We start from the raw sequence: 143,840 nt of genomic DNA on the forward strand, positions 1-143,840 counted from the left end.
TTCCATCTCTCTCTCAAGTTCTTTGACTCTATCTTTACCATCAGCAATCGCGAGAGCTTTGAACTTCGATTTCTTACCATCACCACCAATCTCTTTCTTTACATCCTTATCCGATTTTGGCTTAGGAGGAAGAATCGCGTGAATAATAGTCAATAATGTGCGTACAAAGTAATCGGGCATTTCGGCACCATTTTCTTTCAACTTAGAATCAAATTCCTCAACAGTTTCACAATTACGACCTAACTCGGTGATAAACTCGGCTAAAACTTTGTCTCCAAACCCTAAATGTGTTTCTAACTCGGAACAAACTTTAGAGACAAGAGAGAAATATTCTAATTTCTTCAGACTATCGTCTCCGGTGGGCGGATCCATTGTGGTTAGCAATATATAAAACAGATTTTTTGAAAGTTAGGGTTTTTCGAGTACCTGATGGCTGAGGTAGAGAATTCGAGAAATCTGCTACACAATAAGACGGCCAAAAAACGTTGCAGTGGATGTCGTTTTGAGCTATCAGCGACGATGGTTAGTCGGTTTATTAGAATAACTTACTGGTAAAATCAAGCGATAGGGATTGCGAAGACAAAAAGTTGCGCGTTTGGATGATATAATTTTTTTTTTTTTTTTTTTTTTTTTTTGGTTTATCTTAGCAACATTACTGAAAAGAATGAGATTATGGAATTTAAATTATTATTGTGTTTTGTTCAATGAGGATGTATTAATAATTAATGTATTTGATTGATAATAATAATAGATGTTGTAAAATATTTTTTTACTATAACGTCCTTAGGATAATTACTTGTATTATTAATTAATCTGTTTGGTTGGCTATAAAAGCAGATGTCTTGATTATATTTTACTATAATAGCTTTAGGATAATTACTTGTATTATTAATTAATCTGTTTGGTTGGCTGTAAAACTAGATGTCTTGACTATGTTTTACTAAAATGCCCTTTAAATGATTATTGGGTATAAATAATTAATGTATTTAGTTAATAAAAGAAATGATTGATTAACAAAATTCTTTTTCTTATATTTTAGCCAATTATTCTATTGTTAAGTCATTGTCGGGAGCAAACAAATAGAGATAAAGACCCGAGAGGTTGTTGCGACAAAGATGGTCGACCAATGGCAGAGGGAAGAGGGAGAAGTTAGACTAACGAACGCAAACAAAACAGAAAATGAAAAATACAATGGAAAGAGGGCGAGGGACTTACCAGAAATGGCGAATGGAGTGTTGTCCAGCTCAAACAGAGGGAGACAAAGACCCAAGGCACTGCGGTGAAGATGGTTGACCAACGACAAAGGCAAGAGCGAGATCTTAGACTAACGAACACAAAACAAACCCAAAACGAAAAATACAATGAAAAGAGGGCATTTGACTTACCGGAAAATGGTGATCAGAGTAATGAAGTCGCGAACGAGATTAAGAAGAAGAAGATCAGCGATGGTGATGGAGGTTTAGGGCAGAGTCTCAGTTGAAATGTGTATTAGGGCTGAGAATTTTTTTCCTTTTTATATGTAGTTTTAGTGAAATAAAAGGGCATATTGGTCATAATATGCAACTATGTGAGGATAATATGGGCATACCAATATTTCGTGGCATTTATGAAAATATTGATAATAAGCAAGGCAATTTTGTCCAAAAAATTAAAAAACTAAGGACAAATCCATCTTCTTGTGCAAATTGGGTGTTTTGTAATTATTAACAAAGCCAAGGATATTTTTGTTTACATTGTCCACTGTTTTGCGGCAAAATTAGGTAGAAATTTATATTACCGGAGTAATATTTTAATAACACCCTCCCCTTAAGTAATATTATTCCCAACGATGTACCCCTAATTTGACACTGTTTGACATTTTTTATCCGAGAATGTTTTTTATAAAACAACCAAACATGATTGTCTACCTAATTTAAAATATATTACCTCTAGTTATATAGTATCAACCTGATCCAAACGGCCCCAAATATGTAAATTTGGCCGGGTGAATAAACCCATCACTGCGGTAAGTCATACCGGCCTACTGGACCTATTGGATCTAATATGTTGAACAAGACTGCACAACACACCACTGAATTGGGCTTATAACAAAGCCCCAGCCTGTATTAAATTCTGGCTGATGTTGTTTCAATTAAGCGAAGTGATTTTTAGCCTGTCTAATTGACACGACCCCCTATGGCTAAGTATATCTATTTTATAATTTAAAAAAAAAAAAAATTTCTTTAAACTCTATTTAATACTGAAAATAACCCTTAATTAGGTTTATTTTTCCCAAATCAAACTTAGTTAGGTTTTATCTTTACACCTTTTTTCCCCCGATTTCTTAAGTTCAACTTAATTTCTCTTATTTAGATTCATATTTATCCCGTTATGTAATTACTTTTTCCATGGTTTTAGTATTATATTTTTATCAAATAAACAAATATTTAAAATAAAAATAAAAGGTTTCAATGATTATGAAATTTAAGATTAGGTTATAAAAATTTAGTGTTAGGGTTGATGTAAGATTTACTGTTAAAAATTAAAACTAAAATATAAATAGAATATAAGTGTAATTAGAAATTATAATGTTATTTCCAGTAATTTAAATTAAGGATAAATTTGTCAAAACAAAAAATAAATTTAAAAGTGAGAGATGAAGATCAATTGTACAGAGTCTAAAAATCACCTCCTTTTAAATTGGTTATTGCTAATCCGTAATCATATAGCACACAAAGATTGTTTTCACTTCTCGAGCTTAGTTTGAGATTGTTTAGCTTCTTCTTTGATCACTTTTAAGTATTAACCTAACTTTATAAATAATCAATTTTTGATAAAAGTTTTTAGGTGTTTGTTTTGTTAAATTTTAAAATCGTTTTTACTTTTGAAAAACTATAGATGTCAAATGTAAAATGAGCAAAATATGTTTATTTTTTAAATAAATTTTTTTCATCATGAAAATATATTAAAATTTTTTGTATATACATAAATTAAAATTTAAAGAGTAATACTAGCCTTACTCACCTTTGTAAATATAAAGTATAATACGAGTATTATATGTTATTTTAATAAAATTGAGAAAGAGAAGTGAATAGGAAAAGTAAATAAGGCTAACATTTCTCAAATTTAAAAGCATTGTGCATCTGATCGGAGAGTCGGTGGACGTCATCTTCGGAGAGTCTAGCGACACCTCCAGCTTTAGCTCGAGCAGTGAATACGTGTTTCACCAATTAAAATAACTTCTTGTGAATCTTGTCATATTGTTGAGATTCATCGTACCATTATTATTAGTTTATAGTTTATTACCATAACGACTTCTTTTATAAAAACAAAAAAAAATAAAAAAAGGTTGCATAACATTGTGGATGAACAGAAAGAAGAGTACAAGACGTGAAATTGCAAAAAAGACCCGCAGAGCAAAACGAAGTACATTGGATCTTGGAAGTTGAAAGTCATAAAGTAAAGGGTGTGGTATAATGGGGTATGGCCGTATGGCCCACGCCACTCAAAATAAAAGCACAAGACTAGACTGTGATGGATTCTACAGTCTCATCTAAATCCCAATAAATGACATTTGGATTCCGCTCATGAAATCTCCATCACCCCTTCGACTCTCCCCATTAAAGAAGGCAATGGGCCAGGCCGGGACTAGGTACCCATTGGCCTGGATCCAAGCCCGACTCCATGATGAAGGCTTAATCCCAGCCCAAGCCCGTCACAAGGATGATGGGTAAAGACGAAGCTTACTTGGATGAGTTTTTTGTAATCTAGTTCTGATCTAAACCCACCCATTTTTATAATGTAAATTTTTAAATATTAATAATTTTTTTTATATTTTTAATTCTAAAAATAATTTTTAAATATTAATTTATTTTTTAATACTCATCAAATATTAATGAATTTTAATTTTTTTTATATATATGCAGGATAATTCTATAATTAGATATATAATTTAAATTTAATTTAGTAAACTTATCGGGTCAAACCCAACCGGACTGGACACCCAAAAATACCGGACCCGACACCCAAAAATACCGGACCCATTGCCGTCTCTACTCTCCATTCCCTGATTTTGGAGGCTACGTGTTCTGCTGATCTGCTCTAACCAGCTCATCCAAAAAATTATTATTTTTTAGTTTATATATATACAGTATATATTGCTCTTTTTATGGATTAATTGCAGCAATCACCCCTCAGGTTTCAAAAATTGAGGGTTAGATGTGAGTTTGGGTGTACTAAAACCACCCTCAATCTTTTAAATATTATTCAGAGATCACCCCTGAGGCTGACCTGACAGAGCTCTTAATTCCGTAGGTAATATGGGGCAAATTTGTCTATTCATACCCTTCCCATTAAAAATAAGAAAGAAAAAGAAGCTACATGAAAAACCTTTAAAAATAGAACTTGAAACGAAAAAGAAATATGCTCACCCCTTGCAGCCGCATCTCACTACTCTTTGTCTCGCTCTTTCATTTTTTTTTACTTCTTTCCAATTATTTTTCATTTCTTTCAAATTTCATTAAAAGAAGAAACCCTTGATTTGTTTTTGGTTTTAGTTAGGGCTGTTTATGGAGATGGTGAATTTTTCTTCTTGTGTTAATTTGGTGTGTTGATAAGGAATTATCTTTTTATTTGGTTTTGAGATTTGTTGATAGCAATTTGGGTTTGATTTACTTGTTAAAATGGCACAAGGTGTTTGCAGATGGGTTTTTGTTGTTGTTTGTCTGTGATGCTGCAATGATAGGCTTGAGTGGGTAGACTGATGATGCTTTTGTTGTGTTCTATGGAGGTGATAAATTGTGTGGGTGGGACTGTAAAAGGTTGGCTATTGGGGATGGGAGGCTGCTGCACGAGATGGATGGAGGGTAGGTTGGGTGGAGTTGCTGGCCATGGGGCATGGAAGAGGGGGCGTGCGTTGCGGGCGGAAGGAGGGTGGGAGAGCTTGGCGGAGTGTGGGGAGAAAAAAGTCGGAAAATAAAAGAAAAATTTTGGAGATGACAAACTAAGTCAAATTTTAGGATAAAAGGGTAATTTCAAACAGTTTCGTGATGGGAAGCTTAACGGAAGTGGACGGAAGGGTGGATTTGAATAGAAATAAAATAAAGAAATAAAAATGGTAATAACTAATAAGTAAAGCCTTACTCAATTGTCCCATCTTTAATTTGGATAGAGACAAGCGAAAGAAATAATAATGGAAATACGTTTGTGAAGACAAGAGAAATGCGCACTCTCTTTTTCATTTTCTTCCTAAAAGACAAAAAAAAATCATTTACTTTTAATATTTTGTCCGTCGTACATATTGGGAAACACCCTTTAACATTTAAAAATTATAGAATTTTTAATTTTATAAAAACATAGCAAAAAAATTGCTTTCTTATAAACAATATTCATTAATATAATAAAAACTTTATTAGTATATAGGATACACATCAAGATAATATTGCTACATTACAGATTTTTACTTTTGATTTTGAGTAATCTCAACACATACTTAAGACTTGAGCTCAAATTTAATTTATTTTTTATAATCTTAACCTATTTCTCTAGGTTACACTTTCCCTAAAAAGATTTCAACATTTCTGATTATTTAACGATAAAAATACATAATTTAGCGACCACAAATATCAAGAAGTACTTCTAAAGTTTTATGTGCCATTAAAGAGACGTGTTATGCGAACCCATAAAGAGGTCTTCACTTTTCTGACTTTAAATAAATGAAAAATACATAACTTTAGCAAANAATCTTTAAGCAGGAGTTTGACAAGATTTCCTGCTTGATTGAGATTTTGCATGACCATCCAAGCCCTTAGCTGTTTAAACTTTTAATGTTCTTAAGAGGGATTGGTTTTGGTGGAATGATTGACCCTATACCTCTGACGTTGAACTTTCCCCTCTGCATTTGCACTCTGTAGATGAACTGTTTAAAATATCAATTTTCTGTGACTTCTTTAAGGATTTAACTACTGCGTAGATTTTTCTCTCTCAGATCACATTAAGTGATTTTGAATGGATGTTTTGGATAGATCGACACATCTTGTTTTCCTTCTCTCTCTCATATAATGAACCCCCAACCCCAACCCCAACCCCACAGCCCACCTTTAGCTTTTGCTCCTTGTACACAAAGGATGTTCACTTTTTCTATCGCTACTTTGAGAATTGATTGCTGTCTACATCTTCCTCTGAAATTTCATTCTAAATGAAATCTTTAACCATAGTTTTCATCTCCAGGGATGCTTATTAATATCTTTCCAAGCCTAACCTAAATGATTTAATAATCTGGTTTCTGATTTGGTTGTTTCCTCAAGTGCAGGCTGTGATGTCAAGTGATTTTTCAATAGCTCAATTTCGTTATTTGGAACGTTTGTTGCTGGTGCATGGCCATTGGTGTTACAGACGAATAGCAATGATGGTAAAACTGTCTTCATGATCTTTGGCTACTCTCTAGAGATAAATTAGATAAGCTTTCTGGTTTATATATAAGAAACTGAATGAAATTTTGGCAACAATCAACACAATGCTTCCTCTGAGTTTCATCTATTAATTTATATTAACTTAGTATCTATTTAAATTACAAGTTTTAACTTATGATTTCTATTTTTTACTAAAATTTGCGTAGATGGTGGTGATGGTTATGATGATGATAATGGTGATGAATTTTGATGCTAATGTGTGAAGCTCAATCAACATGGAGACGGATCAAAGAAAAAACACTTGCATCAAATGTTTTGTTATTAATTATTATGTATTTTGTCATTTGATATGTAAATACAACATCATATTTGGATTTTGAATTGTTTTTAAATACTTAAATTATGTTAAGATTGTTGTTGAATTTAAACTTTGAATCATGTTGAACAGTAATTAAATTGTTATTGTCTTATTGAAAAATAGAAATCTAAAAAAAAATTTTTTTTTTTTTTAAAATGTACTGACGTCATCATGATGTGTGATGATGTCACCAGTCCAACCGGTTGAACCGTGACCCAGCCATCAGAGCGGGTTGCCCTCCGGTCCGGTTTTTAAAACAATGGATACACATCTAGATAATATTGCTACATTACAGATTTTTGTTTTTGATTTTGAGTAATCTTAACACATACTTAAGACTTGAGCTCAAATTTAATCTATTTTTTATAATCTTAACCTATTTCTCTAGGTTACATTTTCCCTAAAAAGATTTCAACATTTCTGATTATTTAACGATAAAAATACATAATTTAGCAAGCACAACTATCAAGAAGTACTTCTAAAGTTTTATGTGCCATTAAAAAGATAAAGAGGTCTTCACTTTTCTGACTTTAAATAAATGAAAAATACATAACTTTAGCAAATACAACTACTGAGAAGTAGACCTGGGAAAACAGGTCTGGACCCGCGAGTCGGCCCGTACCCGAGTAAAAAATATAGGGTACGGGTCTAATATATTAAACCAATTTTTTGAGACCCGTATCCGATCCAATATCTCACGGTTTATATGGGTGAACCCGCGGGTACCCGTATTTGTTGGTCACTATTCACTATTCAGTTCACTAATGAATTTGAATCCCTAAGTTTTTATCACGCATTCACGCTCACGCCTCTCACAGTCTCACTCTCATCTCATCTTTGATCTCTCAGTCTCAAATCGCGGCCGCATCTCATCTCTCAGACTCTCGTAACTCAAATCTCTCCTGCCTCTCAATCTCTCATCAGTCATCAGTCTTCTTCGTGCCTAAAGTTCACACTCCTGTCTCAGTGTCTCCCTCTTCGTCACTCGTCTGTCATTCCTACCTAGTTCGACGTACCACAACGCCAGTCGTCGCACTCATCTCCGTCAGCTGGTAATAAATCCCTAACCCCTAATTTTGTGTGTTGTTTTTGTTTTTTTTGACAATTTTGTGTGAGCTTTCCTTGTACGTCGATCTATGTCGTTGAGTGTGTTTGTGTTGGGTTCCCCTGGTTGATGGGTTTTGCAAGTGGGGTTTACTTAAATGTATAAGGGATGTATACTGGAATCAATTATTATCGGTTATGTGTATTTGCTAGTCACTGAAATTTATATTACCAAAACTGTTTTTCCTTTAAAATGTTGATCTTTTTGCACAATTTTTTAAATGATTAGCTTTGAAAGATATGAAATACTTTCACTTATTTGACTCAGTTTTAATCTAGTTTGAGTTTTTTGGACGGAGACAAAAGAGAGGTATGAAAACAGCCAAATGAGCATGAATGGCTATAAGATAGCAGGAAGAAAGTGAACGGCCCAAATCCAGTCTGAAAAACTTTAATGATATGAAATACTTTCAATAATTGTACTTACTTTGATATATATTTGAGTTGTTAGACTGAGAGAAAATGAGAAAGTGAGAGCAAATTATAATTTCTACTTTAGTTTTATTGTTTGCTTGTTTTGATGGAAAGAACGTGAGAAAATGAAATTTTATTTATTCTAATCTGTTGAGTTATTTTGAGGGAGAGAAAATTTGAGAAAGTGAAGAAAATAAGAATTTACTTGGTTTTATATTCTTTGAGTTGTTTGGGCAGAGAAAATTGGGTAGAAAGAAATGTGAGAAAGTGAGAGAAAATTGGAATTTATTTTAGTTCTAATCTAGTTTGAGTTTGTTGGACAGAGAGCAATGTGAAAAAGTGAGAAAATTATAATTGTACTTAGTTTTAATCTGGTTTTAGTTGTTGGAAGAAATGTGAAAAGGTGAGAATAAATTAGATACAATTGGTTTGAGTTGTTTGGGCAAGAGGAAATTTACGAAATTGTAAGAAATCTGAGAGTTCAGAGAATTGCGAGATCAGAAACTTTTCTAGTGGCTTCCATTTAATTTATTTGTTTGGAATGAATTGAATCGTCAATTACATGAGTATTTTTTATGCTCAAGTATTTGGGAAGAAGCTTTTGTATTGGCTACCATTTGAGGTGGCATTCCTAAATTATTGTTCTTACAAGTTTATTTGGATTAGTTAAAATTGTGAAATTCTTGATTTCATTTATTGCAACGGATACTGTGTTCAATTATCGGCAAAAGGTGGCGAGGTCGTTTGATTATCTTCAAGGAGATTATTACATAGCTCCATTGTTCATGGTAAGTTTTTCTACTGTCTTTAGTATAGTTGCTAATGATGGTTTATGTGGATTTATTTATTTATTTTTCTCAAAATGAGCCATGAATGCCATGCTACCCCAGAATTTAACTATTTTGTCTTGCTGATTTTTTGAATTGATTATGTTAGCTGGGTTCGTGTTTTTCGTTGTTTTTTTATTTCTATTGGTGTGTTTTTTAGTATGTTTTTAACAGTCTTTTCGATAAATAGTTTATATGCTTTCTTTTCTTTTTGGTTGAAGACCGAGTGAAGAATTTGGCATGAATTATTGTCTCTAAATTTTTTATGTTTGGCTAGTTTATTTAACCTCTAATTTTCCACCTTTATCAGGGCTTTCTAAGCTAAAGGAGTTACAAATTTCCAACTCATTACAGATTGAAGTCATTACAGATTTAATTGCTACAGGACTCCAATCAGGCTGAACACTCACTCTTGGAGCTGTGATATCAGGCTGAACATATGTACAAATCTAATTATTATCCCATTCAGATGGCTCAAGATCTATGTTTAAAGAAACTGAGTTGCCAATTATACCTTAAGTATCTCTGGGGTTACTTTATTGGGTCCCTTTGATGAAAAAGCTGCCATGAAGGGAGCTAGCTTTGTTCCAAGTTTTGTGGTTGCACGAGTAATGTAAGCAACAAGATTCCTATTAGGGAAAAAAATTATCAAATTTGTTAAATGTTGTACCGATTGCAAATGCTACGGCTAGGTATCCTTGTTTTCTTACTTGGTTAAATTGATGTAACGATATACAGACACACCATTATTGGTTGTATTATATGTTATTGTTTGTTTATATGTTATTTGTTTATTTTGGTTCCTATTTGTTTATATTCTTAATTGAATTGAATGTAGAGTAGTTGATTTAGGGGTATAAATGTAAAAAATTAAAACTGCACGAATTTTGGGGGTGTAATTGTCATAATTGAAAACTGTTAGGGGTGAAACTGTTAAAACTAAAATCTGCAGAGAGAAAAAACAGGTCCACCCGTATCCGTATAGGTTAGGGCACGGATCCAAAATATTGGACTCACATATATCAACCCGTATAAGGCCCGTACCCGTTTGACCCAGCCCACCCACCTGTTTTGCTAGGTCTACCTTCGAAGTACCTTCGAAGTTCAATGTTTTCATAATCTCTTTAAAACCAAAGTGTCTTTTAAGCTTTCCGGACATGTTTAAGTTCTGGTCAAAACATTCAAAGCGAAAAGGCCATATAAAAATTATCAAGAATTTTCAAATGCCACATGTAATGGCAGGAGAAACCAAGGTATAGGAACGGTAAAAATTATTGTCAAACAAAGTTAACGTTGGTACACCAAACCCAAAGTTAAGAAGCCCAAAGTTAAGAAGCATGAGCCACGAGAAGATCATTGCAGGAATGGACAAAGTAGTCTTAAAGCTTAAAAAAAAAAAAAACAACTTGAGAACAAAGTACATTGTTTCAATTCTATAAAAGTAAACTAAAGAAGCCACGTAGTAATTACAATTAAGAATAACTGTACAAATTAATACACATAGCTGTACAATGGTGACACTTTTTCCCCTAATTTGACTTATTTGGGTTTAGACACGACCATACAAATGCACCGCCCTTTTATTGTGAATTGACATCAACCAGATGGGACAAACCTAAAGAAAAATCAAATCATCAACCATATTGACCGACAGCAATTTAGAAAGCCTAAATTCAAGGCTCTAGTGCTAGTAGTTGGACAAGTAGAAGTCTAAAATAGCACAGCACACACAGCACTACTAGTAAATGGGGTTACGCAGGAGAAGCATACCGGGGGAAGTAATATTTATCATGATTGAAAAAGAGTTACAGTTGCAATATAGCCATTCTTCATCACCTACCAATCAAAAGAGAGAATTATAAGCAATAATTCCTCACAACATAGTTTGAACTAAACTAAAAATTAGCAAATTAGTATTGCATCATGATGAAGATAGCATTAATAATAGAGGGTAATCAAGGTAAATAGAAGAATATCCCAATTGCTAACCTCAAATGCAATATTTTGATAGCCATACACAAAAGTGGATCCGAAAGGATTGTTAGTTGACCCTTGTGTCTGTATAGCTGCTCTACCACAATCTCCAAGGATCTCCTGTAGGAAAGTACACACATTTATTACCACAAGGAAAATGACAAAAGTTGTGAACTGTGAGTGGCAAGCAAAATCTCGATATCAATAAACCACAGTGAGAACTCAACCAATCATCCTGACATCAAGTGCGAGAATGACTCTGAAAGCTCATACCTTGGCATACATTCAGATAATCACACCTAAACACCACCAAATTTTAAAAGAAACTCAAGTGAAACAAATAAATCCACTCAAAATTTTACACAACTAAAACAACCATCAAACATCTAAAATAATCACGCTATAGAGACAACAAAATAACTGTAGTGGAGCATCTTAAAATCATGACCAAAGGTTCACAAGTTGAAAACCATGGAGATCAAACAGGAAAAACATGAAAGAAACAACATTATAGATCACTAAAGTTTTTTGAAAAAAAAAAAAACTACTAAAAAACAGCAAAAGAAACTAAAATGAAAATTAAAAAAATTACAATAGGATAATTGAAACCTTCTTGTGTAATCTAACCCATGCTGCTTATTTAATCCTTCTTAAACTGCTTAACATGATTTTTCCAAATAGTTTAACAAAATATCCTCTTATAGTTTGTCCTAGCTACAAGCATTAAGCCATTAAGGAAGAGCTCCAGCTAACAAAGGTTTTAGGCCTAAGAGGGGACAAAAATGTACGTTTTCTAGAGCAGGTCACGCTGTCAAATTTTTACACAAAGGTCTTCTTTATTAGATCCCTTAATGCAAACATTAAGAGCATTAAGATATTCTATTTACAAGGATATTACCTTCACCTGCTCCCATTTAGTGCTGGGAGTAATCTTGTTCTTATAGCTATGTGCGTCTGTACCCTCAACTGCAGACAAGAAAAGAGGTAGTCAATTAATTTCTGAGCCAAAAACAGCCTTTAACAAAACCCTTTGATACGAAACTTACATTCGGAACCAAGGACAATAAAATTGCACTTCACATATGAATTGAAATCAGCATGACCAGGATAGTTTGTATGTAGAACAAACTTTCTAATTCTATGGGTCTGCAAAGCCACAACTATTGTTCAATAACTCCATAGAGCCAAGATTATGAATCAATATATCATGAACATAAAAGAATCAAAAAATAAATGATAGTTTAAACAATTCAGGCATTTCTCAAAACACTTTCAACTAGAGGAGAACGTACCTGGCCATCAAATAAAATGTCCAAACCACGAGTAAAGTAGTTGTAGAAGTAATCGCCACAGAGCGTTGTCCGTGGCCTAGGGTCTGAGGCTGAGTGAATCACCATTTGGTCTACCTGTAAGGCTAACAAAATCTAAATTAACAAGTCAAATTCTATATAATAGCCTGACACTTCATGTCAAAAGTCCGTTACTCAAGAAAACCTGCTTTTGATGGATTCCACAAGGGCGGCCTAGTTCAGTCCACACATCCTGCATAAAAGAGGAAGCCACTTTAGGTTCCATACATTTTTACCTTGTCTAAGAGGAGTGAAAAGCATGATTTATCAAAACCATTGCAAGTTCCTTCAATGCAAGTTTAAAACTAAGAATGACAATACTAGTCACCAAAAACTGTTAATTTCAATTGAAGTTTAATAGCTAGTACGCAATGTGAAAGGAAAAATGTAAGCATGAACTAGTAGAATTAGGTTACAAAACAACAAAAGATCTTATGCACAACATACTACGCAAAACAACATAAAATCTAAAATGTACCTGTGGTGATGCACCAAAAGGAATATGCTGGCCCCCAACAGTAAAGCATAACCCCTCCCCAAGCTGAAAATGCAATGTAGTTCACTAATTTTGAATTGGAAACTATAGATAAAAGTAAAGCAAGTAGGAATTCACTAAATTAAGATAAAATATATAAACTGAAATAAAAGCAGAGCTTGTGATTAATGATTTCAAACCTTAGCATGCACCTCTTCCATGTACAGGCTTCCAGGAGGCATTGGAGGAGCAATAGCCTTATCCATTACTGATCCAACACCAACTTTCTTGTCTGGAGAACTGTCATATATAGACACACGACAAGTAACTGGTGTAGTGCCATCTGGAAACTCTAACGGCAACTCGGCTTTCAAGAAAAATGAGATATTGTTAACAACTTAGAACTTAAAATCTGGTAACACAAGTTTAAATTAGTGGAATATAGTGTATTAACACCTTCTCTGTCATGGCAGCAATCTGCATACTGGCTGGGAATGGGAAAAGCAAAGGACAACCCCTGCAAAATACCAACGTCAAATAAATACCAGAACAAAGTATGCATATTTTCAGAAATATAATTGGTATGCAGGTAATTATGCATTCGGGGTACATACTGGGTAGAACAGTGTATAAACACTTCTGTCTTTGTCATAAATTCCAGGAAAAGTTGGTCCAAAAAGCGCATATACAGCTACAAAAGTAGCAAGAGTTGATGGACCCCTGTGTTTAGGAGTATGTTTTATTAGTAAATTACTAAACTAAAACACTGAAAACTAAAGTTCAGAACACAACCCACCCAATCAAAGAAGTCGCGTAGCGCATTTGAAGCCGTTTGATATCAAAAATTTCAATAAGGCGTAATCTCTGATACAGCATTCAAAGTTAGAAAATTCAAAAAACTTGAAACATTTACATACTTACTTTGACAGTGTTAAGATAGCAGTAATTATAATTGACATACAATAGGCAATGGTGAAGTAATATTAATAATCTCAACAGATATGTAGCACATCCAAAAATATAGATAAACAAGTAAAATAAAGGGAGATTATACGGGAAACAGTACTACCTGAGACCAAGGATCAAAACGTAGGTGAAAACCGTGATCTGGGAAGCTAATAACAATATCAAGCTTAAGTGGCTCCTACATAAAACAGGCACAGCAATAAATTCTAAGTCATTAACTCATTAACATATTAACCCCATCATTTCCCTAACCATACAAACTATAATGTGTTAAAAAATGACCAATTAAAGTAAATATTAATTTAACGTTTTTGCAATATAATAAAAGTAATTGTTAAATTCATCTATTACATAAATGTGCATGGTATTTAACTTAATTCTTTCAGCCAAACCTCGTCAAAATACTTCACATGAACCACGTCGTAAATGTTGGGCTGCTGTTCTATTTGAGCAAATGCCTCGCATATCGGCATCCCTAGAACAATATTCAAATCAATCAAAACAGAGCGTATGAAATTTAATTCCCTAAAAATTTAATTTACATCTCATGATCATTACTTAATCGACACAAAAAAGATTAAAATTTGAACGAATTAGCTGAATAACAATAACCTTCCCTAATCAATTACAAAGAGTCCGGATTCGATTCGGATCAATCCAAAGAGTAATTGACTAATCATAGTCTAATCCGATTGAATTAATTAAAATGATTACCGAGAGAAAAAGGTCCGATGCCTTGACCGGGCCGGAGATCGAGAACGATGGCGCCCATGGCCGTGCCCTCGCAACGTCGTCTAGAACGCTGACTCTGCAACATTGGTACTGAGATTCGGTAGGTCTTCTTCTCTACTGGAAAATCTCCGTCGGTTTCGCGAAAGAAACTAGCATGCGTTAACTTGAGCGTTTTTATGTGTATACGAATCGAGGCCAATCTCTACACGGTTCGCTTAGATTGCCAAAGATCACACGTCAAGTTGATACCTTGGATATTGGACCACGTAAGTCTGCCCCTGAAAGTTATTCTTTCCTAATTCAGTTATATAACTTGTCTCTTACAATTTAGGAAACCCTAAATTCGGTGATTATTGTTTAAATTTTAAAAGAATAAAAGACCGACCCAAGCTTGGCCCTAATGGCCCTTGTCAACCAAAGAAGTTTCAAACTACCACTTTTCCATCCAAAGTTAATATTCTGTTACTACTCAAAGCCAATTCCGGCAGCGAAAATCCTCTTCGTCACCAAAATTTGAACCTTCAATCTCCTCTCTATAAAACTCTCTCACTCCGATACCTGATTTCTCGCCAATTGTCAACCACGTAAAGCTAGGGTTTTTTGTTCTTAACTGATTTTCAGCGACGAATATTCAATCGATCACCACCATTTGATCCACCGTCCTCCATTGTCCGCTTTACAAACACAACTTATGGTAACTTGCAAAACACCAACTAAGAAAATGAAGTGTATTTTGGGTATTAACATAACATAAACTTTGGGTAGGAAATTGGTATTTTGAAACTTTTTGGGTGGAAAACTGTCATTAAGGCAAACCTTAGGTGGGAAAAAGGCGTTTACTCAATTTTAATAATGTTACTCCTTAATTTGGTAAATTTTAGCCATACAATAATTTTATTCTTGATACTTTCCTACCTCCCCATATATTTGGTCTTACCACAGCCATAACCTCCTAATTTAAAAAAAAAAAAAAAAAAAAAAAATGTGCGACTTTAGTACTATATAACTCATCTTTTAAATTAAAAAAAATTTAATGGATGGCTTTACTAAAATTTCAAAAATAATTAATCAACATTTAAGATCTTTTTTTTTTTTTTTTTTTTTGTTCACCGGGTCAACTAATTATGGGAGTCCATTGAACACTCTATATATCTAATGAGTTAGGTAAGTCATAAATATGGTAGGTGACTGCTTTATGAAACTCGAACACAAGATTTCAAATAATCCACCTAGATAACTAAAGTCTTATTATGTGGTCACAAAATTAGTGGTTGAAAGTGATTCATTTTATAAAAGGAGGTAATTCGAAGATAATTAGAATCTTATTAAAAAAAAAAAAAAGGGATAAATCCCTATTGAATTATCCTAATCATGTCCTGTAATCATGGGATACTTGTCTGATGAAGAAACCTATCAATAAATACTAATGGATGAGAAAGACTTATAAAATTCCAATAAGGTGATAGCCCGGACATTAGAAATTTAGAATCAAAACTATATTTAATAATCTTGTGAATATAACTTATTAGACTTTACAAATAAGTTCATAGATATTTTTTAACAATTCACTTCATACGCCAATCGATAAATACTATTCCACTGGTCGAACTGCGAATTAACTACTAATAACAGGTTTCCAGTGTAACCGGATCGACCAAGCTCTCGATTCCCAAATTCGAACGGTCAAGCCAACTAGGCCGAGCTGGGATTTAGAGTACTAGGTTTTATATGCATTATAAGTGTATTCTTGATGTTACATATGTACAAGAGGGGGTAATGGAAATTCATGAGGAATCCATTAGCCAACTCACTAAGAACAAAAAAATCCCCATCATTGATGTGATCCAAACCTGACTAACGTAGCACTAAGTACAATTCACTTAATGTAATATATCGGAGTTTATGAATTATGATTAATTTATTTATATAATTGAAAAAGGTAATGAAATTGTGTCATAAGATAATGCCTTTACACGTGATAAATAGGGTATATTTGTTTAAATATTTTTAACTATCTTATTCATACTATTTCTAAAATATTAGCTTGTTTTACTATTCTGAAAATACTATTATATTTTCTTTAACTATTTTTAAACCCTTTAAGTTTATTAATTTAACTAAAAAATCCTCAGAAAAAAGTTTAAAAATTAATAAAAACATATTCGCCCACTCACATTTGCCAAATTTCAGCCACTACTACTGGAAGGTAATCAGAATCTGGTATGATGACGCACTACCGACTGGATCTAGCCAGTAGTATACCGATCTATCATTTTCTGACCAGATCCACCATGGATCTGATAGAAAAAGTCCAAATATTTGGTCGTAGTTGGTCATCAACAACGGCTAAGATATGGATGTCGTTGACAATCAAATATGACTAGATCTGACCATAGATCTGCTATTTTCCAGTCGGATCCAGCTAATCGTGCATCGATACGGCAACTCTGGTCACCTTTCGGTGATGGTGGTCGGCTGCCAAAATTTAATGGATAGATGACGGTGTTTTTGTAATTTTTAATATTTTTATTACAGGAGTGTTCAATTATTTAACAAACCTAAGAAGTGTTTTTGTTAATTTTTAAATCGTATTTTGTTATCCCAACCTAACTTTAAAAATATCAAAAATATTATCCAAAATAATAAAACAAACACAACAACTTGTTTAGAAAAAAAGAAAAAGAAAAAAGACATGGTCATAGATTCATCCCCTCCTTGGAGTGACTCGTTTTATTCCTCATACATAAGTAACATGTTACCTTATCTCATCAAAAGTAATCTGATCCTTGGAAGATGTTCCCAAAATAAAATGAATTCATATCATTATACGTCAATTTCAAATGAAGAGAATAATCAAATAGTAGATTGAGTAAAGAGATAAATCAATTTGTGAAATTACGAAATTACCCAAAGAAGAACAAAGAAATAATTTCAGTGATTGGATTTTGATTTGATGGAGTGAGTGGGTATGGTCCACAACATGCACTCCATTCATTAGTTGAACCACTTGTCATAGTGATAGCTCGACCTCACCTCCTCGACAATTGCTAAAAGGCCTAATTGCTTAAAGGTCTTTTAGGGTAATTTTTTTTGTGATGGCCCATCGTCCATTATCATACGTGGCGTTTCTTGGTATTAAATTCTTATATACCAGGAACTCTTTAAATCCTTATCACTAAAGTGAAATGCCTACCTATCTTCTTCTTCTTCTTCTTCTTCATCTTCATCTTCTTCACTTCCGCCTTTCAAATTCCTTTCTTTCTATTTATTATTCTTATTGGATTGCCTTCATTTATACGGAGAAAAGTATCTCTCAATTCAATGACTACAACACTGACTATCTGTATGTGAAAGGTTGATGTCTATTCAAAAACCGACTACTCACCTAACGCAATATAATCATTTATTTTATTTTTGTTTATTTAATTTAAGGTTTGAATATTACTAGTGTTGAGACTTGAGATAGAGACACGATTCTATTTAAATACAAGAAAACAACATATTAACACCCGAGATTTAGGAAAATTCTAAATTAATAACACTAATTTCATTTATTCAAAATACCCACCCTTAAAAAAACACTGTTAGTGACTGTTGGGTTCAAACAGATGCTATTACCAAAATGTCATTCACCCCATTCCAAACCACCACCACCACACCCGATGGTTTTAACCATTTTCTGGCTACTTTTCCACCTACAACAAGTCCTTCACTAATCCTTACACCATCCTTACCTTTCCCCAGACTTCCCCGCCACCATTGCTCCGGTCATTCGCCAAAAAACGGTGATCATTCGTCTTCGCAACCCCCCTTTCTTTGTAGCCATTTTTCGACTGATTCCCTCATCGAAAATCCACCAAACCACCACCATCCCCCCTCTTCAAAACCTACCCTCACACCACCTTCCCCCACTCACCATTTGTCACCACCGGCCCTTCTTTTGCCACCCTCAAGCTGTTTGTGGAACGTCCCCAACCAACTCACCAGGCTACCACTCACTTTCGAGTTTTGACCACCAAAATTCAACGTTCCACTATAAAAAAACACTTCAATTAATCCCTCAAACAAACCCCAAACTTCAATTTTATCAAACAAAAATCCTTAACAACCAATTTAAAAAAAATGCTATAAATCCTAGGTTGAGTGGCGAACGATGAATGGTGGGCTGCTAGGGTCGGGAAGGTTAAGGGCTTTGTAGGGGGAAGTTGATGAGCCAATGGGGTGGTCGTGGATAGGGTTGTCAAAATTGGGATCGACCGAAAAAATGTTGGAATCACGCTAGTCAACCGTGCGTGGTGGTTAGCAATAGGGGGTGGAATTGCTCAGGAAAGAGAGGGGTTTTGTTGAGGGGATTGTTGGGAGTCTGTTGGTGGCGGTGGGGATGCTCAACAACATTGGATTCAGGTTGATTTGGCCTAAATACGGTGAGCACACAGTGGGAGTGGGTTGCATAAAGGCAACGTGAATTCGACCAATTTTATAGAGAGGATAGGATGGGGATTCTGGTGGTGGTTTCAAGGTGGATTTCTGACAGACTTTGCAAATCCACCCCTGTTAGCTGAACTTGAAATCGAGTTCGAACTTGAACTCGACTAAAACTCGAATAAAACTCGACTAAAACTCGAAAAAAGCTCGATATTATAGGAACTTGAATTCGAATTCAATTTCCAATTTCAAGTACCAAGTTCGAGTTTGAACTTGATTTCTCATGTTCGATCAGGCTTGAACTCGAACTTGAACTCGGTACTATAGAGATCGAGTTGAGTTCGATTTACCAAATACTTGACTTGATTTGATTTCACCCCTAAATCTATTAGATGTAGTCTATTCCTTTGATTTTGCATTTAGCTTGCATATGATGAAAAGTATATTGGCAATTACTAATGAGTTGCCACAAGCATTGCAGAGAAAAGATCAAGACATTGTAAATGCTATGGCCTTAGTCAAAGTCTCTAAAACAACGGTTACAATTGTTAGAGATGAAGGATGGAAATCTTTATTGAGTGAAATTTCTTTATTTTGCCAAAAACATGATATTGTCCTTTTAAATATGGATGATATGTTTGTAATTCGAAGGCAGCCACGACGAAGAGTTGAGCACATGAAAAATTTGCATCACTATCGAGTTGAATTATTTTATACAGTGATAGATATGTAACTTCAAGAACTTAACACTCGTTTCACTAAGGTTAGTACTGAATTGCTTCTTTGTATGACATGTTTAGATCCAAGTATTTCATTCTCTGCTTTTGACAAGCATAAGTTGATCCGTTTTGCCCAGCTTTATCCAACTGATTTTTCTACACTTGAGTTTGTGGTATTTGAGAACCATATTAGGACTTATGTTATTGACAGACGTTCTTGTGATGAATTTCGCTGAGTTAGAAGGAATTGATGATTTGCCTAAGATTTTAGTTCAATTTAAAAAAAAAAAAAAAAAGACATTTTGTATCTGTTGGTGTATAAGCTTGTGAAACTTGCATTGGTTCTACTAGTTGCGACTGTGATCGTTGAAAGGACTTTTTCTGCAATGAATCTTGTGAAAAGTTGGTTACGCAATCAAATGGGAAATCAATGGATGAATGATTGCTTGGTCATCTATATTAAGTAAGATGTATTTGATACAGTTGATGATGAGATAATTATTCAATGTTTTCAGAATATAAAAACTGGTTGAGGACAATTGTAGAAAAATTGTTTTATTTTTACAAAAATTGTGTTTTTTGAAGATATTTATTTGTATTTTGTAACTTTTTGTTGAAGCTCATCATAATGAAAAAAATAAGTATGAATATGATTGGTTTTAATTTTTTTTGGTTAATTTTTTGCCTCCATAGAGTGAAATTTCTGGATCCGCCACTGTGTGCAGATTGGAGCTTGGAGGTGAAGAAGAGAAGTAGAGATAAGAGAATATTGAAAAAAAACAAGGGTTTGCTTATATGCTTTCTTACTTAGGGTGTAAGTGTATAACCGGTTTTAAAAACTGGTCCGATTAATCGGTTTGAGATATTTCTCTAAACAAAAAACCGAACCGATTTGTAAAAAAACATAATTTTTTATTCGGTTTTTGGTTCAGATTAGTTTTTGGATTATTTCTCCCATCCTTAGTTTCCAGTGTAATCGGTTCGACCAAGCTCTCGATTCCCAAATTCGAACGGTCAAGCCAACTAGGCCGAGCTGGGATTTAGAGTACTAGGTTTTATATGCATTATAAGTGTATTCTTGATGTTACATATGTACAAGAGGGGGTAATGGAAATTCATGAGGAATCCATTAGCCAACTCACTAAGAACAAAAAAATCCCCATCATTGATGTGATCCAAACCTGACTAACGTAGCACTAAGTACAATTCACTTAATGTAATATATCGGAGTTTATGAATTATGATTAATTTATTTATATAATTGAAAAAGGTAATGAAATTGTGTCATAAGATAATGCCTTTACACGTGATAAATAGGGTATATTTGTTTAAATATTTTTAACTATCTTATTCATACTATTTCTAAAATATTAGCTTGTTTTACTATTCTGAAAATACTATTATATTTTCTTTAACTATTTTTAAACCCTTTAAGTTTATTAATTTAACTAAAAAATCCTCAGAAAAAAGTTTAAAAATTAATAAAAACATATTCGCCCACTCACATTTGCCAAATTTCAGCCACTACTACTGGAAGGTAATCAGAATCTGGTATGATGACGCACTACCGACTGGATCTAGCCAGTAGTATACCGATCTATCATTTTCTGACCAGATCCACCATGGATCTGATAGAAAAAGTCCAAATATTTGGTCGTAGTTGGTCATCAACAACGGCTAAGATATGGATGTCGTTGACAATCAAATATGACTAGATCTGACCATAGATCTGCTATTTTCCAGTCGGATCCAGCTAATCGTGCATCGATACGGCAACTCTGGTCACCTTTCGGTGATGGTGGTCGGCTGCCAAAATTTAATGGATAGATGACGGTGTTTTTGTAATTTTTAATATTTTTATTACAGGAGTGTTCAATTATTTAACAAACCTAAGAAGTGTTTTTGTTAATTTTTAAATCGTATTTTGTTATCCCAACCTAACTTTAAAAATATCAAAAATATTATCCAAAATAATAAAACAAACACAACAACTTGTTTAGAAAAAAAGAAAAAGAAAAAAGACATGGTCATAGATTCATCCCCTCCTTGGAGTGACTCGTTTTATTCCTCATACATAAGTAACATGTTACCTTATCTCATCAAAAGTAATCTGATCCTTGGAAGATGTTCCCAAAATAAAATGAATTCATATCATTATACGTCAATTTCAAATGAAGAGAATAATCAAATAGTAGATTGAGTAAAGAGATAAATCAATTTGTGAAATTACGAAATTACCCAAAGAAGAACAAAGAAATAATTTCAGTGATTGGATTTTGATTTGATGGAGTGAGTGGGTATGGTCCACAACATGCACTCCATTCATTAGTTGAACCACTTGTCATAGTGATAGCTCGACCTCACCTCCTCGACAATTGCTAAAAGGCCTAATTGCTTAAAGGTCTTTTAGGGTAATTTTTTTTGTGATGGCCCATCGTCCATTATCATACGTGGCGTTTCTTGGTATTAAATTCTTATATACCAGGAACTTTTTAAATCCTTATCACTAAAGTGAAATGCCTACCTATCTTCTTCTTCTTCTTCTTCTTCATCTTCATCTTCTCCACTTACGCCTTTCAAATTCCTTTCTTTCTATTTATTATTCTTATTGGATTGCCTTCATTTATACGGAGAAAAGTATCTCTCAATTCAATGACTACAACACTGAGTATTTGTATGTGAAAGGTTGATGTCTATTCAAAAACCGACTACTCACCTAACGCAATATAATCATTTATTTTATTTTTGTTTATTTAATTTAAGGTTTGAATATTACTAGTGTTGAGACTTGAGATAGAGACACGATTCTATTTAAATACGAGTAAACAACATATTTTCACCCGAGGTTTAGGAAAATTCTAAATTAATATCACTAGTTTCATTTATTCAGAATACCCACCCTTAAAATAACACTGTTAGTGACTGTTGGGTTCTGACAGATGCTATTACCAAAGTGTCATTCACCCCATTCCAAACCACCACCACCACACTCGGCGGTTTTAGCCATTTTCTGGCTACTTTTCCACCTACAACAAGTCCTTCACTTTTCCTTACACCGTCCTTACCTTTCCCCAGACTTCCCCGCCACCATTGCTCCGGTCATTCGCCAAAAAACGGTGATCATTCGTCTTCGCAACCCCCCTTTCTTTGTAGCCATTTTTCGACTGATTCCCTCATCGAAAATCCACCAAACCACCACCATCCCCCCTCTTCAAAACCTACCCTCACACCACCTTCCCCCACTCACCATTTGTCACCACCGGCCCTTCTTTTGCCACCCTCAAGCTGTTTGTGGAACGTCCCCAACCAACTCACCAGGCTACCACTCACTTTCGAGTTTTGACCACCAAAATTCAACGTTCCACTATAAAAAAACACTTCAATTAATCCCTCAAACAAACCCCAAACTTCAATTTTATCAAACAAAAATCCTTAACAACCAATTTAAAAAAAATGCTATAAATCCTAGGTTGAGTGGCGAACGATGAATGGTGGGCTGCTAGGGTCGGGAAGGTTAAGGGCTTTGTAGGGGGAAGTTGATGAGCCAATGGGGTGGTCGTGGATAGGGTTGTCAAAATTGGGATCGACCGAAAAAATGTTGGAATCACGCTAGTCAACCGTGCGTGGTGGTTAGCAGTAGGGGGTGGAATTGCTCAGGAAAGAGAGGGGTTTTGTTGAGGGGATTGTTGGGAGTCTGTTGGTGGCGGTGGGGATGCTCAACAACATTGGATTCAGGTTGATTTGGCCTAAATACGGTGAGCACACAGTGGGAGTGGGTTGCATAAAGGCAACGTGAATTCGACCAATTTTATAGAGAGGATAGGATGGGGATTCTGGTGGTGGTTTCAAGGTGGATTTCTGACACTGGAAATGACTGGAAATTGGCTTGGAAGTTGAATGGTTGCGCGACGCATGATTGATGATCAGAGAGCAAGGGATGATAATAGAGGTAAGGGTTTTGTAGAATGGGTTGTGGGGAGTGTGATAGAGGTATTTGGGGGAATTTCTAGCAAAGAAATCAATCGGAAATCTGGCTTGAAAAGTCGGTCGTGCGAATGGAGGGTTGGTTGGGGGCTTTCCACAAACAGCTTGAGGGCAGTAAAAGAAAGGCCATTGGACAATAAACGGTGAGTGAGGGAAGGTGGTGTGAGGGTGGGTTTTGAAGAGGGGGGAATGGGGGTGGACTTCCTACGAGGGAGTCGATCAGAAAATGGCTACAAAGAAGGGGAGTTATGAAGACGAACGGTCGCCATTTTCTAGCAAACAACTAGAGCAACGGTGGTGGGAAAGGCTGGGGATAGGTAAGGAGGGTGCAGGGAGAGTGATGGACCTATTTTAGGTAGAAAAATAATTGGAAAATGGCTAAAACCACCGAGTGTGGTGGTGGTTTAGAATGTGGTGAAAGATAGTTTGATAATAACACCGATCAAAACCAATAACATTTGGAATAAATAAAACCAATGATATTAACTTGAGATTTCTTATTTTATTCTTTAAATACACTTTTCAATCTAATCTAATATACATTTGATTTGGCCGTATATGCGCAAGTGTTTTTTCACGTCAGCAAAAGGCAAAAAAATTATTGGAGGGATAAAACGTTTTTTTTTTTCTTTTTTAATTTCAGATATGAAAAAGATATATAATACTCTTTTAGAAAGTACTATGATAGGGATCATTTTAATCACTTTCTGGAAGCCAAAAAAATAAAATAAAATAAAAAATCCCTCTTTATTAAAAATACATTATTAAATACACCAAATGTGTAATGGAATTAAAAAGGTTGACTTTAGTGAATTGATATGGATTTGTAAATCTAGAAGTGTGCGGTTCAAAAATTAATGAAGCACGAGCACCTGGAAAAAGGGTGTGTTAACAAAAAATACATTTCACAGAGACATTAAATATAAGCAGCATAGTCATAGCTGATTTAGGCGTCTCGACGGTTTAAAAGAATATATTTTATATAAATAAAAAGTATTTTTATTAATTTTTAAATATAAAAAATAAATTTTTTATTCAAATCTAATAGATTTTTTTAATTTTAGAAAAGATAATATATTTTTTTAAGAAAAAAACTTAATAAAATAGATAAATCATAAATAAAATATATAAAAATTTGTAATTTATTTATTTAAAATTATGATAGAGAATTAAATTTTATTCTTTAAATATAGAAAATAAAATTTACTATTTAATTTATATTTAAAAAATAAAAAAATTTATTAAATTTTTGTTTACACGAATAAACTCTTGCAATAAAGATTTGAGTCAAATATCGGCTGGATGTTCCAAACTTGTGATTAACAGTCAACCACGTGAAACGCGCGCTTTTGTTGGTCAAATGGTGTGTCCACTCGACTGACATTGAAGTTACAAACACAAGGTTGAATAGTTCTTCTTCCCATTAAAGGGCGGCCTAGCAAATGGCTATACAGAAAAATACAGGCAGAAAATAGCGTTTTGGTTTTAGCAAATATGTAATAAAGGAACCTTAGCTGTCGTAATATAGAGTATGGACACAGCCATTCAACAAAATAGAAACCGTCTATAACACTTTTTTTTTTTTTTTTATATTTATCTTTTAAATTATTAACCTCTTATACTACTTCCAGTAAACATGCTAACTCGTGAAAGGCTTCTTTTGCTATTTTTGTTTTTTGTTCTTGGTTTCGCTTTAAAACTGACACAAAAATAGAGAAAGTAACTTACACAAAAATAAAGAAAGTAGGGTCTTCGAGTGGTTAACTAAAATTTTCAAGTGTATTATTTTAGAGTTCATAAGTTTGATTTATCTTAATCTCTAATCATTGGAGCTCTTACCTAATCAATAGTTCTAGGGTTCTGGGAGATTATTGATCAAGGTCTCGAGAGATTAGTTGAAGTATGTAGGATTACTGATCAGAGTCTTGAAGGATTAGTTAAGGTATGTGCAAGTTGACCCGAACACATCCGTTTATGAAAAAAAATGACCGATAGTTTTAGGTAGGGGTGAAATCAAGTCGAGTCGAGTTAAGTATTTGGGTACTCGAACTCAACTTGGTTGCTACAATATTGAGTTTGAGTCTAGTTGAGCCTGATGAATTGAGTTCGAACTCAAATTTGGTATCTAAAAGTTGAATTCAAGCTCGGTTAATTGAGTTTTAATTGAATTTTTCGAGTTTAATAGATTTTAATCGAGCTTTTCAAGCTTTTTGTATAGTGATCAAACTCGACTCATAAAATTATTCGAGCCTCGCTCAGTTTTCACCCCTAGTTCTAGGGTCTTGAGTGATTATTATGCAATGACTGATAATTTTAGGGTTTTGAGAGATTAATTGAAGTACATTCAAACTGATCTGGACATATTCCACCATAAAAAAAAAAAAAAAGTAATTATATATAAAGTATTTGCTGTGTATAAATTGGAATGAAACAGTTATAATTATTGGAAACATCCATCGAAGTGACGTGAATCCAAAATATGTCTTGTACAAATTAATTGGAAAGTAGTGACTTTGAAAGCACTAATTAATTTTTTATTGAGAAAATATAAATAAAATAAGGTGGATTTAAAACATAATTGCATGACGTATTAAATTAAAAAAGAAAAAAAGAAAACTTTAACGTTACCTTTTATATTCCATCAAGTCCTGAACCTAACCCATTAACCAACACTGAAAAAATTCAACTACATTCCTTCTGAAAAAAGGTTCACAAGTTGAAAATAATGGAGATCAAACAGGAAAACATGAAAGAAACAACATTATAGTCGGTAAAGTTTTTTTTTTTTTTAAAATTCCAAAAAGAAACTAAAATGAAAATTAAAAAAATTACAATAGGATAATTGAACCTCTTGTGTAATCAACCCATGCTGCTTATTTAATCCTCTTAAACTGCTCAACATGATTTTTCCAAATAGTTAACAAAAATCCTTTATAGTTAGTCCTAACTACACGCATTAAGCCATTAAGGAAGAGCTCCAGCTAACAAAGTTGTTAGGCCTAAGAGGGGACCAAAAGTACGTTTTCTAGTGCAGGTCACGCCGTCAAATTTTACACAAAGGTCTTCTTATTAGATCCTTAATGCAAACATTAAGAGCCTTAAGATATTCTATTTACAAGGATATTACCTTCACCTGCTCCCATTTAGTGCTGGAGAGAATCTTGTTCTTATGCTATGTGCGTCTGTACCTCAACTGCAGACAAGAAAGAGGAGTCAATTAATTTCTGAGCACAAAACAGCCTTTACAAAAACCTTTGATACGAAAACTACATTCGGAACCAAGGACAATAAAATTGCCACTTCACATATGAATTGAAATCAGATGACCAGGATAGTTTTATGTAGAACAAACTTTCTAATTCTATGGGTCTGCAAAGCCACACACTATTGTAATAACTTCATAGACAAGATTAGAATCAATATATCATGAACATAAAGAATCAACAAATAAATGATAGTTTAAACAATTCAGGCATTTCTAAAACACTTTAACTAGAGGAGAACGTACCTGGCCATCAAATAAAATGCTCCAAACCACGAGTAAAGTAGTTGTAGAAGTATCGCACAGAGCGTGTCCGTGGCCTAGGGTGAGGATGAGTGAATCACCAGTGGTCTACCTGTAAGGCTAACAAATCTAAATTAACAAGTCAAATTCTATATAATAGCTGACACTTCATGTCAAAAGTCGTATCCAGAAAACCTGCTTGGAGGATTCCCAAGGGCGGCCTAGTTCAGTCCACACATCCTGCATGAAAAGAGGAAGCCACTTTAGGTTCCATAATTTTACCTTGTCTAAGAGGAGTGAAAAGCATGATTATCAAAACCATTGCAAGTCCTTCAAGCAAGTTTTAAACTAAGAATGACAATACTAGTCACCAAAAACTGTTAATTTCAATGAAGTTTAATAGCTAGTACGCAATGTGAGAAGGAAAAATGTAAGCATGAACTAGTAGAATTAGGTTACAAAACAACAAAGATCTTATGCACAACAACTACGCAAAACAACATAAAATCTAAAATGTACCTGAGGTGATGCACCAAAGGAATATGCTGGCCCCCAAACAGTAAAGTATAACTCCTCCCCAAGCTGAAAATGCAAATATGTAGTTCACTAATTTTGAATTGGAAAACTATAGATAAAAAGTAAAGCACGTAGAAATTCACAAATTAAGATCAAATATATAAAACTGAAATAAAAGCGAGCTCGTGATTAATGATTTCAAACCTTAGCATGCACCTCTTCCCTGTACAGCTTCCAGGAGGCATTGGAGGAGCAATAGCCTTATCCATTACTGATCCAACACCAACTTTCTTGTCTGGAGACAATGTCATATATGACAACGAACAAGTACTGGTGTAGTGCCATCTGGAAACTCTAACGGCAACTCGGCTTTCAAGAAAAATGAGATATGGTTAACAACTTAGAACTAAAATCTGGTAACCAACGTTTAAATTAGTTGGAATAGTGTATTAACACCTTCTCTGTCATGGCAGCAATCTGCATACTGGCTGGGAATGGGGAAAAGCAAAGGACAACCCCTGCAAAATACCATCAAATAAATACCAGAACAAAGTATGCATATTTAAAAATATAAATAGCACGCAGTAATTATGCAGTCAGGGTACATACTGGGTAGAACAGTGTATAAAAACTTCTGTCTTTGTCATAAATTCCCGAAAAGTTGGTTCCAAAAAGCGCATATACAGCTACAAAAGTAGCAAGAGTGATGGACCCCTGTATTAGGAGTATGTTTTATTAGTAAATTACTAAACTAAAACACTGAAAACTAAAGTTCAGACACAAACCCACCCAATCAAAGAAGCCATAGGCATTTGAAGCGTTTGATATCAAAAATTCAATAAGGCGTAATATCTGAACAGCATTCAAGTTAGAAAATTCAAAAAACTTGAAACATTACATACATTACTTTGACAGGTTAAGATAGCAGTAATTATAATTGAAATACAATAGGCAATGGTGAAGTAATATAATAACTAACAGATTGTAGCACATCCAAAAATAGTAAACAGGTAAAATAAAAGGAGATATACAGGAAACAGTACTCTGAGACCAAGGATCAAAACGTAGGTGAAAACCGTGATCTGGGAAGCTAATAACAATATCAAGCTAAGTGGGCTCTACATAAAACAGGCACAGCAATAAATTCTAAGTCATTAACTCATAACATATTAACCCCATCATTACCTAACCATACAAACTATAAGTGTTAAAAATGACCAATTAAAGTAAATATTAATTTAACGTTTTTGCAATATAATAAAAGTAATGTTAAATTCATCTATACATAATGTGCATGGTATTTAACTTAATTCTTTCAGCCAAACCTCGTCAAAATAATTCACATGAACCACGTCGCGAAATGTTGGGCTGCGTTCTATTTGAGCAAATGCTCGCATATCGAGGATCCCTAGAACAATATTCAAATCAATCAAAACAGAGCGTATGAAATTTAATTCCCTAAAAATTTAATTACATTCATGATCATTACTTAATCGACACAAAAATATTAAAATTTGACCGAATTAGCTGAATAACAATAACCTTCCCTAATCAATTACAAAGAGTCCGGATTCGATTCGGATCAATCCAAAGAGTAATTGACTAATCATAGTCTAATCCGATTGAATTAATTAAAATGATTACCGAGAGAAAGGTCCGAGCTTGACCGGCCGGAGATCGAGAACGATGGCGCCCATGGCCGTGCCCTCGCAACGTCGTCTAGAACGTGACTCTGCAACATTGGTACTGAGATTCGGTAGGTCTTCTCTCTACTGGAAATCTCCGTCGGTTTCGCGAAGAAAAACTAGCATGCGTTAACTTGAGCGTTTTTATGTGTATACGAATCGAGGCCAATCTCTACACGGTTCGCTTAGATTGAAAGATCACACGTCAAGTTGAACCTGGGATTGGACCACGTAAGTCTGCCCCTGAAAGTTATCTTTCCTATCAGTTATATAACTTGCTGTCACAATTTAGGAAACCCTAAATTCGGTGATTATTGTTTAAATTTTAAAAGAATAAGACCGACCCAAGTTGGCCCTAATGGCCTTGTCAACCAAAGAAGTTTCAAACTACCACTTTTCCATCCAAAGTTAATTCTGTTACTACTCAAAGCCAATTCGGCAGCGAAAATCCTCTTCGTCACCAAAATTTGAACCTTCAATCTCCTCTCTATAAAACTCTTCTCACTCCGATACCTGATTTCTCGCCAATTGAACCACGTAAAGCTAGGGTTTGTTCTTAACTGATTTCAGCGACGATATTCAATCGATCACCACCATTTGATCCACCGTCCTCCATTGTCGCTTTACAAACACAACTTATGGTAACTTGCAAAACACCAATAAAGAAAAGAAGTGTATTTTGGGTATTAACATAACATAAACTTTGGGTAGGAAATTGGTATTTTGAAACTTTTTGGGTGGAAAACTGTCATTAAGGCAAACCTTAGGTGGGGAAAAAGGCGTTTACTCAATTTTAATAATGTTATCCTTAATTGGTAAATTTTAGCCATACAATAATTTTATCTTGATACTTTCCTACCTCCCCTATTATTTGGTTACCACACCATAACCTCCTAATTTAAAAAAAAAAAAAAAAAAAAAAAAAATGTGCGACTTAGTACTATATAATCATCTTTTAAATTAAAAAAAAATTTAATGGATGGCTTTACTAAAATTTCAAAATAATTATCAACATTTAAGATCTTTTTTTTTTTTTTTTTTTTGTTCACCGGTAACTAAGGGAGTCCATTGAACACTCTTATATCTAATGAGTTAGGTAAGTCATAAATATGGTAGGTGACTGCTTTATGAAACTCGAACACAAGATTCAAATAATCCACCTAGATAACTAAAGTCTTTATGTGGTCACAAAATTAGTGGTTGAAAGTGTTCATTTTAAAAAGGAGGTAATTCGAAGATAATTAGAATCTTAAAAAAAAAAAAAGGGATAAATCCCTATTGAATTATCCTAATCATGTCCTGTAATCATGGGATACTGTCTGATGAAGAAACCTATCATAAATACTAATGGATGAGAAAGACTATAAAATTCAATAAGGTGATAGCCCGGACATTAGAAATTAGAATCAAAACTATATTTAATAATCTTGTGAATATAACATTAGACTTTACAAATAAGTTCATAGATATTTTTTAAGAATTCCATTCATACACCTATCGATAAATACACTCCATTAGTTGAACTGTGAATTTACTAATAACAGGTTTCCAGTAGGGGTGGATAATCGGTTAATCGAACCAGATTTGTAAAACCGAACCAGATTTCGGTTTAGAGAAAATGCAAACCGAAAACCGGACAGTTTCGATTATAAACGCTTGTAAACCGACCAAAATTCGGTTCGATCCGGTTAACCGGTTTTTAAATTAATCCATAAAATCTAGTTTATTTAAGTCCCTAAATTCAAATATTATTATTTTATATAATATAAAACGGTGTAAAAATGTTAAGTTTGACCTGAGGAAGAGGAAGTTGACACATAGCTACAAAAATTGAAGAATCCAAAATCTGTCTACACATACGTTTCATGAACTAATGGAGGCCTTAAGACACAACCAAAGAATCAACAGCCACTTCACTGTCTTTAGACAATCTTTTCAATAAAATTCAAAGGAATCTCTTACTATCAATCTATACCAGAAAGAAGAAAAAAAAAATAGCAGTTTCTTACTGAATGGCATTCAATCCTCACCAGTTCCACCTTCAAACAATAACAATGCTCTATTTAATATTTCTAACTGGGATACAGACTTCCAGTACAAAACTACCATTAAAATTAAAAATTGGGAGGAAACTGAAAGTGAGCTTGACAAAATGGTAAAGTTAAAGCTCTAAGGTATGGATATTTTTGTTATTTTGTAAAATAGGAAAAAAATAAGAAAGAAGAAACTCAGTTGAATGGTGCTGCTAATGGACTGTTGGCGAAACGCGAAATGGATGCTGAATGGTGTACTGCTGGACTGTCGGGGAAACACAAAAAGAATGTTGAATGGTGCTGCTGCTGGACTGTCAACTCACTGTGGGTGGAGCTGCTAGGTGCTGCCGAAGGCGAAGTGCAAAGAATGAAAGAATGAAGACTTGAATATGGAATGGAGTGAGTGGAGTCTGCTATGTGGAGTGTGTATGTGCAGACAGGGGCCGATTTAAATGAGATGAGTGGGGACCACGGCCCCCACTCAATTTTTTAAAATTTCAGAGTTCCTATTTCTATTTCTATTTATTTATTTAAATTTTATCCTTATAAATCTTTGAGATTTTGAGAACGGAATAGCCGGCCTCCCCGTAAGTTTGGATTTTATTTTTGTAAAACCCCTTTTTTTAATATAATATATTTATTACAATTCTTTGTGATTTTATTTTATATAAGAGGATTTCACTTTTTAAAAATTTATTGGGGGTGAAATGAAATGAATAAGAGCTATTGGGTTTACACAATCGTTTAAATCCTGAAAAAGGGTGAAGCATGTACTATTTAAGGGTGAAAATCAAGTCGAGCCACTTAACTATACTTGATGTTGGCTTAAACTCGACTCCGATTAGTCAAGTCGAGTTAGCGTAGTTAACGAGTAAAACTGATCAATTATTCGCGAGTATTCCAAGCTCGATGGTGAAGTTGACAGTTTTTAAAGTAATAGGGTCATATGTAATTTAAAAGTTAAAAATTTGCAAATCCACCCCTGTAGCTGAACTTGAAATCGAGTTCGAACTTGAACATCGAATAAAACTCGAATAAAAACTCGACCTAAAAATCGAAAAAGCTCGATATTATAGGAACTTGAATTCGAATTCAATTTCCAATTTCAAGTACAAGTTCGAGTTTGAACTTGATTCTCAAGTTCGATCAGGCTTGAACTCGAACTTGAACTCGGTACTATAGAGATCGGTGAGTTCGATTTACCAAATACTTGACTTGATTTGATTTCACCCCTAAACTATTAGTGAGTTCTATTCCTTGATTTTGCATTTAGCTTGCATATGATGAAAAGATATGGCAATTAATAATGTAGTTGCCACAAGCATTGCAGAGAAAAAGTCAAGACATTGTAAATGCTATGGCTTAGTCAAAGTCTTAAACAACGGTTACAATGTTAGAGATGAAGGTGGAAATCTTTATTGAGTGAAATTTCTTATTTTGCCAAAAACATGATATGTCCTTTTAAATATGGATGATATGTTTGTAATTCGAAGGCAGCCAAGACGAAGAGTTGAGCACATGAAAAATTTGCATCACTATCGAGTTGAATTATTTTATACAGGGATAGATATGTAACTTCAAGAACTTAACACTCGTTCACTAAGGTTAGTACTGAATTGCTTCTTTGTATGACATGTTAGATCCAAGTATTCATTCCTGCTTTTGACAAGCATAAGTTGATCCGTTGTCCAGCTATCCAACTGATTTTTCTACACTTGAGTTGTGGGTATTGAGAACCATATTAGGACTTATGAGACAGCTTCTTGTGATGAATTTCGCTGAGTTAGAAGGAATTGATGATTTGCCTAAGATTTAGTCTTTAATTTAAAAAAAAAAAAAAAAGACATTTTGTATCTGTTGGGTAAAGCTTGTGAAAATTGCATTGGTTCTACTAGTTGCACTGTGATCGTTGAAAGGGACTTTTTCTGCAATGAATCTTGTGAAAAGTTGGTTACGCAATCAAATGGAAATAATGAGAATGATTGCTTGGTCATCTATTTAAGTAAGAATGTATTTGTACAGTGTTGAGAGATATTATTCAAGGTTTCAGAATATAAAAACTGGTTGAGGACAATTGTAGAAAAATTGTTTATTTTTACAAAAAATTGTGTTTTTGAAGAATTTATTTGTATTTTGTACACTTTTTGTTGAAGCTCATCATAATGAAAAAAATAAGTATGAATATGATTGGTTTTATTTTTTTTGGTTAATTTTTTGCCTCCATAGAGGGAAATTTTTGGATCCGACATGTGTGCAGATTGGAGCTTGGAGGTGAAGAAGAGAAGTGAGATAAGGAATATTGAAAAAAAAACAAGGGTTTGCATATGCTTTCTTACTTAGGGGGTAAGTGTATAACCGGTTTTAAAAACTGGTCCCGATTAATGGTTTGAGATATTTCTCTAAACAAAAAAACCGAACCGATTTGTAAAAAAACATAATTTTATTCGGTTTTTGGTTCAGATTAGTTTTTGGATTATTTCCCATCCTTAGTTTCAGTGTAACGGTCGACCAAGCTCTCGATTCCCAAATTCGAACGGTCAAGCCAACTAGGCCGAGCTGGGATTTAGAGTACTAGGTTTATATGCATTATAAGTGTATTCTTGATGTTACATATGACAAGGGGGTAATGGAAATTCATGAGGAATCCATTAGCCAACTCACTAAGAACAAAAAAATCCCCATCATTGATGTGATCCAAACCTGACTACGTAGCACCTAAGTACAATTCACTAAAGTAATATATCGGAGTTTATGAATTATGATTAATTTATTATATAATTGAAAAGGTAATGAAATTGTGTCATAAGATAATGCTTTACACGTGATAAATAGGGTTATTTGTTTAAAATTTTTTAACTATCTTATTCACTATTTCTAAAATATTAGCTTGTTTTACTATTCTGAAATACTATTATATTTTCTTAACTATTTTTAAACCCTTTAAGTTTATTAATTAACTAAAAATCTCAGAAAAAAGTTTAAAAATTAATAAAAACATATCGCCCACTCACATTTGCCAAATTTAGCCACTATCCTGGAAGGTAATCAGAACTGGTATGATGACGGACACTACCGACTGGATCTAGCCAGTAGTATACCGATCATCATTTTCTGACCAGATCCACCATGGATCTGATAGAAAAAGTCCAAATATTGGTGTAGTTGGTCATCACAACACGCTAAGATATGGATGTCGTTGACAATCAATATGACTAGATCTGACCATAGATCTGCTATTTTCCAGTCGGATCCAGCTAATCGTGGATCGATACGGCAACTCTGGTCACTTTCGGTGATGGTGGTGGCTGCCAAAATTTAATGGATAGAGACGGTGTTTTGTAATTTTTAATATTTTATTACAGGAGTGTTCAATTATTTAACAAACTAAGAAGTGTTTTGTAATTTTTAAATCGTATTTGTTATCCCAACATACTTTAAAAATATCAAAAATATATCAAAATAATAAAACAAACACAACAACTGTTTTAGAAAAAAAGAAAAGAAAAAAGACATGGTCATAGATTCATCCCTCCTTGGGAGTGACTCGTTTATTCTCTACATAAAGTAAACTGTACCTTATCCATCAAAGTAATCTGATCTTGGAAGATGTTCCAAAATAAAATGAATTATACTATTATACGTCAATTTCAAATGAAGAGAATAATCAATAGTAGATTGAGTAAAGAGATAAATCAATTGTGAAATTACGAAATTACCCAAAGAAGAACAAATAAATAATTTCAGTGATTGGATTTTGATTTGAGAGAGTGAGAGTGGGTATGGTCCACAACAGCACTCCATTCATCAGTGAACCACTTGTCATAGTGATAGCTCGACCTCAACTCCTCGACAATTGCTTAAAGGCCTAATGCTAAAGGTCTTTTAGGGTAATTTTTTTTGTGATGGCCCATCGTCCATTATCATACGTGGCGTTTCTTGGTATTAAATTCTTATATACAGGAACTCTTTAAATCCTTATCACTAAAGTGAAATGCCTACCTATCTTCTTCGTCTTCGTCTTCTTCACTTCCGCCTTTCAAATTCCTTCTTTCTATTTATTCTTATTGGATTGCCTTCATTTAACGGAGAAAAGTATCTCTCAATTCAATGACTACAACACTGACTATCTGTATGTGAAAGGTTGATGTCTATTCAAAAACCGAATACTCACTAACGCAATATATCATTTATTTTATTTTGTTTATTAATTTAAGGTTGAATATTACTAGTGTTGAGACTTGAGATAGAGACACGATTTCTATTAAATAGAGAGTAAACAACATATTTTCACCGAGGTTTAGGAAATTCTAAATTAATATCACTAGTTTCATTTATTAGAATACCACACTTATAAATAACACTGTTAGTGACTGTGGGTTTGACAGATGCTATTACCAAAGTGTCATTCACCCCATTCCAACCACCACCACCACACTCGGCGGTTTTAGCCATTTTCTGGCTACTTTTCCACCTACAACAAGTCCTTCACTTTTCTTACACCGTCCTTACTTTCCCCAGACTTCCCGCCACCATGCTCCCGGTCATTCGCAAAAAACGGTGTCATTCGTCTTGCAACCCCCTTTCTTTGTAGCCATTTTCGACTGATTCCCTCATCGAAAACCACCAAACCACCACATCCCCCCTCTTCAAAACCTACCCTCACACCACCTTCCCCCACTCACCATTTGTCACCACCGGCTTCTTTTGCCACCCTCAAGCTGTTGTGGGAACGTCCCAACCAACAATCACCAGGTACCACTACTCGAGTTTTGACCACCAAAATCAACGTTCCACTATAAAAAACACTTCAATTAATCCCTCAAACAAACCCCAAACTTCAATTTTATCAAACAAAAATCCTTAACAACCAATTTAAAAAAAAATGCTATAAATCCTAGGTGAGTGGCGGACGATGAATGGTGGGCTGCTAGGGTCGAGGTTAAGGGCTTTGTGGGGGAAGTTGATGAGCCAATGGGGTGGTGTGGATAGGGTGTCAAAATTGGATCGACCGAAAAAATGTTGGAATCACGCTAGTCAACCGTGCGTGGTGGTTAGCAGTAGGGGGTGGAATTGCTCAGGAAAGAGAGGGGTTTTGTTGAGGGGATTGTGGGAGTCTGTTGGGGCGGTGGGGGATGCTCAACAACATTGGATTCAGGTTGATTTGGCATAATACGGTGAAGCACACAAGTGGGAGTGGGTTGCATAAAGGCAACGTGAATTCGACCAATTTTATAGAGGGATAGGATGGGGATTCTGGTGGTGGTTTCAAGGTGGATTTGACACTGGAAATGACTGGAAATTGGCCTGGAAGTTGAATGGTTGCGCGAAGCATGGATTGATGATCAGAGAGCAAGGGATGATAATTAGAGGTAAGGTTTTGTAGAATGGGTTGGGGGAGTGTGATAGAGGTTTGGGGAATTTCTAGCCAAAGAAATCAATCGGAAATCTGGCTTGAAAAGTCGGCGGTGCGGAATGGAGGGTTGGTGGGGGCTTTCCACAAACAGCTTGAGGGCAGTAAAAGAAAGGCCATTGGACAATAAACGGTGAGTGAGGGAAGGTGGTGTGAGGGTGGGTTTTGAGAGGGGGGAAGTGGTGGTTGATGTTCATGGTAAGTTTTTCTACTGTCTTTAGTATAGTTGCTAATGATGGTTTATGTGGATTTATTTATTTATTTTTCTCAAAATGAGCCATGAATGCCATGCTACCCCAGAATTTAACTATTTTGTCTTGCTGATTTTTTGAATTGATTATGTTAGCTGGGTTCGTGTTTTTCGTTGTTTTTTTATTTCTATTGGTGTGTTTTTTAGTATGTTTTTAACAGTCTTTTCGATAAATAGTTTATATGCTTTCTTTTCTTTTTGGTTGAAGACCGAGTGAAGAATTTGGCATGAATTATTGTCTCTAAATTTTTTATGTTTGGCTAGTTTATTTAACCTCTAATTTTCCACCTTTATCAGGGCTTTCTAAGCTAAAGGAGTTACAAATTTCCAACTCATTACAGATTGAAGTCATTACAGATTTAATTGCTACAGGACTCCAATCAGGCTGAACACTCACTCTTGGAGCTGTGATATCAGGCTGAACATATGTACAAATCTAATTATTATCCCATTCAGATGGCTCAAGATCTATGTTTAAAGAAACTGAGTTGCCAATTATACCTTAAGTATCTCTGGGGTTACTTTATTGGGTCCCTTTGATGAAAAAGCTGCCATGAAGGGAGCTAGCTTTGTTCCAAGTTTTGTGGTTGCACGAGTAATGTAAGCAACAAGATTCCTATTAGGGAAAAAAATTATCAAATTTGTTAAATGTTGTACCGATTGCAAATGCTACGGCTAGGTATCCTTGTTTTCTTACTTGGTTAAATTGATGTAACGATATACAGACACACCATTATTGGTTGTATTATATGTTATTGTTTGTTTATATGTTATTTGTTTATTTTGGTTCCTATTTGTTTATATTCTTAATTGAATTGAATGTAGAGTAGTTGATTTAGGGGTATAAATGTAAAAAATTAAAACTGCACGAATTTTGGGGGTGTAATTGTCATAATTGAAAACTGTTAGGGGTGAAACTGTTAAAACTAAAATCTGCAGAGAGAAAAAACAGGTCCACCCGTATCCGTATAGGTTAGGGCACGGATCCAAAATATTGGACTCACATATATCAACCCGTATAAGGCCCGTACCCGTTTGACCCAGCCCACCCACCTGTTTTGCTAGGTCTACCTTCGAAGTACCTTCGAAGTTCAATGTTTTCATAATCTCTTTAAAACCAAAGTGTCTTTTAAGCTTTCCGGACATGTTTAAGTTCTGGTCAAAACATTCAAAGCGAAAAGGCCATATAAAAATTATCAAGAATTTTCAAATGCCACATGTAATGGCAGGAGAAACCAAGGTATAGGAACGGTAAAAATTATTGTCAAACAAAGTTAACGTTGGTACACCAAACCCAAAGTTAAGAAGCCCAAAGTTAAGAAGCATGAGCCACGAGAAGATCATTGCAGGAATGGACAAAGTAGTCTTAAAGCTTAAAAAAAAAAAAAACAACTTGAGAACAAAGTACATTGTTTCAATTCTATAAAAGTAAACTAAAGAAGCCACGTAGTAATTACAATTAAGAATAACTGTACAAATTAATACACATAGCTGTACAATGGTGACACTTTTTCCCCTAATTTGACTTATTTGGGTTTAGACACGACCATACAAATGCACCGCCCTTTTATTGTGAATTGACATCAACCAGATGGGACAAACCTAAAGAAAAATCAAATCATCAACCATATTGACCGACAGCAATTTAGAAAGCCTAAATTCAAGGCTCTAGTGCTAGTAGTTGGACAAGTAGAAGTCTAAAATAGCACAGCACACACAGCACTACTAGTAAATGGGGTTACGCAGGAGAAGCATACCGGGGGAAGTAATATTTATCATGATTGAAAAAGAGTTACAGTTGCAATATAGCCATTCTTCATCACCTACCAATCAAAAGAGAGAATTATAAGCAATAATTCCTCACAACATAGTTTGAACTAAACTAAAAATTAGCAAATTAGTATTGCATCATGATGAAGATAGCATTAATAATAGAGGGTAATCAAGGTAAATAGAAGAATATCCCAATTGCTAACCTCAAATGCAATATTTTGATAGCCATACACAAAAGTGGATCCGAAAGGATTGTTAGTTGACCCTTGTGTCTGTATAGCTGCTCTACCACAATCTCCAAGGATCTCCTGTAGGAAAGTACACACATTTATTACCACAAGGAAAATGACAAAAGTTGTGAACTGTGAGTGGCAAGCAAAATCTCGATATCAATAAACCACAGTGAGAACTCAACCAATCATCCTGACATCAAGTGCGAGAATGACTCTGAAAGCTCATACCTTGGCATACATTCAGATAATCACACCTAAACACCACCAAATTTTAAAAGAAACTCAAGTGAAACAAATAAATCCACTCAAAATTTTACACAACTAAAACAACCATCAAACATCTAAAATAATCACGCTATAGAGACAACAAAATAACTGTAGTGGAGCATCTTAAAATCATGACCAAAGGTTCACAAGTTGAAAACCATGGAGATCAAACAGGAAAAACATGAAAGAAACAACATTATAGATCACTAAAGTTTTTTGAAAAAAAAAAAAACTACTAAAAAACAGCAAAAGAAACTAAAATGAAAATTAAAAAAATTACAATAGGATAATTGAAACCTTCTTGTGTAATCTAACCCATGCTGCTTATTTAATCCTTCTTAAACTGCTTAACATGATTTTTCCAAATAGTTTAACAAAATATCCTCTTATAGTTTGTCCTAGCTACAAGCATTAAGCCATTAAGGAAGAGCTCCAGCTAACAAAGGTTTTAGGCCTAAGAGGGGACAAAAATGTACGTTTTCTAGAGCAGGTCACGCTGTCAAATTTTTACACAAAGGTCTTCTTTATTAGATCCCTTAATGCAAACATTAAGAGCATTAAGATATTCTATTTACAAGGATATTACCTTCACCTGCTCCCATTTAGTGCTGGGAGTAATCTTGTTCTTATAGCTATGTGCGTCTGTACCCTCAACTGCAGACAAGAAAAGAGGTAGTCAATTAATTTCTGAGCCAAAAACAGCCTTTAACAAAACCCTTTGATACGAAACTTACATTCGGAACCAAGGACAATAAAATTGCACTTCACATATGAATTGAAATCAGCATGACCAGGATAGTTTGTATGTAGAACAAACTTTCTAATTCTATGGGTCTGCAAAGCCACAACTATTGTTCAATAACTCCATAGAGCCAAGATTATGAATCAATATATCATGAACATAAAAGAATCAAAAAATAAATGATAGTTTAAACAATTCAGGCATTTCTCAAAACACTTTCAACTAGAGGAGAACGTACCTGGCCATCAAATAAAATGTCCAAACCACGAGTAAAGTAGTTGTAGAAGTAATCGCCACAGAGCGTTGTCCGTGGCCTAGGGTCTGAGGCTGAGTGAATCACCATTTGGTCTACCTGTAAGGCTAACAAAATCTAAATTAACAAGTCAAATTCTATATAATAGCCTGACACTTCATGTCAAAAGTCCGTTACTCAAGAAAACCTGCTTTTGATGGATTCCACAAGGGCGGCCTAGTTCAGTCCACACATCCTGCATAAAAGAGGAAGCCACTTTAGGTTCCATACATTTTTACCTTGTCTAAGAGGAGTGAAAAGCATGATTTATCAAAACCATTGCAAGTTCCTTCAATGCAAGTTTAAAACTAAGAATGACAATACTAGTCACCAAAAACTGTTAATTTCAATTGAAGTTTAATAGCTAGTACGCAATGTGAAAGGAAAAATGTAAGCATGAACTAGTAGAATTAGGTTACAAAACAACAAAAGATCTTATGCACAACATACTACGCAAAACAACATAAAATCTAAAATGTACCTGTGGTGATGCACCAAAAGGAATATGCTGGCCCCCAACAGTAAAGCATAACCCCTCCCCAAGCTGAAAATGCAATGTAGTTCACTAATTTTGAATTGGAAACTATAGATAAAAGTAAAGCAAGTAGGAATTCACTAAATTAAGATAAAATATATAAACTGAAATAAAAGCAGAGCTTGTGATTAATGATTTCAAACCTTAGCATGCACCTCTTCCATGTACAGGCTTCCAGGAGGCATTGGAGGAGCAATAGCCTTATCCATTACTGATCCAACACCAACTTTCTTGTCTGGAGAACTGTCATATATAGACACACGACAAGTAACTGGTGTAGTGCCATCTGGAAACTCTAACGGCAACTCGGCTTTCAAGAAAAATGAGATATTGTTAACAACTTAGAACTTAAAATCTGGTAACACAAGTTTAAATTAGTGGAATATAGTGTATTAACACCTTCTCTGTCATGGCAGCAATCTGCATACTGGCTGGGAATGGGAAAAGCAAAGGACAACCCCTGCAAAATACCAACGTCAAATAAATACCAGAACAAAGTATGCATATTTTCAGAAATATAATTGGTATGCAGGTAATTATGCATTCGGGGTACATACTGGGTAGAACAGTGTATAAACACTTCTGTCTTTGTCATAAATTCCAGGAAAAGTTGGTCCAAAAAGCGCATATACAGCTACAAAAGTAGCAAGAGTTGATGGACCCCTGTGTTTAGGAGTATGTTTTATTAGTAAATTACTAAACTAAAACACTGAAAACTAAAGTTCAGAACACAACCCACCCAATCAAAGAAGTCGCGTAGCGCATTTGAAGCCGTTTGATATCAAAAATTTCAATAAGGCGTAATCTCTGATACAGCATTCAAAGTTAGAAAATTCAAAAAACTTGAAACATTTACATACTTACTTTGACAGTGTTAAGATAGCAGTAATTATAATTGACATACAATAGGCAATGGTGAAGTAATATTAATAATCTCAACAGATATGTAGCACATCCAAAAATATAGATAAACAAGTAAAATAAAGGGAGATTATACGGGAAACAGTACTACCTGAGACCAAGGATCAAAACGTAGGTGAAAACCGTGATCTGGGAAGCTAATAACAATATCAAGCTTAAGTGGCTCCTACATAAAACAGGCACAGCAATAAATTCTAAGTCATTAACTCATTAACATATTAACCCCATCATTTCCCTAACCATACAAACTATAATGTGTTAAAAAATGACCAATTAAAGTAAATATTAATTTAACGTTTTTGCAATATAATAAAAGTAATTGTTAAATTCATCTATTACATAAATGTGCATGGTATTTAACTTAATTCTTTCAGCCAAACCTCGTCAAAATACTTCACATGAACCACGTCGTAAATGTTGGGCTGCTGTTCTATTTGAGCAAATGCCTCGCATATCGGCATCCCTAGAACAATATTCAAATCAATCAAAACAGAGCGTATGAAATTTAATTCCCTAAAAATTTAATTTACATCTCATGATCATTACTTAATCGACACAAAAAAGATTAAAATTTGAACGAATTAGCTGAATAACAATAACCTTCCCTAATCAATTACAAAGAGTCCGGATTCGATTCGGATCAATCCAAAGAGTAATTGACTAATCATAGTCTAATCCGATTGAATTAATTAAAATGATTACCGAGAGAAAAAGGTCCGATGCCTTGACCGGGCCGGAGATCGAGAACGATGGCGCCCATGGCCGTGCCCTCGCAACGTCGTCTAGAACGCTGACTCTGCAACATTGGTACTGAGATTCGGTAGGTTTTCTTCTCTACTGGAAAATCTCCGTCGGGTTCGCGAAAGAAACTAGCATGCGTTAACTTGAGCGTTTTTATGTGTGTACGAATCGAGGCCAATCTCTACACGGTTCGCGTAGATTGCCAAAGATCACACGTCAAGTTGACACCTTGGATATTGGACCACGTAAGTCTGCCCCTGAAAGCTATTCTTTCCTAATTCAGTTATATAACTTGTCTCTTACAATTTAGGAAACCCTAAATTCGGTGATTTTTGTTAAAACTTTAAAAGAATGAACGACCCACCCAAGGTTTGCCTGGATGACACTTTTCAACCCAAGAAGTTTCAAACTACCACTTTCCCACCCAAAGTTAATATTCTGTTACTACTCAAAGCCAATTTCGACAGTGAAAATTCTCTTTGTCATCACCATTTGAACCTTCAGTCTCCTCTTTACAAAACCCTCTCACTCCGACACTTGATTTCTCGCCAATTGTCAACCACATAAAGCTAGGGTTTCTTATTTTTAGCTGATTTTCGGTTGATTTCGAAGACAAATATTCAATCAATCACCACTATTTGATCTACCGTCCTCCATTGTCCACTTTACAAACCCAACTTATGGTAACTTATGGAACACCAACTGAGAAAGTAAAGTGTATTTTGGGTATTAACCGAATATAAACTTTGGGTAAGAAATTGGTATTTTGAAACTTTTTAGGTGGGAAAGCGTCGTTAAGGCAAACCTTAGGTGGGAAAAAGTCGTTTACTCAATTTTATAAATGTTACTCCTTAATTTGGTAAACTTTAGCCATACAATAATTTTATTCTTGATACTTTTCTACCTCCCCATATATTTGGTCTTACCATAGCCATAACCTCCTAAGTTCAAAAAAAAAAAAATAATAATAATAAATAAGGTGCGACTTTAGTACTATATAACTTGTCTTTTGAATTTAAAAAATTGAGTAATACTACACATACAAAGAAATTTTACAAAGATCTTCATACAAAGTGAGGTGACAAAAAATGAATGGAAGAGTAAATTTAATGAGTTTGACTTTTGTTTCACTCTTTTATTCATTTTTTGCCACCTCACTTTGTATGAAAATCTTTGTAAGATTTCTTTGTAAGTATAATATTATTGTAAAAAAATTAATAGATGGTTTTACTAAAATTTCAAAAATAATTAATCAACATTTAAGATCTTTTTTTTTTTTTTTTTTTTTTTAACCGGGTCAACTAATTATGGGAGTCCATTAAACACTCTGTATGTCTAATGAGTCAGGTAAGTCATAAATTTGGTAGGTGACTGCTTTATGAAACTTGAACACAAGATTTCTAATAACCCACCTAGATAGCTAAAGTCTTATTATCTGGTCACAAGGCTACTGGTTGAAGGTGATTCATTTTATAAGAGGGGGTAATTTGAAGATAATTAGAATCTTATTAAAAAAAAAAAAAAAAAGATAAATCTCTATTGAATTGTCCTAATAATGTCCTGTAATTATGGGATACTTGTCTAATGAAGAAACTTATCTGTTGATGCTTGATTTTGGATACCAACGACTCGCACATGTAAAGTGCTAAGAGAATCTTATAAATTACATGTGATGGATCCATGAGATTTGAGTATAGTGCTGAGATTATATATGTTGCAGAAACATAAATAATAGACTGACAAAAGAGATTTTTATAGTAGTTCGGATACTTAAAGCAACTCCTACATCCACTGTTATTTTATTATTCTCTAACTATTTCTATGATATTACCCGTAAGACATATAAAGATGAAGAAACACTTTGCTTACAGAGAGAAATAATGAAGCTCAAATCTATGTCCAACTCTCATATGCCCAACCCCCCTTTTCGTGAAGAGAGGTGCTCATTTATACACCTTTTAGGTCAATATAATGAATGCTTTTACAAGCTTTCCTCATACGTGGGGACCATTCCTTAATCCTTATCTTTTTATTTTGATAAAGTTTGAACAAATGTGCAGTCTTCATCCACTCATAGACAAAACTTGAATATACTAGGTTGGTAACAGTCGTATCTCTTCTGTCTTAGGACGATATGACAGCTCCTAGACGATAGAAAGCTTTCATAAACTCGGATTGGTTGGTACTGACATCAGTGTGATTTTTTAGGCATAACACTATCAATAAATACTAATGGATGAGAAAGACTTATAAAATTCCAATAAGGTGATAGCCCGGACATTAGAAATTTAGAATCAAAACTATATTTAATAATCTTGTGAATATAACTTATTAGACTTTACAAATAAGTTGATAGATATTTTTTAACAATTCACTTCATACGCCAATCGATAAATACTATTCCACTGGTCGAACTGCGAATTAACTACTAATAACAGGTTTCCAGTGTAACCGGATCGACCAAGCTCTCGATTCCCAAATTCGACCGGTCAAACCAACTAGGCCGAGCTGGGTTTTAGAATACTAGGTTTTATATGCATTATAAGTGTATTCTTGATGTTACATATGTACAAGAAGGAGTAATGGAAATTCATGGGGAATCCATTAGCCAACTCACTAAGAACAAAAAAATCCCCATCATTGATGTGATCCAAACCTGACTAACGTAGCACTAAGTACAATTCACTTAATGTAATATATATGAGTTTATGAATTATGATTAATTTATTTATATAATTGAAAAAGGTAACGAAATTGTGTCGTGAGATAATGCCTCTACACGTGATAAATGGGGCCCGTTTGTGTAAATATTTTTAGCAATCTTATTCAAAATATCAATTTATTTTATTATTTTAAAAATATTATTACATTTTCTTTAACTATTTTCAAACTTTTTAAATTTATTAATTTAACTAAACACTCTTAAAAAAAAAAATTTAAAATTTAATAAAAACATTTCGATCTATCCATATTTATCAAATTTCGGCCACCTTCACTAGAAGGTGGTTAAAATTTAGTATGATGGCGTATTACTAGCTTGATCTAGTCGATAGTGTATCGATTTATCATTTTTTGATCAGATCCATGATCAAAGATCTGGCTGTTGACAATCAGATCTTTAGTCGTAGCTAGTCGTCAACAACGACCAAGACATGACCGTTGTTGACAACCAAACATGACTAGATATGACCTTTTTGGACTAGATCCACGGTAGATTTGACTGAAAAAGGTTATCTTAACATACGCCCGACCAGATCCAGTTAATTGTGTATCGATACAGTGACTCCGACCACCTTTCGATGGTGGTGGCTAACTGTCATAATTTAATGAATAAGTGAAAGTGTTTTTGTAATTTTTAATATTTTTATTACATGGGTGTTCGATTATTTAACAAACGTAAGAAATATTTTTGTTAATTTTTAAATTCTACTTCGTTATTTTCACCAAACTCTAAAAATATCAAAAATATTATCCAAAATATTAAAACAAACGCGTCAACTATTTTAGAAAAAAAAGAAAAAGAAAAAAGACGTGGTCATAGATTCATCCCCTCCTTGGAGTGGCTCGTTTTATTCCTTATACATTAACATAGGTAACATGTTGCCTTATCTCATCAAAAGTAATCTGATCCTTGGAAGATGTTCCCAAAATAAAATGAATTCATATCATTATACGTCAATTTCAAATGAAGAGAATAATCAAATAGTAGATTGAGTAAAGAGATAAATCAATTTGTGAAATTACGAAATTACCCAAAGAAGAACAAAGAAATAATTTCAGTGATTGGATTTTGATTTGATGGAGTGAGTGGGTATGGTCCACAACATGCACTCCATTCATTAGTTGAACCACTTGTCATAGTGATAGCTCGACCTCACCTCCTCGACAATTGCTAAAAGGCCTAATTGCTTAAAGGTCTTTTAGGGTAATTTTTTTTGTGATGGCCCATCGTCCATTATCATACGTGGCGTTTCTTGGTATTAAATTCTTATATACCAGGAACTTTTTAAATCCTTATCACTAAAGTGAAATGCCTACCTATCTTCTTCTTCTTCTTCTTCTTCATCTTCATCTTCTCCACTTACGCCTTTCAAATTCCTTTCTTTCTATTTATTATTCTTATTGGATTGCCTTCATTTATACTCAGAAAAGTATCTCTCAATTCAATGACTACAACACTGAGTATTTGTATGTGAAAGGTTGATGTCTATTCAAAAACCGACTACTCACCTAACGCAATATAATCATTTATTTTATTTTTGTTTATTTAATTTAAGGTTTGAATCTTGCTAGTGTTGAGACTTGAGATAGAGACACGATTCTATTTAAATACAAGAAAACAACATATTCCCACCCGAGCTTTAGGAAAATTCTAAATTAATAACACTAATTTCATTTATTCAAAATACCCACCCTTAAAAAAACACTGTTAGTGACTGTTGGGTTCAAACAGATGCTATTACCAAACTGTCTTTCACCCCATTCCAAACCACCACCACCACACCCGATGGTTTTAACCATTTTCTGGCTACTTTTCCACCTACAACAAGTCCTTCCCTCCTCCTTACACCCTCCTTACCTTTCCCCAGACTTCCCCGCCACCGTTGCTCCGGTCATTCACCGAAAAACGGTGATCATTTGTCTTCGCAACCCCCTTTTCTTTGTAGCCATTTTTCGACTGATTCCCTTATCAGAAATCCCCCAAACCACCACCATTAAAACCCCTATTCTCCCCTCTTCAAAACCCACCCTCACACCACCTTCCCCGCTTACCATTTGTCGTCCACCGGCCCTTCTTTTGCCACCCTCAAGCTGTTTGTGGAAAGTCCCCAACCAACTCACCAAGCTACGACTCACTTTTAAGTTTCGACCACCAAAATTCAACATTCCACTATAAAAAAATACTTCAATTAATCCCTCAAACAAACCCCAAACTTCAATTTTATCAAACAACAATCCTCAACAACCAATTTAAAAAAAAAAATGCTATAAATCCTAGGTTGAGTGGCGGACGACGAACGGTGGGCTGCCAGAGTCGGGAAGGTTAGGGGCTTTATAGGGGGAAGTCGGTGAGCCAATGGGGTGGTCGTGGATGGCGTTGTCAAAATTGGGATCGATCGAAAAAATGTTGGAATCACACGAGTCAACCGTGCGTGGTGGTTAGCAATAGGGGGTGGAATTGCTCAGGAAAGAGAGGGGTTTTGTTGAGGGGATTGTGGGAAGTCTGTTGGTGGTGGTGGGGATGCTCAATGGCATCGAATTCAGGTTGATTTGGCCTAAATACGATGAGCACACGGTGGGAGTAGGTTGCTCAAAGGCAACGTGAATTCGACCAATTTTATAGAGAGGATAGGATGGGGATTCTGATGGTGGTTTCAAGGTGGATTTCTGACACCGGAAATGACTGGAAATTGGCTTGGAAGTTGAATGGTTGCGCGGCGCATGGTTGATGATCAGAGAGCAAGGGACGATAATAGAGGTAAGGGTTTAGTAGAATGGGTTGTGGGGAGTGTGATAGAGGTATTTGGGGGAATTTCTGGCAAAGAAATCAATCAAAAATCTGGCTTGAAAAGTCGGTCGTGCGAATGGAAGGTTGGTTGGGGGCTTTCCACAAACAGCTTGAGGGCAACAAAAGAAGGGCCATTGGACAATAAACGATGAGTGAGGGGAGGTGGTGTGAGGGTGGGTTTTGAAGAGGGGGGGTTAGGTGGATTTCCTACGAGGAAGTCGATCAGAAAATGGCTACAAAGAAGGGGAGTTATGAAGATGAACGGTCGTCATTTTCTAGCAAACAACTAGAGCAACGGTGGTGGGAAAGGCTGGGGATAGGTAAGGAGGGTGCAGGGAGAGTGATGGACCTATTTTAGATGGAAAAATAATTGGAAAATGGCTAAAACCATCGGGTGTGGTGATGGTTTGGAATGTGGTGAAAGATAGTTTGGTAATAACATCTGCCAAAACCCAACCGTCATTAGCGATGTTACTTTAAAGATGGATATTTGGAATAAATAAAATCAATGGTATTAACTTGAGATTTCTTAGTTTACTCTTTAAATACACTTTTCAATCTAATCTAATATACATTTGATTTGGCCGTATATGTGCAAGTGTTTTTTCACGTCAGCAAAAGGCAAAAAATTATTGGAGGGGTAAAACGTTTTTTTTTTCTTTTTTAATTTCAGATATGAAAAAGATAGATAATACTCTTTTAGAAAGTACTATGATAGGTATCATTTTAATCACTTTCTGGAAACCAAAAAAATAAAATAAAATAAAAAACCCCTCTTTATTAAAAATACATTATTAAATACACCAAATGTGCAATGGAATTAAAAAGGTTGACTTTAGCGAATTGATCCGGATTTGTAAATCTAGAAGTGTGCGGTTCAAAAATTAATGAAGCACGAGCACCTGCAAAAAGGGTGTGTTAACAAAAAATACATTTCACAGAGACATTAAATATAAGCAGCATAGTGGTCATAGGCTCGGAGCATTTTGATTGATGCCTTTTATTTTAAAGAATGTTTTTTATATAAATAAAAAGTATTTTTATTAATTTTTAAATATAAAAAATAATTTTTTATTTAAATCTAATAGATTCTTTAAATTTTAGAAAAAAAAATATATTTTTTTAAAAAAATTTGATAAAAAAATAAATTATAAATAAAATATATAAAAATTTATAATTTATTTATTTAAAATTAAAATAAAAAGTAAAATTTAGTCATATATAATTTATTTTTTAATTTATATTTAAAAAATAAAAAAATCGTTATAATGCATAAATTTGAATAAGAATCCTTTGGAGATGTCGGATCTTTCAAACTTGTGACAGACAACCACGTGAAACGCGCGCTTTTGTTGGTCAAATGGTGTGTCCACTCGACTGACATTGAAGTTACAAACACAAGGTTGAATAGTTCTTCTTCCAATTAAAGGGCGGCCTACAAAATGGCTATAAAGAAAAGTACAGGCAGAAAATAGCGTTTTGATTTTAGCAAATATGTAATAAAGGAACCTTAGCTGTCGTAATATAGAGTATGGACACAGCCATTCAACAAAATAGAAACCGTCCATAACACTTTTTTTTTTTTTTTTTATTTATCTTTTAAATTATTAACCTCTTATACTACTTCCATGTAAACATGCTAACTCGTGAAAGGCTTCTTTTGCTATTTTTGTTTTTGGTTTCGCTTTAAAACTTACACAAAAATAGAGAAAGTAGGGTTATCAAACGGTTAATTAAAACTTTTGAGTATATTATTTCAGAGGTCATAAGTTTGATTTATCTCGATCTCTGACCATTAAAACTTTTATCCGATTAGTAGTTCTAGGGTTCTAGGGGATTATTGATCAAGGTCTCGGAGGATTAGTTGAAATATGTAGGATTACTGATCAGAATGTTGGGGGATTAGTTAAGGTATACGTAAGTTGGTCTGGATACTCTCGTTCATGAAAAAAAAAATGCAATGACCGATAGTTCTAGGTAGGGGTGAAATCAAGTCGAGTCGAGTTGAGTATTTGGGTATTTGAACTCGACTTGTTTGCTACAGTATTGAGTTTGAGTCTAGTTGAGCCTGATGAATTGAGTTTGAACTCGAATTTGGCATCTAAAAGTTGAATTCAAGCTCAGTTAATCGAGTTTTAGTTGAGTTTTTCGAGTTTAATAGAGCTTTTCGAGCTTTTGGTATAGTGATCAAACTCGACTTGTATAATTATTCGAGCTACTCGAATTCGAACTCGACTCGATTAATTCCGAGTTGAATTCGAGCCAAGCTCGAGTCTCGCTCAGTTTTTACTCCTAGTTCTAGGGTCTTGAGAGATTATTATGTAGCGACTGTAATTCTAGGGTTTTAAAGGATTAATTGGGATATAATTAAGTTGGCTCGGACACCTTTGATTAGTAAAAAAAATAAAAAAAGAATGCAATTATATATTAAGTATTTACAGTGGTATAAATTAGAATGAAACAGTTATAATTATTGGAAACATCCATCGACGTGACGTGAATCCAAAATATGTCTTGTACAAATTAATTGGAAAGTAGTGACTTTGAAAGCACTAATTAATTTTTTATTGAGAAAATATAAATAAAATAAGGTGGATTTAAAACATAATTACATGACGTATTAAATTAAAAAAGAAAAAAAAGAAAACTTTAACGTTACCTTTTATATTCCATCAAGTCCTGAACCTAACCCATTAACCAACACTGAAAAAATTCAACTACATTCCTTTTGGTTGCTTGCATTCTCCCCAATTTGAACGGTTGTCTTGTCTCCCTAAAAGACAAACCGAAGCCACGGGCCAAACCCAACCCGATCCAAGACCCAAAAGTATGTAAAAGAAAAGAAAGTAGTTTGTTACTTTGTTTCCACCATGTTTATATAGCATTCGAAGAAAATCCTTTTATTTTTTTTATTTTTTTATTTTGGGTTTCAAAAAGGCGCGTGGGTCCCGGAAACTCAGTCGCTTTCCTTGGTACTACCCACTAAACCACGTGGTAGTCAAGACAGAGAAGCGATTGGACATTTTAGAGAATCAAACACTCAATACTCAATAGCCGCGTTTGACGCTTCTTCCTTTCTTTCCTCTTCCTCCTCTCCTGAGACCATTAATATGAAGAGTAATCGACCTTTCCCCCCCACACCCCCAAGGCTTTCCTTAAGGCACCTTCCCACCCAAAAAGTTTAAAATACCGCTTTCCCATCCAAAGTTTGTATTTTATTAATATTTAAAATGCAATTCACTTTCTCAATCAGCATTTGATAAGCTATAAGAGCTAGAGTAGGAGAGGTTTTATAAAGTGGAGACTGGTGGATCGAATGGTGATGATCGATTAAATATTAATTGTTAGAATTAGCCGAAAATCAATTAAAAATAGGAAACCTAGCTTTACAATAGCCGATAATTGGTAAGAAATCAGATATCAGAGTGAGAATAGTTTTACAGAAAAGAAACTGAAAGTTTAAATGGTGGTGAAAGAGAGAATTTTTGTCGTAAAAATTAGTTTTGGCTAGTAATAAAATATAAATTTTGGGTAAAAAAGTGGTTTTTAGAATTTTTTTGGGTGTGATTAGTGTAAAACCTTAGGTGGGAAAAGTCGTTTACTCTTAATATAAAAGGTGGGTCTACTGTTATAGTAAAAAGTTTTAAAATCAATTCACTGGCCAACAAGTTAAAATCAGAAAGCCACTTCTCTCTCTCTCTCCATCGCTTTTTCTCTTCCAATCTCAACAAGACAACAAGAAGTGTCGTCCTCTTCTTTCTCTTTTACTTACCAAACAACATTAACGAGGCTATCAATTTACACACAAACCATGTCTTCTCACTCCATCTCCTTCTTTAAACTACCAAAAAAACTTAGGGTTTTATATTTCATCTGAACTTCTTCATTTTTTTTTTTCAATCTACGAAATTCTCACCCAATTATATTTTTCCTTCATTTTTTTCCCCCATGGAACTACAACTGCCGGAACAGTTTCATGGTCGGCCATTGGAGAATGTTTCCACTTCGGACCAGCCTTGTTTACGTGCAGAAATCAAGCCAGTGCAAAATTTTGATAGTAATTTAAAGGAAATCGAGCTGAAGTGTGTCGATCAATGCCATCACATCCAACAATTTAACGCTACGGAGCTGGTCAAAGCTCCGGAGGGTGCAGTCGTCCAGGATGCTGCCTTGACAGTTAGACATGATGGTAGCATGGTGGATGTAGAGGTCAAGTTTGGCACAATGAGTAATCGGAAGCGGGGACGGCCTCCCAGAGCTAGTCCGGTCAAACCAAAAAAACGTCAGCCTCCGCCGTCGCAGAGGAGAAAGAAAGACGAGGAAGATGTTTGCTTTATTTGCTTCGATGGTGGCAATCTGGTCTTATGTGATCGCAGGTGAGTAATTAATTAGTTGGCTTTCTTTTCTCTCATTTTTCTTGCTAAGAATTTTCTGAAATCTGAATTAGACATTTTCCTTCAAAGAGTGTAATCTGATTTACCTGACTTGTAAGCTGAAGATATTTTCCCCTCACCCAACCTTTTTTTTTTTTTTTTTTTTTTTGTGGTATGGTGATCATTGTCTGGGTTTCAAAGTTAGGGTTTGAAAGTTATAATTTAGTGTGGCAGTTGTTAATGTATCTATTTTTGGTGTTCTGGTAAATTAGGGGATGCCCTAAAGCGTACCATCCTTCATGTATAAAGCGGGACGAGGCATTCTTTCGTTCAAGGGCTAAATGGAACTGCGGTATGTTTTCTTTTATTAATACGTCATAAGTTCTATGTATAATCTTTATTTGCCTGTGTAACGTGTTTCGATTTATGTCTTGCTGTGTTTATTTAAATGCTTGTTTTACTCAAGAAGTCACTTTATCTATTGTAGGTCTTTAGTTACCAATTGTAGTCTCCTTATTTAACTCTGAATATCTTATTATTATTATTATTATTATTTTTTTTTGGAAATTTCCTACGTGAATGTTGATTCTATGATTTATTAATTTGCTATGTGCGTCATGGATTTCAGGGTGGCATATCTGTAGTACTTGTCGGAAGGCTTCATATTATGTGTGCTATACTTGTACCTATTCTTTATGCAAGGGATGCATTAAGGACGCTGATTACTTCTGTGTAAGAGGGAACAAAGGACTTTGTGCAGCATGCATGAAAACTATCATGATGATGGAAAACAGTGCTATACGGAATCAAGGAACGGTATGTTCAACTTTCTTTCCAATGAGGATTTTGATTCTTCTGGTTGCTTACTCTGTTCTGCGAGCTGATTTTTCTTAGCTTGGTAATATTCGAAATGGAAATTTACAAATTTTTAAAAGAAAGGACCTGTTTTTTGGGATCTGTTGCACCTCGCCCTTGTTTGGGTTGCTATCATCGTTCTTATTCAGTTTATACCTAATAAATTTAATGTGGTTTCTTTCTTTCTATTTTTTTTTTTTTTTTTGTTGTTGTTGTGGTTATTATAGCTTATAGCTGTAATTTAAGCTTGGGTTGCATTCTAGTGCCTTTTATTTGTCTCTTTGAAACTTTGAACTTTTTAACAAGGTTGCCTAATTCATATAGCGGTTTTTGGCCATCGCATTTCATTTTTTATAATTTCTCTTTCCCTGGTTCAGGAGCAGGTGGATTTTGATGATAAAACTAGCTGGGAGTATCTATTCAAGGTTTACTGGGTGTGCTTGAAAGAGAAGCTGAATTTAACTTTGGATGAGCTCACTCAAGCTAAAAACCCTTGGAATGGACCTTCTATTAATGCTTCTAAGGGCAAATGCTCTGTTGAAGTTGATAGATCTTCCGTAATGGCTCCTAACGGTGAATCATCTGGTGATGTTACTGCACCTTCTATTAACAAAGGCCCTAGTTCAGAAAATTCTTCTGGGAATGCCGAAGCAAATAATGCTAAGAGAAGAAAGACTAAGAAGCTACCAGAGTTTCTTAACAAGCCGGACTCCCTTAATATGGAAAAATCAGGTACTGATGAAGGAACCTCTCCACACGAGGCCCCAAAATGGGCAACAGATGTTCTCTTAGAGTTTGTTGCATTCATGAAAAATGGTGATACATCAAAGATAACCCCCACAGAAGTCCAGGGTCTTGTGCTGGAGTATGTGAAGAGATACAACCTTTGTGATCCTGATCAGCAGTGTCTAGTTGTTTGTGATGCAAGACTATATGGTTTGTTAGGAATAGAAAGGGTGGGTCACCTTGAAATGCTTGGGATTCTTGAGACACACTTGCTTGATAAGGAAAATTCTCTGGCTTGTCAAACAGCTATAGGAGTTGCTGATGCTTGTGCTAGCCAGATGGAGATTGACACAAAAAATGATAACCAGTTAACGTCAGAAAATGATATGAGGCATAACACACATATAAGGGCTGGGAAGAAGGGATCTGTAGCTGATCCTAATGGATATGCAGCAATTGATGTGCACAACATCAACTTGATATACCTGAAACGTAGTTTTGCTGAGAACCTTATTGATGAGAGTGACAAATTTCAAGAGAAGGTTGTTGGGTCAATAGTGCGGATAAAAATTACTGGCACTGATCCAAAGCAAGATATGCATAGGCTTGTTAGAGTAACAGGTAAATATCTATATAAATCAAAGGTCCTAATTGCTTTTCAAAGTTAAGAGAAATATTATAATTTGTACTCTTTAATATTTTGTACACTGGAAAACATTCATTGCTACAAAATTGTAACTTTTTGAGGGTTTTCTGTACAGGTACAGGCAAGGCAGCTGAACCATATGTAATTGGAGACAGAAAAACTGATTTAATGATTGAAGTTCATAACTTGCAAAGGAGTGATTTGCTCCCAATTGATGTGATTTCAAACGAGGAGTTCTCTGAGGTGTTATAACTTACCCCTTGTATAGATGTTTTTCTTTCCTATTTATTAAAAGGTTGATATTTCTGATTTTCCAAACATATTAGGTTCTCTAGATTTATTGAAAATAACATTTCCACCTTTTTGAGGTTTTTATTGAGTGAATGAGAAACAAAGTGGTTTTGAGCATCGTCCTGCTCTATCAAAGAATCAGGACATCACTGTTGAACTTTTTCAACCATTCATGGGAATATACTTCTAGACCTAAGAAGATAAATAGAGTGTTCACCTTTGGAAAATTAACTACACTGATCACGACATGGTGTCTATTGTATTAGTTTAGCAGTTGAGTGGACCGAATTAATGAACCTGAAAGTCAACATCACTAGTACTTATCTATTCTATATGTGGCTGTAGTTTTGGTTATTGGCGCAGACAGTTGTTGCACACAACTATTATAATTATCATATTCTATCATTCGGTTACATTTATTTGAATTTTAAATCAATTATTGTTCGGCCAATTTGGTTTTAATTATGGAAGCATTTACAGTGACAAATCATCCTAGATGTTTAATGTTTTGCTGAACTTGATTTTTTTTCAAGTTTTAGAAAGTCTTTGCTTACAGGCGCTCACTGCCTGACATTCATACACTTATACATATGTAGCTAGAGTATATATAAAGAGTGTATGTCTTTTATTCATGTAGGTTTTCTTTACCTGTTGGGAAACTTAATCTGTTTCGTGACACTTGAGGGTTTAGTGGAGAGCCATGAGGAGGATGGCATTACATAATAATATAGGCACGACATATGATAATGCATTGAAGACATTGAGATTCTCTAGGTTACCATGTGGAGTATTACATGCGTAATGTTTAACTTGAAATTTTCCCAAGTATATTTCAGTTTATTTGTGACATGAATTACATATATTGCATTAATATGATTTCTACTGCTATCATTTGCACAAATTTTTTGACTGTCCAGTGAGCTTTGTAATTTTTGTGGTATTGTTAGGTAGCTCACCATAGGAAAGGCACCCCTAGGTTTTTACCATTTATTAGTAAATGCTATCTGGCCTGATCTTATTCCCCTGGGGAGTGCAGTAAATTTCCTTATGTGTTGATGTTTTATTATGTTTCCCAGTATGAATGTAGATGTTTACGCGAGAGCATTAAATGCGGACTCATGAAACATTTTACAGTGGTAAGTCTGTGTATATCTTCATGTATGCTTTTTGAGCTTGGATATTTGCACTGCCATTTCTAAAGGATGTCTGCATTCTTATAGGGCGAGATTCTGGAGAGAGCATTGAAATTACAATCACAGAGAATTGATGATGTAAGTTTTTTTGCAGTTAATACCAATGCATATCTGTCGACTTATAATGCTAATGCATGGCTTAGCTAGTCGTATGAAATTATTTATTTTTGGTGCTTTTCAATATTGATGCAATTCTTTCTATTTTATATTTGTAAATATCATTTAATTTAAGATTTAAATTTCATGCTTTTTTTAATCATTTATTATTATTTTTTTTATTGTCTTGATTCTCCATTTTAGTTACTGGAATCACAGAAACTGCAGCTTATACATCTCCATGATCAAGCTAGTGAAAAGGGACGTAAAAAAGAATATCCTTTGTTACTAAATATTATTATGACCTTCTGTTTGAGCTTTTCCATGCTTGTGAATTTTTAATGCAACACAATGAATGCTCTCAGTGTCACTGTATTCCGGTCACCAAACAGGTAAATATCAGTGTGCAAATTTAAAAAGTTCAAATTTTTGGGCAAAATACTAAATTCCTCAAGTAATACTTNGCAGTTAATACCAATGCATATCTGTCGACTTATAATGCTAATGCATGGCTTAGCTAGTTGTATGAAATTATTTATTTTTGGTGCTTTTCAATATTGATGCAATTCTTTCTATTTTATATTTGTAAATATCATTTAATTTAAGATTTAAATTTCATACTTTTCTTAATCATTTATTATTATTTTTTTATTGTCTTGATTCTCCATTTTAGTTACTGGAAGCACAGAAACTGCAGGTTATACATCTCCGTGATCAAGCTAGTGAAAAGGGACGTAAAAAAGAATATCCTTTGTTACTAAATATTATTATGACCTTCTGTTTGAGCTTTTCCATGCTTGTGAATTTTTAATGCAACACAATGAATGCTCTCAACGTCACTGTATTCGGGTCACCAAACAGGTAAATATCAGTGTGCAAATTTAAAAAGTTCAAATTTTTGGGCAAAATACTAAATTCCTCAAGTAATACTTATTTACATAAAAGCCGTGGTATTTTTTTATTTATTTATTTATTTTTTGTCATGAAAACCTAGACATTAGAATCAGAAATCAAGTATCCAAATTTTCCAATTAATGTAGTTTAATTTAAAAAAATTTGCTTCCTATGTATTTGAAGCATAAAGCCATAAATTCTAACCTGGAGTGCTTCACATGGCACAGGTTTTGCTTAATTCAAAAGTTGATTAACAACAATTTCACCCATCTACCAAAGAGATTCTTTTGTAAAATCACAAATGACAAGATATGATAAAACTGTACTAAATTTTGCTGAATCAATCAAATTTGAAATTTTAAAATAATATTTAGAACTGAAGAAAATCTTTGAGAATTTTTTCCCGCTGTATAGAATAACAAAGTTACAATGTTTCTCAAAGTTACTGAATAACAACTCTTTTTAACCAAACACTAACCATATACAGTTCTTGGGAGCTCAAAGGGGGCGTATTGAGCAATACAATGTCTTCCCACCTCTTCAAAATTTGGAGAGTTGGCTTTCTTTCTTGTTCTATTTTTCTTTACCTCTTTGTCTGTTTTATGTTTCTTGTAATTGAAGCTAGTTTGTTGGATGTTATCTGTTACGCACCATGGGAACTTGGTGTAACATTATCTAGTATTCCTTAACAATGTTGCACGCTCAGAGAATGTGTGGAGAAGTTAGAGCTTTTGAACTCTCCTGATAATCACAAGCGCAGGCCTCTTGGAGTGGAAGTAGTACATATTGACCCACGAATGGATCCAAGTTATGAGTCTGAAGATGATGTTGGAGAATTTGATGAGAAGAAATCAGGTCCCTAGCATTGGCTTATTGATATGGAAGAATTTGTTTTAATTTATTTTCCTCTTTTTAGTTTTGATGATAGTTTTGCTGGTATATTTGCAGTTAACTGTGTAAGTCCAAGAGATCCTAAATCTGTTTCTGGGGTTGCCTCTGGAAAATTTCTACCATCAAATTGTGTGGGTATTGTGCAACCTGCTATTATTGAGACTGAGAAGACATGGTACTATGAGGACCCCAATGGAAAGAATCAGGGACCATTTTCCATTGCGCAGCTGCGTAAATGGAATACTAGTGGACATTTTCCTGTTAATTTGCGAGTATGGAGGACAGATAAAAAACAAGACGACTCCATGCTTCTGACTGATGCTTTGAATGGGGGATTTTATAAGACTGTTGAGAGTCGAAAGAATGTTGGAATTTGTTGTGATAAACAGGCCCTCAGTGAAGGCCGTGCTGATAAACAGGTCCTCTGTGAGGGCAATATGGGCCCATCTTCTGGAGAAAACTGTAGGCTTCCACACGATCATAGTGCTTCAAAGGCCTGGGATTCAAACTCTTCTTTTGTGGCTTTATTGAATTCTTGTGAAATGGCAGACCAGATACCTCCTGAGAAGTCCCAGCTCGTAAAGGAAAATGGGGGATGTGAAATGCGCCCAGATGGGGGTGAGAGCAAACCGGGGCAATCATTTGGAAAAAATTCAAGATCTCCACCTGTAGATATTACCATAAATGGCTGGGACAACAATGCTCTTGTCAATTTGGTGAAGTCTTTTGAGCTTATAGATCAGGATCAGGAGATGGACTTCTCTGATCTACCCAGCCCCACCCCCAATCGGAGCCATGTGCAGGTTGAAGATTCTGAGATGCAAAAGCCTAGGAGTACAGCATCTAGTCCGGTGGCTGGTGGACCACCGCTACCTGAAGTGGCTGGTGAAGGGAGTGGGCATTCCCCTTCTCCAGCAAAACCTGCGCTGGACAAGAGGGAGTCTGATGTCGTGGCAGCATCTATTGTAAAACAGACTGAAGTGCCCAGTGATCATGCTGCCACCCCAACTTCAGTGCCCAGTGATCATTCCTCTTCGTCCCACCCTGCATCCAATGCTGCTAGTTGGCAGCCAGTTGATGTTGCTGTTGCTGAACTTGAGGAATTCACTGCTTGGTCTGAAGAATCTGTTTCAGAGCTGTTGGCGGAAGTTGATGAAGCAATGCGGTCCTTTAATGGTGTAGCATCTCCTACTTCACCTCTGCACTGTGGTGTTGAAAATGATTGTTTCAGCCCTCTGAGGGGGTTAAGCTCAAGAGTTGATACAGGGAGAAGTGCTTCCTTGGGCTCCAGTAGTGATACACACACGATTTCTCAGTCACCTGTGAATGAGGAGCCACGTGGGGTATCTCAGGGGGATGTTCTTGATCGTCAAAAAAGTTCTGGTGGGCCTTCTTCCACAAGTAATGAGGTGGAAGTCCTAGAGGAAGTTACAAAGTCCAGTGATGATTCAGTTAATCAATGCAAAGCAGCTTCAAACTTACCACCGCCTTTACCTCCTGTGACAAGTTGGGAGATGGCCACCATAGACACCACTTGGAGGCCTGGAACAGAAACTACAAATATCAGTGAGGGAACGGTGCAGGGAAATGCAGACTTGGGATTTAGAGGATTGTTTCAAGGAATAATGAATGATGATTGGGTAAATGGTCAGTGGGGAAATTTAGGCATGTGGGGAAGCCAACCTAGGTATGGTGGCGACAGACTCTCTAGTCCTAGAGACTTTAATGTTGATGGCATGGATTCAAGTTTTGGTAGCGGCAGGCCAGTTTTTAATGGGCAGGCAATGTATGATGATGGGAATGGAGGAGGAAAGACAATTTTTGATGATGGGAATGGAGGAGGTTCTTTCGGACTTGCACCCAAAAGTCAGCAGGTTTGTAAATTTCATGAAACCGGGTTTTGCAAAGATGGGACATCTTGTAGGTACTTTCATTTATGATTTAGGATTCCACGGTCATTGTGTGGCATTTAGTTTTGAACTCGTAGCTCGTCTTAGGAAAGGTTCTAATGTTAATGCTCTAATTTAACCAGTACATCAGTTAGTGAAGCAGCAGAATACGGAAATCTATTTTGGGATAGTTTTAGGAGCTTAAAAGTAGCACACTCAATTGTCATGACTCATGATTGTAAAAAACGGCCTTGTACTAAATATTCAATTGCTAGTACCGATCCTCTCAATTCATTACGAATGGACAACATCCATTTTGAGGGGTTGTGTAATTTAAGCCAAACAGCCCCTTCCTTTTCCTTTCTGTTATCTCCTAATGACTCGGTTGAAATATATGTATATGTGTATTTATTTATTCAGTTTTTATCTGTTCCTCTTCCCTCTCACGAGAGCTGAAACTACCCTCTCTAAGTGGTGCTTAATGGCGACCACAATTTGTGATGGGTCGGGTACAATACAAGAGAAGCGGACCGATCATGGTTCTGGGTTCAAGTTTGGGAGATATAACAGTAATATACCAAAGATGTGTTATACTGCAACAGTATTTTAATCACAATTATTTTGAAAGTTGTGATAATATAATTTGAACATTAAATTGTGTATTTTGTTAGCATTATTCTCTTTTACAAGGATTTTATTATTTTGAATATTTGTTTTTACTTATAAATCTAGTGTTAATAATGAATGGAGTTGAAATTTGTTTTTGTTAGTGGGTCTGGTATGGAATTGTGTAGTTCTTAACCACAATGATTTAGATGAATGAAATCATAATCCTTTAAATTATTATATGCATTTAAGATTTCATTAATTAATCCCAAATTACAAATAATTTTATTTTAATTTATACGGATTAACTCCAACTAAACTAACTCGATTTAAATGGTATAAATTTCAAGGGCGGGCCAACCCTGGTTAAGTTGTGCGGCCATGTGACGATTTGCTCCATTGCGTCCTAGACTCCCAGTCAAGAATGCACAGGTAATGATCGGGTCAGTCATGGTGGGATTAATTTTTTGGTGATTATTATTATTGACAATGTTATATATAAAAACTTTTTTTTTTTAATATAAATTGAAGTGTTAATTAATTCAATAAATACTTAATTGATATAGTTGAACGATTTGTGTATTCGTCACGTCAATTTATATTCTTAGTTTATAATAATAATAATAATATTCTTAATTTGACAATTGGCTTAAACGGACTTTCATTTTCGAAAGTACAAATTACTGAATCTTCCAGGGTAGAACGTTTCAAATTTTGAAGGAGTGAAGGACTACACTGCTGTCCGGTATAAATTATAAAATATAAAAAACAATTTTTTGGCAACAGACCTCTTAATAAATCACAACAAACAAAATACTTTGATTAACTCCCTCCTTTTAATTAATCAAGTATTTGCTGATGGCAACGACGTCATTTCTGTCTCCGACGCAGCGGTATGCAGCCGGTGCACTATTCGCAATTGCTCTTCACCAGGCTCAGATCCACCAGACTCGCCCGTTGGGCGTGCCCACAGAAGAAGACTCATCTGAGGACCGAACCAGTTGTAGTAGTAGCAGTGACTCCGTCTCCGAGGACCCTGAACTTTGGGTCCATGAAAATTCGGGTCTGCTCCGCCCTGTTTTCAGGTGATTTCGATTCTTTTTGTTTGGACTTTGATTCATTGTAATTGATAATCTCTTTAAAAATCATGAAGGATAATGGAGTTGTAATTCATACACTATTTTGTTCTATTCATTTTTCTGCGAATTTATTCGAATTTAGCCAACTTCTGGGAGCTCATATTGTGCGAATTCTGCATTGACTCAGCTGCCTTTTGAAAAATTGATAGTATCATTGATTAATTGATTTTAAAATTGACAATGTACTGGTTGATGATCCTTGTTTCAGTTAGTACCTAAATGTTCATTTAGTCACTGATAGAAGTTTAGGGAAATAAATTAATATGAGGTTTTCGTGAAGTCTGCTTATTCACCGCGCTTCTTCATATAAATTTGGCCTCTGTTTTAATTATGTGCGTGATCTACAGGTTTGTGCATAAGAAGTATTGATTGGCAATTCATATTTGGCATTTAGATTGTAACTTCTTCTGGTCTAATGATATAGAGCTTATAGCAGAAGGTTCAATTGTGAATTGTGATTGGTGATGGCAAAGAATATGTCCAACTATCTTTAGTCTTCGTATAAATGTTAGTTTAGAAGTATTTTCTTCTATTTTCAAGTTTGTTGTTAACCTTGTTTTGAACAGTTTTCTGCAGATTGATTCAGCAGCATGGCTTGGACTTGAGGAAACAGCTGGATCTTCTCCTGTTCAGAATCATGTTGGAGCTGTATGTTGTTTTGTCTCACGTATAATTCTGTTTCACAGAAAGCTATCAAGGCTTTTTTTCGTTTTTAACTGGGTCATGGTGCTTGTTATGTAATTTAGGTTGTTATTATATCCAGTTTAATGGTTTATAAAGAGAACTGTACATTTAAAATAAGTTTGTTGAATAAATAGTGACCGAACTGCTTATATGTACTTTTAATAGAAATAAAGAACTGAACATAGCATTTGCTCTCAATTAGTGAAAGGTTTACATTATAGCTTCAAGGAATCAGATAGTGTTTCATGTAATTTACTGCTTTTTAGTGTTTTCTTTTCTCTCCCTATCCCATCATCTTTCTCTAAGATTCTTTAATGCCCATGCTTAAAATTTTATCTGGGTTCCGTCTTGATTACTACTATGAATGTAAATCTTGTCACAGTTTTTGAGGTTGCTCTCAGTAGAAAGTGATGATAGTTCTTCCCAGAGTTCAGATCAGGAATTAGCCTTGGCAAAAGCGATTGATGTTACAGCACGCAGCCTAGAGACAAATTCTGAATCTTTTAAGTCCAAGAAAGAGAAACATCAAGAATATGAAGTTGAATGTCGTGAGAAATGTTCCACTGCTGAAACGCAGTCACTCTCTGAATCAGTAAATAGGCACATGACCACTCAGCAGGATTCAGAGAGTAATATGTCCGAAGGTGCTCCTTTTGGTTCTGGCAGTAATGTTGATGATGAGAGACCCATTGAAGAGGAAACAAACCTCGGTTATCAGAGGAAAGTTACAGTTCTTTATGAACTTCTATCAGCTTGTCTAGCAGATGCACCTGAAGATAGCAAAAAAATTAACCAGCGAAGAAAGGGTTATGATGCTCGACATCGTGTGGCTCTTCGATTGCTGGCAACGTGGCTTAATATCAATTGGATAAAAATGGTATGTACACTAATCATCCTTATCAGCTGCCTTGAAAGTTTTACACCAGCTGTGTATCAAATTCCCCCAGTATTGCTACCAACAATATTGATAGCATGACTTTTGTTCATTGCAGTACTCATATTCATAGATTTTTATGTCAGCTGTCCATATGTATGTTTAATAAAAAAGGGTTTCTTCACTCTTAAACATGTAGAAAGATATTATCCTACACTTTGTGCGAATCCCTCTCAGCTGCATGCCCTTCTTTATCTAGTTGTTTGATCTCTCTGGAAGGAATGCACACTTTCCAGGTCCAGTTTTTCCTCTGCATGGGTGCTTAAGGATGTGTATTGATTTTAAACTGAAATATTATGTTTTATCTATTCTTCTTATTAATGGAACTTCTATACTCTAGGAAGCCATAGAGATGATGGTCGCTTGCTCTGCAATGGCTTTAAGAAAAGCAGAAGAATCAAAGGAAGAAGCCAATTCACCCAAAAGCAAATGGGCTAAATGGAAGCGTGGTGGTATTATTGGTGCAGCTGCATTAACTGGAGGAACCTTGATGGCAATAACTGGCGGTATTTAAACATCTGTAAATTTCGAAAGTATTGTAATTTCTACATCAAAAAAATTTCTCATAGCTTTGACAGTGTGGACTTTTCACTTCACATTTCATTGTTAAACAGGATTAGCTGCTCCAGCGATTGCTGCTGGATTTGGTGCTCTAGCTCCAACATTGGGCACTCTCATCCCTGTTATTGGAGCAAGTGGGTTTGCTGCAGTTGCTAGTGCTGCTGGAACTGTTGCTGGTTCTGTTGCCGTTGCTGCATCATTTGGAGGTGAGTGATTAATTACATTCCTTAAGAGCATCTTCTAGAATCTGCTCACCCACCTTATCATTTCTTTTTTCTCTACAAGGACAAACAAATATGTTTCACATTCATTATGTATTTATATGTGTCAGTTGTCATTGTGGTGTTGAAAACATATGTTTTAAATTTTACACATGTTCAAATTGTGTTTGGCTTGTTACATGGTGTATTACACACAGCACTGCATCTTTTCTTATTGACAAACACGGATTCAATTCCTCCTCCAGAGTTGGTATGAGGATTATATCCCTTGACTTCTTGCTCCTGTGAGAAATATAGTCAACTAGGTTAACCCAGGGACGTATGCTTCTTAGTTATGGACAAGTTAAAGACATGCTCAATTTTCTTTCCAATTGTGCTCTTAAGGGTTTTTGGTGTTACCTATTTAATGGCTAGTGCATGTTAAATGATAATTCTTTGCTTTATATGGTTACATATAATAAATTCTTTTATTGATTTGATTGATAATATCATTATTTTTTGGACAGAAGTTTTTCATTTCATCTTTTATACATTTGATTGGTTTTTGAGGAGAGAATACAAATCTATTGTCATAATTAACCATAATTTTGATCAAGATCAAGGTCATGCACATGTGTACTTCCTTCTATGTCCTAAAAAATGGTGTGGGCAATGTTTTCTTTCTTTTTATAACGAATTTTTTTTAATTCCGCATTTGTCTCTGCTTGAAAAAGGAGTTATTTCTGATGAAAAACTTATTTGCTTATTGTTCTGCACATTGCCACCAGCTGCTGGAGCTGGACTTACGGGGAGTAAAATGGCTAGGAGAACTGGAAGCGTTGATGAATTCGAATTCAAACCTATCGGAGAAAGTAATAATCAAGGCGTGAGTTTCTGCATCTTCCTTTTTGGGGGATAATCTATTAATTGTATTTATTTTTAGGTTTTTTTCATTTTGTGATTTCTCTCTCTTCACCCTACTTTCCTTTCAGCAATGGTATTTGTATATATTTAATTGATTATTCTGGACTTTAGTTGTAATTCAACTTCTCTGTCAGCGGCTAGCAGTTGAAATCTTCATCTCTGGATTAGTTTTTAATGAGGAAGATTTTATAAGGCCTTGGGAAGGAAAAGATGACAATATGGAGAGGTATAGACTCTATACCACATTCCACTTACTGGAAATTTCTACTCCAGTTTTCTTTTTCCATCTTAATTATACCAGAAATAAGCTGATTCTTTCACATATTAAGCATTTAGTTATGGCGACTGTGTTCTGGCATATTGTTTCTTACATTTGCTTGATTGGATTTGTTGATTTTCTGTCTGGATTATGTTATCATTTGAAGAGAGTAAAGCATCCAGTTGCACAAGATAGTTCATTGTCCACTAATTAAATGAAAGTTTCTACCTGTACTTGGATAAGAGAATCTATTTCCTTTGTTTTCATTAATATTTTTTTTAATATATATATATATATATTTGTGAAAGAAAGATTTATACTGCTTGGACAGACCCAAAAGTACAACCAAAATCCACTCACAGCCCCTAACCACTTAAGATATATAAGGCCATAGACGAGTCTTCAAAGTCTTGAGACACAAGCCCTAAAAGATGACAGTAACTTGATCTTGTCTCATTAAACCCTGATTTCTTTTCCTCTATTGGCTTAAAAAATCCTTTTATTTGGTTCACCTTAGATCACCCACAGAAGAGGACAAACCACTCTTTTGGAGAGTCTTAGCCTTTTTTCCTTTTCTAAAGAAAGTAAAATTCTCTATAAGTTAATCAAAACAGGATCTAGGTGTAACCATTGAAGTTGATCTCTATACAAACTTTAGCCCATAACGAAGAAGCCTTGGGGATAATGAAGGAACAAATGGTCGAAGGATTTCGTGTCATTTTTGCACATAACGCCAGTGGGTGGATAGGTACATTTGATGGTACCTTAATTGGACAATGTTTGCTGTATTGAGTTTTCCTTGAAAACAAGTGGGATGAACTTTTTGCCTGCAAAACTGAATCGAACTTTTTGAAATCAAGTGGAGGATTTTCTTTACATGACATCTTAGAATAGGATTTGCAAGTAAATAACCTGAAGAGTCAAGCTTCCATTTTCTTTTGTCTCCTCTGGACTCATTAATGGAACATTATCAAATTCCTTTGGAAGTTTAGATTCTAGCTTTCATGTGGGGAACAAGAGTCAAGAGGCATAATCAGTGACACTCTTCTATTAAGGGTCACTCTATAAAGACGAGGGCAGCATTGGTTCAAGCTAAAATTGCCTAGCCATTTATCCTCACAAAAACAACTGTCCTTGCCATTTCCGACCTTTAAAATGATGAAAAAGTTGAATGTTGAATATTTCTTAGAAATGGGTTAGGTTTAATTATCATTTAATGCAAAGTATTATGGCTCAAGAAACAGTACAATGTTGAATCTGGGTAACATTCTTTATGGTAAGCATGATGTTGAAGTTGCATGGATTGATAAATTTCTTAACATTTTGAATCTGCCTTTCTTGTATTTCCATTTTGTCTATTCTAATTGACGTGTTTGATAGTTCTTTCATTTCAAAATATATGCTTACGGTTTTTGAAACTCAGAAATGGATTTGAGAAAGTGCATATCTACTGACCCCAATAAATTTTTAGGTATGCACTGCAGTGGGAGTCCAAAAATCTCATTGCAGTGAGCACTGCAATTCAGGATTGGCTTACTTCAAGTAATTGCTTGGAACTTCATTTTGCTATTATGTCTCGTCATTATTGCAATTGTGAACAATTATCCTATGATTTCAAAATTGCTTCTACTGCTGTAGGCATAGCTATGGGGTTAATGAAGCAAGGCGCAATGTTGACTGTATTAAACTCACTTTTAGTAGCATTGGCTTGGCCAGCAACTTTAGTTTTAGCTGCTGATCTTATAGATAGCAAATGGACAATTGCTGTGAACAGGTAAGCTCTTGTCTTGACTGTAAGCTGAATAATTAGTTGGGAAGAAGAAGAAAATTGTTTATCCTTCCATCTCTTTAAATTGCAATTTTGCAGTGTTATGGTTTCATTGGTTGTATTCACATTTTCTATAGGTAGCCAGTCACAAATATACTGATAAATCTGGTTTTCTGACTTACTGTTGTAGAAACGTATAAGAATTCAGGAGTTGATAAAAAATTTATTATAGGAAGTAGTGAAGAATTATAAGCAGTTGAGAATAGCTTTGCATATTTAGATAATAAATATTTTGATGTAATGCTGAATTTTACAGAACAATTTGCAACAAATCATGAATAATAACACCATCATATTTAAGCTTTGAACTTTTTTCATTTTCTTATGGAATAAAAACTAATGAAAATACAGGGATTGCTTTCACTTTCAAGGATAAAGTTTTGGAGAATGCCATTGTTATATAACTTCATATTCTAGGATGTAACTTCCATTTATCAGGCTGCCTAAACATTTTAACTGTGAATACTGGATGGACTTTGGCTGATGTGGGTTTCAAGCTACTGAGGAAACTTAGTACTGGATTGGTTGAAACTAGTTTTTTCATGTAGTGTTGCTTGTAAGCAGTCAACTAGATCTTTTTTTTCTGCTATTTTCTAGGTCAGACAAAGCAGGGAGGCTGCTAGCTGAGGTGTTACTGAAAGGACTGCAAGGGAACAGGTATGCTAACCTAAAGATATTGATATTTCAGATGAGGGCCTTGAAATTTCTATTGACTTGATTTCTTTGTCTTTTGACTACTGTTCCAGGCCTGTGACCCTTATAGGTTACTCACTTGGAGCTCGTGTAATATTTAAGTGTCTTGAATATTTGGCCGAGACTGAACGCAATGGTAAAGAATAGTACTAATTGGATTTCATGAGAGATGGATTTGGTAGAATGATCCTGATGCATTTGCTCTTAATGTTGGCCAGCTGGAATTGTAGAACGAGTTGTTCTTCTTGGAGCACCCATCTCAATTAAAGATCAGAACTGGGAAGCTGTAAGAAAGGTGATTGCAGTTTTTGTAATAAAAATATATTCAAAGCAATTTTTTTTTTTCTAGAGATATAGTATTACACCATGTGTACATTATTTCTAGGTTGTTCTCTGTTAATTCCTACTGTTATGCAGATGGTGGCCGGAAGATTTGTTAATGCTTATTCCACAAATGATTGGATGCTTGGACTTTCTTTCCGAGCAAGGTATGCATGATGAACAATGCACTGGGAGAAAATGTGAGGTTAATAAATNGTAACCATTGAAGTTGATCTCTATACAAACTTTAGCCCATAACGAAGAAGCCTTGGGGATAATGAAGGAACAAATGGTCGAAGGATTTCGCATCATTTTTGCACATAATGCCAGTGGGTGGATAGGTACATTTGATGGTACCTTAATTGGACAATGTATGCTGTATTGAGTTTTCCTTGAAAACAAGTGGGATGAACTTTTTGCCTGCAAAACTGAATCGAACTTTTTGAAATCAAGTGGAGGATTTTCTTTACATGACATCTTAGAATAGGATTTGCAAGTAAATAACCTGAAGAGTCAAGCTTCCATTTTCTTTTGTCTCCTCTGGACTCATTAATGGAACATTATCAAATTCCTTTGGAAGTTTAGTTTCTAGCTTTCATGTGGGGAACAAGAGCCAAGAGGCATAATCAGTGACACTCTTCTATTAAGGGTCACTCTATAAAGACGAGGGCAGCATTGGTTCAAGCTAAAATTGCCTAGCCATTTATCCTCACAAAAACAACTGTCCTTGCCATTTCCGACCTTTAAAATGATGAAAAAGTTGAATATTGAATATTTCTTAGAAATGGGTTAGGTTTAATTATCATTTAATGCAAAGTATTATGGCTCAAGAAACAGTACAATGTTGAATCTGGGTAACATTCTTTATGGTAAGCATGATGTTGAAGTTGCATGGATTGATAAATTTCTTAACATTTTGAATCTGCCTTTCTTGTATTTCCATTTTGTCTATTCTAATTGACGTGTTTGACAGTTCTTTCATTTCAAAATATATGCTTACGGTTTTTGAAACTCAGAAATGGATTTGAGAAAGTGCATATCTACTGACCCCAATAAATTTTTAGGTATGCACTGCAGTGGGAGTCCAAAAATCTCATTGCAGTGAGCACTGCAATTCAGGATTGGCTTACTTCAAGTAATTGCTTGGAACTTCATTTTGCTATTATGTCTCGTCATTATTGCAATTGTGAACAATTATCCTATGATTTCAAAATTGCTTCTACTGCTGTAGGCATCGCTATGGGGTTAATGAAGCAAGGCGCAATGTTGACTGTATTAAACTCACTTTTAGTAGCATTGGCTTGGCCAGCAACTTTAGTTTTAGCTGCTGATCTTATAGATAGCAAATGGACAATTGCTGTGAACAGGTAAGCTCTTGTCTTGACTGTAAGCTGAATAATTAGTTGGGAAGAAGAAGAAAATTGTTTATCCTTCCATCTCTTTAAATTGCAATTTTGCAGTGTTATGGTTTCATTGGTTGTATTCACATTTTCTATAGGTAGCCAGTCACAAATATACTGATAAATCTGGTTTTCTGACTTACTGTTGTAGAAATGTATAAGAATTCAGGAGTTGATAAAAAATTTATTATAGGAAGTAATGAAGAATTATAAGCAGTTGAGAATAACTTTGCATATTTAGATAATAAATATTTTGATGTAATGCTGAATTTTACGGAACAATTTGCAACAAATCATGAATTATAACACCATCATATTTAAGCTTTGAACTTTTTTCATTTTCTTATGGAATAAAAACTAATGAAAATACAGGGATTGCTTTCACTTTCAAGGATAAAGTTTTGGAGAATGCCATTGTTATATAACTTCATATTCTAGGATGTAACTTCCATTTATCAGGCTGCCTAAACATTTTAACTGTGAATACTGGATGGACTTTGGCTGATGTGGGTTTCAAGCTACTGAGGAAACTTAGTACTGGATTGGTTGTAACTAGTTTTTTCATGTAGTGTTGCTTGTAAGCAGTCAACTAGATCTTTTTTTTCTGCTATTTTCTAGGTCAGACAAAGCAGGGAGGCTGCTAGCTGAGGTGTTACTGAAAGGACTGCAAGGGAACAGGTATGCTAACCTAAAGATATTGATATTTCAGATGAGGGCCTTGAAATTTCTATTGACTTGATTTCTTTGTCTTTTGACTACTGTTCCAGGCCTGTGACCCTTATAGGTTACTCACTTGGAGCTCGTGTAATATTTAAGTGTCTTGAATATTTGGCCGAGACTGAACGCAATGGTAAAGAATAGTACTAATTGGATTTCATGAGAGATGGATTTGGTAGAATGAACCTGATGCATTTGCTCTTAATGTTGGCCAGCTGGAATTGTAGAACGAGTTGTTCTTCTTGGAGCACCCATCTCAATTAAAGATCAGAACTGGGAAGCTGTAAGAAAGGTGATTGCAGTTTTTGTAATAAACATATATTCAAAGCAATTTTTTTTTTTTCATAGAGATATAGTATTACACCATGTACATTATTTCTAGGTTGTTCTCTGTTAATTCCTACTGTTATGCAGATGGTGGCCGGAAGATTTGTTAATGCTTATTCCACAAATGATTGGATGCTTGGACTTTCTTTCCGAGCAAGGTATGCATGATGAACAATGCACTGGGAGAAAATGTGAGGTTAATAAACGGTTGGACTTCTGGATCAATGATTGGGGGGTGGGGGTGTCGGTGGTGGCAATCTAGATAGCAGTGTGATTAGTCTTTTGTATGTTTATTTTATTGCTATTTTCCCGGAGGTTCCTATTCATATCCTAGAAAAATGATTGGGTGTTTTTAAAATCAAAACAACTTTCGTAATTGAGTCTGGTAAAAGGATCTTTGATCTCCAATTTTCAATTCTTATCAGTAGTAGATTGAAGCTTTGTTTCCTCGGAAAGTAACAATTGGTTAATTTATTAGAGGAAAGAAAATGTATAATTGTCAAGTGATATACTTCCACAGAAACTAACAAATTGTTTTAAACAGTCTATTTTCACAAGGATTAGCTGGAATTCAAGCCATTGATGTTCCTGGGATTGAGAATGTAAGTTGTTTCTGCTTTCTCTCAACTTTTTCCTCCCTTGAATTTGTTTATTCAGATTGTTTCTGATCTATATGTGCCTATGTTTTAGCTATTCTAACTAATATGGTTCAACTCTGCAGGTTGATGTAACCCATCTCATTGAAGGCCACTCTTCCTATCTATGGGCAACGCAGCAGATACTGGATCGTCTTGAACTAGATACTTATTATCCTGTTTTCAGAAGCGATCTAGACAACAAGTAGGAGTTTCCCAACATACAGTTTCTGCTTCTACCATTACTGCCTCTTCTTGGATGAGTTTCGCAACTCGAAGCTCATTGTAAATTATGATAAATAAAATATAAGGTCTGATACAACATTGAAATCATTGAAAGAATGATATTCAAGTTTCTGTATCATGAGAGTGAGTTAACCCTATTCATAGAGATTAGAGATGTTTGATTCTTAGGTGAAAGACCACAGTAAACATTACATGTAAACTTTCTTCATTCTAAATTTGTGTGGATTAATCTTATAAAGAAGTAAATAATAAAAGAATGGATGAGATGGTCGCTTATCCAACTTCACTAAGATATTAGTAGTGAACTATTAAATCAAACCTGTGGGGGGTTTTCTGTCACATGTATTAAATTTTAATTTTATTAAGCCGTCAACCATTGTGAATGGCTCCTAAGTGAATGAATCAAGCATGAAGCAACCGTCTTGCGGTTACAAATAATTAAAAAGAGAAACGACGTCGAAGCGAGTCATATCATAGCATTTGGATTTGATTTGGAGAGGGGTCTTCTGGAGGGGAGTCCTGTGCATGTGCTGACACAGAATCAGAGATAGAGATAGAAACAGACAGAGAAGCGATCAAGCAAATCGGAGTATGGACACGACTAAAGAAGAAGAGAAAGTAGACGATGATCAGCGGCAACAACAACAACAAAAAACTGTTGTTAAAAAAATTCCAAAGGCAAAATCTTGTAAGGGATATCTCTATTACAATTCCGTTCTCAAATCCCATCATCGCAACCCTCGTTGCATCGGCATCCCTCGTACTCTCCCTCAAGGTTACGAATTTCTTTTTCATGTTTCAACTTCCATTCTCCTTGCTTTCTTTTAACGTTTTCCAATTTGCTGCTTATGTTTAATGTTTACTTCAAACTTTCTTGATCATAGTTTAGGGTTTTTAAGTTTGATTCTTTTTCATTTATTGAGGAATGTCAACCTTCGAATTAATCAAGTGGTAGATAAATAATTATATGATGCTCAAAATTTAATATCTTGGCATTCTATTCATGATTTAGTATTTTTTGTTTATCTCGTAATACATTCTCATTAAGTTTTATTTGCCAGTACCCGACTTTGTTGTCCGACACTCTGAGCTTAAAGCATCGAAGGATGGGCGGACCCTTATACAGTTTTATTATGCTTGTCTTGGTTACTCTGTATATAACAATGTAAATAGTGTTTCAACCGATAAGCTAACAAATGTGAATGACGTTTCAACTGATAAGCAAGTGACAAGACAACTACCTCTGTGCACCGGCCTGGAGGTTAAGCTCTCTCTTTCTGATTTGATTGTATTGTGTTAGGCTGTTTATGTTTCTAACTCTATTTTTTTCACCAACATATACTCTCTGACTTACATGAGTTGCTGCAGCTACTACTGCATAAACCTCCTGCTCCTACTAATCCTGTTCCTGCTCCTGCTCATAATAGAGAAGGTTAGGAAATTATCTTGATTTACATTTTTTTTTATTTGTTATCTGTGATTTCTTTTTTTCTACTTAATTTGTTATCTGTGATTTCTTTTTTTTCTACTTGTTCGATTCAGTGTAGTGTAGCTCTTGTTGCTCTCACGACCTGATCGCTTTTAGTGATGCCTGTGTATGTTGTGATTTTAGTGTTGTATTTCCGCTACAGTAAAGACTTTCGATCTAATTTTTTGTTCGCTTTAAAACTATAATTAGGATAGAACAAAAATTTATTGATTTGGAATTGTGGAATACCAGACCTCGGCAAAGGAAAGAAAATATTTTCATTAGGGGAGAAAAGTCAGATGAACAATCTACTTAGAAATATACTTCTGTGGTATGCCAATTAAAATAAAAGCAAATGATTCAATGTGATTATTCCACTCAATGCCAAATTCAATGTGAACTTCATTGGATTGACCTACCATTTTATAATGCCTTTCTGCTTTTTGTAACCTTACCCTAACCTCCTTATTTGGAGAAGGCCATCACTTGGCCATGCAGACTGGGGTTTGAACTTTTGAATGTAGTTATTGGTTTAAACTAGAGAAAATTGTAAGACAGCTAAGCCCAAGATACGTGGTGACTATATATGTTTGTTGCTTAGTGTCACGACCAGACTATTTCCCTTCGGACTCATGCTGCCTTAGGTGCCAATCTCTCGATGATTGCCCTAAGTCAGCGTTGCTCGCCCACGTTTCTAGCCTTGCAAATAAGAGAACACTCACAAGAGATGATAGAGGAGAACTCTTTAATAATGAGAGAGCTTTACAATTCTTTGATGTTTTGGCCAAATGAAGGCCTCCCCCTTTTATAGTAGTTGGGAAACCGGAGATGCATTGTGGCAATTCAAAGACGAGGTCCAAGAATTCCACGATGAGTCGACGAGGTCCAAGAATTCCACGAAGAGTTGACGAGGATGTCTACAGATTAGGTGGGGGAGAATGTGACGCCTCTTAAGCATTTCATCAAACACTTGATGTGTGTCACCCTGACACTGTAGGACCTTCTAGAATACTCTTGTATTTGTTAAAATCTTGTAATTAATACGGTAGTTGGTAGATAGTAGTTGGTAGGTGGTAGTTTGGAGTTAGCTAATCTCCACTGTTGATTGTGGAAGATCTAAACTGTCCATTGTAAGCTCTATCTACTATAAAATGGGGAGACCTTCATTTGGTCAAACCATCCAAGAATTGTAAAGCTTTCTCTCATTAGTAAAGAGTTAAACGGTGGAGATTAGCTAACTCCAAGCTACCACCTACCAAGTACTATCTACCAACTATCGTATTAATTACAAGATTCTAGCAAATACAAGAGTATTCTAGAAGGTTCTAGAGTGTTAGGATGATGCACACCAAGTGTTTGATGAAATGCTTGAGAGGCATCACATTCTCCCCCACCTAATCTGGAGACGTCCTCGTCGACTATTTGTGGAATTTTTGGACTTTGTCTTTGAATTGCCACAATGCATCTTCGGGTTCCCAACTAGCTTCACTCTTCGGTAGTCCCTTCCATTTAACAAAGTATTCTCGACTTGGAGGATGACCCTTTCGTCGAATCACACGATCGGCTAACACACACTCCACCTCTTTGTCATAGAACTTGGTGTTGTCAAATGGTGTTCTTTTTGATTCTCCTCTTCTCGGATCTTCCGTATCTTTATGGTACGACTTCAAACAACTCACATGGAAGACCGGATGAAGTCTCAACCAAGAATTTTCTAGCCCTGATACCAAATGTCACGACCCGACTATTTCCCTTTGGACTCGTGCGACCTTAGGTGCCAATCTCCCGATGATTGCCCTAAGTTAGCTTTGCTCGCCCACACTTCTAGCCCTGCAAATAAGAGAACACTCACACAAACTTACTCACAAGAGATGCTAGAAGAGAACTCTTTACTAATGAGAGAAAACTTTATAATTCTTGGATGGTTTGGCCAAATGAAGGCCTCCCCTTTTTATAGTAGATGGAACTTACAATGGACGGTTTAGATCTTCCACAATTAACGGTGGAGATTAGTTAACTTCAAACTACCACCTACCAATTACTATCTGCCAAATACTATCTATCAATTACCGTATTAATTACAAAATTCTAACAAATACAAGAGCATTCTAGAAGGTTTTAGACTATCGGGGTGACGCACACCAAGTGTTTGATGAAATGCTTGAGAGGCGTCACATTAGGCACCTGAAAAATCTCCATTCCATTTTATTTTTTGATTTTCTAAAACCTTTATTTCTTCTCCGCGTGTGTCTGTCATGAATATGTGGGTGGGTGAGGTCATGTGGGTACACATGACTACGTGTATGTTTGTAGATGCACAATTATGGATTGTCTATTTGGTATAGGTAGTCTCAATAACTAGCGGTTGCTGCCTGCAAATGGCCTAGTTTATAGTAGCGGCTGAAGGTGCTTAGTCTATAGTAAGCCCACATGCTTCTTAATGCCTTTCATATAGTGTAGCTAACATGCATGGACCACATATTTTTCTGAAGACGTTAGTGTGTGTGTGTGTATATATATATAAACTAAAACCTCAGTAGAATGAGGATAACTATATTATTAAAGGGAAAGAGGATTATATCAAGACAGAAAAGATTTGCAAGGAGAAAGATTTGAACATGGGACTCTCCAGGATTTATGAAGGAGCTTTTGATGAACATCTGAAGATGGTGGTATATATGGTTGCTGCCTCTTTTGTTTTTTGATGTTATTGTTTTCTTGGTCAAGTTTTGCTTATATTTTTCGTGTCCAAATAGCTACTTGAATCATCAGTCTAGTACTTTGCTATAGGAAAGCAGAGGAAATGTTTATAAGAGAGCACTTGTTGTAATCTACTTCATTCTTGGGATTTGTTTTGTTGAAGATATCCATGAACTCCCTCAGTCTCGAGTGCATAATAAACCAGCTCATCAACCAGCTCATCGATCAAGAGAGAACTTCCTGGACAGGCAAGCAAATTATTTGAAAAATTAATAATTTTAACCCAACGTTTTAAGTTTCTGGAATTTGTATTTATGGACTAATTACATGAAGTCTATATTTCCGGTTTCGTGCTACACTGCAGGTTCAAAAGGAATGCAAACCTGGTTGCATCGGGAGTGGCAAAAAACATGCGTAGAGTGGGGAACTACTTAAAAGAGAGTGTAGAGGATATTATTTACCCGTATCGGAAGCGACCTAAATAATGTTGCCATCTTGTATGCAAGAAGTAGTGCATACAAATTGGCAAAGAAGCAGGGATTAGCATCATCTTATATTTCTGTTTGTTCGATATTTGGTTCACGTATTTTCTCCTCTTGGCATCCATTGCCTCTGCTTCCTTCTTTTTGCGGAATAAATAATTATGCAAACGCTAGAGAAAATAGTTGATTTGGCTCTTTGTATGCTAGCATATGATGTTTACTTGTGTCTATGGTTTGATGTAATTGACCTACGGAGGAAGAGGTGACAACTAACAAAGGTCTCATTTGTATAAGCATATTAATTACCGTTCGCTGTCAAAATTATCGCTTTACTTGATAGTGTTATCTTATCTCTACCCTGATTCCTCATAATTTACTGTTAGTTTTGAGAATTTCTGACTGAATACAGATAAGATGAAGATAATACTTTCAAGAGGATTGGGATATGGTTATGGTCCGTGCTTTCATATAGCAATATACACTAAATGTGAAATGGGAGTAAACGACATCAAATCAAACAAGTCCTTAAATCTCAAGAAAAGAAATAAGTCATGGTATGTAAGACCAAATCTAAATAATAGTAGTTGCAAAGCTTATGAAAACAAGTTGTACCTTAGATTCCCGAGGCTTATTCTTGTAACATTTTACAAGTATTGTAATCTTATTTTTTAATGATTAAGGGTGTTTCAATCAGTTTATGTTTATCTGAAATAGTCTGTGGTACATCTCGAGGCATTACATTATTTAGTATATCATTATTTTATCACGGAGCTTTTTAACTGTATTAATTGGTTGATTGTTAGTTAATTTAGTTTTTGGCCGCTGAGTAAAGTTGAGGCACGTTGCTCACGTCGCAAACGAACTTGCTCCCATTATCTATCTAATTGAATTGAATTGAGCGTCAAATTTTGCAAAAAAAGAAGCAACCGCGAAAGTCGAAACCGCTACCTCAGCACCAACAACAACAATCTACTATTCCATTCAATTATCCTTCAAAATTCCAAATCGCTTGCTTCCATTGTTGTCCGTCTCTGAGGTATGATTGTTTCTAAAAATCCTTTAGAATAATCAGATCCTTCGATTAATTCTATATGCAATTTATGCCATCATTAACTCCGTGTCTAAATAATTATTCATTTTTTTTTCTGTTTAGATTATTTTTTAGCCGGATTTGTGATTGCTGTATTCTAGGGCTTTTAATTATCCGTTAAATTCGATATTCATTGCCGAATCGAATGGCCGCTGCTGCGGCTTGTAAGCGTGTGGGACAAATTGGAACCAATTCAGGTATTAATGTGACCAGATTCAGAGGATTTGGTGCTTCTGATAGGGCTCTACTCTCCACTTCCTCCTCTATACAGTTATCGGCTTCATTGCATCGGAAGTTCGATTGTAGGCAGATTTCTCAGCTGGTGCCATCTAATGGAAGCCGGTTGTTTCTCGTTGACACATTGGCACTGGTAACTAAATTTATTTGAATTGGCTTGTTGCCTTTTATTAGCTGTTTGCTTGTGTTAATGGTATGTTGTTTGTAGGTTAGGAGATTGGAGGGGCAAGGCGTGCCTTCCAAACAAGCAGAGGCGATAACAGCTGCCATAATCGAGGTTTTGAATGACAGCTTGGAAAATGTGTCTCAATCAGTTGTTTCAAAGGCAGAGATGCAGAAAGTAAGCTTTATTTGCATTATTGGATTTTATTAATGCAAGATTGGTTTTGATGAACAATTGAAATTTGTGATAGAATAGCTTGTCATTTTAGAATTATGAGTTTTTTTTTTTTTAAGTGTAACTTTCTAACTGGGTGTCTGGTTTTGTTGGATGGTAGAGTGTAATGGTTCAGGAATCCAATTTGTCACAATTCAAATCCCAAGTTCAAAGTTCACAGGTATTGACTGGTTCACTTTGTATGATTTATATGGACAACTGTTTGGCCAGTAGGTCTTAGTGTGATTGTCATTACATTTTTCACCTTTTTGTACAGCTAATTGTTATCATGGTTCAATGGAATATCTTTTGTTTTGTTTTTGGATAAATAGTTCTTGCAATTTTGTTGATGATGCTACCATGTTTGTGATGATTAAGAACTATTTAACCAATATTGTGGTCACTTGACTTCATTGCATTAGAGTTTATAAGTTAATATTGTTTTTCTTGTGATTTTATGTGTTCCCCTAAATAACTTTTTTTGATGCAAGTTCCTGTTGCTTTTGGGGTTCATTCTGCATATTTTAAGATTTATCTCATCTCAGTTTATGGCAGCATTATTACAAGAAGTAGTTGTAGTTATCTTTTGTGTGATCTTTCCTAAAGGGTGTTTCATTTTTTCTTATCATCTTGTCTGTCCTAATGGTGAATATATTGGATTTGATCATAATCTCTTAAACGATTAGAGACCATACGTGAATGCTGATGCACTTTCTTAAATAAAATCTACTCGCTTGAATGAAGTAAATTAACATGAATTGATGCCCTTGCCACTTTCTCTCAAACTTTTCTTTTGTTTTAGCAGTGGGTTGGGGTTAAAATGCAAAACAAATTTAATTATTCAGTTTTGGTCTGGAAAAGCATAGACATTGTTTGAATTCTGAGAGCCTAAAATCTGGTCAATTTTGTGTCCTTTGAAATTGAAATGCTTTGTTGTTGCAGAAGAGAAGTTACAATGATTTTCTGGCCTCCTTTCAAGATATCATCACTTTTTGACTGATGTTCATTTGCAGACTTCCTACGCTCCAGCATGTTAGTTCTAATGAATTTAGGTTTATGATTGTTTCAGAGTTCCACCTTGTCACTCAAAATTAAAGGTGCTGGAGATATATTTGACGTAACCTTATTTTTCTTTTTTTGGTGTGTCTTATTCATCACGTATCAGACTGTTAGAGTTCCTCTCTGCAACTCAAGATGAAAAGTGCTGGAGATATATTTGACATTTTTTTTTTTTTCGTTTTTGTTGCTTTTCCATTAAGTGTCCTTTGAGAACTGTTTTAAATATTTAGGATGTGTTTGTTTTTACCACTTAAATGTAATTAGAATTACAGTTTTTATTATTATTTTTTTTTTGGTCAAATTGCCACTTATTTTGAGATTAATTCACATAACATAACTTACCAAACACTATAAAGTGTTAAGTGAAAACAACTAACAACCCTTTAGTCTTTGTTGGTATTCTTGGATCTGAACTATCCTTATTTATGATGAAGAATAAAAGTTGACTCTACTAAACTTTTCCCACTTGTTTAACTCTGTGGATAGTTTTCTGAAGAACATTTTAATTCAGGACCATCATTTTTCCTTATTGCAACATGAAACTGAAAAACTTCGAAATGATATAGAGAAGATGCGCAGTGAATTGAGGTCAGTTTTACAGATAAGCAAGCTATGTTTATACTTTCCCATGTGAAAATTTCTATGGTTTTTTTGGCACTTCATAGTGCAAATACCTTGCTTGTGATGTAGGTATGAAATTGACAAAGTTACTGCAGGGCAACGGTTGGATTTGAATCTTGAAAGAGGGTAACGAAAGTGTGATTCTTGCTTTCCTAGTATGCCATAGCTCCTTTTTCAGTAAAATCTTTCTGACATTGTTAATATTATCTTCCCTGGTGACATCAAATGTAGGAGGATAAGAGAGGAGTTAGCAAACCAAAATGCTGAAACCTCTAACCTAACTAACAAACTTGATCGGGTGAGTTATATGAACGAAATTGAGAAATAGTTCTGTTTAGTTAATTGAATTTTTGAGATTGCTCCTTCCTGTTAATTGATCACATATATATATGATTTTCAGGAAATTCATGAACTAAGGGCCCAGTTGGAAGCAGCAAAATATGATGTGATAAAGTACTGCATAGGTACTCTTGTTTCCATCTCTGCTGTTGGTCTTGCTGTAGTCCGTATCTTGATGTGAACTTATAGTTTACACAATGGGGGAATACCCAAAAGGTGAAAAGAATAGCTTAACCCTTTGAAGCAATTTAATGATAAAAAATTATAGTAGGAAAAAGAATGAGGCAAGGAGATCTTTATTTACAGTATCCCTTGCATCAACTTTGTACTTTGTAGCGATTTATTTTTTCATTCCTGCTCATGTAGTTCGAAATTCAAAAGGAAGGTGGAATGTTTCAGTTATCATGTAAGATTGTAAACTACCTAATCTTTTGTGTCTTTAGGTGAGTTTCTATGTTATCAGGAGAATAATACCGGTAACATTAGCAAGAATAATTCATTTTTATCTTCTTGTGTTTAATGCGATTCTGGTGACATTCAGTGTAACAATAATAATTAAAGATAGATTATTTACAACATAAAACGACATATTGTAAACAGTGTTTTAAAACTCGGCCTGGCCTGGCCGGTTGAACCGGGGCGCGGAACCTTCATTAGATCGGGTTACAAGTTTTCCTATTCATTGAAAACCCTAGAAATTAGGACATCAATCTGTGAACAATTGAATGTTGGAATGTTAGGGCTTTGGAAGAGAAATGGCTAGTGAGTGCAATGGTGGCAACGACGTCGATTTCTGGTGAGCGAATCGATCAGAAATCACAAAATAATGTCATCGGAAAAAGCTCGCTATCATCGACGATTGGGGAGGTGAACGGGGGAGGGGTGAGATGGGTTTTGGTCAGGAGGCTAAGGGGAGTGTTTTCGTGGTGATGGCCGATGGGAAGTGTTGTTGTCGCTGGAAATAGGCCCTATTTGTTAATGTTGATGGTGGTGTTTGGGGTGTTTTTCCAAGATTTTAAACCTATAGGGACTTATATGTGATTTTAAGGGTATTTTTGTTAGATTTCAAATCTTTAGACACTGGTTTGATCCATCGGTCAAACTGGTCAACACGAGACCTTATCATTTTGCCGGGTTTCACCTTGGGTTGGGTTTTAAAACATTGATAGTAAATATTATAGTTCTATTGTCGTAACTAATCTATGGATGCCCTACATTTAAAAGGTGCCATGTGGTAGCATATATTATTATATGGATGAAATTATGAATTCGAAAATGATAGAGCCACCGAAGGTTACGCACCGAATCTGTGTACCGAATGATGTGGTAAAATCGTGACCGTTGATTAATATTAATTGATAATGAGTCAACAGTCAGGATTTTGTCACGTCATTCGGTGCATAAATTCGGTGCGTAACTTTCGGTGTCTGTAGCATTACTCTTATGAATTATAACGAGGGGACCTAGTTAGGTTGATACTTAATGATATTGGGCCCATTTGAATTGTAGATATTGAATATGGTTTTTGCATAAATGCCAAGACAATGACATGGGGGTCTCTTCTAGCAGAGAGTAGCCCATCATCACCCATGGCATAAAAAGCTTAGGGCCCATTCATTTCCATTTTCATTTCAATTTTTTCTAGTAAAACGTGAAAAATGTTTTCACTAAAAGAAATTGAATTTTTGTTTCTGAAATTACAAAAACAATGTATTCAACTCAAGATAATAAAAAACCAAAAAGTTATTTTCCAGCATCAAACGGAGCAGAGAGAAAATCACATAATTAAATGCTAACTACTTTTGTAAAATAAATTTTGTATGTTAAAAATTATTATATTAACCATATATATATATTTTGTGACCGAGAGTATTCGGACTAGCTTGTGTGCATTTTAATCATATTCATAGTTCATTTTGAAATATATATATATATTTTGAGAATTGTATAATGTAATTTTATTTTTACCCTCTAAGCAAAACAAACATACACAATGTGAAATACATGAGACAATTATACGGATATGGTTAATGGTATAAAATAGTACATGAGACAATTATACAGATATGGTTAATGGTATAGAATAGTACATGAGACAATCATTTACTCTTTGAATAAAACAGTTGATGAGCCCCAAGCCCGCAACCACAAATAATCATCAAGCAAAAAGAAATAGTCTTTATAAATTGTTTTAACAAATATTTGGCTGAGTTCTATGCTCCCATTTTATGACCCCATCCTCTTTAAAGATGACGTTAACATGTTTAATCTGCAGGATTAAATCCTCAACTATTTCATGTCCATTCATGGCTGGAGTTTTGCATCAACTCGACATATATGGGTTCAGATTTGACGAGTACACCAAAGATTCAAGCTTTCAACTTTGTTTTACTTTCCAAGTGAATGAACATTTTAAAAGATTTGAGTTAACTGGCAAAGCTCTAACCAAGATTTAGTTGTTAGGAACCAGTCTCATTAGAGTGTAGGCCCAGCCAATCTAATACCTTATCGCTAACTCCAAATTTATATGACGTAGCTGCTAACAACATACAAGAGCAAAAAGCTGGGCATTTTAGGTATCAACAATTGTCAACGGAAAATTAAATACAACCCGGATTTCGTTTCAGCCACGGATTGAATCTTATCCAATTTACTGTGAAGTTGTTGAAGATTGAAGATAAAATAGAGAATTTTTATTCATTTTTTGATAGAGAGGAGCTGTCAAACATGATGTTTACCCATTGCCACAACCCTTTTTTTAACGAAAGAAAACAAAGGCAAGGCTTCCCGTCCTTTTATTACCTTACCTAAATTTATGGACTCCCATCTACTTGTCCGCATACTCTCTTAACTCATTCCTGTTTTCTGTGGTCATTAAACATCAATCTAGTATTCGATTTTACTTCTGATTTAATAAGACACCTGTTTCAACTAACACCTCTTTGAATGACCACAAACCATTACCCACCTCGCCTTGATTAATGATATTGATTGTCTAAGATCTTTTGGATGGACCCATCTCACATAATTATCGATAACAACTGCAGCTAACCAGTCCCATGTCTTAAGCGTATTGGCGAGATCTTGGGTTTATAAATAAGAGAAGTCTCTCTATCTAATATATTAGTCTTTTAGGTGTAAAACTCTCTGTGACAAATGCTATCAGAGCAGAACTCGCTCGTCTTTCGATATCCTGCCAAACGCCCATACAGAGGTGTCTATGTGTGATTATGGGTCCACATGAGAGTAAGGTGGATGGATAGATAGGGGGCCCCATCTATGATGAGGACGTCACATGATTGGATACGGGAGAATGTAACGAATCTCACATCTGAAGCGTATTAGAGAGGTCTTCGGCTTATAAATGGGGGGATCCCTCCACCTAATAGGTTAGCCTTTTGGGTGTGAAACTTTTATCCCGTGATACTAGGTATCAATGGTTATGCAGGGGTAGAGGAAGAAAAAAGTTGACACCTAAATTCGTTGGGTTTTAATGCAGAGTAAACGACCTTTTTCCCATCCAAATAATGGTTTAATAACACTTTTTCATCCACATATTTTCAAAATATCATTTTACTATCTAAATTTATATTTTGTTTTCGATTTCAGCATCGTTATAACCAACAACATCACTATTATCTTTCCTAATCATCACTTACCAAAACCTTTTAAACCTTACTCTCACTAATTTTGTCAATCGTTGGCAATCAAGGGATTAGGGTTTGTATAACCGCCCCTTTTAAGTCAAATTTTGATCAATCCTAATCATAAAAATCTAATCTTTTACTATTAAAAGACTCATTAGCTTTCTCTCTTCAAAAACTCTAATAATCTGGATCAAGTTTACTCCCTATTCGCGCGGTTAGAATATAAATGCAAGTAGTGAAATCGTACTTAAAAAATATGCAGGTGAAATGTGTCAATTAAGCCATTATTTGGGTGGGAAAAAGTCAGCTAACTCTTTAATGGTTTGTTGAGTTTAGACTTTAGATTACGACTTCTTCTGTTCTGTGCCAATACTGAAAGTCTGAAACTAATTAATTTGTATGATTAAATACGGCACTACCAACTTAGTTTTGTCTGGCCATTCTCGGCTATGCTATGCAGCTGTGGAAAGTCTCTGGTGTCTCAACAAGTCTGGAAGTGTTGTTTGTCCTTAGACTTTGCTTCTGCAATGAAGCAAAGGTCGTTCTCATGCTTTGTACCATACGCAAACTCACCAGTTTCTCCTCTTTAGAATCTCCGACAGCCTGAATCGAATTTACTTTCTGTTCACTATTAGAATATAAATTCGAGTAGTACGATGATATTTAAAAAATATTTAGGTGAAAAAGTCTCATTAAACCATTACTTAGGTAGAAAAAAGTCAGCTAGCTCTTTAATCAGTGACGGATCCAGGATCTTTGTCAAGGGGGGCTTCCGCGGCTCGGCCATTATTTGCCAAATAATTAGTGAAAACTTTAAAAAATTACCAAACATTAATAAAAAAATAATATAATATTAAGAATCTGAGAAAAAAAATATACATTAATACAATATCTTTTTACTTGAATAAATCTATGAGAAGCAAAATTTTGAGTAAAAGTGTTGAATAAACCTTAAACAAAACCTTTTTTTAATATTTTTATTTTTGGCTTTTAAATATAATAATATAAATTTTCATAGCGTTGGTCAAACCTAACATAATTAAGCTAAAGTCAACCAAAACTTAAATCAAGTCAACGTTACGTTGACTTTTAATATGAATTAATAAAAAATGGGAAATTTTTTTAGTATAAACATAGATAGTAATTCAAATTTCTTTAATAATTTTGAATAACTGAATGGTGACGTTTAAAATATAGGAAAGTGATAGGTGAAAGATGAAGAATAACGTTTTTTAAAATATAGTTAATGTTTTAATTTGAGAAAACAGGTTCATTCTTAAATAGAAAATACAAAATAAACTCACAAGATTAATATATTTTTCTCTCAAATTAGAATAAAAAACCTCAAAAAGAAAAAAAAAATGATTCAATCCTTAAATAAACTAAATTGAAATAAACAATACATATACCTAAAATCTATAAAACAGAAAACGGAGCTAATTATGACACTTTGAGTAGTGAAAATTTAACAATTTTAGTCTTAAAAAATTGTAAGAGAGAATAACATGAGAAGAGAAAGAGAAAGTAAAGAATTTGTGGATAAAATCATTAAAAAAACAGATAAAGCTGTGTAAGAAAATATTGGAGAGAGTTTTAAACTTTTAATATGACGTGGGTTTATAATATATATATATATAACATGTATAATAATTTTTATTTTAAAAAAATTTGAAGGTACATCCCGATATATATGTTAATTAATAATTTTTTATGGCTTTTATATTAATAATTTTTTTTTCAAATACGAGGGGCCTACTGAGGGCTGAATCCGCCCGTCTTTAATGGTTTGTTGAGTTTAGACTTTAGATTGCGATTTCTTCTGTTCTGTGCAAATACTGAAAGTCTGAAACATAAATTTGTATGATTAAACACGGCACTACCGACTTAGTTTTGTTTGGCCATTTTCGGCTATGCAATGCAGCTATGGAAAATATGTGGTGTCTTGACAAGTCCGGAAGTGTTGTTTATCTTTAGACTTTGCTTCTGCAATGAAGCAAGGTCGTTCTCATGCTTTGTACCATACGCAAAGTATGTAATAAATGGATACCAAAATCAAACCAGGAGAGAGAAATTCTATTTTGTCCTTGATTCGAACAACAACAATTTCTTTGAACATTATTATTTGAGTGTCATATCCAAAAGTAAAAAGATAAAAGATTAAAAAAAAAAAAAAAGAGAGAGAGAGAGAGAAAAGAAATAGATAATACAAGAAGCTCCACATAAAAGTAAAGAGAGTGTTTACCCACAGGCGGTAAAGAGAGTCCAAATTGGACTCTCCTATTTATCAGTCTCTTTTCCGTTTATTTCTTTGTTTCTTCCCCAAATATATAAACACAAAAATCCGATAAACCACAATTCAGGAGTCACCATTTCACTGCCCCTACCACTTTTTATGTAAAAAAACTTCTCCAGAACCACCATTAATCCGTCCCTTTTAGTTTTTACGGGAAATCAAAGAGGACAAATCACGCGCTTACTCGGTACGGCAATGAGTCGACTGGCTCTGGGTGCAGTGAGTCCAAACACATCACTCATATCAAGCTCACTTGGTTTCATTCCATCAGGTAATTCCCACTTAAAGCAATGAAGCAAATTAACCACAGCTAAATCAAGTGTATATAACCCAAGTTGCATACCCGGACATGATCTACGACCCGACCCGAATGGTATAAACTCAAAATTGTTTCCTTTAAAATCAGGCATACCTTCTTTCAAGAACCTTGATGGCCTAAAAGTTTCAGGATCCTGCCAAGAACCTGGATCCCTACCAATAGCCCAAGCGTTGATCATGACACGTGACCTCGCCGGAATGCGGTAACCGTCAACCTCCGCGTCCTCGGCGGTCTCATGGAGGAGGAGTGGGATTGGTGGGTGAAGTCTTAAAGTTTCTTTAAGGGCACATTTTAGGAACGTTAATCTATCAAAGTCTGATTCTTCAACTCGGCGGTCTAACCCAACAACGTTTGCTAGTTCTTCCTGCACACGTTTCAGGTCTTCCGGGCTTTTCATCAGCTCCGCCAGGGCCCATTCGATTGCCGATGCCACCGTTTCTGTCCCACCAAACATCACATCCTGCATATAAATAATACAACACAGCGCGATTAATGCTAAAAGCTGGCATTTCTTGTACGAAAGTGACAGAGAAACGTGCATGGGATGAAATGACCGTGATTCAACATAAAAATATTACCATCCTATTTCTACATTTAGTGAATCTAAAAATAACGAAAACTTCAAGGGTTAGAAATAGTTGTATATATAAATTAACCAAACTTGCTAATTTTATTTTAAGTTGACATTAAAGGTATTGTTATTTTGTTGAATATAAAATTCACCTACCATGATAATAGCTTTGATGTTATCTCTTGTGAGTTTGATGGCATTTTGTAGATCTTCTGATTCGTTTACTTTTGCTTCTTCGCTGTAAAAAGCAAGTAAATCGTCAACCATATCGGTTTCAGCTTCAACGTTTCTTTGCTTCTGCATGTGATCGTCGATGATCTTGTCAATAAACCTGTCAAGAGATTGACGAGCCTTGGCGAGTCTGGTGTTGAGACCTTGTGGGTCAAGCCACCCAAGCGAAGGAATGAAATCCGCAATGTTAAAAGCACCAAACAACTTGGAGAACTCCTGCAAAATACTAATGAATTCATCTTGGCCATCATGAGAACTCGACCCAAAAGCAGCCCGATAAGTAACGTTGCTAGTGAGTGAAAAAATCAACTCCCCAACGTTCACTGGTTTTCCATTTTGTTCGGCTACAGATCTTACAAGAGTATCAACCTCGTCTCTAACTGACTCCCACGACGCAGCCCTTTTACGGCTAAAAAGTTTCATGACACAGAGCTTACGCATCTGTCTCCAAAAGGGACCGTAGTGAGCAAAAGCCATATCAGCTCTATCATAAGTTAGATAACTGATAGCTATGGTGGCTGGTCGATTAGAGAAAATGTTGTCTTGAGCTTGAAGAACTTGGCGAGCCATTTCAGGATTCGAAACAGCCACCATGTGCAAGTACCCCATACGCATATGAAACAATCCACCGTATTGCTTAGCGATTTTCGCAAGGCCACGGTGAGTTAACTGGTCCATCATCAGCATGTTACCGATAATCGGTAAGCCTCTAGGTCCCGGTGGATATGGTAATTTACGACGACGAAAGACAAAACCTAACAAGAAGAGTAAAGGAAACATGAACAAGAAGGCCATGGTTAAAGGGTCCAAAGCTTGAATAAGAGAATCCATGCTTTGCCAATATTGGTTGAATGAGAGAGTAAAATTGTGGGTCTTGGTTTGCAACTCCAAAATGTTGCTAAGTTGGGTAAGATATTATGGACTCTTATATACTAATGTCGGCATGAACTGCACAAATTGGATTCTGTTTTTTTTATTTGTCACGCTAAATAATATCATATTAGTTTATAGGATTTTTCCGACATTCTTATATAATAATCAACAGGTCTTTACATTTTAAAAAAAAAAAATTAATTAATGTCGGTTCTTAAATGTGTAAAATGCGAGGTCTACCAATTGCATTATATTAAAGTAATACAATATTCATTTTATTTTTTTTATTCAATACAGTATTTACAAATTTTTGCTTTGACTTAAAGATTAATTATGAAAAAAAATAACAATAATATAGCTCAATGAATGATGAAAAATGTGTGGAATCAAAGAGTAATAACATATCAAATTAATCACCACTGGGTAGCCTATATAAAGGAAGATTCCTCAAATCAAGCTCAAGATCAATTAACCACCCGCATGGCTGGAGTTTTGCATCAACTCGACATATATGGGTTCAGATTTGACGAGTACACCAAAGATTCAAGCTTTCAACTTTGTTTTACTTTCCAAGTGAATGAACATTTTAAAAGATTTGAGTTAACTGGCAAAGCTCTAACCAAGATTTAGTTGTTAGGAACCAGTCTCATTCGAGTGTAGGCCCAGCCAATCTAATCCCTTGTCGCTAACTCCAAATTTATATGACGTAGCTGCTCACAACATACAAGAGCAAAAAGCTGGGCATTTTAGGTATCAACAATTGTCAACGGAAAATTAAATACAACCCGGATTTCGTTTCAGCCATGGATTGAATCTTATCCAATTTACTGTGAAGTTGTTGAAGATTGAAGATAAAAGAGAGAATTTTTATTCATTTTTTGATAGAGAGGAGCTGTCAAACATGATGGTTACCCATTGCCACAACCCTTTTTTTAACGAAAGAAAACAAAGGCAAGGCTTCCCGTCCTTTTATTACCTTACCTAAATTTATGGACTCCCATCTACTTGTCCGCATACTCTCTTAACTCATTCCTGTTTTCTGTGGTCATTAAACATCAATCTAGTATTCGATTTTACTTCTGATTTAATGAGACACCTGTTTCAACTAACATCTCTTTGAATGACCACATACCATTACCCACCTCGCCTTGATTAATGATATTGATTGTCTAAGATCTTTTGGATGGACCCATTGCACATAATTATCGATAACAACTGCAGCTAACGAATCCCACGTCTTAAGCATATTGGAGAGGTCTTAGGCTTATAAATAGGAAAAGTCTCTTTATTTAATATATTAGTCTTTTGGGTGTAAAACTCCTTGTGACAAATGGTATTAGAGCAAACCCTGCTTGTCTTTCGATGTCCCATCAAGCGTCCATACGAGGGCATCCATGTGTGATTGTGGGTCCACACGAGAGTGAGATGGATGAGTTAGTAGGGGGCCCATCTATGACGAGAGCATCACAGGATTGGATGAGGGAGAATGTAACGAACTCACATCAGAAGCGTATTGGAGAGGTTTTAGGCTTATAAATAGGGGAAGTCCTTACACCTTAGCCTTTTAGGTATGAAACTCCTAGCCCGTGACACTAAGTATCAATGGTTATGCAGAGGTAGAGGAAGAAAAAGTTGACACCTAAATTCATTGGGTTTTAACGCAAAGTAAATGACTTTTTTTCCACCCAAATAATGGCTTAATGACACTTTTTCACCCATAGATTTTTAAAATATCATTTTATTATCTAAATTTATATTCTGTTTTCTATTTTGGCATCGTTATGAACCCACAACACCACAATTATCTTCCCTGATGATCACTTACCAAAACCTCTAAAACTATACTCTTGCTAACCCTATCAATCGTTGGCAATCGACGGATTAGGGTTTGTATAGCCACTCCTCCCAAGTCAAATTTTAATCAATCCTAACCATAAAAATGTAATCTTTTATTACCAAAAGACTCATCGGCTTTCCTTTTTCAAAAGCTTTAATAATTTGGATCGAATTTGCTTTCTGTTCATCATTAGAATATAAATTCGAGTAGCGCAATGGTATTTAAAAAATATGGAGGTGAGAAAATGTCAATCAAGCCATTATTTAGGTGGGAAAAAGTCAGCTAACTCTTTAATGGTTTGTTGAGTTTAGACTTTAGATTACGACTTCTGTTCTGTGCCAATGCTGAAAGTCTGAAACTATTAATTTGTTTGATTAAATACGGCACTACCGACTTAGTTTTGTTTGGCCATTTTGGGCAATGCAATGCAGCTATGGAAAATATGTGGTGTCTTGACAAGTCCGGAAGTGTTGTTTGTCTTTAGACTTTGCTTCTGCAATGAAGCAAGGTCGTTCTCATGCTTTGTACCATACGCAAACTATGTAATAAATGGATACCAAAATCAAACCAGAAGAGAGAAATTCTATTTTGTCCTTGATTCGAACAACAACAATTTCTTTGAACATTATTATTTGAGTGTCATATCCAAAAGTAAAAAGATAAAAGATTAAAAAAAAAAAAAAAGAGAGAGAGAGAGAGAAAAGAAATAGATAATACAAGAAGCTCCACATAAAAGTAAAGAGAGTGTTTACCCACAGGCGGTAAAGAGAGTCCAAATTGGACTCTCCTATTTATCAGTCTCTTTTCCGTTTATTTCTTTGTTTCTTCCCCAAATATATAAACACAAAAATCCGATAAACCACAATTCAGGAGTCACCATTTCACTGCCCCTACCACTTTTTATGTAAAAAAACTTCTCCAGAACCACCATTAATCCGTCCCTTTTAGTTTTTACGGGAAATCAAAGAGGACAAATCACGCGCTTACTCGGTACGGCAATGAGTCGACTGGCTCTGGGTGCAGTGAGTCCAAACACATCACTCATATCAAGCTCACTTGGTTTCATTCCATCAGGTAATTCCCACTTAAAGCAATGAAGCAAATTAACCACAGCTAAATCAAGTGTATATAACCCAAGTTGCATACCCGGACATGATCTACGACCCGACCCGAATGGTATAAACTCAAAATTGTTTCCTTTAAAATCAGGCATACCTTCTTTCAAGAACCTTGATGGCCTAAAAGTTTCAGGATCCTGCCAAGAACCTGGATCCCTACCAATAGCCCAAGCGTTGATCATGACACGTGACCTCGCCGGAATGCGGTAACCGTCAACCTCCGCGTCCTCGGCGGTCTCATGGAGGAGGAGTGGGATTGGTGGGTGAAGTCTTAAAGTTTCTTTAAGGGCACATTTTAGGAACGTTAATCTATCAAAGTCTGATTCTTCAACTCGGCGGTCTAACCCAACAACGTTTGCTAGTTCTTCCTGCACACGTTTCAGGTCTTCCGGGCTTTTCATCAGCTCCGCCAGGGCCCATTCGATTGCCGATGCCACCGTTTCTGTCCCACCAAACATCACATCCTGCATATAAATAATACAACACAGCGCGATTAATGCTAAAAGCTGGCATTTCTTGTACGAAAGTGACAGAGAAACGTGCATGGGATGAAATGACCGTGATTCAACATAAAAATATTACCATCCTATTTCTACATTTAGTGAATCTAAAAATAACGAAAACTTCAAGGGTTAGAAATAGTTGTATATATAAATTAACCAAACTTGCTAATTTTATTTTAAGTTGACATTAAAGGTATTGTTATTTTGTTGAATATAAAATTCACCTACCATGATAATAGCTTTGATGTTATCTCTTGTGAGTTTGATGGCATTTTGTAGATCTTCTGATTCGTTTACTTTTGCTTCTTCGCTGTAAAAAGCAAGTAAATCGTCAACCATATCGGTTTCAGCTTCAACGTTTCTTTGCTTCTGCATGTGATCGTCGATGATCTTGTCAATAAACCTGTCAAGAGATTGACGAGCCTTGGCGAGTCTGGTGTTGAGACCTTGTGGGTCAAGCCACCCAAGCGAAGGAATGAAATCCGCAATGTTAAAAGCACCAAACAACTTGGAGAACTCCTGCAAAATACTAATGAATTCATCTTGGCCATCATGAGAACTCGACCCAAAAGCAGCCCGATAAGTAACGTTGCTAGTGAGTGAAAAAATCAACTCCCCAACGTTCACTGGTTTTCCATTTTGTTCGGCTACAGATCTTACAAGAGTATCAACCTCGTCTCTAACTGACTCCCACGACGCAGCCCTTTTACGGCTAAAAAGTTTCATGACACAGAGCTTACGCATCTGTCTCCAAAAGGGACCGTAGTGAGCAAAAGCCATATCAGCTCTATCATAAGTTAGATAACTGATAGCTATGGTGGCTGGTCGATTAGAGAAAATGTTGTCTTGAGCTTGAAGAACTTGGCGAGCCATTTCAGGATTCGAAACAGCCACCATGTGCAAGTACCCCATACGCATATGAAACAATCCACCGTATTGCTTAGCGATTTTCGCAAGGCCACGGTGAGTTAACTGGTCCATCATCAGCATGTTACCGATAATCGGTAAGCCTCTAGGTCCCGGTGGATATGGTAATTTACGACGACGAAAGACAAAACCTAACAAGAAGAGTAAAGGAAACATGAACAAGAAGGCCATGGTTAAAGGGTCCAAAGCTTGAATAAGAGAATCCATGCTTTGCCAATATTGGTTGAATGAGAGAGTAAAATTGTGGGTCTTGGTTTGCAACTCCAAAATGTTGCTAAGTTGGGTAAGATATTATGGACTCTTATATACTAATGTCGGCATGAACTGCACAAATTGGATTCTGTTTTTTTTATTTGTCACGCTAAATAATATCATATTAGTTTATAGGATTTTTCCGACATTCTTATATAATAATCAACAGGTCTTTACATTTTAAAAAAAAAAAATTAATTAATGTCGGTTCTTAAATGTGTAAAATGCGAGGTCTACCAATTGCATTATATTAAAGTAATACAATATTCATTTTATTTTTTTTATTCAATACAGTATTTACAAATTTTTGCTTTGACTTAAAGATTAATTATGAAAAAAAATAACAATAATATACCTCAATGAATGATGAAAAATGTGTGGAATCAAAGAGTAATATCATATCAAATTAATCACCCCTGCGTAGCCTATATAAAGGAAGATTCCTCAAATCAAGCTCAAGATCAATTAACTTGATTATTAGGCTCGAAATCTGTCCGTAACAGCTAACAATTACTCTATAAAAGTTAGGAAAATCTCGAGTAAATGCTCTGATACCATGATAAACTTTGAAAAATATGGACAGAAAATCTTATTGCTATTGAAAGAAATTTCTTTCAATAGCAATAAGATTTTCTGTCCATATTTTTCAAAGTGAATCAAAAACTTTCTTTCAATAGCAATAAGATTTTCTGTCCATATTTTTCAAAGTTCATCATCCTAATAGTACAAAAATAAAAGAAGGTTTTCTAAGCTCTTGAATTTGAGTTTTTCCGGACACTAATAATGATGATTACTAGAGGATTATCCGGTCGGATTTTCAAGGCTCTGGGAGATTAGCTGAGGTGCATGCAAGTTGGCCCAGATACCCCTGGTGGTTAAAAAAAATAAAATTATATATATATATACTGTATATATATCATATCAACTCATAAATAACAATATGTATATAAAATTACTCATAACAGACTTCTGTAAAATGAATAAGTATATATATTAAAAGTCAATAAATGAAGATTATTCAAGTGATAATAACTTCATTTTAATGTAAATAAGATTCTGAATTGTGGTAATTTTTAAATAATCTAATTTGTAATTTCATTTTGTATAAGTTATCAACCACAAATATATATATATATATATATATATATATTATCAGTCTATTTAATTCCTAAACCACATCTAGTAACCTGTTTGGAAAATCAATTTAATACTAATCGAATCATGATATATTTTTTTTTTTAACTAAAAAAAATATGTTACAAGATATAAATAGAGCCAATTACTGAAGCAATTAGGACATGTGAGCTGCTCTAAGAAATATAAATAATAAGAAGTTACAGATCATAAAAATTGGCCCACAGACCTTTTCGAGAGGTTGCCAGAATGAATTAATACACTATTAGTATTAATTAAGTTAATTTAATTAAATGCACGTGACTACTATAGTAAGCAATACAAATGAAAATAATTCCCCTTATGCCTTGCCGACCATTTTTATTTCATATTTCACCTAACATCCTAAAACCATCTTCCTCAAATCTTGAAGGAGAATATATATATATGCCCATTAATTAAATTTTGAATTTTATATATATACCCATTAATTAAATTTTGAATTTTTTATTTTTGGTATCTAGGGGTGTCTAAACCAGTTTGCGTGTACTTCAACTAGTTTTTCGAGACCCTGAAATTAACGGCAGGTAAACTTCCAGTGACTACCTCTAAATTTTGAATATTAATGCTACTCTTACCAAATACTAATAATTAATTAATTTATACTTAAAATATAATACAGCACAAACAAAAATAATATATTATAAGGTCATCTATACATGATCATGACATCTAATATATTGGACAGTACCACATTTAAAACACAATATTGGAGAAGATAAAGTATTTCAATGCTGATATCAAACACAGAGCCAAGGTACGCCACCTACCGACTTCGGATATTTGTTTTTCATAATTAAAATTTGGGTGCTTAATGTCTACTTAGATGTTGATTAATTAGTTAATTATTGACCGTTCTGCATACGGCACGCATTAATCAGCCAATACAACCCTTTGATCTAGAGCTGAAAGGTGAGAGATTTTGATGCCAGACCTTATTAGTTTTCTGGGTCGTTGTCGTGTTGAGACATTAAAGCTATTGAAAGTTTCATTTTACCATTTCATTCAAAATGTTTTTGGCATTTAATTAAAGTCATATAATATATAGTCTTACTTATTAAATTATATCGTGGAGATAATGTTCATTGAAAAAAAAATTAATTTAATTAATCATATATTATATACTTACTATCTAAGATAGAGATTAGATTGCGTGTTTTAGCATCACTATAACGTCATTATTTTATAAATATAAAACTTGTTTAAGTTCAACTCCTCTTAGCTTATAGATAGTGATATTTCATATTTCCACCATTAGGATTTTTTATTCCATTTACAGTGATGTCAATTTGAAAGGCCACTTCGTAAAAGCTTGAGGATGAAATGGAAAAACCCTAAAGCCTTCAAGTTCAATCATAATAATATGGAAAAGGATTTCGATCATTACTGACTTAATTGTAAATATTTTGAGCTAGATTAAATGGACCAGACCACCACCACCACAAGCCATATATAATTTGCCACTTCATATCACTACCCTTTACACTTGGGGTCCTACTTGTTATTTTCGAATTAAATTGAGACTAAACATCGAAGTATGAAAAGTAGAAAAGACTCAACTGGGTTGAGGTCAAAATCTCCAACTATAACATATCTTTTCAAGAGAAAAAATAAATATTTGTAAATTAATTTCTTTGGAATTATATTTTATATATAATTTGTCTCCTTATCGTGATTGCATCTTTGAACAAACATTATCATGATTTTTTTTCGTTTTCTTTTTTCTTTTTTTTTTTTCGTTTTTTTCGTAATATTCAGAATTTTGAGTTAGAAGAGAAGCAAGCAACAACAATATTCCAGATGATGTAGAAAAATTACCAACAAGAAGTAGGTAAAGCTGCTAGAAGTCGATTGTCTTTGTAACATTACTCAAAACAGAAAAGTTTATACTTACAAATAGTGTAAAATTTGTGGTTAAAGATGAAAGAGGTTTTGCACGTTTAGTTAATTTCCCCTTTCAAATTAAACTTGAGAGATTTTGAACTTGTTGAATGACATAAAATTGATTGAAGAATGAAGAGAAAAAGAAGGCTTTGGATACGAACAAGTGTTCAGTTGGCAACTCGATTCTTTTAACTATAGAAATGAGTTTAACCTACACCCTACACCCACATGCAATTCTTGATGAGCCATGCATGTATGCAAAAGCTACCTACCTCAACTATGACACCTCCACAAATGGAATTTATATATCACATTACCAAACTCTTGTCTACTTCTCTTTTGCTGATCAAACATGACTATGACTATTCAATCTTTTATTATTATTATTATTATTATTATTTTGGTAAGTAAGTAGTACCATTAAAAGAGAGAAAAAATGTAAAGAGAGACTATATAAAAAAAACTGACCATCCTAGCTCAGGATAGGTTTTAGGATAGGAACAAAAACAGAAACTTAATAGACTAAGAATCTAATCTCCACGTAAAAGATAGGAGACAAGAAGAGATGAGCAAGCAAAGTAACATAAAGACAAATACATCCTATCACAAGACATGTCCTGAGATGGGATTTAAAAAAAAAAAAAAAAAAAAAACTTAAACAAGACTAAGAACAACAATACACAACATCATTCATATCTCTGGACAAATCTTGGATTAGAAAAACACATAGTTTGACATATATACGTTGGTTTTGAAGATAGTCATATACATGCTCTTTTGATCATTATTCTTCGCATACCATTGACCGTCTATACTAAGGAATAGTGAGTGATATGTAATAACATATATAGTGTGGAATCATGTGATAGATTATATAAACATGTTGAAATAGAAATTGAGCATATAAGACTTTTATTAATAAATCATGTGGCTAGTTATGGTTACATTTGTAAGTGCTCTCTGATTCTGAATATTCACACTACACGTGCACAACGAGCACTAACACTCTTACATTCGTTTGAAGTAAGCGGTGAAATCAGCAAAGGTTTTCGTCATTAGAGTATTTTTATAAGCGGCTCAGAATTAGAAACTGCAGATTTTTCTCCTTTAAATCGGTCAAAGGCAAAAATCCCAAAAATAAAATGGGAAGGGCCTACATATATATACTGACAAAACCCCACCATTTTTTTTTCCATTAAATACACACTCGAAATATTGATAAGAAATTATTGAAAAATAATTAACTGTATCAAATAAAACCTGATGAATTTCAGCAAGTAATTGAGACTGCATCCTTTTAACAACTAAGCAATTGGCAGAGAAAGATGACACTTAATAAATAATTTAAAGAAGGAGCCAAATTTTAAAGCATCAAAGTCAATCAAATGGGATTTGGTTTACCTTCGCGACAAAGATGTTCAAGTCCCTAAAACACAGAGCACATATTTTCCGCAAAAAAGAGAGTTATTTAGACGTAAAATTATATTTTTGATCGATGCATATCACCTGTTATTTGATAATTAAATTATAACATAACCTTACTTGTACGTTTATAAATAATTCTTATAACAAATAAATTGATAGTCTTCGGTGATGATATATTGACCAAAAAGAATGAGCTGCGTTGAATGAAAATTTGAAAAAAATTAAAAAAATAGATATTAGATACGAAATGAAAATGTAATTAAATATTTGATTAATCTGACTGAAAAATGAAAATACTTCATTGACTTTTAGGTCATTCCATTAAATGATGCTTTCGAAAAGATTTGAAATCAATGGGATATTAACTTAATTATAATTATGTAAAATTATACATACAAGAGACGCTCTAAAAAGTATATATGAATTTGTATATAAATATCTTATTATTAATCTACGATTATTGATTTAATTTACTGAATGAGAAGGATTATTTCATGGCACATTAGGCCCCATATTATTTGGACAAATGCTTCTATTAATCCGCCTCCGCCTCCGGGTCCGGGGTGGACGGGACCATTTACGTTTAAGATCATATTCATTTAATGCCCAAGTTGTATGAAAATAATTAAAATCAATTATTAGATCTGACGTTCATTCATTTAAATACATTATCTACAATTTCCATTTAATTTCTAGTTTTTAATATCCAAAATGTCTCTTCAATAATGCTAGTCTTTTATATTGATATATCATCTTCCCCACTCAAAAACAAAGTGTAAGTTGCATATCACGTGGGAAGTTGTAAGCAAGGAATGAGATGGTCAGAAAAATTTGTGTGAGGAAATATTGTAAGAATATTAATATTTAAAAATTATTGATTGCATAATTAACTCATTAGATATGTTGTAAAAACAAAATCGGCTAACCCGGAGGAAGTTCTTCTCATTTTCAGTTCTTTTCCACAGGAAACTTGTAAGCATTTTATCTCATCATATTCGAGGAAGGGGCGGTGTATTTGTTTTTTTTTTTTTTTATGATCGAAAATGTTTGGATCAATATACGCGTACCTTAATTAATTTTCTGGGACTCTAGAACTACCGATCAGATAAAAGTTCTAATGACTATCCCTATTAATAACCGAAGAGGAATTTGAACTCAAAACTTCTTGAATAGTACACTCAAGAGTCTTTATTGAACAAAGGTTGGATTAAATCTGTTGAAGGTTTTGTGATTCCATCTCGAACTCTTACTCAAGAGTTTTATGTGAATTTTAGTAAGGAGATTGATAAGCTTGGACCTTATTGCAATCAAGTCAGAGTATTCTCTCTTAGTCAAGTCAGAGCATAAACTAGTGATGCTTTCGACTATTAGACTCTTGCGACCTACGGTGTAACATTGTGACCCTTTTGTTCTGTCTTCAATGAATCATAGTTAAGCTTTTCTTAAAATAAAAAAAAAAAAAATAATACAATTGTAACGAGATTAAAATATCATAAATGAAAATTGGATTTAAAATTCCAAGGGCACATGCCCCATTATCTACCACGTAGGTCCACTTATGAGCATGGCCATATGGCCATATGAATGTGAAAAAGTTTAGAGTAATGTTACACTTACATCACTCTTTTACATAATTTTCATTACATCATGACGTGGTATATGTTACAACCACACAAATTTTTAATTATTTTAAATTTTTAATATTATAATAGAATTTTTGTGGTTGTAGCATATGCCACATCATGATGTTTATAAAATGGTGTAAAAAAATGGTGTAAGTGTAGTATTACTCAAAAGTTTATACACAATTTAATATGTATAAGTTTATATATGTAATATTATTTAAATATAAATTTGTTATTCACACATTTGAAGGGCCTTTTATATTGATGATAAGAAATTATATACTTAAAATATTTGGTATATTTACAATTGGAAGTAGTTGGTTATTTGGTTTATTCGAGTCACGTTATGGGAACTCACTTTTCGAAAATTTAATCTAGTGGGTAATGTAGCTAAATCAAGTCAGATTGAGGGATTTGATTTGGTTAATTTAATAATTTGGTCAATTGTTTGATTATTATTATTAATACAATGTAAGATGGAGTACTTGAACCTAATTCAAGATCAGATTATATTAGTTTTCAATGGATGAATACTTTGAAATTTTTTAATAAAAAATATATATTCATGATCGATTGACAGTAAAAATAATAAAAAAATAAGTGAAAATTCCACTAACCGACCAAAATAATAAAAAATTGACCCTTTGATTAACCCAATTTAAAGAAAAGTAAATATCTTTCTCCCTTTTTTATTCTACAGATAAGTGGTAAGCTTTAACTTGAATAGGTTAATGCAAACAAATTAACAAATAAAATACATCAATAATGATAAGCTTTTAACTTTCATTGGGCAATTTCAATTGAGAAAAGTATAGTTATGCTTGTCTGTAGTATATTTGAGTCAAACGTACTTGAACATCAATTGTATTAAATCTAAACTTGATTAATTAACTAAGAGACCAAGTATTAGGGACATGTTCAAGCTGGATTTTACAAACTTAATCTGTCTTAATCGAGCAGGCTGCAAGAGATAATTTGGTGAGTAGTATATTCAAGTTGGAATACACTTGTCAACATTACTATTCTTTGAATTGTCACTATAATTCTTCTAATATTTATCAACTAATATAAACGTATCAAATGATTTCTTGTTTTTCAATTAACCACCTTTTCTAAGAAGGTAACAAATTGCTAGAATATTTCCATAAATATCGTAATGAGACATGAAGGGCATGTTTGATTTATTATTTCTGTCCATATTCTCAGTCCTATTCTTTAAATAAAGTTTGGCACATTATTCTAGAAATATTATTCTATTTTTTTAATTACTTTTAAACCCCATAAGGTTATTAATTTTATTAAATACCCCCTAAAAAAAGTTTAAAAATTAACAAAAACACCCCCGTGACCCATACTTGCCAGATTCCAACAACCACCGTCGGTGGTAGCCGGAATCTGCCACAACGGTGAATTACCGAACGGAACTAGCCAGTAATTCACCGATCTAGTATTTTCCAACCAGATCCACAGTGGATCTGGCCGAAAAAGGCCAGATCCAGTTGTCAACGATGGCCAAAGAAATGGTCATCGTTGATTAAAAACGACGGCCATATCTTTGGCCGTCGCTGATGGCCAAAGATGGTCATCATTTTGGATTTTTCGGCGCGCGCAGCCATAGCAGGCCGTAGACGGCCTTTTCCGACCAGATCCGGGTGGATCTAGCTGAAAAATGCCATAACGATGCGTTACGACATAGATCCGACCGGTCTATGCGTAACACGATTTTTGGCCAGATTCCGGCAGTGGTGGCTAGAATCTGGCACTGTAGGTGATGGGGTATTTTTGTCATTTATATATTGGGGTGTTTAATTAAATTAGTAAACCTAAAGGTTTTTTATAAATTTTTAAATTTTACCTCGAATACTCCCTATTCAACTACCCAATATTATTCCCAAATCCTATCAAAATAATAAACCAAACGCACTCGAAGATTTTAGTTCAATCATATTTATTCTATATCACTTCTAGAACATCCATGGTATTCCTGAGCTAATTATAAATTATTCTCTAATTTTTTTAATCCATCCCTATTTCTGTCCTTTCTAATTTAAAACTAAAGTTTCATTGTAGTGATTTTACTTTTTATATCTACAATAATTTGATCTATATTATTTTAATAAAGATAAATTAATAAACACCCTCACAAATTTTACTTATAATTTCAACATAACAGTTATAATTGGTTTTGATGAATTTATTGACGAAAAAATTCACAAAAACAATTATCAACTGTCACGTTGAGTTTGTGAATTATGAGAAAAAGTTTGTGAGATTCGTTTTCAGCGTTGTAATATTGTCAATTGTTTACCGGTTAATATATATGTGATGCTCGATTTGCCACCAACCCATGTCACGTGGGTGACACTTTAGTTATGTTTTCTCGTGACAATGGAGCCTTCACAGAAATAAATGAAAAGGGGCTTTTTAAGTGGTTCGGGTGCTAGGTAGCAAATCTGTCCACTGATTTTGTATTTGTTGGTTGGGGTCAGGTCGCTAAGCGGACTGACGTACAGAGAGTTAATAAAAAGACTTTGTTCTTACTTTTCAAGAGAGAGAGAGAGTTATCTCTGGGTAATGAATGAACCAACCCCTTAATGGTGAGGTTTCTCATTTTTTATCGAATTGAAGCGTGTAATCATCACTAAATCTACGGGTTGGTGTGATGTCAGGATTTATCTGTCTCTCACGTCCCGTTTTCCCTTTTTCCAAGCTGACTTTGCATGTTCGCTGAGAGAAACGGACGCGTGTGAGCTCCATGCTTATTTGCAGGTCTGACGTGCGTACATTGTCCTGACGGGGGCAGGTCACCCGTAATGGACTCATCCCACGTCAGCCCTTTGTTTTCCGGGTATAACAGAAGCCCCTAGTTTTTAAGGTTCGAGGAATGAGCCTGGAAACTAAGTCACACTGGAGGCTTTGGTCGCTCCGACCTGGATGGGACGAGCTCGTAAAGACTAGCAGCGAACACGGTTCGCGCGACCTCGCGCGATCCCTTGCCCAAGCGACGACAATCTTTATCTCAGCGACCATTTTATTCAGCGACCTGGACTTGACGGACGCTCCTTAGTAGTTCAATGAATCTGTCCCTGCGCTATCAGGCGCTTGCATGCGTTACAGCGCGTGTCAGACACATTAAATGCGCGGTTAGATGACCGACGCCGTTTTGACAGTATTGACCGTTTAACGCGTTGAAACTGACAGCCCTAATTACTGCATTTAATGCGACGTGGGTTTGAAATGGCGCCCTTTTTAGTCATTTAATGCGACATGGGGGCGCATTTAATGCGGGGTGAGGAACTGCCGTTTCGACCCGAGGGGTGGTAATCGTCGTTTCGCATCCATATAAATGTTAGTGTATGCCCTAGGAACCAATCGTGTCATCGTCCAAGGCATTAGTTTGTATATATATGGAAGTATTAGTTGTATATAAATTTTATTTATCAATAAAGAAAGTGTTCTTATTTCACATGTGGTTTATTGCTTCATTTATATATGTATTACAGTGAAATGTCCGGATGATACAAATCTTTAGAGATCAAAATCATCAAAGTATTCCTACATAGGTAATATTAATTGGGCAATAATATACATAGTAGGCATGCTGAATGCCTCCGTAGAATATCATGTGATGGTATTGGTGTGGGTGATATAAAAGTTATATACTAGGGCATTAGCATGGATACGCGTTAGTGAACTGTTTATTGAATTGGCCATTTATGATGAATCACATGGACATTTAAAATGTAGTCAAGATTATCATAAGATCGTACTAGGGTATTTTTAATCCTTAGACCTGAGATATCACGGTTGGTTCTGCATAAACGCACTATGGTTCATATGGTGTATAAACATGAGGTAATTGCCATGTGTAATAAGCCGATTTGGCCATGTGTTGTTTATGTGTGAGGACAAGTGAAGTCAAGATGGGATCGTTGACTTGGTATAGATTGATATCAAGTTTCAAGCAAATGTCAAGATACATTGGAAAAGGGAAATCTCCGGCCGGGGTATATAAAATGTTACATGAAAGGTTGTTCATGGTGACACGTTCCATATGTATTGAATTAAAATTAAGATAAGGATTTTGACATACCATGAACATTCTAATTAGGATTAGACAACGGAAGGATTTGATTATACAACATGTATGATTGTAAAAGGTTCGTTGGAGTATATCTATTGTGACTTAGGGGTTATGGAGCATTGCTAGATGCCTATCATAATCAGTGGGAGTTTTGTCATAAGAGTTATGACAAAACATATCGAAATAGCTGATATTGGGCCCACGGCTAGGCCACAGTGAACCTAAGAGGTCACACATAAAAACTAAGGAGAATGAAGAAATAGCCAAAGAGAGTTGATTATCCAAGGTTGGTAGCACCACCAAAGGTAATAAAGTTATTATATTAATCATTTCTTTATATTAAATTGGATTTACAAGGGGTTGTAATTGTAAACAATTAAGGGTTAAATGTTATGTAAACAATTTAAGAGTGTAAATTGTCAATTGTGATTAAATGTTAATCCAATGTTCATTTAAAGAAGTGTAACAACTTCATAACAATTATGGAATTGTTTAAGGAAGTCCAAAACAGTTATTGAATTGTTTACAAGGATTCCTATATAAAGAAAATGATATATCAATTTTTGGGTAGAGAAAAAAATCTCTAAGAACCCAAAATCTCCCTCTTGGTCAAATCTCTTCTTCCCTTGGTGTGGACTTTTTTGCTTAATTTCTCTTGAAATTAAGAGTCTCCAAGGTTGCTAAGGACTTAAGGTAACATGTTCTACCTTACTTATTTCAATTTGATTGAAATTTTTTTTTAAACTATGACTATCTTGTTATAGCATGATATGCTTGATTCTTCATGCATCCATCTTTCAATAAAAACTTGGTATTTTTCAGATGAAGTCACCGAAATTTCTTTCGCTTTGAGTGACAAACTTTGGCAAACCAAGAACCATTTTCTCCCGATCGACGTTTTCAGGCAACCGGAACGAGTCTCGGCCTAGCTCCATATACCACAGAGTAAGGTTCTCTTTTTTTTTTTTTTTTTTTTTTTTTGGTATGGTTTGGTCGAACCACGGGTTGGGTCTTCCGGTGTTTCAACGGAGTTTCGACGCCGTTATTGGTTTCGAGCCGTGGATGGCGGGTGAATCACCTCTAGGTTTTAAGTATTTGTCCCTTGCTGCCGCCGGGACAAACATGAAGGCCCAAATGACCATGTCTGTCGAGTGTGCAGACTGGAATGGAACCGTCAACATCCAGGGACCGAGGGAGGAGCCAGCTCGTCCTCGCGGGGAGCTCCGAGGACGTAGCTCTCGACGTCTATTCGGTCCTTACCTCCGAGGAATATGCCAGAATAAAGCGGCAGTTCGATATCCGTAACGAGGGTTCCTCGACCACACTAGGCCGTCACGGCGCCCACCCGACGGCCTTGCCGCGATCTTGAGAGATCTTCAAGGGTGGAGGGAGGATTCCCTTCCATCCTTTCATCAGGTCGGTCCTGGATCATTTCGGGATCGCACCAATGCAGTGACGCCGAACGCGATGTCATCGCCGTGCGATGTACATTGCGTGTGCGAGAACGGTTTGGGCGAGCCGTCGGCGCTGGAGCTCCGTGTCGCCCTACACCTGAAGAAGAGTAGGGACAAGGATTCTTACTACTGTCTCGGCGACCTAACATTGCTGCGGGGATACACAGCTATCCAGCAATGCGGGGGCCTACGAGACGAAGTTTTTCTTTTCTTTATAACGGTCACCGCCACTTCCAGGATCCAAGTAGGTGTTCTTTTGCTGGATTTGTTATTTGCTCGCACGATCGTTAGCTAACGACCTGTTTTCTTATGCAGTTAATAGAACGACCAGCCAAGATTTACTCGCTGACCCGAGCAGGCTCTTATCCTTCGGGATACTAGACGAGGAACAGCGGGACGCGAGGAAGCTTGTGACGCACGCGAACCTGCGGAAGTACGGTTTTTCACCGACAAGGCTCATTAGAACCCTTGGACGGTGAGTTATGCGGTACCTTTCTGGTCGTGATATAAATTCCCTTACTGACAGTTTAAATGCAGAGACCATGCCCCCAAGGAGTCCGGGCCGTCCGCCGAGCGCCATTCGCTTTCCTCGATCAAGGAGGAGAGGGGGAGGGAAAGGGAGGCGAAGCTGCTCGGCCATTCCCGCACAACCGCTGCGAGCTTCTGCGCCCTCGCAGCATTCCTGCACAAGAAGCGACCAGAACAGAACAGGTCGCTCCAGCGCCTCCTGCTCGCCCCAGGCGGAAGGCTCCGGCCCAAGGTCCAAGAAAGGAAACAGGTCCAGGTCGAAGAATCTGAGACCGATCCGAGGAGGAGCCCCTCAGGACGCGCCAAGAATCAGGAGGCCGGGAAAGGAACCCTCGACGGGGCGGTGACTGGCGACAAGGCGAAGGACGCCCCTGTTCTGGACTCGTTCGGGAGTCTGCCCGAGTACTTGCAGCTATTGTATATGGCTGCTCGAGAGCGAGCTATCGGGTGCGATAATGAATTTGCAGACGCGGGTGACGACCTGATGGCCACCTCGTTTCAGCATCTGAGCAAGGTAAACCAGCTGTACCTTGAATTCCCATTGATTTATTTCTAACTCGTATACTGCCGCAGGGGTTGCTTGCGATGAGGATGTCCATGGGAGAGCGCGGCGGGGCCGCAAAGGGAACGAGCGACCTGGAGGCGGAGGTCGCGAAGCGAAGCAGAACCTGGAGTCGTTGAGGCGGAAAGAACCCAGGCGTTCGAAGCAGCGAATAGGTACCTTAACCAAAAGGCGCTGCTCAGCGAACAGTGGACTTTAAGGGCGGAGCTCGATCGGGTGCCGAGGAAGTCAGAGGACTTCAAAGGACGACCGCCAGGCTCTCTAGAGAGGTCGGTGAAAAGGACCAGGAGCTTAGGCGACCTTTGCACGGGCTCAGCGAGCTGAAGAGGATAGACAGGTCTCCGAGCAAGAAAGGCTAGCTCTTGAGGCCGAGCTCCAGGAAAGTCAAGCTAGGGTCGCTTCTCAACTGATGAAATGCAGAATCAGTCAGAGGAGCTGGAGGAGAAGGCCGCGGATGGGGGGATTGGGTGTATCTACACCCTGCGAGCCAGGAAACCGGATTTGGACATGTCCGCTCTCCCGGAGGGTTGCAGGCGACCCTGGGATTATGGCCGAAGAGGACGACCAGGCTGCCGCGGCCGCCCCGGGACCCGATCAGGCGGGTGGCTTGGCTCGAAGGATCTCCCCGACAACAACTGTTGTTGTAATCGGGTTTTTTGAATTTTCCTTGTAAATGAAGTTATCTATTCAATCACAGTTCGCTCTTTTATATATTGTGCGTACAATTTACAATTTGCGATTTACATAATTGTTACAAATGCGAACAGAGCACATACGAAATGTTTTAAGCGAACAAGGTAATACTTAAAAAGGAAATTTACAAAAATAGTGAATTGAGTTCGGGATTACTGATAGTACGGCCGGAGGTGGCTCGGCATTCCAAGCTCGGGTACTTTGGAACCGTTCAACCTTTTGAGATGGTAGGTCCCGGTCTGATTACTTTGTCGACCGGTATGGACCTTCCTAGTTAGGTCCTGGTACCCCCGCACTCGGTCTTAGTCCCGAGGAGAACTCCTTTAGTACAAGGTCTCCGACCTTGAAGTCTCTTCGTTGACCTTTGAGTCGAGAAACTTTTTTGCGCTGTTGGTAGGCCGCTATCCTTAGCGAGGCCTTGTTGCGGTGCTCTTCGACCAGATCCAAACTTGCTCCATTAGTGCCTGTTCGTTCTATTGTACAAGTCCCTCCGAAGAGACCCGGTTCCGACCTTACAGGGATCATCGCTTCACAGCCATAAGCTAGCGAAAATGGAGTTTCCGAGGTGGAAGTCCTGGAGTTGTCCTGTACGCCCACAAGACTTCGGGGAGGTCGTCAGCCCAATTCCTTTGGTGCCCGAGCTTGGCTTCAGAGTGTGCTTGATGGTCTTGTTGACTGCTTCGACTTGGCCATCGCCTGGGGTCTGGCGACTAAGGCAAATTTTTATGGATGCCCAGCTCGTCGCAGAACTGCCTGAAATCCTATTGTCGAACTGTTCCATTACCGAGATGAGGGTGTGAGGAATTCCGTAGCGGCACACTATATTCTTGAAAACGAAGTCCTTCAGCTTTCTGGTCGTGATCGCCGCTAGCGGCTCGGCTTCGACCCATTTCGTGAAGTAGTCTACCGCGACCACGGCATACTTGACCCTCCCTTCCAACCGGCATGGGCGATGAGGTCGATTCCCACATGGAAATAGGCCAGGGCTAGACATGTGATCAGCTCGTGAGAAGGGGCTCGGGAATGTTCGAGAACCGTTGGCATTTGTCGCATTTCTTGACGAAGTTGTTCGCATCTTCTTGGACGGGGCCAGTAGTATCCTTGGCGAACAATCTTGTTCGCCGAGAGACCGAGCTGCTGTGTGGTTACCGCAGATCCCCTCATGAATTCCTCATGATGTAGTCTGCTTCTTCACTGGTCACACATCGGAGGAGAGCGGGCGCTGAATCCTCTCCTAACAGTGATCCGATGAGCGTGAAGCGAGCAGACCTTGCTCGCAGGACCCTCGCCTCGGCTTTATCGTTGGGTAAGGTCCGTCTTTGAGGTACTGTACAAGGGGTTCATCCAGGAATCCGTCTGAACCCGTCACGGCCTGCTCGGCCGAGCTGATAGTCGGAGCATGACAAAACGAACAGGAATGTTATCAGGAGCCTCCGATATAGTGATGAGGCAATCTTTGCCAAGGCGTGCTATTGAGTTGCTCTCCCTGGGATCTGAGCGATCTCAAAGTGCGAACGATCCCAAAGAGGCTTTAGCTTCTTTCCGGTAGCGGATACTGTCTCTTCCTTAGCTTGGTACTCCCCTTGGATCTGGTTGACGACCAGCATGGAGTCGCTATATATACTGATCGCGGTTGCACCCATTTTTTGGGAGTCGCAACCCGGGAGCAGAGCCTCGTATTCGGACTCATTGTTGGTCGCTTTTAACCCGAAACGGAGATACCATGGATTCGGATCCCCTGGGACTCACTAGGAGAAGACCCGCACCAGCTCTTTTCTGTTCGATGAACCGTCGACGTAGAGGTCACGTCGACAGGTTCGGATAGTTTCTTGCCAACCTCGCTAGACGTTGTCGCTGGGAGTAGGAGAATTCCGAGATAAAGTCTGCAACAGCTTGCCCTTTGATGGTCGACCTAGGCGTGTACCTTAAGTCGAACTGGCTCAATCCATGGCCATTTGAGCAGCTTACCCGAGGCTCTGGTTTCTGGAGGACCTGCCATGAGAGGGTAGCCGTCAACATTAATCGTGTGGGCATGGAAGTAAGGTCGCAACTTTCTGGACGCGACCAGCAGGGCAAAAGCTAGTCGTTCCATTTCGGGTACCGCATTCGGCATCGGATGACAGCTTACTTGCATAGTATACTGGCACACTGAACTTTTTCCTCTTCTCGTATCAAAGCTGCGCTGAGCGAACTGAGACACGGACAGGTAGACGAGCAGGATTTCTTGTGGAAGTGGCTTAGAGAGGAGTGGTGGCTTCCCAAGATGCTCTTATACTTTGGAATGCCGCTCGATTCGGAAGTCCACTCGAATTTCTTATTTGCTTTCAGAACGTTGAAGAATGGTAAACAGCGGTCTGTTAGCCTCGATATGAAGCGTAAGTGCCGCTATTCGCCGTTCAGACTCATGACCTGCTTTTTGCTGGTCGGACCTTCCATATCGAGCAGAGCTTGAATCTTTTCGGGGTTTACCTCTATGCCTCGCTGATTTACCATATACCCTAGGAACTTCCTGATGATACTCCGAACGAGCATTTAAGAGGATTCAGCTTCATTCTGTAGAGTCGGAGTATGTCAAAACATCTCAGCGAGATGCGAAATATGATCTGTGGAGACTGGGATTTGACCAGCATGTCGTCTACATAACCTCCATTGTCCTCCAATCTGGTCGGAGAACATTCGGTTGACTAACCTCGGTAGGTCGCACCTGCGTTCTTGAGGCGAAGGGCAGACTTTGTAGCAATATAGCCCCGGTCCGTGATGAAGGTGTATGTTCCTCGTCTGGCTTTACATCGGGATTTGTTGTATCCCGAGTATGCATCCATGAAGCTTAATAGCTCGTGCCGAGTGGCGTCAACGAGCTGGTCGATCCTGGGAGGGGGAAGCTGTCTTTCGGGCAAGCTTTATTCAGGTCGCTGAAGTCTACGCAGGTCCGCCACTTGCCCTTTGGCTTCTTGACCAAGACCGGGTTTGCAACCAGGTCAGGTAAAGAGCCTCGCGAAATGATCCATTGCGGAGAAGGCTCTCCACTTCTGATTTTAATGCGCGTACCGCCGGATCCATTGCCCTTCCTTTTGGCGAACTGGCTTAGCTTCACTGTTGACGTTTAATGAATGGCATATAACGTTCGGGCTGATCCCGACCATATCCGCATGCGACCAGGCGAACACATCAATGTTCTCCTTCAAGAAGCTCACCAGCTCGGAGGCGAGCTGTGGGTTGAGACAGCTTCCGATCTTTAGCATTCGGCTCGGCTCTTTGGATCAACCGAAACTTCGGACAGATCCTCAACCGGGCCGTCGGGGGGATTTCTTGAACTGCGGATCTATGTTATCCTCCGTCGGACCAGGCTGTGGCTCGATCCGGCTGATCGCATAGCACGGGGGTGCACAACGCGAAATGCCTTTCCTTTGTCGGCCATTTGGCTGATTTTACATAGCATTCGTGAGATGCGCTTTGCGACCCGCTATACCTCCCCTATCCCCGATGGAGTGGGGAACTTCATCTTGAGATGATAAATGGAAGTGGACTGCCCTGAAGGTCCTCAGTAGAGGTCGCCCCAGGATGCCGTTGAAGGCGACGGACAGTCCACGACCAAAAATTGGTAACCCTAGTCACTTCGTGTAGTCGCGAGCGTGACTGGGAGCTGGATTATCCCATTGGGGATCAGGTAATCCCCCGTAAAACCATACAGAGGCATCGAGGCTGGTTCAGGTCGGCCTCGACCAGGTTCATTCTGTCAAAAGCGGATTTGAACAGGATGTTCACAGCGCTTCCGTTGTCTACAAGCATTCTGCAGACATTATGAAACCCCATCAGGGGCGTGATCACCAGAGCATCCTCGTGAGGGTGGTGCAAGCGAGCGCCTCTTCTACAGAGGTGATCGGTTCCTCTTTTCGGGCTTTTGGAGGTCGCTCCGATGTATTCATACCTAACCGGGTCGTGGCGAGCTTCGCGAGCATATCTTTCCTGCGCTCCTCGCGTGTTTCCCGCGAGGTGAGGACCTCAAAGATTATATTAACGCTGTCGTACCGCTGCGATACCGGCGCTTCTTCTTTCGCTCCCCTTGGTTTTCTTTTGGGGAGTCATCAATGTACTCTTGAAGGTGCCCTTCTTGATGAGCTCTTCGATAGCCTGCTTTAGAGCTCGGCACTCATCGGGAGATGCCATTTTCCCGTAGGTACGGAGTACTTCTTGTTGTTTCTAGCCGTAGCGGGAGTTTTCATTGGTTCAGGCTCGCGAGCAGGTAGCTTCCTCGGATTTGTCGAGGATCGCAGATTGACGCATTCAACGGAGTGTATTGGGTCCCGTCGCGGTCGCGACGGGGGACAAGAGCATAGGACTTTTGCTCGTGGCGGGGTTTCTTCCTTTTCGCTGACTGTCAATATCTCCTTGCGATCAGCTCGCCTGTCGTCTCCCGACCTGACATACTACTGGAAGTGCCGTGATTGCGACGGCGGAGCGCGCCAGCGAGTTCTCTATTCGAAGATACTTTTCTGCCAGGTTATAGAATCTGGTGAGGGAGATATCATCCTCAGCCTGCAGTTCTTTCCACAGTTCGGTTTGCGGGCGAACTCCAGCTATTATAAGAGTTCGGATGGACTCCTCTGGTGCGTGAGCCACTTGTTGAGCTCCCTGTGGAAGCGATCAATGTAGGACTGCAAGGATTCGCTCTCTCTTGCCTTAATTGCTGAGGTAGCTCAAGGCATTGAAAATTTCCGGTTGGCTGGAAATGCCGCAGGAACGCCGTGCTCATCTGAGGCCAGAACTGAGGATCCGCTGGGAGCGACCTGAACCATCGGTTGGCGTGAGAGGTCAGCGTTAGCCAAACAGCGGCACTTCGCAAGGTCCGAAACCTGGTGGAGCTCCATCAGGTGCGTTGAACTCATATAAATGATCCTGCGGATCATAGTTTCCATCAAACGGCCGCATATCCGGCATTGAACCCTGGTGGAAGCGGAGCAGCTAGCACTTAAGAGAAAATGGGGACGTAGAGGGACCTGCGCTGCTCGTTTTGCTGCTCCCTTAGCCTATCTAGAGCTCGCTGGAGCTCCTAATTTGTGGTAAAGGTGCCATACGGGGTTGTTTTCACCCAGCGGGCGGCCTTCCCTGTTGCGGTTCAGGAGAGTTCGGAGGTCGGATGCCTCCTCGCCTCGGCGGTATTTTCCAGCCGCGCTTGACACAAGCTGACTAGGGGCGTGTGAAGGCGATGTATTGTGCGGGGGCACTTTCATGACCCTCGCGGTGGTACGAACCGCCCCGCGAGGTGTGGTGGCCACCCGCATGAGAACGATGGGGATCGTTCTGCTGGTGGTGATCGGAATCATCGCGCCCAGCGAAAAAGCATTTTCGCTCGGGTTTGGTTGCGACGTGGCGTGGGACAGTCGGGATCTTTTTTCACCGAGTCTCAGCTTTGCGACACCGCTCGGGCGCCCTTTGTATTCGGTGGCCCTTGGGAGCCTGTAGGCTTACTTTTTGCCATTGCTTACCCTTGCGTTTACGCGCTGCAGTGCTCGCGGCAGGGCTATCGCCCTTTGCCGCGCTTTCGCGCGACCGCTGGCGTTTTGGGGGTTGCACCGCACGGCTGTCGCGGACGACATGCCTTGGTCCAGACGGTCCAACCTCTGGTTGACCGTCTGGAGAGTATTGTCGAACCTCTCCAGGTAGCTTCGGATGGCAGGGTCAGTTGCGGAGCCGCCGGGGTATTCCAACCGCATTTTGCGATACTGGAGGTATGCGGAAGGGATGTCCCTCTGGGTCGCGGGGACTCCTTCAACATGTTGGTTCCCCTGCTCAGGTTCAGATTGGGGGCCATTGTAGCTGTAAGACAGTAGGTCCAAGATCTCCTGATGAAGGGTAGACGCTAACAGGCCTCCTTCTAGCGCCAAACTGTGATGCTCGATTTGCGCACCAACCAATTGTACGTGGGTGACAATGTTTTATGAATTTTATGCTCGTGACATGGATGCCTTTCACAGAAATAAATGAAAGGGGCTTTTAAGTGGTTCGGATGCTAAGGTAGCAAATCCTACGTCACTGATTTTGTATTGATGTTGGTGTGGGTCAGGTCGCTAAGCGGACTGAGTACAAGAGAGTTAATAAAAGAACTTTGTTCTTACTTTTTTACAAGAGAGAGAGAGAGTTATCTCTGGGTAATGAAGAACCAACCCCCTTAAGGTGAGGTTTTCACATTTTATATCGAATTGAAGCGTGTAATCATCACTAAATCTACGGGTTGGTGTGACTGTCAGGATATTATCTGTCTTCACGTCCCGTTTCCCTTTTTCCAAGCTGACTTTGCAGTCTCGCTGCAGAGAAACGGAGGTGTGAGCTCCATGCTTATTTGCAGGTCTGACGTGCGTACATTGTCCTGACGGGGGCAGGTCACCGTAATGTGACTCACCACGTCAGCCCTTTTTTCCGGGTATAACAATATATAATAATGAAATTCTAATGATTCATCAATATGAAAATACTTTAGATGATTAATTTTAAATCTAACATTTACACTTAACACACCTTAAAAAGGAAATATTATGCAATTTCCAGCATCTAAAATATTTTAATCTAATAATTATAAATACTGAAAAAAATGTGGAGCCGAACATGTTCAGCATTTGCACATTATTCGTTTCTTTAACATTGTAAAGGAAATTTATAATTAAAAATGTTTAGTTTATAGAATCCATTAAAGTTTATAAAAATATCTCTAAATGGGTCAAACTAGAATTTAGAATGTTCACACTTCATACTATTCATTTCTTTAATATTCTGAAAGAATTTTAAGAAAAAAAAAAAAAAATCTTATATTAAATAGTATTGAGTTTATTTAGCGTATATAGGGAGATAAGATCATCAAATGGATTATTCAGACATTTTTCATGTATAAACTAAAGAGATCGATATTACAAAAAATTAAGCACGTGACGGTTCTCAACTATGGTCACCTCACAAACAAGCCAATACTTATGTTATTCAAGCCACGATTAAGCTTTAGAAAGGATATTTAACTATAAAATAATAATAATAAGAAGAAGAAAAGGCGCATGGATGATGGGAATTTTTTTTTTTTTTTTAATAACTGGGGGTGTCTGGGTTAGTTTGTGAGTATCTCAACTAATCTTTTGGGATTTTAGAACTACCAGCAGGATAAGAGTTTCAGTGACCACTCTTATTAGGGGTTGCGAGGACTCAAATTTGGAAGACTATATTAGATCTCCTCTTGTTCTTATACCATCATCAAGAGGATTCGAACTTGGAAGACTATGTTATATAGATTCTCTTTTGTTCTTTTACTATCAGGTCATCTGGTGATAGTTTATGAACGATGAGAATTGCTTTCCTTTGAGCTTGACATCTAACTGAAAAATGCTGCATTTTACTTTTTCGTATAATTGTCGGATGAAGATTTAAAAAGCAAGTTAAAGTTTATAGTTAATTTCTCCGGCTTCACATTGAAAGAAGTATAAAGCAATGTGAAACATTTTCGTTTCTTTATTGAAATGCAAATTGATGAAATAATTCTACCACAAATCATGCATTCGATGATTAACATGCATAAAAATAAAAAAAATAAAAAACCTTTTACTTGTCAGGTTTATTGCTGTAGTCTTCATGCTCTCGTTAATTCCAAACTTTCATGAACAGAAGAAGCTTAACAGTGAGTAGATATATGTTGGCAACTACTCTTATTTATCAGGTTCCAAAGTTTGAGGATTTAGAGTTATTTAATTAGACGATCATAAACTAACCTTGCTTAATCCAATTGTCTACCAACTTCAATTGGTCCCTTGTGTATAGTTAATTAAAGAAAAAGTGAAGAATGGTTAGACATTAACATCACAAGTGTCAGGATTATAATGTAAGTGAGACAGTGACACTTTCAAACTTGTATTGATCTTATCGGCATTGAAGAAAGCGACACGCCTCAATTATATCTTAAAGGATGAGCATTAACAGATTAACCCGGCGAGAGGAATGCCCAAAAGTTTATTAAAAAAAGCTATGGAACAGGGCTTATCGTTTTGCCACCTTAACCTGTGGTCACCATGACCTCACCAGAAAAATGCTCCATTTTCAAAATGGTTTTCTGGTCAAGAATATTAAGCTTTCCAAATGGGATGTCAATTTTTGTAATGCTCGCAGCATCATTGCCAGTATAATTTGATAGTATGTTGCGTTGGTGCCAAAAAAGTAAATCGATTTGAAAGGTTTGGCCTTCCAATAATGCAAGTGTTGACACTAGGCGCTTGAAATGGGATGGGATGGGAAATGGTGGTGGGAACATGTCACATTTCACATGAGTTTGTCTTGGGATTTTTCTTTATTTGCTTCCGATACTATCAGATTATGATATTAAATTTTGCCTAGCAATCAACGTCAATGAAAAAATCCTCAACAAAGTCGACCCACAGAATCCAAGCAGTAATACTTGAGTGACAGCGGTCTAAACCGCCAGCTCGTTTCGTTGGACTTCCTTCTTCTTTTTTTTTCTTCTTTTTTTTGTTAAATTGGCTCCTGTTAAGACATTTCAAGCCAAAACTTTCGGCATTTAGGAAAATTAATAATGCAGCGACGCAGCGAGGTCGTGAGGTGAAGATGTTGGGAATGTTCTGTATTTTATTCAACAAAATGAGTGGATATATTTTGTTTGCTTGTTGATAGCAGCTGCCTCCAGATTCAGCGTATGAAAGGGTTGACTTGAGAGTAGAAATACATTTATTTTTCTTATGGAAAACACAAAAGGTTGGTCTAAAGTCATAAGATGATAATCGGGTAGAACACAAAGAAAGGTAGATAGAGTTGAAAGGGCATTAATATTAATTGTAAGACAAGTGGTGATGAGGAACGGTCAAGGTCCAACACCGCCGTATATTGGTATGACATGAAGTCTCTTATTCTCTTCTTTTTTCACACCTTGGCCTTTGCATTTTCCATTTTATTTATTAAAAATCTAGAATACCGTGGACATGAAAACTACGTATATCGAAAGTAATGAACTTAATGTTGTCATTGATTTCCTGATCAGTTTCTCGCTTCTTCCATTTAAAAGAAAAAAAAAATTGGATTTCTTGACAAATGGCTTTGTGTAAGAATGTAAAACTCAAAGCATATTTTTGTCTGTACTAAAAATTTCAAAACCCTTTATGATAGATATTGAAAATTCTCACTGCAGATATACCAGTTTATTTTTAAAATTCAAACCAATTTAGCTGACTGTTATATTTTCAATTAAAATAATGACGTTAAAAGACAACGACAATAGAGGATCTAATATGGTCTTCAAAATTTAAGTCTTCTTGATAGTAAAAAAGTAAGAAGATGATCTAACACGGTCCCAAATTTCAAATTTCCACCGTTTTTAATAGAATAACCATTAGAATTTTTACTCGGCTGATAGTTCTAAGGTCTGGGGATTAATTGAGGTACATATAAACTAACTTGCACACCACTACATCTGTATTTCTATCTTTGACATTAATAAAAAGTCTGCCAGTGATTTGCCAACTTATCTAACAAATAAGCAAAAAAAATTCTTTCAAATGTAGCATTTCCATATGTAATGTTGCTAATATCTCAACATTGTTAAATTGATCTTTCATTTTTAAAAAAAAAAAAAATTTATTACATAAATTATGAATTGGTTGATTAATATATTATATTACAGCTGTGATTTCATCTTATATACCATAAATAATATCCATTGAGAATCTATGGATGTATAAATATTAATAATTAATCTAAAATATACCTCAAGTTTTTTTCTTCAGTAACCCGAACTAGGCCAGGTCGATTAAAAGGATCCTGCATAAGTGTTTGTGTAGTAAGAAAAAGATGGACTGTATATAGCAAATTTCATCAACTTACCAGACTCAACCCACGGCCATTTACAAATCTTCAATGTTGTGCACTCTTCATTGGGCCTGAACCAACACAATCTCTGATTTAAGTATCTTTTCATTTTAGCCCAGTAAGTTTTACCAATGTGCAGGCTGGTCTTTAAGCGCGAAAATGAAAAGAAAATTGCAGGCAGCACCATGCCCAGAATTTATTTGATCCAAAAAAATTAGTATGAGAAACAACTAGTTAGTTATCTTAATCGAATGTTCTCTTCTTTCACCAATAACAGTGCATTTGAATGTCAAATTGTAAGGATCTCACATCGAGATCTCACAATCACACCCACCGAGTGTGGTACTTAATGTTAGAAACCAAATTGGAAGAGACAAAAGATGCAATCGAGTTGCTAGAGAATGGCAGAGAAGAATAGAGAAGAGAAGAATACTACTTTTTGTATATTTCATTATAGCTTTACAACCATGTATTTATACAATAATCAGTGAGTAAATAAAATGAATGTAATCAAATGTAATTACTACACAAGAAGAATGGAAATCAATCAATTACAGAAAATCAGTAATTAGCCTTATTTGTATTTAGGCATGTGTATGATATCTTTAATTGGTAGCAAATATAGCATTCCATATCACATCACTCACCCTCAAGCTGGTGGTTTGTAGATGTCTAAAACTCCAAGCTTGTGAAGTAGGTATGAATGCTTACGACTGCATAGTGGTTTTGTGAAGATGTCTGCTGGTTGTTCCGCAGTTTGAATTTGCATGGTTTTGATCATTCCTTCTTGTATCTTTTCTATCACAAAGTGACAATCAATCTCTATATGTTTTGTCCTTTCATGGAATATAGGATTTGCTGTGATGTCATTGGCGGCTTTGTTATCACATTATAGGATGACTAGTTTCTTTGTGTGGACTTCCAGATCTCTAAGTAATCCAAGAATCCAAACAATTTCACATGTTATTTTTGTCATGGCTCTATACTCTGCTTTTGCTGAGGAAATAAACATTGTTGATTGTTTCTTGATTTTCCAGGAAATAAACGACCCTCTAATTTTTATACAGAATCCTGTGAGTGATCTTCTTGTCATTGGACATGTTCCCCAATTTGAATCACAGTATGCTGTGATGTCTAAATTTCCATCTCGTGCTAGAAGAAGTCCTAAGCCAGGACAACCTTTCAGGTATTTGAGGACTTTTATGGTAGCATCCATATGTGATTGTTTTAGGCCGTGCATGAATTGACTTAGGATGTGAACAACATAGCTTATATCTGGTCATGTCATTGTGAGGTAGATGAGTCTTACCACAAGTCTTTGATAATGAGATGGATCTTGTAATGGAGGATCTTCTACTGAGGGTGAAGTCTTATTATCATACTGTTGAGTTGTGAGTTTGATGTTTTGTTCAACGGGAATGACACTAGGTTTGCATGCTGATAGCCTAGAATCTAATACAAGTTCTAGGACATATTTTCTTTGGCTAAGGGATATTCTTACTGAAGATATGACAATCTCAATCCCTAAGAAGTACTTTGGTTCCCCCAAGTCTTTTATGCAAAAATATTTGTTGAGGTACTTTTTCAAAATACTAATGACAATCTCATCATTCCCTGTGATTAGGATGTCATCTACATAAATGATGAGAGCAATAAAGGAAGTACCTTTTCACCATGAGAAGAGGGAATAGTCATTCTTACATTGGGCCAAACCTATACTTGTGAGGGCCTCTGTGAATTTTGCATTTCATTGGCGAGATGCGTGTTTTAGACCATAAAGAGACTTGCGTAGGTGACATACATTATTCTCCCCCTGGCTGTGAAGTCCGTGAGGTAGTTCCATGTAAATTTCCTTATGAAGGTCACCATGAAGGAAGGCATTGTGGACATCCATTTGATATAGAGACCAGTCCCGAATAACAGCCACTGATAAGAAAACCCGAATAGTAACATGTTTTGCCACAGGAGAAAATGTATATTGGTAGTCAAAACCTTCACATTGAGTGAACCTTTTTGCCACAAGGCGAGCCTAGTACCGTTCGATGGAGCCATCAGCATGATGTTTAATCTTGTATACCTATTTACAACTAATAGGTTTTCTATGAGATGGGCGAGGAACTATATCCCTGGTGTGCTTCTGAGCAAAAGCATGTAGTTCGTCAGCCATGGCTTGTTGCCATTATGTATGTGGGACAACTTGAAAATAGCAAGAAGGTTCTTGACTAGTAGATATCTCATTAAGACATATCATGTGGGCAAGAGAAACGGTCATAACAGACATAATTTGAAGTGGGGTAAAGGGTGCCTGATGTAGTCTGTATGTTGGGGCAGACATAGTTAGGTGTCCAGATAGGGGGTCGAGTAGATCGTGTAGACCGTCTTGGAGTAGGTGTAGGAACCAAAGGTGAATGTTCAGGAGAAATCTCAAGGGGCACAGGAGAAATCTCAAGAGGTTCTGAAGCATTACTAGTGGGAGGACTTTCTGTAATGGTGGGAGAGGAGTCGATATCAGTAGGGATTCTTGAGCAGGTACAGGATTGATGGTAAACAAGGGACTAGAGGGATCATCTTAAAGAAATGGCAACTGCGACGGAGGATCAGTGTCGAATGTAGTAGTGTTCTTTATGAAAAGAAAGCTATCTTCATGAAATACAACATCACGAGAAACTAGGAATCGGTTCTCAACTGGATCATATAACCAATACCTTTTTTGATGCATAGGATAACCCATGAAGACATATCGAGTTGCACGAGGGCTAAACTTATCATGAGCCCCAATCTTAGTAGAATAACATAAACACCCAAATACGCGAAGATGATCAACCTTTGGTGACTTATCAAACAGTAGTTCATATGGAGTCTTACAATTTAGGACTCGAGTGGGCATCCGATTGATCAGGTAAGTAGTTGTGACCACACATTCACCCCAAAAGGAAATAGGTAAATTGGCTTGGTGTTTGAGCGCATGGGCGACTTCTAAAAGATGTTTCTGTTTGCGTTCAACTAAGCCATTATGTTGAGGGGTATAGACACAAGAACTTTCATGGAAAATACCAAGTGAGGAAAACAATGATGAGTAGTGGGAATTAAAAAATTCACGGGCGTCATTAGTCCGAATACGTTGAACTGAGATATTAAACTGTGTTTGGACCATGGATAGGAAATTCCTAATGTGGGTGAGTGTTTGAGTTTTGATTTGCATGAGAAATATCCAAGTCCTACGGGAAAAATCATCAACGATGGTTAGGAAATATCTAGACCCATCATGGTTGGATGTGTGGTAGGGTCCCCAGATGTCTATGTGAATTAGGGAAAAAATGCGTATAGTGCTGGTAGTGTGGGTGGCAAATTTTTGTTTGGATTGTTTTGCAAGAGGACATAGGGGACAAGAAGGTTGAGGAATACACGCACTATGACCCAATCGTTGATGCATAATAAAAGAATCTTTATTGAGATTTGTATTAGAATAAGACAACTTATTGTTTGTAATACAAGTTATTGATTTTGAGGTTTTTCAATAGAATCACCTATCCAATAATAAAGACCACTATGGATTTTACTCGAGCCCATCTGTTTCCCAATCAAATGGTCCTGAAATTCACATATATTAGGGAAGAATTAAAAAAAAACAATTGTTATCTTGACAAATTTTGGAAACAGATTTAAGGTTAAACCGAAAAGCTAGAACGAACAAAATATTTTTAAGAACTAAATGCTTTGTAAGGTGGACGATTCCTAGTTGTGTGGTTAGGGCGATGGTCCCATTAGGCATACGGACAGAGGTGGATGATTTTGTGGATGTGTGAGAAAAGTGTTTAGGATTACACACAATGTGGTCACTAGCTCTTGAATCAATTATCCAGATATTATCTTTGATAAAATTAAAACAATAAGATGTACCTGCATAGACTGTCGTATTTGCCCGAGGAATTTGATTGAGGAGTTGGAGTATCTATTGGTATTGATCCGGGCTGATTATGGGTGCTGAATTTCCATTTCTAGAATTTTGATTGAACCACTTGATTTTCCACCGAATTCCCACTATCTTGATTTTGAGGGCATCCGTATAGTCTCCAACAAGTAGCATGGGTGTGATTTCTTCTTTGACAATGAGCACACCATAATTTGCCCCCTTTCCCAGATTTAGAGGATCCTGGCCCATTAAATCCACTAGTGGATCCATTGCTTAAATAATGGCCAGTGGGCTGATGAAAAATAGGCCCATTTGTGTGGTGATTTTGGGCTGAGGATTTTCTGTCGTTAGATTGGATGGACTGATCTGAACCGTTCAAGCCTTCATATAATTTTTTTTCTTTCTCCCTTAGAAAACCCTAGCCTCTCTTCACCATTGCCCTTACCCATTTCTCTTCTCTCATCAGACGATAAACTTGTCTGCTGCTGCTGCCATCCTTGTGGAGTGATGGCAAAGGCTGTGGGCGCAACACCATGGTAAGAGTCTTGGGTGGTCATCTTTTGACTCTTATCTTGAACGGCCAATTGATAAGTTCGCCAAAGAGATGGCGACAGTGATGTTGCTAACATCTATGTTCTAAATGGCAAAAAACTTTCGTTTAAACCAATTAGGAAATGTATTAAATGGTATTGATCCTTTACCTTTTGGATCTGTTGAAGAATCGATGTTGGTGCCTCAATCGGTTCTGCGACGACATCCAATTCATATCAAATCGCCGAAAGGCAATTGAAATAAGTTGTGATAGGGAGATTGTTTTGCTTGATGTCAGCCAAACTTTGTCGCAAAGTGAAAAGCTTTGCAAGGTCAAGTTGACCGTAAATCTCCCTGATATTGTTCCACATCTCTTGAGAATTCTCGGTCTGTGGAAGGCCGACGGCAATCTCCTTGGTCAGGGAGTTGCTAATCCACGCACGAACGAATGTGGTGCATCGATTCCAGTATTTGAGGAGGGTATTATCCACTAGTTTAGGAAGGGTGGCATCGATGAAGCCTTCCTTGTCCTTTGTGATAAATGCTCACCGAAAATCTTTAGCCCATGTCGTATAATTGGTGGATCCCGTGAGAGGTTGCTTGACGAGGACAATTTCGGATCCATTGGACACTGGCGAGTAAAAGGGATCACCTGGTTCTAGTCGGTTGGTGGTGGGGGGGACAATATCGGGTAGGGATTTTGACCCGATGGGTTAACATTCTGACCCATGAACCTGAATGGGTTTGAATTGGTTTGGTTTGTTTGGTGAGCTGGGCTTGAATTTGGGTCTAATCCAGTGATTGGATCTTGGTGAGGTGGACTGGTTTGGATATGGGCCTAGTCTAAATGTTGTGTTATGGGCTCATTTGTGGTTGTGGTAACTGGGTTGTTGATACTGTGTTCTGGTGTAGGTGGCTTGGTTAAATCCATTCAATTACAATCTGTAAATTGAGTGGTTTTGAGAAGAGAGATAAACTAATCCGAGTGCCTTTGTTTTGCAAGTTTTGGAAAACTTGCCAAGAAAGGATTGTTTGGCGGAAGCTGGACTAGGTTGCTTGCTCTGATACCATGTCAGAAACCAAATTGGAAGGGACAAGAGATGCAATCGAGTTGCTAGAGAATGGCAGAAAAGAATAGAGAAGAGAAGAATAATACTTTTTGTATATTTCATTATAGCTTTACAACCATGTATTTATACAATAATCTGTGAGTAAATAAAATGAATGTAATCAAATGTAATTACTACACAACAAGAATGGAAATCAATCAATTACAAAAAATCAGTAATTAGTCTTATTTATATTTAGGCATGTGTATGATGTCTTTGATTGGGAGCAAATATAGCATTCCATATCACATCACTTAAGTCTAGGGGCTCTCCCATCTATCAGGCTAGTCTTTTGGGTTAGGCTCTCCTTTGAGTTTAAGTTCTAACATTGTTGCTCTCGTTGAGAGTTGGGTTGTGGAAATTGTACTTATCGACTAGGTTAAGGTGCAATGTACTCTCCTTAATAGGTGAGTGAAGTAGTCCAAATGGTGGGTAGGACTCTCTCTTGGGCTTGAATTTTAATACAAATAATGAACTCTAATGCCGATAGTGGTGCATAATGCATTTTGTTTGATCAGTAGATAGGTAGGTTTTTTGAGCTTCTGTATTCTACTCACTAAATCCGGATATTCTGTTGATCATTAAGGACAGACCATATGACAAAGCCAAACTATGTTCCTATTTATGAATGCTATTGTCTTTTTTTCTTTAGACTATAGCTGATTTACATGACTTCCTTAGAGTCAGAGACGCAAGCAAATTAATAAATCTGAAACTTCTATCCCAAGGTTTTAACTTGGAAAGTTGTAAAGTTGGTGAAAAGGGATATTGTTATAAAGCAAATATTAGCTTGAAGAAGTGGAGAAATGATGGTATAGCTATAATCGATGAGCCCTGTAAATATATACAAGTTGCTCTATACATAATACCCTATCTGGAATTCATTTAACAAGTTGCAAATCCACTGAATGGTGCCAGTACATCATCTGAATTTACTTGAATTTCTCCACTTTATAATGTGGTATTTGTCGAGCACATGGCCGGCAATTGCCTTCCAATCTCAATTCCGATTCGTGAAGCAAAAGGCACACTACTTTCCCCACCCACATTTTCACATGTGGATCCATCAATGTATACGCTTCCCTTTGGCTTTGGCATTGCAATTATATTTGACCCACCAGCCACCACTCTACGTTCACGGTGTCCCAATTAAATTTTAATCCCGTGGCTGTTGAAACTACAGCAAAAACACACATAATAATAAAAGCAGAAAAGTAAAGAAGACACATAATTTATGGTCCTGAAATTCACATTAGGGAAGAATTAAAAAAAACAATTGTTCTTGACAAATTTGGAAACAGATTTAAGGTTAAACCGAAAGCTAGAACGAACAAATATTTTTAAGAACTAATGCTTTGTAAGTGGACGATTCCTAGTTGTGTGGTTGGGCGATGGTCCCATAGGCATAAGGACAGAGGTGGATGATTTTTGGATGTGTGAGAAAAGTGTTTAGATACACACATGTGGTCACTAGCTCTTGAATCATTATCCAGATATATCTTTGATAAAATTAAAACAATAAGATGTACCTGCATAGACGTGTATTTGCCGAGGAATTTGATTGAGGAGTTGGAGTATCTTGGTATTGATCCGGCTGATTATGGGTCTAATTTCCATTTCTAGAATTTTGATTGAACCCCTTGATTTTCCACCGAATTCCCACTATCTTGATTTGAGGGCATCCGTATAGTCTCCAACAAGTAGCATGGTGTGATTTCTTCTTGACAATGAGACACCATAATTTGCCCCCTTCCCAGATTTAGAGGATCCTGGCCCATTAAATCCATAGTGGATCCATTGCTTAAATAATGGCCAGTGGGCTGATGAAAAATAGGCCCATTTGTGTGGTGATTTGGGCTGAGGATTTTCTGTCGTAGATTGGATGGACTGATCTGAACGTTCAAGCCTTCATCTTGTCATTGGACATGTTCCCCAATTTGAATCACAGTATGCTGTGATGTCTAAATTTCCATCTCGTGCTAGAAGAAGTCCTAAGCCAGGACAACCTTTCAGGTATTTGAGGACTTTTATGGTAGCATCCATATGTGATTGTTTTGGGCCGTGCATGAATTGACTTAGGATATGAACAACATAGCTTATATCTGGTCATGTCATTGTGAGGTAGATGAGTCTTCCCACAAGTCTCTGATAATGAGATGGATCTTGTAACGGAGGATCTTCTACTGAGGATGAAGTCTTATTATCATACTGTTGAGTTGTGAGTTTGATGTTTTGTTCAACGGGAATGACACTAGGTTTGCATGCTGATAGCCCAGAATCTAATACAAGTTCTAGGACATATTTTCTTTGGCTAAGGGATATTCCTGTTGAAGATATGACAATCTCAATCCCTAAGAAGTACTTTGGTTCCCGCAAATCTTTTATGCAAAAATATCTGTTGAGGTGCTTTTTCAAAGCACTGATGACAATCTCATCATTCCCTGTGATTAGGATGTCATCTACATAAATGATGAGAGCAATGAAGAAAGTACCTTTTCGCCATGAGAAGAGGGAATAGTCATTCTTAGATTGGGCCAAACCTATACTTGTGAGGGCCTCTATGAATTTTGCATTCCATTGGTGAGATGCGCGTTTTAGACCATAAAGAGACTTGCGTAGGTGACATACATTATTCTCCCCCTGGCTGTGAAGTCTGTGAGGTAGTTCCATGTAAATTTCTTTATGAAGGTCACCATGAAGGAAGGCATTGTGGACATCCATTTGATGTAGAGACCAGTCCTGGATAGCAGCCACTGATAAGAAAGCCCGAATAGTAACATGTTCTGCCACAGGAGAAAAAGTATCTTGGTAGTCAAAACCTTCACGTTGAGTGAACCCTTTTGCCACAAGGTGAGCCTTGTACAGTTCGATGGAGCCATCAGCATGATGTTTAATCTTGTATACCTATTTACAACCAATAGGTTTTTTGTGAGATGGGCGAGGAACTATATCCCAAGTGTGATTCTGAGCAAGGGCATGTAGTTCGTCAGCCATGGCTTGTTGCCATTATGTATGTGGGACAACTTCAGAATAGCAAGAAGGTTCTTAACTAGTAGATATCTCATTAACACATATCCTGTAGGCAAGAGAGACGGTCATAATAGACATAATTTGAAGGGGGGTAAAGGGTGCCTGATGTAGTCTGTATGCTGGGGCAGACATAGTTAGGTGTCCAGATAGGGGGTCGAGTAGATCGTGTAGACCGTCTTGGAGTAGGTGTAGGAACCAAAGGTGAATGTTTAGGAGAAATCTCAAGGGCCACAAGAGAAATCTCAAGAGGTTCTGAAGCATTACTAGTGGGAGGACTTTCTGTAATGGTGGGAGAGGAGTCGATATCAGTAGAGGACTCTTGAGCAGGTACAGGATTGATGGTAAACAAGGGACTAGAGGGATCATCTTCCAGAAATGGCAACTACGACGGAGGATCAGTGTCAAATGTAGTAGTGTTCTTTATGAAATGAAAGCTATCTTCATGAAATACAACATCACGAGAAACTAGGAATCAGTTCTCAACTGGATCATATAACCGATACCTTTTTTGATGCATAGGATAACCCATGAAGACATATCGAGTTGCACGAGGGCTAAACTTATCATGAGCCCCAATCTTAGTAGAATAACATAAACACCCAAATACGCGAAGATGATCAACCTTTGGTGGCTTGTCAAACAGTAGTTCATATGGAGTCTTACCATTTAGGACTCGAGTAGGCATCTGATTGATCAGGTAAGTAGTTGTGACCACACATTCACCCCAAAAGAAAATAGGTAAATTGGCTTGGTGTTTGAGGGCATGGGCGACTTCTAAAAGGTGTTTGTGTTTGCGTTCAACTAGGCCATTATGTTGAGGGGTATAGACACAAGAACTTTCATGAAAAATACCAAGTGAGGAAAACAATGATGAGCAGTGGGAATTAAAAAATTCACGGGCGTTATTAGTCCGAATACATTGAACTGAGATATTAAACTGTGTTTGGACCATGGATAGGAAATTCCTAATGTGGGTGAGTGTTTGAGTTTTGATTTGCATGAGAAATATCCAAGTCCTATGGGAAAAATCATCAACGATGGTTAGGAAATATCTAGACCCATCATGGTTGGATGTGTGGTAGGGTCCCCAGATGTCTATGTGAATTAGGGAAAAAATGCGTGTAGTGCTGGTAGTGTGGGTGGGAAATTTTTGTCTGGATTGTTTTGCAAGAGGACATATGGGACAAGAAGGTTGAGGAATAGACGCACTATGACCCAATCGTTGATGCATAATAAAAGAATCTTTATTGAGATTTGTATTACAATGAGACAACTTATTGTTTGTAATACAAGTTATTGATTTTGAGGTTTTTCAACAAAATCACCATCCAATAATAAAGACCACTATGGATTTTACTCTAGCTCATCTGTTTCCCAATCAAACGGTCCTGAAATTCACATATATTAGGGAAGAATTTAAAAAAACAATTGTTATCTTGACAAATTTTGGAAACAGATTTAAGGTTAAACCGGAAAGCTGGAATGAACAAAATATTTTTAAGAACTAAATGCTTTGTAAGGTGGACGATTCCTAGTTGTGTGGTTGGGGCGATGGTCCCATTAGGCATACGGACAGAGGTGGATGATTTTGTGGATGTGTGAGAAAAGTGTTTAGGATTACACACAATGTGGTCACTAGCTCTTGAATCAATTATCCAGATATCATCTTTGATAAAATTAAAACAATAAGATGTACCTGCATAGACTGTTGTATTTGCCTGAGGAATTTGATTGAGGAGTTGGAGTATCTGCTAGTATTGATCCGGGCTGATTACGGGTTCTAAATTTCCATTTCTAGAATTTTGATTGAACCACTTGATTTGCCACCGAATTCCCACTATCTTGATTTTGAGGGCATCCGTGTAGTCTCCAACAAGTAGCATGGGTGTGATTTCTTCTTCGACAATGATCACACCATAATTTGCCCCCTTTCCTAGAGTTAGAGGATCCTAGCCCATTAAATCCATTAGTAGATCCATTGCTTAAATAATGGCCAGTGGGCTGATGAAAAATAGGCCCATTTGTGTGGTGATTTTGGGCTGAGGATTTTTGGTCGTTAGATTGGATGGACTGATCTGAACTGTTCAAGCCTTCATATAATTTTTTTTCTTTCTCCCTTAGAAAACCCTAGCCTCTCTTCACCATTGCCCTTACCCATTTCTCTTCTCTCATTAGACGGTAAACTCGTCTACTACTGCTGCGGTTGCCATCCTTGTGGAGTGATGGTGAAGGCCGTGGGCACAACACCATGGTAAGAGTCTTGGGTGGTCATCCTTTGACTCTCATCTTGAACGGCCAATTGATAAGTTCATTGAAGAGATGGCGACAGTGATGTTGCTAACATCTATGTTCTAAATGGCAAAAAACTTTTGTTTAAACCCATTAGGAAATGTATTAAATGGTATTGATCCTTTACCTTTTGGATCTGTTGAAAAATCGATGTTGGTGCCTCAATCATTTCTACGACGACATCCAATTCATATCAAATCGCCGAAAGTCAATTGAAATAAGTTGTGATAGGGAGATTGTTTTGCTTGATGTCGGCCAAACTTTGTCGCAAAGTGAAAAGCTTTGCAAGGTGAAGTTGGCCGTACATCTCCTTGATATTGTTCCACATCTCTTGAGCATTCTCGGTCTGTGGAAGGCCGACGGCAATCTCCTAGGTTAGGGAGTTGCTGATCCATGCACGAGCAAGTGTGGTGCACCAATTCCAGTATTTGAGGAGGGTATTATCCACTAGTTTGGGAAGGGTGCCATCGATGAAGCCTTCCTTGTCCTTTGTGATAAACGCTCGCCGAAAATCTTTAGCCCATGTCGCATAATGGGTGGATCCCGTGAGTGGTTGCTTGACAAGGACAATTTCAGATCCATCGGACACTGGCGAGTAAAGGGAATCACCTGGTTCTGGTCGGTCGGTGGTGGTTGGGACAATTTGGAATATCGGGTAGGGATTTTGACTCGATGGGTTAACATCCTGACCCATGAACCTGAATGGGTTTGAATCGGTTTGGTTTGTTTGGTGAGCTGGGCTTGAATTTGGGTCTAATCCAGTGATTGGATCTTGGCGAGGTGGACTGGTTTGGATATGGGCCTGGTCTAAATGTTGTGTTATGGGCTCATTTGTGGTTGTGGTAATTGGGTTGTTGATACTGTGTTCTGGTGTGGGTGGCTTGGTTAAATCCATTCAATTACAATCTGTAAATTGAGTGGTTTTGAGAAGAGAGATAAACTAATCCAAGTGCCTTTGTTTTGCAAGTTCTGGAAAACTTGCCAAGGGAGGATTGTTTGGCGGAAGTTGGACTAGGTTGCTTGCTCTGATACCATGTTAGAAACCAAATTGGAAGGGACAAGAGATGCAATCGAGTTACTAGAGAATGGCAAAAAGGAATAGAGAAGAGAAGAATAATACTTTTTGTATATTTCATTATAGCTTTACAACCATGTATTTATACAATAATCTGTGAGTAAATAAAATAAATGTAATCAAATGTAATTACTACACAACAAGAATGGAAATCAATCAATTACAGAAAATCAGTAATTAGCCCTATTTATATTTAGGCATCTGTATGATGTCTTTGATTGGGAGCAAATATAGCATTCCATATCATATCACTTAAGTCTAGGGGCTGTCCCACCTATCAGGCCAGTCTTTTAGGTTATGCTCTCCTTTGGGCTTGAGTTCTAACATTGTTGCTCTCGTTGAGAGTTGGGTTGTGAAAATGGTACTTATCGACTAGGTTAAGGTGCAATTTACTCTCCTTAATAGGTGAGTGAAGTAGTCCAAATGGGGAAGGGGCTACTTCGACTCTTGAAGAAGTAAAGGGAGGGGAGGGACTAGGTTAAGGTGCAATGTACTCTCCTTAATAGGTGAGTGAAGTAGTCCAAATGGGGAAAGGGCTACTTCGACTCTTGAAGAAGTAGGAGAGAGAGAGAAAGAGGGGGGAGGGGGGTGGTGGTGTATAATGTTATAAGGATCCCACAACAGGATCTCACACCCACAGGTCGGCCTTTTGGGTAGGACTCACTATTGGGCTTGAGTTTTAATACAAATAATGAACTCTAATGCCGATAGTGGTGCAGAATGCATTTTGTTTGATCAGCAGATAGGTAGTTTTTTGAGCTTCTGTATTCTACTCACTAAATCTGGATATTCTGTTGATAATTAAGGACAGACAATATGACAAAGCCAAACTGTGTTCCTATTTATGAATGCTATTGTCTTTTTTTCTATAGACTATAGCTGATTTACATGACTTCCTTTAGAGTCAGAGACGCAAGCAAAGTAATAAATCTGAAACTTTTATCCCAAGGTTTTAACTTGGAAAGTTGTAAAGTTGGTGAAAAGGGATATTGTTATAAAGCAAAAATTAGCTTGAAGAAGTGGAGAAATGATGGTATAGCTATAATCGAGGAGCCCTGTAAATATATACAAGTTGCTCTATACATAATACCCTATCTGGAATTCATTTAACAAGTTGCAAATCCACTGAATGGTGCCAGTACATCATCTGAATTTACTTGAATTTCTCCACTTTATAATGTGGTATTTGTCGAGCACATGGCCGGCAATTGCCTTCCAATCTCAATTCCGATTCGTGAAGCAAAAGGCACACTACTTTCCCCACCCACATTTTCACATGTGGATCCATCAATGTATACGCTTCCCTTTGGCTTTGGCATTGCAATTATATTTGACCCACCAGCCACCACTCTACGTTCACGGTGTCCCAATTAAATTTTAATCCCGTGGCTGTTGAAACTACAGCAAAAACACACATAATAATAAAAGCAGAAAAGTAAAGAAGACACATAATTTACCTTAGTTTGTTTTNGAATTTTAATACAAATAATGAACTCTAATGCCGATAGTGGTGCATAATGCATTTTGTTTGATCAGTAGATAGGTAGGTTTTTTGAGCTTCTGTATTCTACTCACTAAATCTGGATATTCTGTTGATAATTAAGGACAGACAATATGACAAAGCCAAACTGTGTTCCTATTTATGAATGCTATTGTCTTTTTTTCTTTAGACTATAGCTGATTTACATGACTTCCTTTAGAGTCAGAGACGCAAGCAAAGTAATAAATCTGAAACTTTTATCCCAAGGTTTTAACTTGGAAAGTTGTAAAGTTGGTGAAAAGGGATATTGTTATAAAGCAAAAATTAGCTTGAAGAAGTGGAGAAATGATGGTATAGCTATAATCGAGGAGCCCTGTAAATATATACAAGTTGCTCTATACATAATACCCTATCTGGAATTCATTTAACAAGTTGCAAATCCACTGAATGGTGCCAGTACATCATCTGAATTTACTTGAATTTCTCCACTTTATAATGTGGTATTTGTCGAGCACATGGCCGGCAATTGCCTTCCAATCTCAATTCCGATTCGTGAAGCAAAAGGCACACTACTTTCCCCACCCACATTTTCACATGTGGATCCATCAATGTATACGCTTCCCTTTGGCTTTGGCATTGCAATTATATTTGACCCACCAGCCACCACTCTACGTTCACGGTGTCCCAATTAAATTTTAATCCCGTGGCTGTTGAAATTACAGCAAAAACACACATAATAATAAAAGCAGAAAAGTAAAGAAGACACATAATTTACCTTAGTTTGTTTTGATAAAGGAATTGCGTCCAACATTTAAATAGAGTACTTTTATTGAGTATTCAAAAATTGCGGTAAAGTAAAATGTAAATTTATGACAGTTCACTCTTGCTCTCTATTTTCTTCGCTTTCAGTTTCTAACTATTACAAAATGCGTATAATAGAAAACTTAACCCTATTTGAGTTTACCCGATCTAACCCAACCCAGGCTCAAATATTAACAAATTAATTCTAAACCCAATTACTAATTGAGCTTACCGAATGAGTTGGTGTAAACCGATAATCCGTCAAATCTAAAAAAAGTATAAACCATATCCAATAATGATGAGATCAACACAACTGTGTGACCTTGTCACTAGCTTACTGTCTAACTATATATATATATCTATTTATTTATGAGAAAATGATGTGGATAAATAGTAATTGTGCAATTAGGTTTGTAACTAAGTAACCCATTTCAATTTTTATGCGTGCAAACGTATATTTAGAATATTTTAGTTGAGTGCAGGCGTACAAGCATGGTATCCAATTCCTATGCTTATGTTAGTGAGGTCCCAATAGTTAATTTGCACCACTTGCTTGTTATTTCTACTGAAAAATTATTCATGTTCTTAGATAATTAGTTTTAACCATATAATAAACCTTTAATTATAGTAAAGTCTTCTCCTTACATATACAAAACATAGTCAAATCCACAAGGAACAAGACTAACAACCTAATGTATATTTGAGTTAAGCAAAGAGAAATCGGCAAATTGAATGATTAAACTAAGGAGGGTTTCCTAGATTTTCTTATAAAAGACATTTTTTCTCAAGATTATGGTAAGTTTCATAACACAAACCCAAGGCAGGAAAATATTAAGAACAAAAGAAGGGTAAAGAAGACGCTAAAAAAAATAATCCTCCATTATTACAAAAGAATTTGACTGAATTTTTGTGTTTTTTATTACATGATACTAATAATTTATTTATTGATATCTTCTAATGATGTCCCTTATTTATGTTGCAATAATATCTCAATATTCCGTGTGCCTTAGTCTAAAAGCTTCACAATTTTATAAAATACTTTAGTATTTTAATATATACCCACTGTTGGGTATGCGTATTACATCTACTTCTTGTTCTTTCCGTACATTACTATAATTAATTTGAAATAAATTCATAATTGCCACCTAAATCAAACGTACTTCAATGTGCTTTTTTTTTTCTTTTTTTATTAGTAAATGGTGAAGCACATGAAAGAGAAAAACAAAGGTGTTTATATTATGTTAATCTAAACGGCGTTTAGGTGAAAGATAAAGGTGGTGATGGTGAGTGCATAGGGATATGGACCATATGGTAGTGTGGCCATCAAGCGTGCATTAGTCGCTGAAAATGGAGGTGGGGACAAATTGCGTCGCAAGCCATATTAAACTATCCCTTATCATCTCTTTTGCAGCCTTTTCAAAGAGCTAGTGTTAGCTATTTTTGGTTACTTCCGATTAAATATTTGCATTGTGGGGACTGTTTGTAGCTATCCATGTTCATCTTGATCATTACATGTACAATGCGAAGAGTATAAAAGCGTAATAAACTCTGATGGCATTCTCAAGCTCATGCGAGCAATGGAGATTTCAAGAGGATTTGGAGTTCTTGTGATACTTGCAATATTGGTGTTGATCCCATGTTTGGTTCATGGGATCGAGGAAAGTGATAATTCTGCTCAGCTCAATACTACTTTCAATTCAAAGCTTTCACGTGAAAGCAACAGTAATGTCGTTGAAGATATAAGACAAAGAAACACTAACTCAGCTAAAGGAGTTTTAACAGACAGCGGTAGTAATATGCACAAAGGTGGTACAAGTGGAGGGGGAGGAGGAGGTGGTGATGGTAGTGGTGGAGGTGGAGGTGGAGGAGGTGGTAGTGGTAATGGAGGAGGACGAGGAGGTGGTGGTGGAAATGGAAAAAGTAAAGGGCACAAAAGAAAGAAGGGAAGAGGACATGGTGGAGGAAGAGGGGGTGGTAAAGGAAGTGGCAGTGGTGGAGGAGGAGGTGGAGGTGGGGGTGGGGGTGGGGGTGGAGGTGGAGGTGCTGGAGGAAATGGTAGTGGTCATGGATGGGGTGGAGGAAGTAGTGGAGGGGGTGGAGGAGGAGGGGGTGGTAGTGGTGGAGGGGGAGGAGGTGGTGGTGGAGGTAGAGGAGGAGGAGGAGGAGGAGGAGGAGGAGGGGGTAATGGAGGAGGTTGGGGATGGGGAGGAGGTAGTGGTGGAAGCAATGGGAAGGGTGGTGATTGTTGGATTTGGGGATGTGGTGGTGGACACAAAAAATCAGTGAAAGGGAGAGTTGGTCCTCCTCACAACTAATACCCCCAATTGGGTTGCCATGCAAGGGACGATGCATGTATGTATTAGATTAATGGAGAACCTTAGAAGACTCATCTTGCCTTTGCTTTTACTATTTGCCATCACATCATTTCATTTGCGTATTGTTTTATTTTCTTGTACGTCCAATAAAATATGTAGCTTTCACAATCCGGTGAGTGGATTTTTTGTGTGTGAGTCTGTGACCTTGAATCTTGTTAATAATATGTTGCTTTTTGTCAAATGAAATTGACCCTACTCTTGCCAATAACTATAAGTAGAGCTGTAATTGAGTTAAACAGGCTCGTTACTGGCGCATCTTCGTCCAAAAAAATGTCTTTGGGTTGTGGGTTCCAGAAAATTGTCTTCAACTCTCATGTAGACTGTTGTGTAAGAGCTAAGACAAGGCCTGGACCCCCAGAAAGTTTTTATTTTGGATAATGATAAATACTCTTACCTTAATAATAATAATAATAATATAATTTTAACATGTAACATTAAGATAATACACCCATCGTAATAATAAACCTTAACCTAAAGCCATCCTTTTAGGTGTTGAAATATGGACCAGCTCTGAGCTTCCTTCACATTCAAACCCAACACAAAATAAATCCTGCTTTTACTATCTATAAGCCAACGGGATATTTGATTGAATGTTCCTAAATGATAACTGCAGTCCCTCTATTCAATTTGAGTGCATTTAGTAATTAGGACTTCATCTCCCAGAGTTCACCAATCGATAACCAAATTGACCCCCAAAGAGTGTATTACTAACTAAAATATCACCAAACTTGAAGATATATAATAAATTTATTATCGTCTCAACTAGAACTCAACAAACAACTTGGCCCACAAAGATAGAAGCATAAAATGGTTTTGAGGGCATAGATGCGAAGGCGCATCATTGGAACATCAAAGTCAAAAGGGTTGGATGATATGTGGGCACAAGCTCCACTCACTACAATATACATAATGGAGAGAATGAAGCTCTTCAGCTTTGCCTTTGGATTTTCCTAGTGGACTGAAATTATATCATTTTCACAAGTGAAGGGCCGGCTTCATATTAATTTTGACCTCAATTGTTAACCTATAAAATCTTTAAGTTATAACTAATTTGTTCCTTTCAACACCGATCATTTTCAATACCATCGTTATCATCAAATTTGGTCTCTTGAAATATTCGTGATTCTCTTGAGAAATCCAGCTCTTGCATAAAATTTTTGTTTCAGCATGTCGAAGCCAGGAGAAGTGTTGGGGTTGTAATATTAGGTTTTAATTAGTCTTTTAAACCTAGTATATAAACACACTTTTCTTTTGTAATGAGTGATAAAAATTATAGGACAAATTCATTCATTGTAAACGAGAGAAATGAGACAGTATTATAATAATATTGACTCTGCAGGATGTAGCCTGTTAATTAGGTGAACTGGAATAAAATCGCACATATTTCTTCTTTCTTTTACTGTTTGTGTGTTTGTTATTTTGGTTTCGCATCATATCTCTATTTTGCTTAAGAAGGACGTTCTTCAGCCTCTTAAGTATCATTCTAGTTACCACAATATTTTTTGGAATTCTTATCTATGGGATCTCCAGAGTTCCTTCAAATAGCTGATAGTTAGAATGTGACATATGATAATGGTAGGTTATAATAGAGATAAGAGAAAATCTTCAATTTATATATTAAGAAGATTTTGTTTACTATTTGTTACAAAAATCAAATAACTGACCCGAAGTTGAAATAAAAAAAAAAAAAAAAATCCTATAACTAAAAGTCTAAAACCTCTTTGTGATTTGTGCTTTATAAGTATGAGTTCTCATGAATTTATTTGTTTTAGCATGAATCAGTGGAGAAAGTGAGCAAAGGAAGCAAAGAAAAGGATTCTTGCAAGAAAAAGGTAAGTGAATCAAACTTAAGCCTTNTTTCCAACACAACTATTGTTGGGGCTGTGGACCACTTCAACAATAGAAGGTGAAGCAGACGCATACAAGGTCCTGCTCCCAGTGAGTGAGCAAGGGATAAAGGCTAACACCCCCAAGCTCGTAGATGATTTGGGTCTATCTTATGAAAAGATTTTTCTAAATAATAAAACTCCCAATATGATTTTTATTACTTAAGAAATGAGATTTTAGTAATATTAGGTTTTTCTCATTTAAACATAGTATATAAACATATTATTCTCTTATATGAGTGATATATTAAATCATTAATGAATACATTCATTATAACGAAAGAGGTGAAAAGATATTTCAATAATATTGATTTTACTAGACGTAACTCGAATTCTAAAAAATCAGGATAAATAACGCTTATGCTTTTTTTTTATTGTTTACATTATTTGTATGTGATTATTTACTTGTTTGATTCCGATTACTCTAGATTGCTTCAACTATTACCCTAATACCTTATCAAACTTCGGTTTGTTGTTTTCTTAATCTAATACTACACAGGGGCTAAGATGTAAAGCAATGAGAAGTGACTTGTACTTGACACATGGAGCTTGTAAATAACTCTAAATACAAGACTTTGACATATGGCAGATACCTCACATAGTAAATCACGATAAATTCAACTTTCAAATATCAGTTAATTAAGAACCTCAAAGCAGTTTGACCTAAAAGTTTGTCTTACTCTTGGGGCATATATTATGTTAAGAGTGGTTAATCGATACGGGTTGGAATTGTTTTTTGAGTTATTTATACGATGAAGACGAAATATGCAATACATAAAGGGACAAAACCGAGTTCATGTAAAGATTCTCTCTTGTAATAAGTAGTCCAGAAACGTGCATTATATTATACACGCAAAAAATTGGATAATAAACAGGGGAGTTGTTTAAGTTTGTACTTTTTTTTTTTTTTTTCCAGTATATTTGTACATATGTCAATTAGTTTTTTAGAACCTTAAAATTAATGATCAAATAAATCTTTAATAAATATTTTTTATTAATAATTATAAAATTTAAAATTTAAAATCTCTTAAATAATATACTTAAAAGCCCTAAATCGCCTATACAAATATTTAAAGGTAATTAAAGATTGTGAAATTGAAGATAAAGTGTAATGTTATGAATGCCTCTTCAAATCAAAAGTAACCACGTGTAAACCTCAGGTCATTACGTTCATCAAATTGCATGGAATAGGTTGAACGGACTATTGCTATAAGTTAGTGCATGACCAAACCAGATGATAATGATGACAACGCCGTTAATTGGGTCACTGTTTGTTATGGTGAGTGAGTGATTGATTGATTGATAAATAATAGCTAGCTAGGCCGCCCTTTACGCATTAAAATCGCCCACCAAATGAGATGGATGGCGGTAATCTAAATTTCAAACATGTAATGACTTAACTTAATATGATTAAGTTTCCTTGGTACAAATCCATTGACGTTAAAACAGAATCAGATTCTACTGAGACATGAGTCCAAACTGTTCCCCAACATCAGTTCATCAACCAAGAAATTAAAACCTAGATGCTCTACCGTCTGATTAACTCTGATGATTTTAGGGTGAGGACATCCCAGCACGATACTCGTATTCGTATATTCTCCCTTTCATAATGTTTTTGCTTTTCAACGGCCACCCAGAAAAAGGTTGAACGGTCTCAAAACACTATCAACAGACGCAGTCGTCCACAAGAGCATATGTAAACGTTTAAATTTAAACAAGATTAAAAAGACAAATTAGTACATATTTAAAGTCTTCCTAATAAGAAACATCCCAGGGAAACTACCACACCCACCACGATAAAATATACACCAATTCCAAATGGACCTACTAGGAACTACATTAACTAAACCGGGTACAAAATTTTAATTATTCTAAATACTTAAGGCCTTTTTTTTTTTTTTTTTTTTTTTGGGTTGGTGCACCCGCTTAATCCTTCAATAGGTACGCACAGAAACATGAGAAAAACCGGGTTCAAGTTGACCCGGCAGTCCCTTCTTGCGTCGCATCTCCAGTACTTTACGATGATGGTTCGAGTGCTTGTCACTTGAAAAGGTCGGGCTACAAGCTGGCCTGTATTCGGGTAAGAGCCGGCCCGACTTGTAACGGACCCCACAGGCGTTGCAGAGACTCTTGGCTCCAAGCGGCCCGGTCCTCCACTGTGGTGTCTTCAGGACACCGCAATGGCAGCACCTCCGTACGAAGAAGAGCTCAGTCCCAGCGATGCCAGGTCCATTGGAAACCATCCTAGTTACAGATTTTTTCTTGTGCTTTTTGGGTTTATCAATTGCTCGAGGCCTGGAAAATGAACTAGCGTTAGAGTAAAAAAGCCAACGGCTTGAAAGGCCTGAAGAACCAGAAGACGAAATTGAAGAACTGTCCGATGAAGCAGGTGACCCAACTGACCAACCTCGTACTCCAGCCCTTACACGTTTGCTTCTTCTTGCCTTGGCTGGAATCGGAGCATTGACATGAGTATTTGTCAAAACCGGTGGTTTTGTTTCACCAACTTTTTCATTCCCTTTCACCGATGAAGTTTCGCCGGAAAACGGTGTAGAGTGCTCCTTGAAAGAATCCTCCACAAAATGAGACAACCATTCAAGGTTTTCGACATCATGAGCCTGTAAAAATGTCACCTTTTGTAAACAATACAGCCCAAGAAAAGCCTTAAAATACAGTTTTTTAACCAAAACCCAAAAAAATAGAGGACCGGGAGGACGAGTTCGCCTGGTACGGGGCCAAAATCTTCAAAATTGATAATTGGTTCCAAGTCGTTCTCACCGACTTGTTCATCTTGCTTTGGTGCCACATAGTTGTTGGAGTTTTTCTCTTGGGGCTCTGCTTCTCCATTAAAACCGTCGTCTTTTGAGAAGTCAAAGAAGCCGTTAACAAAGTCATCTTCAACATTTTGGGTATTGATTGCCAAGAAATCATCCGAAACGGCTTGTGGGTTGGATTTTCGGGCAATTTCCTTCCTTAAACTAGTCTCCAAAGCAGCTTCAACGCATTCCATTTCCTGAGACACACAAAACCCGTAGTTTAAAACGCCAAAAAAAAAAGTTAATAAAAACAAGGCTTTACGTTCTCGATACAAGAAATTAAGTAAAATACCTCAACAGAAGAAGAAGATAACAGAGAGTTTGTGTTGGCTGCAGGGAGAGAAATGGAAGCAAAGGTGTGAAATGGGAAGAAATGAGGATTGTGAGTTTGGTAAAGCATGAAGTAAGGGCGGACAGGGTCCACGGTTTATACTAAAACTACCCGTTTCCTTCCTATTTATCCCGTCTCTTTAATTTTACTTTTCTCTCACTTATCCTACATTTACCGTATATATACACACTCATACGTTGCAATATACGTTTTTTTTTTCATTAATAAGAAAATTTTATCTGAATTCACAACCAAAAAAAAAAAAAACTTTTGCTTAATTAATTAACTCGTGGCATTTTTTTTTATATTATATAATATTTATCCTTTTTTAATATATTTTATTAAATAGTATTTGAATTTCGAAAATAGATATGGTGCTGTCCGGCCTACCAAAAACCGAGTCCGTGAAGTCCTAGGAAACTGCCACGGTTTTTTTTTTCTCAATTATCCTCTTTACTTTTTCTTGGTTGGGAAGAATTTGGCCATTTTCTTGTGTAACTTACGTTATACTAATGCGTAGGCCGCCATTCTTGTTGCTTGGTATTGTTTATTTTGTGCTTCTTTTTTTTTTACAATGTAGCATTCTTTCCCATTTCCCACTCACTGCTTTTAATTTAATTAATATTAGTGTCAAAGTTCACATCAATTAAAAAGTAAGGGTTTTGATCGTTTATAAAGTACAATGACATCCTCATTATTCAGAAGCGTCTTTTAATAAACCGCGCACAATTTATACCTCTAAAACCACCAATCTATGTCTAAAACAAGACTACATCAACAATTAACAACAAAACTAACTTTAAGTTTAGACTTTCACATGCTTTGTAACTATGATTTATACTTTAATTCAATATTCTTCATTTTGATGGAAAACCACGTTCATCACTGATTCAGACAAAGGAAATGTACTTTATTGTATTATCCAATGGATAAGGATGGATGGGTTCGGGTTGATATTAATTGATGCAAACGGGGTAGATTGATTGAATATCTTTAAACAACTACGGGTGCGTTTGGTTTAGTATTTTGGATAGGATTTTAAGGGTAGTATTGGGTTATTGGATATGGGAGTATTACGAGGTAAATTTTAAAAATTTATAAAAAAGCCTTGGTTTACTAATTTAACTAAAGACCCTAACAGTAAAATGACAAAAACACCCCACCACTGCAGTGTCAGATTCCGGCCACCACGCCGGAATCTGACCGGAAAATTTCGTTACGGCACAGACTTGTCGGATCGTGCCGTAACACATCGTTATGGCCTTTTCCGGCTGATCCATGGTAGATCTGGCCGGAAAAGGCCAGATATTGGTTTGTTTTGGCCGTCGACGGCCGGAAAAGGCCAAACGACGGCCATCTTTGGCCGTCAGCGACGGCAAAGATGTGGCCGTCGTTTTCGATCGACGACGGCCAAGATTTGGCCGTCGTTGACCGTCAACGACGGCCATTTCTTTGGGTCGCTGACGGCCAGATCTGGCCTTTTCCGGCCAGATCCGTTGTGGATCTGGTCGAAAAGGCCACAGCGGTGAACTCGGCCATTTCTGGTCGGAGTTTGGCGTTGTACAGATTCCGGTATCACCGACGGTGGTTGCCGGAATCTGACAAGTGGGTTGATGGGGTGGTTTTTGTAATTTTAAACTTTTTTTTCAGGGGTTTTTAGTGAAATTATAACCTTATGGGGTTAAAATGTAATTAAAAAAATAGGGTAATATTTTGAGAATATTGTACCAAACGCGATTTGAAAAATAGGATCCAGAATAGGGATAAAAATATTAAACCAAACGCATACTACAAGTTATATTGAAGTACCAAATTAGCCTTGAAATAATGGACAAAGTGGGGGCGCGACACCACGTGCCTTCGAAGCAAAGCAAAGTATAGTGATACACAAACCAAAGACATTAGGACAGGTTTTGTCCCCAAGTAGAACAACTGAAATGATTTATTCTGTATTGTTTTGAAAAAAAAAAAAAAAAAAAAAAAGTCAGTTTTCATACACAGTGGATAGATATGCCTCACTGAATTATTCTGTAATAATAGTTGAAAGTAGGGCTATTTTGGTCAATAAATAGTAGTGCAAACAAGAAAGATAAATAGTAGTGTTATAGAGAAGTTGAATACGTATCTCAGATTCTCAACCACGACGGTTTTTACCCGGTTTAAACAGGACAAGGAGAGAGCCGGCAAGGCCATCATTTTCAGCCGCCCGACTCGTTTGTATACGTGTTATGTTGCAATTGGACTCCTCTGAAGCCCAATTTATCCACAAATCCGCTATTTCTAGTTTTTTTTTATTTTCAATTTTGAATTTGAAAAACCTTGTTGGTTTGGCTCTCTCCTATTTCAAAACTCAGCTAACCACGCATTATTCTCATATTTTTGTTTCTGAAAACAAGTAATATAAATAAAATTGCAATAATTGGAGAGGAAATAGTATACTTAATCAAATTTAAAACTTTTTTTTTTTTACATTTTAACATGATATTTACTTGTTATAAATCTTACCTATTTATAGTACTGACTAATTACCATCAAAGATACGTAAATTGGGTTGTGTGATAATTGGAGGGACAATAGATTTGTTGGACATGAAGTTTGAATCTAGGACTCTGGCTTTGCATGGATTTTTATTCTGAAGGATTTGGAATGAGCAATACTACTCTTACAAGACAAAAACAAAGAGACATACAAGACAAATTCCACCCTTCATTTCATGATTTCTCCTTCTCTCCCTCTTTTTCCGTTTTTTTCTTTGTTTTTCCTTTTAGTGATGTCACTTTGTAACTCTCTTTGTATTGTCTTTGTAAGGATAGCATTTTTCTTGGTAAATCAAACCGAAGATTGTACGGGAAGGGAGTAAAGACACTGTGAGAAACAAAGAGTACGAACTTTTCTGAAATTTCCCACGCCACTGGTTTTTTAAAAACGATTCTCTTCTTCTTTATACGTATTTTATCAACATATATTACTAAAATATAATTTGACAGATATTGATAAAGGAAGTTTCCTCATGATAGAAGTTATGAACCCATTCTATTCATTAACACTATTTATGATTATGTCAATAAAACAGAAAATGTTGACCTTAAGTTAAAGAGCAGAAGAAGCTGCCAAGAGTTTACTACAGGATAAACCAGGTATAGTTATCTCATATTTTAAAGGCTAGATGAACCGTCAAAATGTTGGGTCTGATTTTTTTATCATATTTGTCGAAAAAGTTTCTATAAATTAAAGAATATGAAGGATTAGGGTGATACTGGTAACAGAGTATATCAACATTTATTCAACCATTAGACCATCTTCAATCATTGCATCACATTAGTACAAGTTTTGGTGTAAAATACTATTCCATCTCCAACCCACTACATCAAATATTACATCAAAAATAATATTCTTTAGAATATTTTTTTTCTTTTTCTTTTATTGTAATAATCAACAATTAATCTATTTCACTCATTATTTTTGTATATATTAATTAAATATTGGGAATGATATTTTTATTAAATAATAATTATTTTAAAAATTATACTAATTTAATAAAATTAAGTATTTATTTAATCAAATAAACATTACATTTAATATAGAAAAACATTATGATATCAAAAAAAAAAAAAAACAACACAAAGGTAAAATTCCGTATTGATAGTAATTTAATTTTCCGAATTAGTATGTTCTTCCCACAAATGATCAATTAATGCACTTTGAAGAGCATGATGAGCCTCTGTATCTTTGATTTGTTTATGCCGAGTAAGAAAATTTCGAAATCGGACATTTTTATCTATGACAACTTCAACTTCTGGAGTTGGTGTTTCTATCTAATTCTCAATCGATGCATCAACATTACGATCATCCTCGATTATCATGTTGTGCATAATGATATATGCAGTCATTATATCATGTAATACATTTTTATCCAAAAAACGTGTCAGTCCTGCCACAATTGCAAATCGCGATTGGAGAACTCCAAACGCACGTTCCACATCTTTTCTACATCCTTCTTGTTTCATTGCAAATAATTTTTTTTTGGGACCACGTGGATCGTGAATAATTTGTACGAGAGTAGACCATTTTGGGTATATACCATCAGCTAAATAATAATTTTTCATCATTTTTTGAATTATATCATTATTATGAATTTATTATTATAAATAATAATCAAATTAAATTAAATACAAATAATCAAATTTGGTGTAATTTTTGGTGTAAAATTTAATACTCAAATTAACTTAACAAAATTAAAAAAAAAAAGAAAAAAAATTCATGGCACTACAATGCCACGCCATTTTGGTGTGGCGATTAGCGCTGGGTTGGAGCAACAACCCACGCCACTTTGGTGTATCCCTCAACAATTTTCTTATTAAAAAATACTCAGGTAAATCATAAACAAATGTATTATTTTTATGGTCAACGGGGAATCGAACTTGAAACTGTAGATTAAAACTATGCATAATCCATTTGGTTTGCTGTTACTGCTATTCAACCATCAATATATTTCTTATTGAAAAAATAGCCATAAGTAAATCATGGGCAAATGTACTACTTTTGCACCTAACAGGGAATCGAAACTTAAACTGTAGGTTAAAGTTATACACAACTCTCTTGATTCGCCATTACCACTGGGTTATCCATGGGTGAGTAATATTATCTTGGTATTAATAACCTATAAAATCATGATTATATAATAATGGGTTAAGAAGTAAAAAAGTTAGATGGGATAAAATTATTAGGTCATCTACTAAATTTGACCAATAAAATCAGGTTTCAAATATGTATTTATTCAAGAACTACAGTATCTATTACTCCTGAATCATTTTGAAATCAACATCCTACTCCTACATTAGGGGTGGCACCAAGTAGGAAAAACAGTTGAATCCTTTTCCGGAGATGAAAATTAACCATCCCAAGCCCAGCGAACGTTATGTAACGAATTTGTTAAAATTGGAAGAGAGTATAGAATAATGGAGCTAGGAAATACTTTGACCATTACTTCCAGTTGATGTGAAATGCCATTGTTATACTTCACTAAAGGGCAAATGTTAAAGTAAAAAATTTATCAGAAATGATTGTGCCTGGTAATGGTATGGCATGGCCGAATGGGTTGGCTTGGCTTGGAAGAAATTCTTACAAGAAAATGTGATGTACTCCTACTGTATCTTTTCATTTAACTTTTACCATTTTCTTGTATAAAATGCAACTGTTTGTCAGCTGCTTTCCTAATGTGTAGTTGTTTTTGTACTTTCCCTTTAACACTTAAAACAAGATATCCTTTCCACTAAAAATTATTAAAGAAAGTTTAAATTATTTATGAACAGAAGGAAGGTGAAAATCTTTATCTTCTTGCATGCATGTTAATATGTGAATCCAAATTAATGGTGGGTAAATTCTACCTTGTTGACAGATTATAAAAAATTTACTGGATCTATATTGAATCTAAGATCTGACCTTTTTGTTTTCTTAATTTAAAATTGAAACAAGTTATTGGGATCCAGGAATATAATAGTTCCTCATGTTTGAAATGCGTTGGAATTTAAGTCTTAATTGTCATCGTTAGAATTCAAAAGGACTCAAAGCTTCGTTGATATTCTTGCTAGAGAGTTACATTTCTCGTAAAAAATGAAGTGGTTAATGTCAAAAGAAGGATAAACTTCAACAAGATACCGATACGTACAACAGACTAAGCAGGTTGTATTCAAATAAGATTATTTCAAACAAGTAAAACATGGAGGGCGTTTTATATAGCATTAAATTCATCATCATTCAATATTTTGAATTAAAATCTTATAACCCTCATACTGAACTCATGGTGAGAGTTAAATTATCTGTACACAGCAAACGCTCCCTTTTTGAATATCATCTACTTAACGTAATTCATAAAGTCGTAGTTTATTATTTCTTAACAAGTAATAGCAACCACGCACAAACTGATACGAATCATTTGAGTTTCGCGCGCACAAATACATAATTAAGATTTAAGAACCAAATTTTGGTTTGACACTAACCAGGCAAGATTCACTGAAGAAAGAAAGATAAATATTTCTACTACTGTAGATGACAGGATTGATTTAACCCGACCTGGCAATTCACAATTGAAGTACTGGCCTTGTATATATTTACAAGTTTCAAACCCTGCAGAGATCCTACCTTCTGTTTCATTTGTTTTATGAGAAGACTAGCTACCAGGTACCTCTTGAGACCATTCAAACCAATATTTAATTATATTTGTGTGCAGAATACGGTTTGAAAATTCTTCTCTCATTTTTTTTTTATTAATCGAGATAAAATATTAAAATGTGCTAATATCTCTTGTTGTAATAAGGTATTTTTGTCACATATGAATGAAAAAAAGAATAGATGATGAACAAAAACCTAACTCATCACTTGTCCACTAGCAAGAGCATGAGAAAAAAGATAACTGAATCATAACCACAGACGCACATGAGATATTTTACAAGTTCAAAAGAAAAAAAAAAAAAAAAGAAAAAAAGAAAAAAAAAAAAAGGGCAATGGAATGATTTCATTTGTCAATTT

General features: G+C 36.3%; 11 protein-coding genes and 1 pseudogene across 13 annotated transcripts in view; 5 read left to right on the forward strand and 7 right to left on the reverse strand.

The window, feature by feature from the left end:
• Window positions 1-564, reverse strand: part of LOC116145629 (probable pre-mRNA-splicing factor ATP-dependent RNA helicase DEAH5) — a 3,393-nt gene extending 2,829 nt beyond the window's left edge. The window contains exon 1 of the mRNA XM_031431075.1: window positions 1-564. This exon is cut by the window's left edge and continues 2,829 nt beyond it. Within this exon, the coding sequence (XP_031286935.1) occupies window positions 1-372 (372 nt within the window). The 5' untranslated portion in view covers window positions 373-564.
• Window positions 565-10,448: 9,884 nt separating this feature from the next.
• On the reverse strand, window positions 10,449-14,883 carry LOC116145623 (UPF0183 protein At3g51130-like). The gene is made up of 14 exons (XM_031431070.1): window positions 14,571-14,883; window positions 14,249-14,331; window positions 13,960-14,034; window positions 13,687-13,754; window positions 13,505-13,610; window positions 13,347-13,407; window positions 13,091-13,257; window positions 12,894-12,956; window positions 12,561-12,608; window positions 12,359-12,472; window positions 12,113-12,212; window positions 11,965-12,032; window positions 11,082-11,186; window positions 10,449-10,928 (listed from the first exon to the last, which is right to left on the reverse strand). The coding sequence occupies exons 1-14, from the start codon at window positions 14,671-14,673 to the stop codon at window positions 10,881-10,883; spliced, it is 1,209 nt and encodes a 402-aa protein (XP_031286930.1). The 5' UTR covers window positions 14,674-14,883; the 3' UTR covers window positions 10,449-10,880.
• Window positions 14,884-26,982: 12,099 nt separating this feature from the next.
• On the reverse strand, window positions 26,983-29,478 carry LOC116145625 (annotated as a pseudogene).
• An 8,980-nt stretch (window positions 29,479-38,458) lies between these two features.
• LOC116145624 (UPF0183 protein At3g51130-like) lies at window positions 38,459-42,722 on the reverse strand. Its single transcript, XM_031431071.1, has 14 exons — window positions 42,581-42,722; window positions 42,259-42,341; window positions 41,970-42,044; window positions 41,697-41,764; window positions 41,515-41,620; window positions 41,357-41,417; window positions 41,101-41,267; window positions 40,904-40,966; window positions 40,571-40,618; window positions 40,369-40,482; window positions 40,123-40,222; window positions 39,975-40,042; window positions 39,092-39,196; window positions 38,459-38,938 (listed from the first exon to the last, which is right to left on the reverse strand). The coding sequence occupies exons 1-14, from the start codon at window positions 42,681-42,683 to the stop codon at window positions 38,891-38,893; spliced, it is 1,209 nt and encodes a 402-aa protein (XP_031286931.1). The 5' UTR covers window positions 42,684-42,722; the 3' UTR covers window positions 38,459-38,890.
• Window positions 42,723-51,848: 9,126 nt separating this feature from the next.
• LOC116145621 (zinc finger CCCH domain-containing protein 44) lies at window positions 51,849-60,325 on the forward strand. The gene is made up of 10 exons (XM_031431068.1): window positions 51,849-52,504; window positions 52,774-52,853; window positions 53,130-53,317; window positions 53,734-54,703; window positions 54,844-54,971; window positions 56,096-56,155; window positions 56,240-56,290; window positions 56,982-57,052; window positions 57,903-58,057; window positions 58,151-60,325. The coding sequence occupies exons 1-10, from the start codon at window positions 52,077-52,079 to the stop codon at window positions 60,031-60,033; spliced, it is 4,014 nt and encodes a 1,337-aa protein (XP_031286928.1). The 5' UTR covers window positions 51,849-52,076; the 3' UTR covers window positions 60,034-60,325.
• A 972-nt stretch (window positions 60,326-61,297) lies between these two features.
• Window positions 61,298-71,746, forward strand: LOC116145617 (transmembrane and coiled-coil domain-containing protein 4). 2 transcript variants are annotated; one of them, XM_031431061.1, is made up of 15 exons: window positions 61,298-61,673; window positions 62,294-62,375; window positions 62,794-63,288; window positions 63,686-63,851; window positions 63,960-64,112; window positions 64,895-64,992; window positions 65,165-65,256; window positions 66,761-66,831; window positions 66,928-67,063; window positions 67,715-67,774; window positions 67,864-67,946; window positions 68,029-68,105; window positions 68,228-68,298; window positions 71,120-71,177; window positions 71,297-71,746. In XM_031431061.1, the coding sequence occupies exons 1-15, from the start codon at window positions 61,447-61,449 to the stop codon at window positions 71,417-71,419; spliced, it is 1,992 nt and encodes a 663-aa protein (XP_031286921.1). In that variant the 5' UTR covers window positions 61,298-61,446; the 3' UTR covers window positions 71,420-71,746. The 2 variants fall into 2 exon arrangements, with proteins under 2 accessions (XP_031286921.1, XP_031286923.1); XM_031431063.1 differs by lacking the exons at window positions 71,120-71,177; window positions 71,297-71,746 and adding an exon at window positions 70,772-71,101 and having other exon boundaries at window positions 68,228-68,336.
• Window positions 71,747-71,857: 111 nt separating this feature from the next.
• LOC116145620 lies at window positions 71,858-76,462 on the forward strand. Its single transcript, XM_031431066.1, has 5 exons — window positions 71,858-72,231; window positions 72,518-72,717; window positions 72,825-72,888; window positions 75,788-75,872; window positions 75,989-76,462. Exons 1-5 carry the CDS (start codon window positions 72,048-72,050, stop codon window positions 76,107-76,109), a joined length of 654 nt encoding a protein of 217 aa, XP_031286926.1. The 5' UTR covers window positions 71,858-72,047; the 3' UTR covers window positions 76,110-76,462.
• Window positions 76,463-76,910: 448 nt separating this feature from the next.
• LOC116145619 (protein FMP32, mitochondrial-like) lies at window positions 76,911-80,333 on the forward strand. 2 transcript variants are annotated; one of them, XM_031431064.1, is made up of 8 exons: window positions 76,911-77,142; window positions 77,260-77,566; window positions 77,642-77,773; window positions 77,931-77,990; window positions 79,380-79,456; window positions 79,559-79,615; window positions 79,721-79,787; window positions 79,890-80,333. In XM_031431064.1, exons 2-8 carry the CDS (start codon window positions 77,342-77,344, stop codon window positions 80,007-80,009), a joined length of 738 nt encoding a protein of 245 aa, XP_031286924.1. In that variant the 5' UTR covers window positions 76,911-77,142; window positions 77,260-77,341; the 3' UTR covers window positions 80,010-80,333. The 2 variants fall into 2 exon arrangements, with proteins under 2 accessions (XP_031286924.1, XP_031286925.1); XM_031431065.1 differs by having other exon boundaries at window positions 77,298-77,566.
• A 5,226-nt stretch (window positions 80,334-85,559) lies between these two features.
• LOC116145626 (cytochrome P450 84A1-like) lies at window positions 85,560-87,802 on the reverse strand. The gene is made up of 2 exons (XM_031431072.1): window positions 86,815-87,802; window positions 85,560-86,547 (listed from the first exon to the last, which is right to left on the reverse strand). The coding sequence occupies exons 1-2, from the start codon at window positions 87,718-87,720 to the stop codon at window positions 85,927-85,929; spliced, it is 1,527 nt and encodes a 508-aa protein (XP_031286932.1). The 5' UTR covers window positions 87,721-87,802; the 3' UTR covers window positions 85,560-85,926.
• A 2,391-nt stretch (window positions 87,803-90,193) lies between these two features.
• LOC116145627 (cytochrome P450 84A1-like) lies at window positions 90,194-92,436 on the reverse strand. Its single transcript, XM_031431074.1, has 2 exons — window positions 91,449-92,436; window positions 90,194-91,181 (listed from the first exon to the last, which is right to left on the reverse strand). The coding sequence occupies exons 1-2, from the start codon at window positions 92,352-92,354 to the stop codon at window positions 90,561-90,563; spliced, it is 1,527 nt and encodes a 508-aa protein (XP_031286934.1). The 5' UTR covers window positions 92,355-92,436; the 3' UTR covers window positions 90,194-90,560.
• A 39,045-nt stretch (window positions 92,437-131,481) lies between these two features.
• Window positions 131,482-132,395, forward strand: LOC116145639 (putative glycine-rich cell wall structural protein 1). The gene is made up of 2 exons (XM_031431098.1): window positions 131,482-131,914; window positions 132,379-132,395. The coding sequence occupies exons 1-2, from the start codon at window positions 131,482-131,484 to the stop codon at window positions 132,393-132,395; spliced, it is 450 nt and encodes a 149-aa protein (XP_031286958.1).
• Window positions 132,396-135,858: 3,463 nt separating this feature from the next.
• On the reverse strand, window positions 135,859-137,396 carry LOC116145671 (GATA transcription factor 5-like). Its single transcript, XM_031431121.1, has 3 exons — window positions 137,274-137,396; window positions 136,873-137,178; window positions 135,859-136,783 (listed from the first exon to the last, which is right to left on the reverse strand). The coding sequence occupies exons 1-3, from the start codon at window positions 137,379-137,381 to the stop codon at window positions 136,100-136,102; spliced, it is 1,098 nt and encodes a 365-aa protein (XP_031286981.1). The 5' UTR covers window positions 137,382-137,396; the 3' UTR covers window positions 135,859-136,099.
• Window positions 137,397-143,840: the final 6,444 nt, after the last annotated feature.

The sequence above is a fragment of the Pistacia vera genome, unplaced genomic scaffold, assembly GCF_008641045.1.
Source record: "Pistacia vera cultivar Batoury unplaced genomic scaffold, PisVer_v2 Contig464, whole genome shotgun sequence".
Classification (NCBI taxonomy): domain Eukaryota; kingdom Viridiplantae; phylum Streptophyta; class Magnoliopsida; order Sapindales; family Anacardiaceae; genus Pistacia; species Pistacia vera.

Bases quoted from the DNA above. Each gene is read 5' to 3' on its own strand.
- LOC116145623 (XM_031431070.1), bottom strand. From the start codon at position 14,673: ATGTTGCAGAGTCAGCGTTCTAGACGACGTTGCGAGGGCACGGCCATG. The intron at 14,035-14,248 runs GTTTGGCTGAAA...TGTTTTATGTAG, and splicing joins ATGTGAAGTATTTTGACGAG to GAGCCACTTAAGCTTGATAT. The intron at 10,929-11,081 runs GTTAGCAATTGG...TTTGATTGGTAG, and splicing joins ATCAAAATATTGCATTTGAG to GTGATGAAGAATGGCTATAT.
- LOC116145627 (XM_031431074.1), bottom strand. From the start codon at position 92,354: ATGGATTCTCTTATTCAAGCTTTGGACCCTTTAACCATGGCCTTCTTG. The intron at 91,182-91,448 runs GTAGGTGAATTT...ATTTATATGCAG, and splicing joins ACATCAAAGCTATTATCATG to GATGTGATGTTTGGTGGGAC.
- LOC116145624 (XM_031431071.1), bottom strand. From the start codon at position 42,683: ATGTTGCAGAGTCAGCGTTCTAGACGACGTTGCGAGGGCACGGCCATG. The intron at 40,483-40,570 runs GTTTTCTTGAGT...TTAGCCTTACAG, and splicing joins GTGGAATCCATCAAAAGCAG to GTAGACCAAATGGTGATTCA. The intron at 40,223-40,368 runs GTACGTTCTCCT...GTGGCTTTGCAG, and splicing joins ACATTTTATTTGATGGCCAG to ACCCATAGAATTAGAAAGTT.
- LOC116145617 (XM_031431061.1), top strand. From the start codon at position 61,447: ATGGCAACGACGTCATTTCTGTCTCCGACGCAGCGGTATGCAGCCGGT. The intron at 63,852-63,959 runs GTATTTAAACAT...ATTGTTAAACAG, and splicing joins CTTGATGGCAATAACTGGCG to GATTAGCTGCTCCAGCGATT. The intron at 65,257-66,760 runs GTATAGACTCTA...ATAAATTTTTAG, and splicing joins AAAGATGACAATATGGAGAG to GTATGCACTGCAGTGGGAGT.
- LOC116145621 (XM_031431068.1), top strand. From the start codon at position 52,077: ATGGAACTACAACTGCCGGAACAGTTTCATGGTCGGCCATTGGAGAAT. The intron at 54,704-54,843 runs GTAAATATCTAT...TTTTCTGTACAG, and splicing joins TAGGCTTGTTAGAGTAACAG to GTACAGGCAAGGCAGCTGAA. The intron at 58,058-58,150 runs GTCCCTAGCATT...GTATATTTGCAG, and splicing joins ATTTGATGAGAAGAAATCAG to TTAACTGTGTAAGTCCAAGA.
- LOC116145639 (XM_031431098.1), top strand. From the start codon at position 131,482: ATGGAGATTTCAAGAGGATTTGGAGTTCTTGTGATACTTGCAATATTG.
- LOC116145619 (XM_031431064.1), top strand. From the start codon at position 77,342: ATGGCCGCTGCTGCGGCTTGTAAGCGTGTGGGACAAATTGGAACCAAT. The intron at 77,567-77,641 runs GTAACTAAATTT...TGTTGTTTGTAG, and splicing joins TCGTTGACACATTGGCACTG to GTTAGGAGATTGGAGGGGCA. The intron at 79,788-79,889 runs GTGAGTTATATG...TATGATTTTCAG, and splicing joins TAACTAACAAACTTGATCGG to GAAATTCATGAACTAAGGGC.
- LOC116145671 (XM_031431121.1), bottom strand. From the start codon at position 137,381: ATGCTTTACCAAACTCACAATCCTCATTTCTTCCCATTTCACACCTTT. The intron at 137,179-137,273 runs GTATTTTACTTA...TGTGTGTCTCAG, and splicing joins TATCTTCTTCTTCTGTTGAG to GAAATGGAATGCGTTGAAGC. The intron at 136,784-136,872 runs GTCCTCTATTTT...ACATTTTTACAG, and splicing joins CAGGCGAACTCGTCCTCCCG to GCTCATGATGTCGAAAACCT.
- LOC116145626 (XM_031431072.1), bottom strand. From the start codon at position 87,720: ATGGATTCTCTTATTCAAGCTTTGGACCCTTTAACCATGGCCTTCTTG. The intron at 86,548-86,814 runs GTAGGTGAATTT...ATTTATATGCAG, and splicing joins ACATCAAAGCTATTATCATG to GATGTGATGTTTGGTGGGAC.
- LOC116145620 (XM_031431066.1), top strand. From the start codon at position 72,048: ATGGACACGACTAAAGAAGAAGAGAAAGTAGACGATGATCAGCGGCAA. The intron at 72,718-72,824 runs GTTAAGCTCTCT...GAGTTGCTGCAG, and splicing joins CTCTGTGCACCGGCCTGGAG to CTACTACTGCATAAACCTCC. The intron at 75,873-75,988 runs GCAAGCAAATTA...GCTACACTGCAG, and splicing joins AGAGAGAACTTCCTGGACAG to GTTCAAAAGGAATGCAAACC.